Source organism: Lepeophtheirus salmonis, chromosome 6 (assembly GCF_016086655.4).
Source record: "Lepeophtheirus salmonis chromosome 6, UVic_Lsal_1.4, whole genome shotgun sequence".
In the NCBI taxonomy this organism is placed as follows: Eukaryota; Metazoa; Arthropoda; class Copepoda; order Siphonostomatoida; family Caligidae; genus Lepeophtheirus; species Lepeophtheirus salmonis.
This window is the reverse complement of record NC_052136.2, coordinates 2,885,766-3,017,104: the sequence shown is the minus strand read 5'-3', so window position 1 is coordinate 3,017,104 and position 131,339 is coordinate 2,885,766. Positions and strand designations below refer to the sequence as shown.

Here is a 131,339-nt window from a genome sequence, read left to right as displayed (position 1 = left end):
TATCTACATATAGAGGATTGTCTGCATAATAGTTGAACAGGTTATATGTAATCTTCGACGCTTTCAAGAAGATTTTTCAAGTGGGGACTTATCTACTTTGGAAAGGTTATAGATATTTGAAACTTATAGTATTTATATGACCATTTTAGTCAATTTGCTCTATAACTAAACTAAATACAATTGTAAATAAAGTCTTGCCACAAGTATTCAATTGTAAGATGAGTGATCTTAGTAAATCAAGTGTAAAAATTGATTTTTTATTCTTTTTTTTTTCTTCTACATTTTTGATTGGTGTTGAGCTTCAAAAAATTTTCAAAAACGGGCCTCCGATTCTATTCTTCTTTGCTGTGAGCTATCTTAAAATTCAGAAAATTAGAAGAGCCGTATTCAACACTCAACGACGTACTAACCTTAAGAATGTAGATTCACACTCTGTTGTAATTTTTTTATGGAAAGTACATAATTTTATCAATAATATTGAGTAAGTGTATATTTATGTAATATTATTAAATAAATATCAAAATTAAAAAAAAAAAAGATTCAAAATTGTTAAAGCACAAAGTTCTGGGAAATTTATTGCGTGTAAACGCAGGATGGATAAAGTTTACATTTTTTAAGGAGGAAAAAAAGAGTGCGCGAGTGGAAGGCGGGAACAAAATATATCGTACACCTGAATTAAGGCCCCTGTTAATATCAGATGCCTGTTAAATGATTTTCGTGGGAGAAAATAAATTACTGCTATAAAAAGGAGAACCTCTTACATTTAAATAGCATTAGAGCAGGGAAAATAATTTTATGTATTGAAATTCATAAATATTTATTTTATTATCTATTTTTAAAAATTTTGCACCAAAGATAGGCAAGAATGCTTAATTCAGATGGATAAGTTAACACCTCGGTGACCTATTAAATAGTGAACAAAAGAGAAGAACGAGCACACGCAACATTCTTTTTTCCTTTTCTAATCGCTAAACTTAGCTTGTTCATTACAAACATGTCAACTCTAATGATAGATATATTATCTGGTTACCCAAATTTACCATCTCCAGTTCTTAACGGGTCCACGTCTAAATCTAAATGGTTCTACTCCAGTTCCACCCCACCTTTTTTTCTTTTATTTGTTTTGGTCTACAAGGGAGGTCTGAAAAGTTTCCTACCTAATATAGATACAATAAATGTTTCTCATCATAATCTCCTTGAAACTCTATACACTTTCCCAAGGGATACTCCTATATTTGTAACCCGTCCAAATAGTCCTCGGTGTTTTTATCTGCAAAAAAACACTTCCACAAGACACTTTTTGTTATTAGCTCAATTACTCTGAGTTGCATTGACTGAGACACTTCAAATTTTAACCCAACAAGCCTTTATACATTCCAAAACAATTATTTAATCCCAGCTCGATAGTCGATCTTGTCCATTATTACAAAAATACTCACATTAACTCACTCAAACGACTTTTATATTACAACTACCGGTCCAAAATGCCTGAAACTTTGGTGAATAACTGGTTACTGATGATAGATAGATGTGAATAGTTTTATTTTACTAGTTCTGCCGTCTTCACATTGAAGTCGGAAACTTTTCAGACCACCATCATACATGAATTGCATACGATGTTTCTCAAGGCCATTTGAAATTTTTGAAAGTTTTAATTTATGCTTAATTTTTGTATTAATATTATTTTTGAAAAAATTGTTTTCAAAAAAATTTAATTGTTATTTTTCCGAATTTCACGTCGTTACTCTAATTGTATCCCGCAACCTTTTTTTAAAGGAAATACAGCAAAAAAGGCCCAAAATCAGTTGATAATTAGCCTATTCTTCCGAACTATTGCGCAATAGTTGTTTGCAATGACTCAGAACTTAATATTATTTAATTCAAGGTTAACCAATCAGCAATCAGAATACTGATAAGGGGTAAAGAAGTAGAAAAATCGACAGATGACAACAAAATAAAGTGTTGAAATAGACTCATGATCCCGGATCCGTGACTCTTTACTCCTCATAAAAACTACTCCTTCTTTATTTTCTTTCTTTCTTGCTCCTCTGATCTATAGCCAAGATACAAAAATAAAGACCAGGGATGCCTAAAGTATGCACTGCCACCTGTCGGTAAAATAAAATAAAACGAAAATGAACAGGGTGATCCTCACAATTTGAACAATGTTTTGGAGAAGAGCATCTTAGTTTTCATGATATTCATTAAGTTAGCAGCAATTAGTGTTGGATCAGTCCTAGGACTGATCGCCTTATCAATCGTTTTTCCTCACCCCTTTCAATCTTTTTTTTCATCAATTGGATCTTTATTACCTTGTATCGGTCTTAAGGGCCAATACAACGGTCTTACCGTCCTACTGTCCGAGTTATCTTTTTATTTTCTTCACTCATAGCTAAGATTCAAGAATATAAGAACTAAGAGAAAATAATGAATCTTACCTAGAACTTAAAATAATACGTTCTAGTTACACATCTCCTACATGTATTTTATGTATTTGAAAGAAATTATGAATTATGATGTAACTTTGGCGACTCAAGTGACGTAGTTAGTAGTAACTACGTAGTAAAAGAACAATAAGGACTGGTCCTAGCACTCACAAATTTTGTTAACACCAGCCAGACGGGACTGCAGTCTTTTTAGTTTTTTTAGACCGATCCAACATAGCTGCAATTAATCGTAAAGGAGGTAAAATAAACACAAAAGTTTCTTCGTATCTAGCAGGGAAATGTAGAATGGGATTACTCCGATGTCGTTTCTCAATTATAGTCTGAGTACAGCAAGGCCATTTACCTATAACTCCCGAGCTAATCCCTCATTGTTAATCTCCGTCTTTAATGAGCACACTCACTAGTTAGTAATTTATACTTAGAGAAAAAAACTTGACCTGGACGCTAAATACACCTGTCAAAAGGACCGAATCATCGATGAGTCCCTTTTTCCTTTGAACAAAAGTAGAAAATCCCAATAAAATTTGTGGGATGAGTTAAGATACCCGAAACTTTTACATTAAATTCAATACCTTCATTTTATTTAAGAGACCCATACTCGCCCCGATATGGTCTTTCAAATAAAACCTATACCGTCCTCAAGAATATAATAAGAATAACTTTGGAAAATTAAAAAAACCCGTTCAAATTGCAAACTAGAAAAAGCCGCTCCCGCTTTCTAGGACATATTTTATACAGCTCTGTTAGAGACTAAAGGAAAAGTTCGAACCTGCAGTATTAAAACATAAAAAAGCAGCAATTATGTCATGTGACAAAATCCCCATGATGCAAAAATGTTAGCGGCAAAATTACTAGTCACGATTTTACAAATCTCCACTGAAACAAAATTATTGTGCAATTAATATTTTATTAATTTCTAATATCTAGGATAGGACATGTGGTGTGTTCTATTCAGAAGGTGTAACATTAATATTTATTCAGCCTCCTCAATCTCCTTTTCCTCAGTATGAAGAAGTTTGGTAGTTGTAACTGGTTTACAAATGGTTTTGGGTATTTTGTTCTCTAGATCTTTGCAACGAACCTTTTTGACATAGTGGCATGATTCAACGGGATTCGAAATTGTCTTCACTTTTGGACTTTTTGAGCAATGCTTATTTGTTACTTCAGTACAGGCGTGCTTAACTGTCACAGATGTAACTGGGAAATGCCTTTTCACCAACCCTCTTCCATGATAGTGAGGCCGTTCACATATTTTATTGATGACGTCAATACAAACATCCTCATATTCAATTTCTTCAGACTCCACATTATTTGTAAGACAAACTTCATCTGAGTAGGGTGAACAGGATTGTGTGGTGAGGATATCATACTCTATTTTACAATTTGTTGGAAGAACTTTCTGAAGACGTTGCTCCTGATGATGATGGTGATGTGGCCTTGGCGAATCATGCATGTGAGGAGGATGAGGATGTGGTCCTAGAGAATCATGGCCAATATGTGGAGGTGAAGAATGTTGCCCTGGAAATCCATGGCTGTGAAGAGGATTCAGAAGAGGCCCTAGAGAATCATGGGTCTGGTGAGGATGAGGATGTGACAATGGAGAATTATGGGCATGAGAAAGGCGAGGAATGGGATTGGAAAAATGGTGATGGTGGAATTTTGGCTGAATTGGATGAGATCCTCCATAAAAAATGTTTGACTCTGGTTTGGTTTCTCCAGAGGATAACGACAGTAACATTGGTAAGTAAATGAAGATTCCTCTCTGCAAAAAAAAATAATAATAATAATAACTATTGAAGATTAAGTATTATAAATAAGGATTTGTTTACTTGATTCATTTCGAGTTCTTTGGAGCTACAGATTCAATGATGAGATTATCTTAAGAAGTTGGGTTTATATAGTCTATTGATTGTGTAAATAGTTATCTCCGCCCATGTAATTAATCTTATATAAGTGTTTAATAATGCTTGCTTTATTTTGTAATTAATCATACTTCAAAATTTAAGAAGTTGAGTGGTTCTATTATTTGTTTTTATTTTAACTAGCAATATCATATTCTACCCCTAAAAATTGAAATAATCTCAAGACCCTCCCCCCTAGTTTGATCTGTGAGGGTACTATTTACAGTTTGCCGAACAGACATTTGCTCGAAAAATGATATTTAATATATGGATCAATGAATAAGATATATGGATATATACAATTGGTTATTTTTATTCAATTTTAAAATAATACTAGAATGTGGACTCGGTAGAGAGTAAACCTCCGCTTGTGTTCATTTTTCTAAATTCCTTTATATGTTTTTATATTACCGGTTCCAACTTTACTGCTGTATCTCGATCAGATTAATTATATGGTTCTAGGGCTCTTACCCCCCCATCCTTTAACCCCGAAACAGTTACCTCCTTTTAGTACCTAACATTTCATCCCTCGATACATCTACCCCCTGAACCATCCCCCGCCAGCATTTTACCCCCTATTTCAATAAATAGCCACCATACGACCAAACATTCAATCTTTTAACAACCATACCAACGTAATTATTAACTTTATTTAATGATTTAACTATTAGTGATGTATCGGACTTCTCTTGACGCCATCCCTTTTGAGTTTTCAATTAATTATAAATTTATTTATGCAACTCGACTTGGACATTCAGAAATCTTTGAAAGCTATGGGTTAAGGATGTATGTTTAAATGATTAGACATCTACGAGAATTCAAATATGGCTTCATTACATTTTTGAATAAGTACTTTGAAGACGACTATCGGATAGCGAATCCTGCCGTTTTACATTTCATGGACTAATAAAAAGAAACAAAATAAAAAATAAAAATGTAGTTCCATCAATATTTGTACCCGAAACACACTCCTTTATCTTGATAAAGGTGAAATACGAATTGTGTATCTTCTGAAGCAAGACACAGGAAATCATGTGAATTATTCAATGAACAAATAGACGCGTTTCACTCCTTCAGTCAACTCAATAATTTGTCAGATATCCAATTAAGGTTGTTTTTATAGCAAGATCTAACTTTTGATTCTTTATATAAACCCTAAGAAGCTTCCGGTGTCAAAGGTTATGTATATTGTGAGGTCAAATAAAGATAAGACTGTTGATATAATTCATAACATCATAGCTTATTTGAAAGGTAGAAAGACCATAAAGAGAGAATTAGTTGTCAAATGTATCTTGAATTAATTGCATGTGTCTAAATCCTAAAATTATTTTATATAATTCTATCTATATTTTGTAGCATGTAAATGTGCATTTCATTTCTGTATTCAAGTTGAAATATTATTTTTACTGCATTAAACTATTGAGTTAATTATTTAAACTGATGAATTTGTCCTTCAAAAATAAAGTATCTACTTCAGTTTGTGTTTGTACAAGATCATTATGTAGTTAGTTTCATTCAAATAACTAATTAATATGAAATATTATTCTTTGATTGATCTTTCAATGCTAACGTAATTAATTCATAAAGTTAGTATATTTGCACAATTAGTCAAACGGATTTAGAGTCGCATAATTGAAATTTAGGGATTCAAAAAGAAGATCACAAAATATTATTAAAATCTATAAATTCAGAATAATTGATTATTAGATGTCGGTATTTTTAATAAACTTGTTTAAATTGATTTATTATTTTAAGGACTAAAAAGTTAAATTTAATTTCTTGAGGTTGGAGTTATCTTATTTAGAGATATCGTTTCTAAATCTGCAGGTATTTTTAAAATTTACGACTCAAAATCAATAATAAATATGCATATTTTCTGTGTTCCAAACCGACTCCATGATTAAATAACTCAGAACCCCTAATTATTAATTCAAGGGAATTAGATGTAAAAAAATGGACTAGTTGCATAAAATACCATTTGATGTTGAGACAAAATTACGCCGTATATTATAATCTTATCATTGTACCATGTATAAGATATCATCATAAATGATATGCATATAAGTCAGTATTTTGAAACTTTCCATTACAGACATGCCGTGGATACTACACTGCAAATATTTTGACCGTAGTAGTAGTAGGTTTACCCTGCGTATCGTTGTCCCACCTGTTAAAAAGTATTCAGTACAACAGGGTAATTGTACCAGCAGGCAGAAATGAAAAAAAAAACAAGAAAAAACTGTAAGAGTTTTAGCTGAACTGATAGCAGGTATTAACTGTTAAAAAACAAATACAAGTTTGCCTGTTAATATTAAGGGTTTTCATTGACACAACAGCAGTCCATCTGACTTGTCACCCTGACAGGAATTGCTTTTACTGCAAACCTGAATTCCTGCTATATAGCAGGGCTTTAAAAATTGCAGACCTGTATTACTTTCAGTTATTTTGAACTGCATCCGCAGAGGTCAATCCTCTGTTTCTTATCAAATTTGGTTCTCTGCAGGACACCCAGTTTTTCCTGATGAAGGAGACACATTTTTATCATAAAGGACATATATTTTATTTATTGAAATATACATATAAAAAAATTTCTTACAACAACTATTTTTAAATCCGGCCGGATACGCCTCTCCAATTTATGATATTCATTTTGTAGGTTTATTACATTGTGTCAGAAAAACACAATGTATTAATTCTAAAAACCTCTGTTTGGGAATGCTTTTTTTACTCTGATTCCATCCTGAAAATAAAGACTACAAGTCACAATATGCATATCACAGTTAATACACATACGATCAGCTTTGACATCTGCTATGGTGATGTAAATAGATTCAACATACCTGAACTGTAGAACGCCAGTCGATTTGAAAAACCGAGTACAGGGCAAAATAAATAAAAAACGCGTCCTCGCTGTTGTCTTGGCGGAAGACATGGCTGTCCACAAAAAGTGTTCAACAGCTCTTGCCTAGATCAAACCAGGCAAGAGGTTGTCCTCTCACAAAAGCCAAGGCATTGAGGTGAGGATCTGTTGATTGAGCCTGAAAAAAAAAAAATCAAGACCCGTATCTGGCATCTAACGTGGAAAAGTAATCAGTGTATTAATCTTCACCAATCTACAGCTATCTTATAAGCAATACCAATATAAGGTTCACTTTAACAGCAAGGTTGAATCAAGATTGCCTCGAGATCCTCTTTTCAACATAGAGAGGAATATAAGATTAGTTGTTATTATGATTTTCTCATATTTTTTTGAAATACTAGTATAATTTTCGATTTTAAATCAATTTAACTTTTTTTAAATATTCTGGAGATAATGACTATATCGATCTTGTAGAAATTGCAGAGATTCCGAACTCAGCGACTTAGTCAACAACATGATCGATTGATTCATAATCCGTCCGTAAAGATGGAAAACCTTGAAAAGGATAATTCAAGCCTCTTTGATTCTGTCTATGCGATGTCATAAATTATAAGAGTTTCTCCTTCACGACATCAATCAAATGCTAAGCAACAGTTAAATCAGTCTACTCCTCCCAGTTTCAGGGGATCTTCAAATAAAGGATTAAGCAACACTATTACTCCAGTTATCCAATGGAGGAGGATTTCGACCAAGATTTCCTAGACTGGATTTATAGTTAAAAAGAGTCTGATGTCTTTGAATTGTCGGACAATTCTAATTCATGCCATTCTTACTCTGAAAGATGGACAGTAATTACAAAGGGTTATGGCTTATATTGCCGGTTTTCTTGCTTGGAAGTTCATCTAGGCACTTACGCTTGCAAGAGCAATGACAAATGGTCAACCCAAACACCTTGGATTCTTCAAAAAAAAAATCTTCAAAGGCTTAATTGCAGATGTATTGCAGAAGTCGCTAAGTTTGAAAGAGTACTTTATGACATATACAAGGAAAAAGTTGACAAAAACCTAGAGACTATATTTGGAGTTAAATATAACCTAGAAATTCTAAAATGCTATGCAAAAACATACACAGGAACTCGAATCAAAGCTTTGAACATTAAATTGAAGAGCAATAAGGAAATTAGGAGTTTAAAACAGCTCGGCCAGTTATCAAGTGAATCAAATACTCTAATAATAAATATAAATGAAAACATCATGCACTTACATGTTAAATGTGTCTACATGTCTTTATAATATGCGAAAAATATGTGCTAAAATATTGCACAAACCGGTTGTACCATTATTTATTTGAATTATTTCATAGGGATGATTTTGATTTGATTTTAAACTCATGCTCCAACCAAACATGACCTGTGTATAAAATGGTGTCCTAGATATCTTATTATAAATCTGAATATTCAAATTAGTGAGTTGTCTTCATCAAATTTGCTTATGCCCAGTTTACAAATAGCAAATCTTACATTAAGAGTTAGATTCCTAGTAAATTTAGAGTAAAATAAAAGTACGGGCCAGCGTTTTCCATATATTTTTACGTTATTATAATGGGACTGTTTACTTCTGTCAAATTATAATTATAGATTATAATAGTTTTCTTATTGTCCTTGTGTGAAATATTCGTTCGGCAAATTGTTCTATGGAATAAATGTTTTCATATTTTTTAAGTATGTACTTCCAACCCATTAGGAGCCTTTAAAACTCCGTCGGTACTTTGCAGGTTTGGATATTGAGCAGAAAATTAACGTTGTCTATGCTTTGCGTTTATTTTTGGACGACTGAACGTAAAAAAATGAACAGAGTTCATTTTTTCGCTCCTTTTTATTATTCTCCAAAGAAATATCTTACCCAAGGACCAAACCTAAAACCAAGTGTTGAAAAAACAGCCACATTATCTATTTGGTCTCAAATTTAATTGGCTACAAGAATACTTTTTGTGTGGTAGAGGGGTTGGGGGGGGTAAACATATAATGAACTGCTCTATAACTACGTCGTAATGATAATAAATAATTAAGTTACTTCATCTGCAGTAACTCAAAATTGACGCTTCGCGAGGGAAAATGTTTTTTCGTAGACAAATAAATTTCATCAAAAATTGATCACGTGGCTATCGTTTCGTTTAAGAAAAATCAACAAATAAGACGGTATTACCTCACTGATATAAAACTAAATAGTGTATTTTGTTTTCAGCTGTCGATGATCTTTTTCTTTTATCCTATTCAGTGCTTCGAACGTTGATTGGTTGAATTATAATTAGGTCTTGTTAAGGTGTTAACGACATTTATTCAATGATTATTCCATAGTTTGGCAAAATTGAAAAACTACCAACTGATTTTGGGCCTTTTTCTGTTTCTTTTCAGGGAGAAGTTGTGATGAATGGAAATAGTGTGAAGAGGTTCAAATCTTATTTTTGTACTTATATTTTAATGCGATAAGCATTTTCCGTATTGTCATTAAGAGGCTGTTTTTGTCCGAAATAAAAACTATTTTCCCTTTTCTCTTTCTGAATCTCTCTCCTTCTCTTTGTCTCTCCCCTCTTCTGTTCTCTGTTTGTCTCTTTCTATATCCCCCTCTCTGTCTCTTTTCTTCTACATTCATTCTTGGTTACTATTCCTCTCTATTCATCCCTACTACGCGGGGACTCCCTGCTAATATTAAAAAATATTATCATTCAAAGAGCTGTATTATTTGGCCCCGAGACGACACAACTCTTTGTTGCTTTGTTTACAAACTAATATAAGGAAATAACGCTCATGCCCGTTGGAAGGGAAGACATGTCCCCTCAGATTTTCTGTAACTCTAAATCGCCAGTCCCATATTTACTACATACGCACATATGTCTTTCCTAAATGAAATTCGATATTGTGAAAACTTGATTAAGTAATACCTTTTTGTAGTCTTATAGAATTACCCTTATCGTTTCCATATTTAAATGTGTTATCATTCAAAATAGTTTCTCAGAATTAGTGTGTTTATTTAATGAAAAGAAAATCAAATCTCTAATTATTGTATTCAATAGTAATATATTCATCATAATTAATTGTTTGAATAACAAAATTACAATATTTCCTAATGACTGTATAATCCGGTTTAAGAACCACCTGTTTTAAGCGTGTCATTGCACTAACCTGTAATTTATAGTTTTCAAATTTTGAAATGTTCCAAAATAGGAAACTAAGTTTACGAGATCACCTTCAGTGACGTCTAGTGTTGTGTCAGTCTTTATTTAGGACCGAGGACCACGGCCCAGTCCAGTCCCACTCGTCAGTCCTTTAAGAATGTTAAAAGATCCCCGTGACGTCACTTATTTAGGGTGTTTTTCCTTCTTTTTTTTTAATTATTCCGTTATATACAGAATAAATTATTATTATATTATTTTTCTATATTCATATATGTTTAATAGGAAGCCATTCTCACCGGATTTAGACAAATATCAATTCTCAAATGATATAAAATAAACCAAATTGTATAAAGGTATATAATAATAGGCTAGTTTTTAAATTATCTCGAAATGATAGACCCATAGTCCACAAATGTTTTGTTCTGTAAAAAATGAACATATATTAAGTTTATTTCATATTGGTCACTGTTTAGAGGTTGCATGCATTGCCCTTGAAGTTTCTAAATTTAATTATTTTTAAGAAAAATAACATTTATATCTAAAAATCGTCAATATCAGACAATATATGTATTAACATCTCTTATCCCTTTTATTCAATCCATTACACCCATCCGTGATTTTGAAAGGGTATCTTGAGTTCACTTATATTCCAGCGATTAAACAAAGCAACGTATTGTATACATTGCTTTGTTTAATTTAGACCTGGTGATGAAAGATTAAAAATTTATCTACATTAAATAAAATTGACGTGAAATTGATTTCCCCATTCAAGTAATGCAAATTCAACTTCTCTATGGGGATCCCCAAAACACTTATAGACTTCCGTACATGTCTCCTGCAAGTTTTTTTCCGCACCGTTAATGGGCATTTTGTAACATGCCTATAAAATGTCTTCTGAAAAAAGGAAGTTATTGCTGTCGCAAGCTGTATGATTTGGGTCATAGTTAAATAGGATTATAATTAATTGGCATACTAAAAAAATAAAACATTACAGCCTTCCATAATCACACTCATACTTATGGCAAAGAAGCAAATGAACTTATCAAAGAATATGAGATAAGAAATTAAAGAACTTTAATTTATAGACATATTTGTATGCCTTTAGCCTTTATCTCAAGTAAATCGCTCCACCAAAAACTACAATATGATTTTGAATATATAACATTATGAAGATTCATCGTGAAAAAAATAAGAACGAACTACAAGACCAGAATGATTCTCTGTTTCCTGATATCCTTTTACCCAACGATTTTATGGTAATGTGTGATTTTATAATGTGTCCAAATACAAATTACTAATCAAATTCCAATGATTTCCAGTCATTTATCGATCCAAACTCCTTCGCCACTTCATCAAATGAAATTGACGATATTGTTGGATCTTTAGGGGAGTTTCCAAATTGTTGTTGGAAGAGCTCCATTTCAGATCTAATTGAAGAGCTGGATTTCACAAAAACTGATTCAAAAGTAAGTGCGTATTACTTTGTATCCTTTTAAATACAAGTAGGGAATATCGTCGTAGTTAGTTGCAACAGTCTGCAGTATATAATGTGGATTATTTTGGGAAAAGTATCAATCATTTATGGCAACTTTTGTCTTTGAGATATTGGATAATAACTAATTTTGAGGGTGTTCGGTACTTTTGCCTCAAGGATATATCTCCTTAATATATAATTAAGGTTTATACGTCGTTATTTTTATTATAACTTGAAATTAATGTTCCCTTTGAATTTTTTAATCAAAAAGCGTAATATTTATTATTGGAATTATCCTCTTGCGTTATTATATACTTGTTCGTCAATCCATGAGTCTGTTATTGAATGAATAACCCAGGGGAACAGTTAGGGCTGGGGAATTTCGTAAAAATGAATTGAAGGCAATAATCACATTTATGTATTAACGCAGAATCCAAAACTGTTCTAATAACATTATTCATTGTTTTGGAATCATTAATCAGTAAAAATGTAATCTTAATCAAGATCCTATTTTGTTAAGCTCTAAACTATGTGGAAAATGCTTTTAAATTTTGAGACAAGTATCTGTCAAATGTTAGTTGCTTATCTCAATCCGAAAATTTGGTTACTAAAATTTACTCGAATATGTACGTCTAAAGACCCGAACCGAGCAGGATCCAAGAAAATGTAGGTCTGTTCAATATTTAAGTTTTCGTCTTGCCATTAGTTTGTCAGGAAACGAAAATATTTGTTTTAGCCTGACGAAAACATCAGAAATATTTTTTCGTTTCGTTTCGTGATTGTTATGCAAGAACATTCGTTGAAAAGTGCATTTTGTCAAGTCAGAGTGGACAAACTAACACAAGTTGTAACATTGGACGGATTCATTTAAACGCTATATGTGGAAAAATTACTGACCGGAAATAATGTTTAAATATATGCTCATAATAGAACGTTTTCACTTAACATAAGCCTTGGTTATCCCAAAGAACCATGTTTAATAGCAATAATTTTTTTTTAAATTCATATTAAGTAAAATAGTTAACTATTGGATTTCAAAATGGGAACCACAATTAAAAAGATCAGAATCTTCCTGTCTATGAAAGATTTATCCCTCTAATGCCTAGTTTTAGTATGCATCTGGCCCTCATATGGATCAAAAATAATTATTGGGTACAATATTATTTCCGTGTTGTATATAAACATTAACAGTTACAATTGAAAAAATAAGAATTGTTTCTTCAATGATCCTACTTTTCTTAATTGCACAAATGTAGCGGTTTTTAGGGGCTTTATGTTGTGTAATATTTTGACGTCTCTCACGTCGTAACCTTTATTCCATCACACAACCTTTCCTCTAAAACAACAAAGAAAAAGGCATGCAAATCATCTGGTATTTAGCCAAATAAGTCAAGCATACCAACTACTGTTTATCTCATAAGTATTCCCAAACTATCATTGTCATATTATTTCTCCAAAACTTTTAAAATTAACTACATATATATATATATATTTCATAATATTAAAATCCTATTTTATTCGATACCGAATTATAATATTACTTAGTAATACTTTATTAAAACCATAACTATACATTTGATAGCCAAAATTTCTTCATAAAATAATAAAATGGCTAATATATATAATACACCAAGGTTAATATAAATACAAGGTCATCTAATCGGGCTTTCTAGAATTTTTAATTTTTTTGTATCGTACCAACTGCTGGGCAAGAAAAACAGATTCTGACAAAACACGCAACCACTCATCTACTATGACGTCAATATGAAAAAAAAGTTAAACATCAGTCGTACACCCGTTATGGTATAACATTGTATTTCTATAAGGCTTGATATACCATATACGATGGGGGATCAACAAAAAATTGTATTCCTGTCCTTTTGGAAACGGAGAATAAGTATAGCATAACTTATTACTTCGTTTATTTATGAAAAATAATAAATTTTGATATAGCCATGACGGATCAAGTGGGGAGAAGTAATCGAGAGGTGACTACGAAATACGCAGGATATTTTTGCTTTGGGGATGTTAAACCAAGTTAAACGAACTACGAGTAATTGAGCCAAAAGCAAACTGTCTCCCCTAAAGATCCCTTGTTTAAATGCTAAATTCTTATCAATATTGAAAGTCATTATAAATTAGATTATTAAGAAACTGTGTGACATATTATTTCTAACGTACATAGATATTTATATTGTAAGTGCATTACACATCATATCACACCGATATCCATTTCCATATTTTCAAATATCATACATGAATCAAGCAAAAGTAACTTTGCTTTATGATAACATTCTTTGAATAAATTCTTGGCAAAGGATCAAATAATTAGCATTTTTTCTAACCTCTGTTGATTTTTACACATTTTAATGTTTCTTTGTTTGTATATGCTGTGTACAAGTTGTAATCAAAAAATGAAATGGATCAATGAGGTTTTACAATAGAAATTTACCTTATATATGATGATAGTTTCTATTGAATCGTTATAGTTTAGAACTTTAACATAAATAAGCTAAACATACTTAAAATGTGTTTATTTTTTCATAGGCTATCTATACGATAGCGTGTTTGTACTAGTATAATATAATACTATTAGTTAAAATCATACCTTCTAGAGGCCACTTTAAATTTTGGAGTATTTTTGATAAAAGGGACTGAACCAATTTTAAGTCCCATATTAAACGTTGGTGATACAACGTTAGTAATCATATATGTAACTGTGTACATTTATTTTCGTACATAATTAATTTAAAATTAATTTGAAAGTATATTGATTCTAATCCTACATAATCCATTTGGAGATTACTAATTATATATGAGTATTATGTATCCAATTACCAAGAATATAATCCAAGGTTCCCTACAAACTACATTAATAATAAATATATAATATTAAATAATTAGTTTTTATGAACCAGAATGTAATGGGGAAACTTCTTCTGAGATGCACCATTTTTTTTTTTTTTTTTAAATAACAAGCTACCAACTGTCACATTCTAACTTTAACACACTGATTATCATAAAGAACAAGAGTTATGTCGATAATTCCATTTTGCAAGACTATTGGAACCAACAAGGAATGGCATAATCTTACAATTGTCAATTTTGAATGTATTCGCTTCTTCATTCAAAAAATATCAGAATCTATCGATTCTGTCAAGAAATCTTGATCGCTAAAATATAAGGATCAAATTTTAATTGAATTAAATGATTGAGAGAAATTTCTCCAATCTCTTGCAATGACCCTTTTCGATACTTGGAGTCTATCTGGCTCTTTTGTGTATCGATGGAATGTTATTTTGCCCTTTGTTTCATCCAGGACTTTGGACTCTCCTTTTTTAAGGCGATACCCAGACTGACATCCAGGAACTGAGCACCCACTCGGCGTCTTCGTTAGCTCCACCAAATAATCTTCTGTAACACTCAAGGGATGATGACTTAGTATAAGACACATTGCAATTTGCAGCTGTTTCTACCTAATTTTTTAGTAAAGTTCTTCTTTTAAAACTACTTATTCTTTGATTTTTTTGGCCCAAACATGCAATTGAAAGATCTCCTTTTCTCTCACTCCATAAAAATAACTTACTCCTGGTTTTATGCAACTCTTTATTTATCATGACAATACCTTATTTAATATTTATTCTTTAAATCGAGGTTAAGTGAATTAATTAACTGTTTCGTTAAAAGGTGTTCCTTTATTTTTACATTTGATTCCTTGTATTCTTTTTTTTTTTTAATAATGTGAGGACTAAGACCATAGAGATAAAATGCATTTAGTGATAATTCCGAGTAATATAAAGGAAACATTTTTGACATCACGACAGCAGACAAAAGAAAAAAGGATAGTTGACCAAAACAATTGAAAAAATAGTATTCACTACTATAATTAAGCTCCATCAATTTTATAATATTAGTATAGCCGTAGTAAAAAATATCGATTTTAAGAAAGATAATTTGGAATTTCAATCTATTAAGGATCATGTCTTTAGTCATCTCTTGAATTAAACCATATATTCACACTAATTATAATCAATTTCAAAATGTTACGCAGGCATAAAATTATATCATTTGAAAAAACGTGAAAGTGAGAGAATTCAAGGGACCAAAGTTATAAGCATACCCAAAAATCTTATTCTATTTAAGAATCAATAGTTATTGTTTTCTGAATTGAATTATAGGCAGGATAATCTTTTAAATCCATCATTAATATTTTGAAAAGTTAAATAAAATTATATCTAAATTTAAAAATTGGAATAAAATAATCTATTTAAAAATACTTTATTAGCCTTTTGACATCTCTAAATTATGGTAATAAATAATAATTATTACAATAAACATTTAATCAAATTTAAATATTTGAAGTTCTAGGTTTTCAAGATACATAACTATTAAAATATTTTTTTTAATTACTCATTCACACGTTATTACACACTTTATATGAATTAAAAGTCTGGATTAATTCCCGTTAATTTAAACTTGTCGAGAGCCAACTCCACTATTCTTGCTGAAGGGAGGACACCGCGGAAGCACGCTGCAGATATAAGACTTTAAAGCTTACATATCACATTCGACGACAAACTGAGTCCCTAGTTGGTTCCTGCGAAGCCGTATATAAGCTCCTTTGATCAGGGTTGTATTTCTATTTTATTTCTTACACCCTTCCCAAAGTGATCTATGATGCCATTCAGAGTCACACCGTCCCAAAAAATGTAAGAGATTGTCTTTACTTGATTGCAATCCATACAGAGCGCCGAAGCGTCATTAAAATATCTCCTAGTGAAGAAGACCCCCGACGATATCCGATATTTCAAATACATTTCCTTTGGATTGAGGACAATATATATTTTATCTCTATTACTAAGGCGTAGAACGACAGCTACACAATAATAATATTATATCTATTATTTTAAGAAATAATACCAATCTCATCAAAAACTGATGGGCACTAAAAGATTCCTCAAGAATTTGCATAAAGTAATTAATATTTCCTAAAAAAACTTATCAAAAATATAGATTTAATAGTTTTACTATATAAGAAAAATAAATTTCAAACTGTTAAAATCCCAAGCTCATGTTGTTAAGATTATCTTATTATAAAGATTTATTTCTTATCCTTGTCTTATACATATAAAAATATTTTTGAGCATTTTAATTGATATTGACGAGGGTAAAAGGGATGGAATAGTAAAAAAAAAAAAGAAGATAATTATTATAATTACCTGACTGTTCATTATATAATTTAATACGTTTTATTTTTGTTTGTTTTTAATTTAATAAACGAACCATGTTAGTCAATCTTCTATGTTGTTTAAAGGGATGTTCAAATATAAATACGAGTGTATTAATATAAACTCGTTTTTTCTACCAATTTTCGAAGTTGTAAATTGAAATACAAGTTTTAAAAAAACTGAATAATCATTATTGTATAATAAAATTTAATAAAAACAACTCAAATCTCAATAAACAGGGTTGTCCACGGGGGAAGGGGGACGATAGGCCCCCACCAAAAAATAAAGTATTTTTTCCCTGGTTTAATAAAAAAAAATATTGTTTTGTAAGAACATTCTGGGGCAGGGAAAAAATAATTTAACAAATTTTTCCAAAAAAATACCACACCCCTGATTATGTTTAGTTTCAGCATCCAATCTACGTTATTAGAAAACTTGTTAAGAGAAAAATGCATTTTTTTACAATTAATCTTAATAATTTCAAGTGAGACAAGGGAATTGACAACTGAAAAAGAAATAAGTAGAGTGTTTTTGTGTTGGGCAGGTAATGCTGTGATCTCTTATTCCAAAATATCATCTGTCAAAAAAAACAATCTCCTTTTTGAGATTTCGTCTAAAATATATATCTCTCATATAATTGACGTGCCTGATAAATGTAACAATCTTTTGTTTTTGCCAACCGATTCCTGCCATTTTTATGTATCTTATACTTTTTTTGGAGAGTTTGCAGTTACTTTGAGCATTTGCCATATAAATAAGGCGCATACTAGAAATACCCATAGAGCTCAGAGTTCAGTATCCAAGGATCGTTATTAAGAATATACTGTCTTCGATTTAAAATTCCATAGTGTCTCCATTTTGAAACAGCGTGGTCTACATATGCCATGGTTGAAGATTTGACCTCGGTTTCACTGCCAAAAGTGTGAAAAAAATATTTAGAATTGTTATAAAAAATCTTTTCCAGGGTAAAAATGTCTATAGATTATGATTTTTTAAGTTTCAATCCTATATTTTGCGTTTTTTAAGGAATAAATTCAAATTTGTGACCAATTTTGCGTGCTTACACATGCCTTTACAAAAAATGAGTATATCTAAAAAAAAAAAACTATTTCATATTTTGTATTTCTGACTTCAGATTTGAAGTTTATGTAAAATTTTGGTTTAGAAAACTCGATCTCAAACCATGTCATAATTTGATAATTTTCTTACAGAATCACAATAGACGTGGATCAAAGCAAGCAAATAAAACACCATACAAAATTCAAAGAAGGTACTTTTGCAATATCACTGGTATGATATAATTTTTTTTTGATTTATACATAACAGTATTTAAAGCTAGTTTTATATATATTTTTATAGGTTGTGGTAAAGCCTATGCAAAGAGTTCCCACTTGAAGGCTCATAAGCGCGTACATTCTGGCGAACGACCATACATATGCCATTGGAACCAATGTTCTTGGAAATTTTCTAGGTCAGATGAGCTTAAGAGACACATTAGGCGCCACACGGGTATAAAACCTTATTCTTGCGAAGTTTGCTCAAGGTCCTTTTCCCGCTCTGATCATCTCTCTCTTCATTCACGAAGGCATACTTAATAATTGTCAAATCAATTTTAAAAAAAAAAAAAAAAAGTAAAGCATTGATTAAACTATGTTGTAATATTTCTAAGTTTGTTGTAGTTAATTATATTATTAAATCCATTTTTTGGGCGTGAATTAACTCATATTCAGTAGATGTTTATTCTTTATTTATTCAGTTTGAGTAACAATAAATTATAAAATATATTTTCATAAATAAAACAGTATGATATAAATATATCTAAATATTTGGTCAACATAAATATAAATTTCTTTAATCATATCACAAAGTAATTCTAACATAAAATCTTTATAAAACTCTCTCATTGAAATAAAAATTATTATTATTTTATAAAATCTTAAAGAAAATTTGACTAATTGAATATAATTAGACTAAAATGCATTTAATTTGTTCTTGTTACTGTTCATCAATCAAAAAGTACCCATAGTATTCAGAAGTGGGCCTGTATTATATCCCTTTTTTCGATTGTTCTTTCGTCCATTTAGATTGGGAAGAACCTCCAATCGAGTGGGTTTCTTATTACTATCGTTTCCGGAGGTGGGTGGCCCTAAAAAATAGAAATGAAGTAGTGGATTTTTCTACAAGACATGCTATCAAACTAAGAAAAGAAACCGTAGCCACAAAATGGCGTGTTTATGTAACAAACAAATAAGTATACAAAGATAATATTCCCTACCTAAAGTTGTAAAAAGTATGACCTCAAACAAGTGCGAGAGTTTTTGTAGGGGAATGTACTGTCAAAATACCTATTATTTTTTTATACGGATTCCGATACTAATATAGGTATCATTATTTTTAGTACTCTTCGATAATTTTTTGCACTTATAATGTCGATAATTATTTTTCAATTTGTAAGTATAACCCTGTAAATTTTCAGATTTTTTAAAAACATATGAGTAAGTCATATGATTTACAACTCTAGTCATAGCCTAATAGCCGAATGATAACTCCCATTCCCTATTCCCATTTTATAGATTAAATTAAAACTAACCAAACCAACAAGGCAACTCCTGGTATCCACCTCCTCTGTTCGGACTTCTAGAAGTGTTCTTTTTGGGACATGGCATTCCATTTACACCCAGAAGGTTATCTGCCGATCGGTTTTCTCGATCCAAGAAAGATTCTTTTGCATATGAGTTGTTGAGACCAAAAGTATTTAAGCCAGAGTTAAAGGAAGAACTGAGTTGGGAATTGAGGTGACTCGAATTTAAAAGGTTTTTTCCAGGGAAATTATTTGATAATAAGTCTGTAAAAAAGATAAAAGGGAACATTTATTTAATGTCTAAGGTTTTTAATTAAAAAGTTTTAAATAATTTATTATAAAGAAAAAAAGGCTCTCAAGGAAGAATGCAGATATTAGGGATGTGATAACTCATGAAAGCCCAATGACTCTACAAACCAACCCTAAGATATTATCATTGAAAATATGGTTCCTCTGATAAACGTCCTATCTGCTAAAATGTTAGGCTTGTAAATCCTAAGTATTTTTAGCGAGCAAGTTTTGTTGTTGTTGGTAACCTGAAGACTGTTTCTTTTTCTAAAGGAGTTATCATTATTTTTTTATTCTTGAAGAGAGAACATCTAAGTACGACGAGTGTTTTTGCTCATTAATAAGGGAAAGTTAAACTTCTAACTCCCCACCAAATCCTCAGTGTAAGTCTCTGTTGGACTCACTCTAGAAGGATGAATTTAGAAATTGATCAATAATTTTATATTTTCAATAATAGGGAAAAAAATAATGTTAAAAAACAAGAAAACAAGGTTTTTGCAAAACTTTTTCCACTCAATATGGCCACCTTCATTATCAATCACAGCCTTTACCCGTCGCCTGAAGGTCATGCATGAGTTGATGACAAACTCCTCTGATAAGTTGTCCCATGTATCCACTATGGAGGACTTCAGTGAGTTCACATTTGGGTTCTCTTTGGACCAGAATTGAGCCATTTCATCTGTGCAGAACTTTTGGTACTTGACAGACATGTGAGAGTGTGCACCGTCCTGAGTCCAAACGTAGTTACCTCCGGGTAGTTGGTCTTCAGCCATGACAAGAAGGTGTACCTTAACACTTTACATATAGTAGGCATCCTGGTCCATTTCACTCCACCCTTAAAAAAGAACGGAGGCATCTTCTTTGCATCAGAAGCCACAACACCCATGACCATTGTTTGGGCCGGCTATTTGGTGCGGTAAACCCCTTGGACCTCTTCTTTTGTTTCTGCAACCCAGTGGTTGTTTCGGCGGTTGTGGAATTGATCAACTGTGAAAGTCTTCTTGTCCAAGAAAATTTTCACAATTGACCCATTTTTCTTCATCCATGACAGGATTTTCTTGCACCTCTCGAGCCTCCTGGCTTTCATGTCCTCTGTCAAAAGGTAATGTGGGGTCTTGTGAAAGAAACTAATCTCAATTTCGGCTTTATGGACATCCTGATGGTCCTAAGAGCCACAGAGGAGTCTCTCTTTAAATTATGCCTTCTAATTCTTGACACCCTGGAGAGGTCTTTTCCATTTTTTTTAGCCAACTTAAAAACCATGTTCATAGAACGCTTAACAATGTCCGTAATCTTCATCACATCAACTCCAGTATCTAGGAGATCTGAGATGCACTGCCTTTTTCCTTGTTGCTCGCTCATGATGATAAACTGACTAAATGATTAGTGTAGTTTGTTTATGTAAAAAGGCCGGCAGAAACTGAATATCAAAAAAGAGTCAGAATGTAAAAAATTCTTCTTTTTTTAGGCAGTATGTTTGAGGTTGAATATAGTTTATTTTGGGTTAGTCGTTGATTTTTTCTCAGCAGACTTCTTAGGGGATTTGGGCTTTTTGACAGCTTTAGCCACTATAGACTTGCTTGTTACAGCAAGCTTGAATGTTCCTGAGGCACCCTTGCCCTTGGTCTGAACCAACAATTTATTTTTATTTTTAAGTGTAATTGCGATTACACTATACATATGTATCCTAGGATTTCAAGATTACACAAATTTTGAAAAGACTTACTCGCTGTTTCTTGTGCTCTTTGAACTATTTGAGTGGCTCTCTTGGGCTTAAAATAATTTCCCACGACGTCTTCTTCTTCACTTTTTGCAAGTTTCTGTAACAAAAATAGTTGAATTCTATTAATTTTATAACCTTTAGCGACGATCAAAGCCATAAAACCAAGTAGCGAAACTACGACCACAGGATTAAAATTTCTTAAATTTAATTGGCTACAAGAATAATTTTTTATCCGATAGGGGCACTGAGAGTAGGACAAAGAAAAACAAACCACGTAACCTCTCTTTTTTCCTCTTTTTATGGGACAAGAACGTTTTTTACTTAATAGTGGTTTGCTTACATAGGCAAGAATAAGGGTGCCGTCTTGCGTTAAGTTTTAAAACTAATAAATAATAACGCTTGCTGTTGTTATTTATTAGTTTATTGTTTATTCATTTGTACTACAGTTAAGTACAGTTGGTAATCTTGCAGGTAAGTTATTTTCTTTAGTTTACTCATACGTCATTGAATTCACGAGCAGATTCCTTCTGCGAGAGAATATAAAATTGTCTACGTCACGAGGAAAATGTATTAAGTACAGTCATATCAAGATTAATAAAAATACAAGGTTATACCATAACGCTTTTCCAACGGATGTTTGACTTCCACCACACTTTTGAATAGTGACGTCATAGAGTATAACTGTTACCAAGAGTAGCTATATATACCATTCCTTGACTATTACTGTTAGACTCTATGACGTCAAGTATGTCTTTCTTGCATGGAAGTCGGTACACTATATCAAGTTGAAAATTCTAGGAAGTCTGATTACTTGATGGTCTAGCCTTGTATTTCTATTCACCTTGGAGTCATAAATGGTATATCAAAAGGGATTTCTCATGGTGATTTTTTTTTTCTTGTAGCCAAGAAATATCTTCAAACTAACAGGAACGTTTCGTCACATTGTTTTACAGCTATGCTGACAACAAGATTAGTGCACATATATTGTCAGAACTATAAATAAAACATAATACCGGTACGTGTAAAGTAATGACAGCAATATTAGGTGGCAATCTGCATAACCACATCAACGCGTAGTTTCCTATATTTTATCATGCAAACTTTCATTTGAAAAAAAAGACATCAAATTAATTGATAGTTAGCCAATTCTTCCCAAATTTGGAAATTATTATTCAATAATTGTTCACAGTTTAAAGGTTACTAATTATAATTCAGCCAATCAACGTACAGAAAATTGATTAGAAGAAAAGAAGCAGAAGCATAACAAAATACTCTGTATAGTGTTATGTTTGCCAGGTAAAGGTGTGTCAAGGATTTATCTCATTGACAAAATCCGGTAGATTAAAAAGAACACAAAAAACGCCATACGTATTCAGCGGCGTCCACAGGATTATAAATTCATTTTTGGAGGGGTAGGTAGATTTCAAAAATCCATAGTTATTCCAAAAGATTTAATTTTTTTGTAAAAAAAAAAAAAATCTACAGCTGTTCACAAAATAGTTAGTTTTTTTTTTAATTTCAAAAATCCGTAGATTCTAAAAAAAAATTTTGGGAAAAAATATCAAAAATCGATATCTTTTCAAAAAAAATTTAAATTTTCTCAAAAAAGTTTCAAAAATTCAGGGCTATTCACAAATATTTCAAAATTAACACTATTAAAAAAAAAAGTTTAAAAATTCATAGCTATTCACAAATATTTCAAAATTAACAATATTAGAAAAAAATAATTCAAAACTGGAATTTTAAATACTTAAATTTTTTGAAAATTTTGAAAATTTCAAAAATAAGTAACCATTCACAAAAAATTTAAAATCCACAACTGCGCACAAAAAGTTTTTAGAGATTTTTAATTTCAAAAGTTCATAACTGTTCAAAAAAAAGTTCAAAAATTCATTGCTCTTCACTAAAAATTTCAAATATAACTTCTTTTTTTTTTTTTTTTTTGGATATCGACGGGGGGGGCTACAGCCCTTACAGTCCACCACCTGTGGACGACCCTGTTATACGATTTGTATTGATGACGTCTATTCGCTTCTTCGCAGTGCGTAATTTTTACTACTATAAGATATTTTTGTTTTGTTATACGTTGTAAGCTGAGCAAATACGAAAATTAAGATGATTATATACGCCTAGAATAATCAAATTGCTAACAAATAATATTAATTTACGCACACCGGTAAACAGCTTATATTCACAGCTCTATATATTGTGATCAAAAAATTCTACAAAAAAAATGTAACATATTTTGAACCATGCATTGTATATTTTTATTTAAAAGTAGGAGTGCATCTCATCAAACAATATTTAGTGTGAGTGTGATAAGCGATGCATGTGTAGACTATGAATCAATCATTATGTGCTAAACGTTTAGAATATAGAGAGGGTATTCAATCATTAATTACTTTTTAGGTGTCTTTTATAATTTTACTTATTTATTTTTTAATCATGCAATTAATTACAGAAAGTTTTGAAAAATTGTGATTGCAAAAAAAAAAAAAAAAAAAAAAAAAAAGAAGAAGAAAAACCTGTTGTAAAAACAGATCCATGATATGATCTTCTTCATCATTTTCCATGTCGTGAATATCCTCTGCAGATTTGGTTCTCTCCTTCGCTTCCGAACCCCTATTATATATTCCACCATTGGATTCATAGGGATTTAAGAGTCCTCCTTCATAAGTACGATGGATTTATGTTTATTTGTGGAATAGGCATGATTTGTATTCAAAGACACAGACAACAATTAATATGAGAATATCCTCTCTTGAGTCGGGCAATAAGCAACATATTTATACAAACAAGTCATAAAATATAAGTAAATATCCTAAATTACTGACATACATATTTTCCCTTAAAATAAAATTTATAAATGTTTAAATTGTAATGAATATTCTTTAAAGTGTTCTTTAGTTTTAATCAATGAATTATTTCTTTTTGAGATTATAACTTTTATTTATTTTCCTTTACGTAAAAATTACCGTACTCTCTTTTTCACTTACAGAAAGTTCACTAAAAAGTCCAACATATCAAACGCTCTCTAAAAACAAAGTGGCGAATCGAAGACCACATGATGAAATATTCCTTCAAATTATTTTGTCCACTAGAGACGTTGAGCTGCTAAGAATATAACTTTATATCTAGGGATGGGCTTTTGTAGAAAAAAACACACCGTTCATAAATAGAAAAGAAAAACTCTAGCTGCGTATGTTCTTTTATTACTATTTTGTCCATTCTTAAATAGATTGTCATTATATGAACATCAATCTTTTAAGGAAGATTTCGGCCCATTTTTGTTGATTTTTTTACACTCAAAAACTAGAACTAGATCGAACTCAAAAAGTGTATATAGTTCATACGCGAACTTGAGTCGACACAGAGCTTAAAAGTTTCTAGTTTGTCTCGAATCCAACACATTGTGAAATGACCGGACAAAGTTATAAGAAATATACTACTCCCATTGAAAAAAGATTAGTCTGAAAACTAGATCTAATTTATAGGCACAAGAAGGATATATGTACAGTTATAAAAAATATGATCTTAGACATGTGCAATAATACATTTTGTTTTTTTATGCAACCTGTACATAATTTTTTTATTTTTCAAAGCTGTTATTATCTTATTCTTGAAGAGAACATCTAGCTATGAAGTAACAACGAGTGTTTGTGCTCATAAATGACAGAGAGTAACACTTAAGATTAGTTGGGGAGCTATTAGTGTAAGTCCTCGTTGGACTCGAAGTTGAATTGAGGATTGACATCCTGCCTATGTTCTTGAAAGACAAGGAGTGGGATTTGTTTTATTTACTTTCTATCTTACCTAACCAATTGAAGTGCCAATTACAATGAGCAATTACATCAGCCTAGAACAGGATGATCTTATATAGTGGTACACTTTATTTCAATATTATATATCGAAATTTTATTCGTCCATGACTCGGTGAAGGATGGGTTTGTGACTCACGATTCCTTGTGTAAAGTTTTGACTCAAATAAAAACAAAACAAAAGAGAACAAGTAAAATGGAGGAACAAAGAAATATTTTGAAGCTTCTCTCACGCAGCATGTCCCACATGGTCATTTCTAAGGAGCTTGGGTATAGCCGTACCACTCTTTATCGTGTCAGGAACTTATTCACCGCCACAATGGTCTTGGGCGTTGCAGCCAACATAGGCGAATCTGCCCTCCTCCTTTTTGTGGAGAGGAGGAACGGCTCAATGCAGATATTTACATCGAACTTCTAGATAAGAAAGTCCTACCTTGGTCCAGAGAAAAATTATGGGACAACTTTGTGTTCGTTCAAGACGGAGCTCTGTGTCATGAGGCCGTTAAAACCCAGCCATTCCTGAGAGACAACTTTCTGGACTTTGGGGACTTCAACAAGTCGCCGCTCTCCTCTTCACAAGCTAAACCCTTGGAGAAATTTATGCAAGTGCGTCTGGAGGAGATTGTGTGTGCTACTTTTTACAGGGTTGTGCAGTCTTTAGAGTCTTTCATCGAAAAAAGATGGGACCAAGTTCGAGTCCGAGTACATAGTAAAGGGCTGCAAGGGATTTAGGCTTCGTATTGAGGAAATTTTTTGAGGTGAGGCCTCACGTATTGAATAAAAGTTGTCCCAGCACTTTTTGCAGCTGATTTTGTTAAATAAATGTCCTCACGAAACCTCTCAATTCAATTTTACGCTTGCAAAATTAAAAATAATAAAATGTATATCACTAGATAAGATCAACCCTGTATAATGCATTATACATGAGTATATGAAACGATGAACTTTCCTTACGGTGAAGTTACTCACGATGAATTTCCTTTGAGGTGTACGTTTTTCACAGTGAAATTTCTACCGATGAAAAGTGATTTTCTGCAATATTTCTTTTAACTTACGATTTTTTTGGTGAAATCAAAACTTATTTACTTACATGGATAAATTCAACTATTTCACTAATGTATTAAAAATAATTAGAAAATGCCATAGTAAAAATTCACCAATCCTTGCATAATTATTTTTCATTGTTACTTACAAATAATTACAATATCTTCATCTATCAATTCATTACCAATTGGATATGTGTGGTTTGTCAACACAAAAGCAAGCTGTGATGTTTTTTCTCAAAAGTGAGTGTACATTGCATTAGTATTTAAAATTTAATTAATATCTTACATTTCTAGTCATAAATTACATTCATAAATCATTTAAAAGCGCCGTAAATTGCATTTCAAGATTGTAAAAATTCTCAGTCAGTTATAGATAAAAGATATATTATTATATTTGAAAGACCATAGCAAAACCAAAAATATAAATGAAGGCTTCAAGTTCAAATTAATATGCCTATGTATCTCAATCCATCCTGCAAATTACAATAAGAAGCCCATAATTGAGCGGATAAAGTCAATTAAATAATGAGTAATTTATATTTGGAATTTTTCATCCTCTTAATTCTTGTTGATCAAGACTTTTTTTCTCATGACACCCCCCAAAATGTAAGTTAAAACATTATTTTATTAATTGATGGTTTGAATATCTGTGTCTAACCTCCCAAATTAATACTCATACTTATATTTTATGGCTAAATTACGTAAAACTGTACATTTTTGTGAAAAATTAATATATATATATATATACAATGCCAAGAGATGTAAAAAAAGCTGGAGTCCCGGTAAGCGTAAAAACCACACCTGAAAAAATATATTGATAACATATTGACTGGAATTACTCTGAAGTCGATTCTCAATCCTACTCCGAGTCCCACAAGGACTTACACCTATGACTCCTGAGAATATTCCCGTTGTTACACTCTGTTTTTCATGAGTACTCACACTGGTCATTACTTAATACTTTGATGTTCTGTCCTCAAGAATAAAATAATAATGAACGCAGCATTGGAAAATAAAAAAACTGTTCAGATTGCCAAGCAGAAAAAGCCACTCCTGTTTTATATAGGAAGTTTAATATTTGTTTTATTTTCCAAAGCTATTTTAATTATTGTTTAATTCTTGAGGTAATAATATCTTAATATAAGGTAACCAAGAGTACCTGGTCACATGAATGACAGATTGTAATATTACGGATTGGTTGAGAGTTTACAAGTGTAGGAACGGTCCTAGTACTGAACTGAACAGAATAAATAAGGACCTACCCAACACTACTGCTGTTAAGCAAAAATAAAAGAAGACGAAAATTAAATTGGTAATTCTGATAATTGGAAGAATGTTTGGGAGGAGAACAGCTTATCTCTGACGACATTTTAGTAGATATGCTGCAAGAAGCCGTGGGCGACATAGATCAATGGACAACATGATTGGGAGAAATTATTCTCTTGAACTCAAAATGCGGAGAATTGCGCCCCAGTCATTCTTAGAGAAGGAAATATTTCAAAGAAGATTCCTAGGTTAGTTGGAGTAATTGTAACACTATTATGTTTACTTATACTTAATCAGTGCAACGCCGTCAGACCAATTAAAGGAACATTTAAAAAAAAAAAAGTTACACCAATCCCACTGGTGTATATTGCAAGGACATTTATGCTGAAGTTACTACGTTGTCAATCCTAAATTCAACTCTAAGCTCAACCAGGACTGGCACTTATAATTTTCAGCAAACTTTCATTGTTAATCTTAGTCTTTTTAAGCTGCTCTCCTCCAAAACGGTCTTCAAATAGTCAGGGCAATTATGTCAGTGCTCATATTTCAATGTACCGACAGGCAATATTTTTCACAACTCTAACTATAGTGTTCCTTGTCTATTTAAAAGATTGGACTCTTCAAAATGGAGGTAAATAATTAATAAGAACATAAATATTTTGGAGTCTACCAACGTGTAGTTTTTTTTTTAATTTACGCTCGCCGGGATTCCTGCAATTTTTAGATCTGGACATGAAATAGAAATTTTTTTACAATGTGAGGGATATATAAAAACTAAAACATAACAAATATATTTAAATTATTCTTATTATGAACCTTAGCAAGTGCATTATCTCCTTCGAATTCATCATCATCAAAGCCTTCAAGGCGAGCTGGGGCAGTTTTAGATGGATTGCGACCTAAAGAGTTATTTAAACTCTCCGATCTCTCATCTCCATATAATGAACTTAATGTACCAAATGGGCCTTTAAATCATAATTCTAGAGTTAGAACGATTTTTAGCTATTATTCCTTTCAATAAGGTAAATGCTTTATTATAAGAAAAAATAGTAAATTCACGAGATTCAATAATCCTTAATTATTATTACGGACCATTAAATATCCTTGGTCCTGAGAGACAATGTTTTGGTATGTTACTCTGAATTAAAAGTGTCCAATGAGGGGCCTGTTATTGTAACTACAAAATTTAAATTTCACAATTTATGACCCAAAAAAACCGTCACTTTTGAGTAAGAAATGGTTGACTATTTTCTCTTCATTATTAACGTTTAGTGTAGATTGCATCTTTAAAGTTTGAGTAACAAATAAAATTAACTCGCTCTCATTTAATACAATAATAATTGCTTTAAAGAGATATTCCCTTTAATTTCATTTGTAATTGAAGATTAAACTAATTTTATTGTATTAAGCTTAAATTAGCAGTAATGAGGGATTAATTAACCACGATAGATAAATCAAATTAAACTAAATTTTGTAAGAATGACAAAATCTTTGAAATAAATAATTAATTAAAAATACATTTTGGATAAAGTATTAATATAATACTTAATTTTATAAATAAATTAAGTGTTGTATTGGTCATCATTTATTCGTCCAGTCTATTCCCTTCTAAATGTAAGCCCACTAATGTGCTTACACAGACAGGAGAAACTAAAAATATACTACTTAATAATAAGGAATAAGAAATGCGGGCTAAATTGTGCGTAAGCACTTCATTGAACCCACCTTAATACCGGTACTTTAATACAACTAAGAAATTATAAAATATTATACACATAAAGCAAAGCCTGTATGTCATTGAAGTACTCATTTTTGAGTATGCCCTTAATATCTTAGAGCTGTGTGACTACTTGATCTCAGAAATAATAAAGTAACAACTAGCTACCTAAAGCTCAGCGTGTTATATTAAAAAACAAATAACAGGGGATTACAAAGTGGTGAGTTAGACCTTGTTGTGAAAAAGTAGTGTGGGATCCTTATTTATATATTTGAGTACTACATTTTACATATAGTTGAGTGACAACTCAACTATATGTACTTTTTTTAATTAGTTATATAACTGACAGTCTAAAGGACCAAAAGTCTTAAGGACCGGCCCAAGGACTGGTAAGACCGCTCCTAAGGGTGGCTGGACCGAATAAATTAGGACAGAAACAAGATTAAGAATACAAATCTATCTATGTATATTATTGAAAAAACAAGGTGTGTCTGACTTTTGCTCTGTGCGTTGACGCCTAAAAATTCCTAGCAATCGGGGTACTCTTATTGGTAATTAATTTATTAAATAAAAAATGCATCAATGACGTCTCAAGGGATCGATTTTTCCTTTTTTTGTAAGTACTACAAATTTTCATGGGACCCTCCTTCTGAGTAACATACCTACAATATTTTATATATTGGGTCATATTTATCATTTCATTTGTTTGATATCTAAATTTTAGAATTTTGAATTAATAATATAATAAACTAATTACCGGCTGGAGGAAGCTTGGTTTTCTGAATAACGAGGTCTGGAATACGCCATCGTTGGCACTCATCATTCCAAATGGCGTCTGATTTTATTTTTTCAAGATTACTACATATGTTTATATGATAAAATGACTTTCTTTAAATGTAAAATTACTACTTACCAGTAGTTGCAATCTTTTCGAATAACTGACTGTATTTTGTCAAAAATTTGTTGAAATAAAATAAGTTGTTGATCCTGCTTTCTGATGGTATCCAAATAATCTGTACGATCAGCTTCAAATTCGCGATGTAAATCCTTTATTTCTACATTTAAGACTTTAACCTATAAAAAATGAAGTTGATTAAGTGGTTATTTAGGCGGAGGGGTGGGGCATGGAATACCGAAAGCTATATAAATTAAGTGACGAAACGTCAACATGTGGTAAATTTACAGAGTGGAGGACCCAAAACTTGCAGTAGCATTTATTTATTATTTTATCCCTGTTATTTTTCATAACCAGTCTTAATTACGTCACCAAACGACAGTTTCAAAAAGAACAAAAAAAAACAAGTTTGGTTTTTATCCCATGTCTTTCAAAAATATTTCAAAAATCTATAGTTATTCAGAAAAAACTAAATTTTGTCGAAAAAAATTTGAAAAACTAAATTTAATGTCAATAATCTATTTTAAAAAGAAATCAAATTTTAAATTTTATAGTAACCAGCAAATATTCCTTAATTTGGGGGAGGACTACAGGTCCTCCAGCCCACCCCCTGCGAACAACCCTGAGCATGTATCGACGCTGGCTAAGAATAGACTCGGTGCTCCATGAGTCGACTTCTGAAATAAAATATTTGAGCCAAGTGAAGGAAAAGGATCCCACAAAAATATATAATCAATTCTCCGAGCAACAGCTTATATTAAATGATGTGATAACAGGGTCCTCAAGCAAAACTTCTTAATAATATATGCTGGTTAATAACGCACCTAAAATATGTTTATGAAAAGCGACATTTTGCAGAAAGAAAGGATGTTCACGTTGACATTAATAAAATCTTATAAAGGTAACAACTGCGTTTTATCACTTTTTTTATATCTTTTCTAGAAAGATAAATGAATTACGTAGATACCTTTTGTTTACTCCTTTTAAGAGACTCAGTTTTAGCGCGAAGTTCCTCTTGGATGTCGTCATATACTTTTAAAATAACTCCATCATCGTCGTCAACACAACTTAAGGCTTCTCCCAATGCTTTGAGCCTTTTTTCAGCAGCTTTTTTATTTCGAAGTCGCCTTTCCTTTAGGTCTTTATCCGTTGCTCGTGCCCCACCATCAATCATTTCTTCTTGAAGTTTTCTTAATCTACCAATAAGTAAAATTTAGACAATAGGAACTTATGTATAATGATTACCTATGGTGAGTTTCCACATCTAACGCACGTGTTTGAGAATGGGCAATTTATTTCTACAGAGAATAATCGTGATATCTCAACAATTATCCCTTTCAAAATGAAAAGGTTCTGTAGTTTACAACGGTTTTATTAATATAATATCACTTCCCGAAAAATAATATAGGGTGGGACTTCTAAATCCGGAAAATTTAAGGATAATGTATATTGCAATTTTTCCCCTAAAATTAATTCGGCAATTCACAAATCTTTTTCTCTTTCATACAATGGTCCATAGTGAAGTTTATTACTCAAACCAACCGCCTTCAACCTGGTTCCGAACCTGGCACATGCCTTCATGAGGAACTCCTTGTCCACGTTGGACAAGTCCTCGAGAATGTAAGTTGGCAAGGAGTCAACAGTGTCATGTGCACGTTTATTGGACTTTCTCTCCAAGACGTCCCACACATAGTAGTTCAAGGAATTCAGATCCAGGGAGATAGGAAGCCATATGTCCATTCATTTTAATCGTGTATTCCATTAGTTTATTATCAGTTATAAGCCCAAAACAATAATAACTCACCCTTGCAGGTATTCCCGACCCATCCGACTCCTTGAAATCCTTCGCAACATCATTAAAAGTTTAATTGCAGCTTCTTAAACTTAATAACATACTTGGGCGTCTGTCCGGCCAGGAGTCAAACGAAAATAAAAGCATGATGTTTGCATTTGGAGGACATCTCAAGGATTTTGTATTTTTCTTATACAGTTTTGTCTGATGAGTTTAATTAACAAACTTTCATAAACATAGATCTCAGGGTTGAGGTATAAACTTGTTCCGGATTTGTAATCTGAACTCTGCATATTTGAAAACACGTTTGTAACTATCGTTCTTACAAAATTTAATTTATTTGTGGTGTTTTCTCCTCTACATACAATTAAATTACATTAAATATCAGCACTAGGCTAAGAAATTGAACAGAAAAGGAGCGCTGTACATGGTTGGTGTTCATTTTTGAAAGCCTGAGTGGGGAAAAAAATGAACCACTTACTTGAAAATATCATACAACGGCGTTCATTTAACATTTCATCTTTTCGCTCCTAAATTAAGGTTAAAACCAAGTGGCAAAACAGTTAGAAATTAATCAATTTTTGTCAAAATTAAGCAGCCTACGATAATATTTTTGATTTTGATAGAGGGCACTAATGGTGCTATGAATGACAATATAATTAACTGCACAAACTTTACAAATTCGGTCTTTTAATTGAATTTTCAATGTGAAAGAAAAAAAAATTTCCATACCTCAATTAAAAATGATGAAATAACCTTATTCTTGCTATCCCAAAAGCAGCATCTTGAGGGGAGAAAAGTCTGTTCATACCCAACTAAACAAACATGTGGTATTTTGCTTATAAACGAAAAGAAGTTTATGAGTGGGCGCACAGATAAAGGGTAAACGGGTTCAAGGCCACAGATAAACTCTTAATTTTTTAAAGGATAATTGTTAAAATTTGAGAATTAAAATACTCTTCATAATTGATCAGCTCCTAAATTATACACATCGTAACGTTAGACGGTCGATAGATGTGGAAAAGTCACTTTAAGAATATACTTTTGCATTGCATGCTGTTGCATTTCATTCAGATTTTGTTTTGTCGATGAGTCCGAGTAATTATTATCATTATCATTGATACTAAATTTATTCTCAAGAAGTTGAAGTTTCTCTTCATAAGCGTCTTTCATTTTATTGAATTCGTCTTGCATTCGATTCTTGGATTGTCTTTCGTTCTCCATTTTATTTTTCATTTCTTCCATGTCATCATTGTACTCCTGTCTGGCACGCTCCCTTTCAGCCTCCAATAAATCTTCATCTGGTTCTAAGTATGAGTGAATAAATATGTAATTAGTTCATTGAAGTTCCATTGACTTAGTTGGATCAAAATGGGTATATTTCAGTTTTCGGTTCCTATAACTCTTTAGAAATTATAAATTTTCACTTTCACATGTGCCTAAATATATACTGGTTTTCATAAATATGAACAACAGTTTCTACGACCTTTCACTTTAGATATTTACCGCCCAAGATATTTACCCAACCACCCTAACAGTAAGGAAACCTCACAAACCCACATTTATAGATCGAAATTTGGGGCTATTTCGTGAAGCACAGGGCCCCAAAATGAGATGAAACCCACAGCTGTTCATTAAATTACTTTTAATGCCCTTCCAACACCTCGATTTATATCCAGGAAGCTTGGACAACTTTCGAGAGCCGCAGGTTCCCAAAACGAGATGAAACCTGAAACAGTTTCAAATTTCAGGGACCTTCAGGATGTAAATGGTAGTAGTGGCGGTGGGTTTCATCCCATTTTGGAGAACGACAGACCCTAAAACAGTCCCAACATTGGGGGTGTTATGAGGGGTTCTTAGTGGTTGATTAAATAGTGACGGTGGGTTTCATGCCATTTCGGGGCCATGTCGTACCTGAGAACAGTCCCAGCATTTGGGGGGTAAATAGGAATATGTGAGAGGTTCATATTGGTTTTTTTAATAGTGGCAGTGGGTTTTATCCCATTTTGGGACACGGTGGTACTCGAAAACAGCCTCAACATTCGAGTTGTATAAGAGGTTAGGAGGGGTCCTTACTGGTAGTTTATATAGAAGGGGTTGTGGCGGGGGTATATTTAAGGGAGAAATGTCTGAATGGGATATATATATTGCAACACCATTTGGAGTAGCCCTTATTTTATTTTCTATGGTTTACGTTTTGTCTGGTCGACGTTTAGTATATTCGACGTTTTGTCGGTTGACATTTTGACAGTAGATTTTTTGTCCACGCACCCAAAAATGCCTTCATGTACTCCATACTATGAGACAGTGGCGTCGCTAGTCCTTTTTTTGGGGGGGAATGAGCTTCCTAAAAGTTTTTGAATCCTCCCCACTAAATTTTTATAATATCTTATATATATATTTATAAGTTGGTTTTCGGTGTTATTACATATAGAATCCAAAGTGGTAAAGCAGATCACTCTGAAATTCAGCAAGTAGACGTATAAAATGACCGAACATTTTCCTATGATAAACATTGATACTGTCATTTCATTTTGATGTATTCAAATTACATGGTTATTATTAGACTAAGGATTTGTGAGCAATCGCAAATCACTCAATCGCTCACAAAAATTACTTATTTTTGAATTTCCTAGGAAAGAGGTTGTTCTTGACTGAAACAAAACCTCTTTTCCCTTTTTTCTTTCTATATCTCTCTCTTTATCTTTGTCTCTCCCCTCTCCTCTTCTCACTTTGTCTCTTTCTACATCCCTCTCTCTGTTTATTTTCTGCTACCTTCATTCTTTGTTTCTGTTTCGCTCCATTCACTTCTGCAATGCAGCCCTCCTCTGCTAGCATATATGTAAATATACCTGTTTAAATAAAAAATTATATAAAGGTTTTGATCACTTTTAGGGCCCTCCCCTAATTATTATGGGCAAGCAACGACCCTGTTATGAGCTATTAAATTGCACAAGTTTCATCTAATCTATTAAAGTGAGTGTATACTTTTTGATTATGTTAAAATATTGAAAAAAAAACCACAACTAAATTTTAATCCTAGAATCTCATTTAAAATGTCATAATTGATTACTTTCTTTAAGTTCCTTCAATACCATAAATAATATTGTTTCAAAAGCTATAAGGATTTTTAAACAGGGTTAATATTAATTAAATGAAAATATTTTTTTTCATTTTAAAAAAAATGGTCAAAATTATTTTGTTTAAATATACTTCTACACAAAAGAGTAAGCTTACGCATAGTTCACTTGAGTATCAAAATGAAATTTAAAGTCTCATGATGCAGATCTGTTATAAAAAATTATAAATGGAAGTGGGGTCAAATGGATGTATCTATTTTTTTTCTTCAATTAAAATTTTCAGTTATATTTCTGTACAAGTTAATGTTGTCTAAGTGAAAATTGATAGCTTAGACCGGCCATTATCACAAGCAAACATAAACCAATGAAATTGTTTCCAGATTTCTTGTGATAAGGCTCCAAACCCAAATATAAACCCTTTTGATCCTACCCCACACTTTCTTACGAATCATAATTTCTCCGCTTGATGATGTCATATCCATTGGCTTCTTCTCAAGAAGTGTTTTTAATTTATTGATTTCTTCCTGATATTCTCGAAGCATTGCGTCTTTTGGGTCTTCATTGATTATTGGTTTATTTTTGATATTTTTGGCACGATTTGCATATCGAAGAGTACTCAGAGTTTCGTCATAGTTGTTATCAGAAGGGGACAGGCATGCGACCATTATTGTTTTTGTATTTCCTCCCAAGGAGTCCTATTCGAATTAAATGAATAAAAGTATTAATTATAACTGATTTTCTTATATTTTCATGACCTTATCTCAAATTAACAAGGATTTAGAGTGTTTTTAAAAGTAATATTTCACATATTAACAACCAAGTCAGAAAAATATCAATATCACTTCTTGTATTGCTATTCATTGTATGGCTAGAAAATGGGGTTTTAAAAGTCTCAGATAGTAAAATTTTCACAAAGAGAATAAATTAATATCTGCAGAATATAGGCACAGAAACAGAGAGGACAAACGATTATTGGATCACCTACAATTATAAAGAAAATTATGAATAATAATGTAATTTGCGTGATAAATGAAGTCATTTTTATTAAACTGGCCTCCACTTTTGAATGAGATATATGCACCCCTGTCAACATACACCGCCATAACTGGAAACAAAAAATTCTTCTTTTGTTCCCTGAGATCAAGTTTTCAGATTTGGCCTGAAATGTTTTATTCATTTTTAAATTTACAAATTAAAAAAAAAAAAAAATCAATTTTTCAAATTTCTTTTCTTAGATGTTTTTTGTTTCTTAGACTTTTTTGAAAATAATCTGTTGCCTTGTTTACAAACAAAGTAAATAACGCTCAGTCCCCATCGATAAATAAATAAAAGTTACTTACTGAATAATAACTACATTTGATTATATCTTAATTAACTTTACGTTTAAAATTAACTCATTAGTAATATTTACCTGAAGAAGTCGAGTCAATTTTGAGTCTCTGTAGGGTATATGTTTGCTTTTTCCATCAACTAATGCTGAAATAACATTTCCTAGGGCGGAGAGGGAAAGATTGATTTTGGTTGCCTCTTTGAGTCTATCACCAGAGGCCTGTGTCTTTGCTTGTCTTTCAGAGCCAGCTAAATCCACCAAATTGAGCTTTCCTTTCCTTATATGCTCTTCTCCCGTATCACCACTACTCATCATTTCGATATTGATTGTGAAAATTGAATGTGATCTGGATGAATCTTTATTCATTAGAGTTGCACCCACGGATCTGTTGTTCCAGCCTTGATTCATTAAGGCCTCACAGGAAGCCGTATTGTGAACTGGGTGTAAGGATATATCTTCAAAAAATAAGGAGTGTTAATCTATAGAACTTTGACATAGTATGTGGTCTGCCAACACAAAAGCAGTTCTTAAAATTGAGTCGGGATTGTATTTGGATTCAACAGCAAATTACCGAATGGTTCATTAAAATCTGAATACTTTGAATTTTAAAATTCAACAAGATATAATTTATTAATTAACAATAGAATTTCAAGAAAAAAAAATAGTCTGAGCTCTCTTAATAATTAATGTATCCGCCCTTAGCGGCAATTATGGCTTGCAGTCGGCGGCGGAAGGGGTGCCACCCGCTGCATATGTAGTCATCAGTTCTGGCTGACAGTGGCTTTGAGGATCTCGTATTTGTATGACAGCCACTGCAGGCCTTCCCTCGACAAGCACCCAAAAGGTTTAGTCAAGGGGTTGCTATCAGGGTGTAGACGGGCCAATAGTGTTAAAAAGAGCGCAAAAGACTCATTCAAATGAGCCTTGCAACGGAGGAGATGAGTTTCTTTAATTGCTGGTGTCAAAAGTGGTCTCTTTCACCCCACTTTTTTGATAGCTCTTTGGATAGTCTGGGGTTATAGCCCGATATATCTTGCATGGACACTCATGGACTTGAGAGGATTTGCCAAGGTTTTTTTCTTTTTACTCCTTCTGGTCCTGTTTGGCCTTAAAGACAAAGACATTTTTCCTCTCCAATGTTTCAGAATTGCTCACGGCGTAGTGTCCTGGAGACACCAAACTGTTTTGATTGTGCTAAAGAAAATGTATCAAGCACGTACAAGTGCATTTTCTCAACTTTTACGTAAGTTGGAGAGCTCAAACTGGTTTTGTTCTGTAGCTAATTGTTTATACTTTAATATATCAAAATATGAACTAATTTCAATCAATCAACCTTTATCAATTATTGAATTAGCAAGTGTTCATATTTCAGTGGACCACCCACCCGGGCTGTAACTATATGTAACAACATTCTTACCCGTGGTTGGAATCCCACTTTTATGATTCTTATATAAAATGTAGAACACGAAAATAAAAATTAAAATATTCTACAAACTTATATTTGCCCATTATGTACTTGGTTATAAGAAACCAAATTCATAGCGTAGAATCACAATTCAGAGATATATTTCGATGTGAAAAAGCTATATAGTTAAAATTCAAAGTTAATAAGATGTGATAAAAACATTTCAGCATTTGAAGGATTAATGATCAACTTCGTTATCTTGTTAAAGGACTCACCAGAGTCCTTTAATAGTTTTAAAAAAATATATATAATTTTTTTTTAAAAAATCGAGTAATATGAAAATAACATATTCTTTATATTGCCTTAACATATTTTTGATTTGTTATTAACAATAATTATTGTCAATTTATATTAACAAACTGTTTAGATTAATTTTTGTGAGGGTTGCAAATTCCACTTAAGGAATAATAAGTTCATTGCCACAATAGAATAATTATAAATTGATAGACATTATTTGAAAGGTCATTTTTTTTAGGTCAAATACAGTTTTATAACTACAATCAAGGTTTTATACATTTTTAAACATTCTGGGGTATTTCAAATGATCCCAAAAATTTGAATAAGACGACTTTTGAATTAATACAAATATGTCCATAAACTACATATCCGTAGAAACAGCCTAAAAAAATATTAGAAACACTTTTTGTGAGAACTTATTCTGTAAAATTAACTTCTTTTCTTAAGACACTGTTCTTTAAATTAAATTTCTGATATTTTTAAATATTTAATTTGGAAGTTCGCTATTTAGGATTATATTTGAATTCTAATAATAGATCTTTAAACCATTTAACTTCCGTCACTCTTGATTTTGGAAGTTGGAGTTGGAATAGAAAGAAATAAAAAGTAGACAATGAGTCATGGTCAACTCTCAATGAGTTATAACAAAACATCAGTATTTAATTTGATGATGTCTTAAGCATCCAATTGCGCAGTTTTTTAGCAATAAAATTCATAGAAAAGATATGTTGTCAAAAACTTTACACTTTTTACAATATTATTATTTTACCGGAATAAAAATAAATTTCAGACTTAAGTGTATTTTTTTATCCATGAAAATTATCATGGCAATTTTTTATTAAGTAAATATAGTTTTTTTCTTTTTCTCGTGAAAATTAAAAAATATTTTAAAGCTGCATCTACACATATGTACAATGTAAAAGCATTAATAGGGTATTTACCGTTTGCTTAATTTTTGTTCAAGATTGTTTTTTGTGTTTACTCACCACAACTGAAATAATTTTATATTTCCTAGGTTATATACTCAATTTCCGTTTTGTTAAGATAATCAGTGATCCTAATCGAATGCATTTTGAGCTTTAAAAAAACGAAAATCAATATGGTAACCCTGACGTTTTGAGGAATGTTTTAGAAGATAGTGGCTTAGCTGTAATGACATTTCATTACATAAGCAATAAGTGGCTGGCACGAGAGAGAAAAGGAAATAATCAAAGACATCAGCTAGTATGAATCCGATGTCGATTCCCAATTCTACTCTGAGTCCAACTAGGACTTACAATAATAACTCTGCAACAAATCCTCAAGGTTAGTCTCTGTCATTTATGCACAGCTTTAATTTCAGCTGTATTCATTCATTTTCATAAGTTGAATCTGGTATGATTTAAAGCAGCAGACTTTACGCGTAATATGAACTCTAACAAAGTATTACATAGGGTTCTGATTTTAAAATGTATTCTTATCAATCAAGCTCCTTTGTTAAGAAGCCGTGTCATTTCATACTGTGGCATTGATAAGATTATTTATTCATTGTATATAATAACTAAGAACTATTCTCTAAATAATAATTAAGAGCGGGCAACAAGAAAAATGCAGAAGACTAGCTACCATATGTTTTTTCAACATTTTCCTTTCCTTTTTGAAAGTCGAAGTTGAGAGTGGATCAAAAAGCTAGTCGTAAGTAAGATTTATAGAAATAAAGAATATACTACAACGCTTTTCCAACTGATGTTTGACTTCCACCACGCTTTTAATCGTGACGTCATAGAGATAACTGTTACCAAGAGTAGCTATATATCGCCTTCTTTGACTGTTACTATTAAGGTACCGATGTTATACTCTATGACCTCAAAATCTGTCTGTCTTGCCGAGCAGTCGGTAACGTACATCAAAATGAAAAGTATAGAAAGACCGATTACATGATGGTCTAACCTTGTATTTCTTTTTAACCTTGGCCGTAATGAGCACACGCAAATGTTCAATCTGGGTTTGTGTACAATTGCATTTAGTAGAAAAGGAAGTGCACTTCTCAGGGATTAAATAATAATAATAACAGCTTAGGAAAAGAAAAGACCATCTTAAGTTTGTCAACTCCAAAAGTTGGGAGAGCTAAAAAATGCTACTGATTTCCATCACTGCTCATAATTCCGTCAACTAAACGATAATACTTCTAGAATACATCAAAATTTAGTCCAAACAGATCTGACGTCGTAATAAGAACTCCTGGTCATTGCTAAAGGCTCGAGTGTATCTCACTTTCAAACCCATTTTGTTATATCCTTGCACTTTAAGGATTGTATTTTTATTTGACGGTATTGTGATAGATAACGATAATTGAGTATTGACTATTTACTCCATATATATAGAAAATTAAAACTTAATATTTACTCACTTGGAACATATACACCTCTATCCGGATGTTCTTTCAAATCTAATTTCTTTTTACAGTCTTGACCTAATAGATCTCTAATCTCTTCGTTATATATTTCAAGGTAAGATGCATGCACTAAATATTTCATATTTGGAGAGGCATCAATGGCATCAAAAATGTGTTCAAAAGCTCTTGGAATAATTCCTCTTTGAGTGGGAGGGTCTGTTATACCCTGCATTGTAAATGATTTGCCACATCCTGTTTGTCCATATGCAAACACTGTTCCATTGTAGCCCTCCAAAACTCCCTGAATTTAAATAAATATGGATTACAAAAAATATCTATAAATATATTATGTTCATTTCTAGAGTGCATCATTGCACCAATGTCATAAGAAAATGCCATTTCCTAGTTCATTATACTAAAACTAGCAACTTTCACTTTAACACATTTTGATAGGTTGTATTTCCCTAGAGCAATTTATTAAAACATTTTATGTCTATGGTAAAATTACGTGGGTCATCTGGATTGAAATACAAAAGCACTCCTTTAATATCCTATATATCCAATGACATGCACTACAAACTTAGGAAGAATCCATGGACGTGACTAGCATTTTTTCCTTGCCGGTTGACTATCTTAAGAGTGCATTTTAATTTATTTATTCTTAAAATTCTTTGATTTGAAGCAAAAAATATTAAAGTATTTTTTTTTTGTTAGACAAAAACAGTTTATTTTACATTTATGTTGTCATTAGTAGGGGTGTGATTTTTGTAGAGAACCCCCCAGAGTTTAGTGATTAGGAAAGAAAAAATAACGGTGTGCTTTTATTTATTTCTTGTTCATTCTTTAATAGATCATCGTGCTTTGAACATCTTCCTCTAAAAGAAGAATTATCCCTAACTATGGTATAAATGGTTTTAAAAATGTATAATAAACTAAGTATGTATGTATTTCAATATAATTAAAATATTTTCGCCGCACTAATGCTATTTTAAATTGGAAGGTTCTCCTCTTTATAAAAGTAATTCATTTATGGCACTTCTCAAAAATCTTCATATTTATTTCATTTTTGACTGATTGTTAAAATTCAAAATCCAATTAAATCTTATATTCTAACTGAATAATTGATATTTTTATTAGATGACTTAACCAGAATCATATTTCTGAATATAACATACTGACGGCTGAATTTTATAGACATTTTGTTGCAAAAATACTTGTCTAATAATGTTATAATATAAAATAACGACTCTTTTGTTTAAATTTTAACTCAATATTGAATTTAAATAATCACTTGATATATGAATAGAATATGAATACTATTACATTTCACTCCAGGAAACCCCTGCATTTTTCTATGTAAATTTTTTAGTAAATGATTAATTAAAAATACAACAGCTTAATTAAACTTTTGCATAGTAAAAATTCCTATTTTAAGCATAATGAAACAGAAAATAATGTCCTTTCATGACTTATTACAATGATGAACTTTGTGAAACAGTCTTTGGGCTCTCAAGTGTTTAAATCAGTATGTGAGATCATCAGCCTAACTACGTGACATCATGAGTGTAATGACGTCAATCAACCATTTTCTCATAGTTTGTATTATAAATGAAGGAGAATACATGCAAAAAAAAAAATATTATTGACATCAGAATAAGCATTAAAGGACGCTTATTGCAGGTTTTGAGGCCTTTTGACAGAAATGTGTGGATTCCATTTGACAGAAGAGTTTGTTGTTCTAAATCAGTCATTTTGAACCGTTTTGATTGATGGTAGAGTAACATATGGGTGAGAAATGTCATGTTTGTTGTGAGAGTGTGAGGTTGATTGGAAGTGCGTGGGACAAGAGAGCCCTGTAGAATAGTTTTGTGTCGATCCTTATTTAGTATTGAAGGCTGTAGTCTAGTCCAGTTCATTCCTGCATATCAGTCCTCAAACTGCTAAATTTAGGTCATTTATTTATTTTCCTTGTTTAATCAGTTTTAGTACTGACAGTCCGAAGGACCGACAGTACTAAGAACAGATCCTAAGACACGACTGGACCAAATAAATAAGGACTGACACAACACAGCTGTCGACTATAACGTACATAATATTATTAAATAACTTACTTCTACTAACGGATATGTTATTTCAGAGTATATTTGTTCTGTGGTAGAATCCGTATGATAGCAACCATCAAATGTGAAGTTCTTTGGAGGAGCACCCGACTCACTTACTTGCACTAAGGAACATTGATTGATCTTTGAATCCATAAAAACACATGACTAAATATTTGAGAATAGAGAATAATTTTACAGCGTTCATTTTACAATCATAAATACCTTGCTCTTGATGGATTTCTCCCTGGAGTTCATAGGTCGACATCGAACGATGACTTTAACTGCTTCTCGATCCGCAGTCATTTTGAGAGTATTATATTCAAGGAGTAATTTTAGTCAAATCATTTAATTCATAGGAATATCCGTTTAAACATGATGTGTAGTGTGTTCCTGTAATGAATTGAAAAAATATCATAAAAAATACTATTCAATATGAAACATGGCTTGTTTGAAAAAGTTGATACCAGGAAAATCATTCGACATAAATTGATAATTTCATAAAGTTTGCTTTTGTATAAACATAAAATTGTTAGCTACAACTTTAGAATATCAAAGTGTTTGTTTCTATTTAACTTTATTCAATCTTCATGTCCCAGAATATAGCAAAAGTTTAGAGTCCCTAATTTCATTTCCATGGATGTTGAGTAATTTGACATCAATTTTTACTGACAGTTTGATCAGTTAGTACACTATTTACATAGGTATTGAGCGTGTTTAAGTATGACTTTAATCTGTCTATTTTTGATCAATTAAAGTTCAACAAATAGATCAATAAAAGGTATATGGGGATTTCATGTAACGTGTACACACTTTTGGTATAAAATTTCACACATAGTGTTGTTTTATGTTGGGATAAAAGCCTGAGAAAAAGGATCAAAATTATGGGTGACTATGGCGTAGGAAGTGTGTACACTTCACATGGAATACCCTCTACTCAATATAAAATCACAATCCAATTAGTCCATAACATTATTTTTAAAGCTTTTTGCCAAAGTATTTTTAACTCATTTTTGTAAAATAATATTATTTACGTAGAAAAAGACACTGATATAATTTGTATATAAATAAAAGATAATTAATTGAACCTAGAAGGCTGAAATTTTGCATGGTTCCCCCTATTGAATCTGGTCAGGCTAAGACAGTGGTGTCGATTTTGGGGGGAAGGGGTAATATAAGGGGGGCTTATGCTTTACCCAAAAAACAAAAACCATTTTATGGAGCTCAAGGAGACTAGATAGGGCGTTAAGGTAAAAGTTAAAAAGAGATAGGCGTGCCAAAAAACAACTATTGGAATAATTTAATTTTTTAAATTTATTTAAAATCCAAAAAGTGATGGTCAAAAAAAGAAATTGGTGAAAATAGTTATATTGTTTTTTTCATGTGCAAAAAAAAAAAAATGACCTTCCAAATGAAATATTGGATTTGTAAATAAAATAAAGTTTGTATGGAGATTCGTTTGCATATAAATTTGAAAAATAAAAAATGAGGTTTAATTGCAATATCTGTCATTTTCTGAATAATTTTTAGCTACGTGATATGGCATTTTCAACTTCCGAAACATTTTATTTATATATTTTTTTGCAAAATTACCAAAAATGAACCAGTTATCGCGGGTCATTTTATGACAACAATATTATTCATTGCTTCTTTTTTAAACAATTAAGGAAAAAGTAATGGTAAATTTGTGTTCTTCTTTACAATTCCAATAAATACTATTTACAACTTTTTTTTGAAAAATTAGAAAAAAAAAAGTGTTTTTTGCTATTTTCTTATTGAATTTTGATTTGATAATTTTTTAAAGTAAATTAAAAATTAGACTTTTCATCTAGACAATTTGTTATGTTTGTATGTTATTAGAAATTATATAGCACAATATATATATTTTTAATTTTTTTTATATTTATATCATCTTTAATTTCTTATATAAAATCTTTAACTATCGAAACACAAATCTGATATATTAAAGTACCATCATAAAGGAGTATTCTAAATACATTTAAGTTAATTGGATTTGTGATTAACTCAGCCTAAAGTATAGAATGGAATAAGTTATCGTCTTTTTAAAACAAGAATATTGGGTACGGGCAAATCGATCATTACCACAGAAGACATTTTTATAAACTCTTGAAATTTGTGTTAGATACTCTTAAAAAAATAATAATTTTTTTTTTCAATTCAGAAGAATCATTTAATCTGACATTGATTAAAGTGTATAGAGCAATGTGGTGTTTATTTAATCACGGTTTAATGAGTTATCATAATGTCTCTTATACATATTTGCAAAAACACACCTGATAAAGTTAAATAAATCATTTTTTATCAGAGGATATCTATTTTGGCTGATAATTTTTTCCTCCAAGGTGATGTTTTATATAGATGGTCATATCTAAATATACACATATTTGCTTATAGACTATAAATAAATATAACAGTCAAGTCCAAATATAAGAAACATTCGGATAACATCCATGTTTCCTCATAAAAAACATTTTAGCTCCATAAACTACTTGCGATATGAAGAGACATTACTATAAATCATCCGTAAATAGAAGGACAACTTTAAATGTTATTATTCAATAATTCCAAATATATATATAGAAAAATTGGGGAAATCAAAAATATATATTCGAAATTATTTTTTATAATATATTTATATGCACAGAAAGGTCCCTAGTCATCATCCTATGATAAAAGCTTCGGAGAGGGGATTATAAAAATTGTAGATGCCTCAGAGCCTGTGATATTTTATCGACAACCATTGGCTGTGACTATAGTGTATATGATGTTTTTCCCTCTAAAATTACATAAAAGGCTTATAATCGTATTTATTATCCCTACGTAGTGAACTGAGATATTATGCACTCTTAGGTTATTAAAAAGGTTTTTTGTTCCTTTCAATTTAGATTTTATCGCCAATACTTTTCAGTATGCTTCTCATCATATTCAATTCTTTATTTATCTTGATAATACTTTTTTTAGGATTTATACATATATTTAACTATTTTAATCGAGTTTTAGCGAATTAAATTAAATGTTTTGATGAAAAGTAATTCCTTGGTTTTTCCTTTTTATTTAATGGATTCTTCTTTCATTTATTGTGAGCACCGTTCTATATAATAACTGAATAATCAATAGAAGACAAAAAAAGAGACTCAACCTCCAGGTGATATTAAATGTTATATCTACAGGGTGAGGACTAAAAAAATTAGAAAGCCTCAGTTCGAAAAGTCTAACAATTTTGGCGCCATTCGAAAGAACAGACAAAAAGCCACAATTTAATGTGTTGTTTTGTTTTTGTACGATCAAAAATGTCCGACCCACAAGAAAAACGACATAAGTTGTGCGATCTTTTCCAAACATAAGTCAAAAAAATGAGAAATGATCGCTTTTAGCCAGAATCTAGAGCTCAGGTAGAGGAACCTTCAGTACCAAACATTCAGCTCAGGTCATGGTCCTTGGTGTCGTGGTGTCCGACAGTAGTAAGATCCCTCCCTACTTCATAATACTAACGAGAAAGTAAACACAGACAGGTACCATGTGTTGCCATTGTTGAAGAGCACGTAGGGATAACTATGTGTTTATCCAAGACAGCGGCCCGGCACACACGTCCAAGAAGATGTAGCATTTCTGCAGGGAGAATATGGCAGCCTTTTGGCCGGCAGACTTCTGACCTTCGTCCTCACACGACGTGAACACCCTGGACTTCGCTGTATGGAGCGTCTTACCAAGGGGATAACACCCTTGTTATCTCTACCCAGATTAGGATTTCTGCACCTCAGAATAGTTCCTGCAACAGATAAGGTCATACCTTGACTTTTCCAAGGAACTCTATATACCTGGAATAAAGACAGATTTTTCCTTGTCCTAAATGAGTCATTTTTTCTTATGTTATATACAATAACATATCAGAGGTAAAAAAGGTCCTGATATATTCTGTTTAACATTATTAAATGCTCGAACTACCAAATTCAGCAATTATTTTTTTTTCTCACATTTTTTTAAATTAACAGAGATTTTCGTTTAATATGTTTATTTCCATAGAATAACCAGTGAAAAAATAATCGAAATAAAATTATACACTAAGAGCTGTTTAGGGTACGAATATAAAAGAGGTATGCCTCAAGTCCGCTGGATTATATTTTGGGGAGGGGTTGGTTTTTGGAATATTTTTGAAAAAAAAAATCCGAAGTTTTTATCAAAAATCTAATGTCATTTTAAAAAAAAAAAATTAAACATAAACAGCTATTTACAGAAAATTAATTTTTTTTGGAAATTAATTTCAAATATATTAAACATTAATTTTTCTAAGAAGAATTTATAAAATTCATAACAATTCACAAAAAACTAAATTTTGAAAAAAATTTCAAAAATCCACAGCTATTTAGAAAAAAAAAAATTTTTTGGAAAAAATTATAGGAGAAAGGAAAGATTCCTTAATTGGGAGGGGGGCTACAGTCAAATATATATTTAGTTTTGGCAATTCCAAAAAGGTCATAAAAATGTTGGCTTATCCGAAAATAAATTCAGCTTCAATTACCTGATTTGAACAAACTTTACTCATTTTGTATCCTTGCATAACACCACATGAAATTCTGCTTATTTTAGCTCTATAACTACATTAACCATTGAGTTATTCGCATTCAAATTATTTTGCAATTTGAAATTATGTAAATGAACACATAAAAATAGTTTTCGTCTATTCGAAACGGAAATAATTAATAAATTTAACTAAATCACAGAAATAAAACTAAAGAGATAAATTATAATCAATTTAATTTACAAATTATTGTCCGGAACCATTTTCGGCCAATGTTTATTTCCTCAATACTTTAAATCTTGCCTCTAGAATGAAACCACGTCCACTCCCCTTCTACTTTCTACAGTCTGATTGTTACGCATTAAAAAAGATGAATTGATGTTGCTGCAACAAGTCGTGCATTATATGAAATCTGTGTTGTACAGGGACTTTATGTACTGAACCCAGTGAAATAGGAGAAATTATTTTCAATGTCTACTTTTTACAATTTTTCTTTTGTTATTTTGTGTGGTTAGCACAATAAAAACATTTTATTCATCATAAATTATTTTGAAATAAATAATAAAATAATTGTCAAGTAATTGTAAAAATTAATCTAGATCGGGTATTTGCTTGATTTTTAATCCGGTCATTTCAATACTGTAAAATAGAAATAATCGAAACTTAACGAATATTTATTCAGGAACCTTTCTAATTGCAATTTTGGTCATTACTTGACATACATCACTCCCCTTTTCCTCATGTGCAAAATTATACATGTCTATTATCTGAATATATAGGCATCAGTGTTGAGACTCGGTCCAGCAACGTTTTTTCCTTTAGGTTCGGTCTTAAGATATTTTTTCTATATCGATTTGTACCGATTGCTCGCTCCAGACCGCGGTCTTAGACCGTGGACCGATTTTTTTCGCTCTCACTCTATGGACCGATTTTTTTTTTTTTCGGCCTCCATTTACGAACCGATTTTTTTCAGTCTCATATATTATGAGAGACCAACTAGATCAACTGTAATTCATTTTTTTCTAAAAAATCTGAAAAGTACATGATAAGTTCTAGAAAAAAATACTGTGTACATATAAGAGACGGGTGAATCAAAAATAAATCCGAATAATCTCTGTTTAAATTTCGTATAGCGTCATTGTACTTGAAAAAACATATGATGCCATTTTATTTGTAACAATTATCTGTAAAATCGGTCTAGACCGATTTTTTTTTTTGGACTGAACTGGACCAAGCTTTTCCTTTGGACCGATCTAGGCATGATTTTTAAATGAGATTGGTCCAGACCGAGCTTTTTCGTTGGAACAAACTAATTCTGACTAGAAAAAAATATACCGGTCTCAGACCGTTATAGGATTTTGAGACCGAAACCGAATACTAATGGTCATAATATGAACGAATTCATCAATAACTACATAATTTCTTTTTTACCTCAAGATATAGATTTTTATAATTTATTATTATTATATAAAAAAATACGATATGACGGGAATATACTGCAGTATACGAGGAGTCAGAATAATTCTCAATACCGCCTTATACGAAATCCGCAGTGTTTAATACCCCGTTATGCAGAAAACCCCAGTATATTCAGTCTCTTGAATTAGCAATTTTTTTTTATCGCCAACCAGAAGTTCCTCACTTCTTCAAAGCAGGATAGCTACTGACTGTATTTTCAAAAAATTTTTAGAATCTATCCTCAAGAATGAAATCATACCCATCCAGCTACTGCTTTTGTTACGAATTGAAAACGAATAAATGTTTTTCCTCAACCCTGTACAAGCTCAATCCTTTTGATCATTGGACTTTTTTCGACGGCAAGGGAAAGTTCCCCACTACTTCAATATATGATAACCACTGACTACATTTTCAAGACAACTTTATAATCTCTCCTCCATTATCAAACCACGCACACTCTGCTACTACTTCTACAGCCTGATTGCCATGCATTATAAAAAAGTAAACCTTTTTGCCGGACTCCTTATATAACAAGATTAAACTTATTTTATGAAATAATGAAATGCGGCCTTTCCCGTGGGCGTAAAACCCGAACATCTATGGAAAATAGGAAACAAGCCCTTGTACATATTCATAAATTTATATTATATACATGTTTCGGCTTTGAAAAAAAGCAAAGCATGTTCAAGGTATACGGCTGCATTAAAACTAAAAATGCAGGGGAAAGACCATATGATTAATCAATAAGTCTTTTGTATTTACAATACTAAATTGTTTTAATTTTATTATTCCCCACTTTGTATAGCATTGATTTAGATCTTATTTATGATCATAGTCAGGAATCAATATTCACAAGGTTAATAGAAATACAAGGTTATACCATAAAAAGTGTGCGCTTTTTAATATTGACGTCATTGTGTAAGAGTGGTTGCGTGTTTTGTCAATATCTGTTTTTCTTGACCAACAGTTAGTACGATACATCAAATTGAGCATTCTAGTTATACAGAGACTATGATTGGTTGCGTGTTTTAAGAAAATCTACCTGTCTTGCCCATCAGACGGTACGACACATCAAATTAAAAATTCTAGCAAACCCGATTACATGATTGTCTAACCTGTTATTTCTATAAACATTACAATATTCATATGTAAAAATCTATATATTTGGGATATAAACAAAAAAAAACAAGCAAAATATGATTTTTCTGAAAAAGGAGTGTAGATTACATTTGCAAGGGCGCCCAAAAATTATGTATATTTTTCTTCTTTTTTTTTGGGGGGGGGAAGGGTTAGTTATAAGGTTACTTAAAAAATTCGAATAGTTTGAAAAATTAAATTTTTAGAAAAAAAAAATTTAGAAATTCACAGCTGTTTAAAAAAAAAAAAAAAATCCTAAAAAATTTTAATACTTAAAGTTTAAATATTGTTTATCTTTTGAATTACGAATATTAAATTTTTTCGACCAAAATTTCAGAAATTTATAGTTTTAGACAGAAAATTAATTTTTTTTCCAAAAAATTTAAAAAATAAATAAAATTTAGATATTAAATTTATTATTAAAAACCAAATGATCTTTAATTTAGGGGGATAACCCCTTTCCCTGGGGACGCTCCTGATTGGTCAATTTTTATCAAAAAATTCTTCTTATTAACCCTTTGGAGGCACCAAAAAACTTAAAGTACTCAATATTGATGTACATAATAAGAAAATGGGGAATTCATCGATCTATGGTTGAAAGCCCAAATCAGAGTCAAATTAAGTATTTTAAATTAAATAAAGATTTTAAAACGTCTAAAATTCTTGGGTATCTTCATTTATCCCGCAAATATGAATAATAAGCCTATAATTGACTCAAATATGTCTTCTTCTTTTTTTGTCTTGGCCAATATTAGGATTCAAATGAATTCCAAGTTTTTAAAATCTAACAAAATAGACAAAGGAAAACAAACCTTACAAAACAAACATAAGCAATGATAAGCAAACCATTACCTACTACTTATATCATAATAAAGATTATATAAAAAAGTACAATTATAAATATCTTATACACTTGCACACAGCTATTTGATTTTTAAAACTCCCCAAGTATATTTTTCCTTCCTTCCCCTTAGGGTGTACAAAATATAATTTGCTTTAGTAAGGATTACAGGATGAGAATCAAAAATTAGAGTTCTCGTATAGCCTCAGTTCTCAAAGTGTGACAATTTTGGACTTGGCAACATTCGAAAGAACTGATAAAAAGCTACAATTTGATGTTTATTTTTTTGTTGTACTATCAAAAAATTCCGAGCAACAACCAAAACGGCAGAGAACAAAACATTCAGCTCATGTCATGGTGTTAGGGATCGTGGCGTCCGACGATGCCTCACTACTTCATAAATGCCAACGAGAAAGTCAACTCGGACGTCTACTAGAAGGTCCTCAGTTACCATTCTTGTCATGGTTAAAGAGTACGTTTCCTAGGGAGAACTATGTGTTTACTCAAGACGGCACGCCGGCACACACGTCCAAGAAAGTGCAGAATTTCTGCAGGAAGAACATGGTTGCCTTTTGGCCGGCAGAATTCTAGCCTTTGTCTTCACCCGACGTGAACCCCCTAGAATTCGATGTTTGGTGGGCTTTGTCTTGATCAAGACTTCTCACCCAAATGTCGATGCCTGAAGGCTGTGATCAGGGAGGATTAATTACAAACTTTTGCTTCAAAAGTTTGCCTTAAAAATGATACACAATAAAAATATGTAGAAGTAAAAACGACGTTTAAAATTTTCTAGTTTTTGAGTCCAAAAGTAAGACCGTATTAACTTTTCAAGCAAACGTACCATTGGAGCTTCCATCCGAAAGAGTTATATGAAACCTAAAGAACGTCTATATATAGTATATTTAAAAGAGGCCATTCCAACAAGAAATAATAAGTAGTTTCCATTATAGAGGAAAAGAGGGATTCTCCACGTGTGTCTTTAAAAAATTTACTTCCAGCATCCAAGGTACCATATAATTTACGATAAGTAAACCATGTTTCTACCTAAGTTAGAAAGCTAAACTATTGAAAGTTTGGATAACTTCTTTCTTTTGATTCTTCTTCTTTTCAAAAGACTACAGTGTGGGGATTGAGTACACTATCTTATCAAGTATATATAAATAATTGATACCCTCAATCAGAATGGCATGATTGGGTGTTGGACTTAAACTTTATTTTTAAATGTAGAAAACTCAAAAATGTCAATGACTCTATATACTGGGTGGTCTAGTCAAATCTGAACTTAATAATTTAATAATTAAGGAGAGGTAAGGGGTTCAAGTTAATTCCTATTTCCACATATTAATGCTTAAGCAAGTAGTGTCAAAAAAATGAGCTCTTTAGCTTACGTACAAGTCCAGAAAATATCACTTGAACGTTGTTGGCGAATTCCCATTCGCGCACTCCAAGCAGTTGGGGGTCACAAAAACCACCGTCTACGCTGTCAGCAAGTCCAAAACGTTGAAGAAGGAGAGGGGCTCTGTAAAATACCAAACTGGACTCAAAGGAGTGAAAGAAAACAGCCTCGACCAATTCCCTCAAGTCCATGAGGGCCTATGCAAGGGATCCCTGGATTTCACACTAGACTGTCCAATAAGCTATTAAAAAAGTGGGTGGAAAGAGCCTTAGTGAAGAGGCACCTTTTGACACCAACAATTAAAGAAACTCATCTCCTCCGTTGCAAGACTCTTTTGAGTTCTTTTCAACTCTTTTTTTACACTTTTGATCCCGCTATAGACCTAATGCCAAGCCTATTGATGAAACCTTTTGGTGCATATCGAGGGGAAGGTCTGCAGTGTCTGTCATTCAAACACCGAGGGCCTCAAAGTTATTGTCAGCCAGCACTGGTACGCCATGACCTAGGTCTACTTCGGTGGCCTTCTGCCACCTCCTGGAAGCATAATTGCCGCTAAGGGCGACTACAATAATGATTGAGAAAAGCTCAGATACACATCTATTCATATAGATAATTTTGTTGAAATTTCAATGTTAATTAATTAATTATATCTTGTTCAAGTTTAAAATTCAAAGTGTTCAGATGTTAATTGTCCACTCGGTATAAATGGAGGGAAAATATAAATTGGGATTTTATCCTTTTCTGGATTGTGTTCAAGATTGTTTTATGTTAACGCACGACATATGTAATGCTTATTATCAAAATCTTGTTTGTACACCCTATGACATTAAAGTCCTAACGTGTATTAGGATGTATAAAAATGTAGTTTTCAGGTTAACGGGCAAAAAGCCAAATATTTTGTGTAATAAATTATTCGAATGTTTTAGGTTTTGTTCCTTACTAACAATTATATTTATATGGACTTTTTTTTTTTAATTCAATTTGTATTTTAAAACCATAAATAAATGAGGATAACATCATTTTGTATAAAACTTATATTATGCCCAGGTACAATCATATGTGGAATAGTTGGGTATAAATATAAAAAAGAGGCGAAAAACTTCTGTTTTAACAAATACAAAGAAATGTTTGGACAATTGTAAATATATTAGTGTTGGATTTGAGACAAAATTTCGAGTTCAAGTTTTTGAGCTCTGTTTTCAAGTCCAGTTTGAGTTTTTGAGTTCTGTTTTCAAGTCCAGTTCCAGTTTTTGAATTCTGTTTTCAAGTCCAGTTCGAGTTTTTGAGTTCTGTTCTCAAGTCCATTTTGAGTTGGGACAATTTATGAGTTTTACAAAAAAAAACATGGGTAATTATTGGGATCGGCAAAATGTATATACAAATAACAGTTTAAAAAAAAAAAAATGTTTTAATTCAATCATAAAATAATGATAAGAACTGTTGTGGAAATTTATCTACTATTTTTTGATGATTTTTTTTATCTCCTTGGCAATCAAAGTAGTGCATGACGTATTCCATTATTTTACACACATTTTCAACAATTGACCTTCCAGAGTGTGGTGCATCATTGAAATCAAAATTACCGGAAGGAAATCGATGAAACCAAAATTGCATATGATGGGCTGTTACAATATCAGTACAATAAAAACTATTCACATTTTCACCTACGTGGCTTGCCTTTTCGCCATAATTTTAAAGAAAAACTGTAAAATATGGCCTATTTCCCCTTTGCTGTTGTTTATATTTTACGACTTCTCAAATAATACTGAGTCAAACAATCCCCAAACTGAATGATGGCTTCCAGGTGGCCACGGAACGCATTGCACCCAGTGTGGATGTAGTCCTTAGACATGACATCCCAGTGCTTGTTGATAGAGTCCTTCATGTTATTGATATTTGGGTGACGGACGGTGCTAGCCTTGGACTCAACATGCACTCAAAAAGTGCAGTCCAATGGGTTGTAATGATAAGTAAGGGGCACATTTTCTTTGGCCAAAAAGGCAAGTTGTCCTCCAACAATTTCTGGGCCTTTTTGGACGTATGTGCAGGCGCATAGTCCGGCCGGAACACCCCCTTCATGTCTAGGGTCATATTGGGGATCTCCAACTGCCTTGTAATCTCTGTTAGTTTCCTGCCAGCGTCCAAAAGTGTGCGAACCAAAATTCGTTCCGATGGCATTTTCTTGGCTTCTAAGACACTTAAGAAGATCTAGTTTTTTTCAGTAGTACATTTTTCCCTAAAAGTCATATAAAAGACAACTCACGTTAACAAGGATCTTAATTCAATAGTTCCATATAATACTGTATATCGCTCCTGCCTTCTCCTCACGCTCTACAAAATGTCCATACGAACGAATCCTTACTCGAACATTTATAATTATTATTATTCATGTTCAAGTAAAGTGGAATTTTCCAAAATGTATTGGGCAGGAGTTGGATCATTAACTTTAGTAAAGTTGAGTTTGTATTTTTCAAATTTTATTAATATGCATATCCAACACTTAAATTTACATCCCCCTAAAATGTTGATTTATAATTGAAAATCCGACATAAGATTCACATTTTAATTCATAAATCATAGACGAAGACATAAATAAGCAAAACATTTTTAAAAAAATCATATTTATGAGCAAATTGTAATTTATTGTCATTCGAAATGAAAGTAAAGCCCTGGGATTAGTAGAACATATGTAGGAATAACTTCAATTATATTATTATTCTGAAATTGTCGCTTTTTTTTAAGTATGTATATTCACTTTGTGGGCAATTATTTATATTTTCTATAAATCATTACTTACGGACCTTCCTACATCTTATGAAGGGTTGATCTTATTACATTTGATTTTTTTTCAATTTGTCTATGTGAGCCTGCAGCTCTAATAATTGCCTCAAGACGAACCTAAATCCCTTGCTTCCATGACTATGTATTCAGACACGAGCTTGGTCCACTCCTTTTTGATGGAAGCCTCTAAACACTGGACACTCCTGTGAGGAGTAGCACACACCTTCTCCTCCAGACGCATTCATATATTGTAGTGCAAGGGGTGGCGGTTACATGTTGAGGTCCTAAAAGTCCAGAAAGTTGTCTTTCAGGAAGACCCAGGTCTTAGCGGTGCAATGATAAAGAGTTCCATCTTGAATTAAAGCAAAGTTGCCCCCGAACTTTTCGCTGGCACAAAGTAGCATTTTCTTGTCAAAAAATTTAATATAAGCATCTGCTTTGGTCCACTCCTTCCTCTCCATAAAAATGGGATGGCAGACTCAAGGACACATAGTTGTTATGATTTTGTTGAACAACGAACTGGATTATAGAAATCCAGGGGTCTCAAAGCTGAGAGGGATCGACGACAGAAGAAGGATCGTAGAGATGAAAAAGACCATGGTGGATATCAAGGACCCTATGAGAGTGATGACAAGGAAAGTGGTGCAAGGATATTTGTCCTCCTAGCTCCCTCGACCTGAATCGGATTATTCTTTTGTCAAGAGCAACCTTGAGTCAAAGGGAAACAGAGGTCCTCACACCCCAAGAATTCTCTGATCGACTTCATCCTACATGAATGCAAGAATTTAAATCGGGCACTCAAGACCCGAACACGTTATCGAGGCCAACAAAAGTTTCATTGATTGAGACATATCCTCTATGATTGTATCTGTTGCTGACTTTTTTTTTATGAACCAACCTTAAAAAATGACTACTTTATGTTAATTTAAAGTAGATAGACCAAAAGACCCGTATTTCGCTGGTATACCCTGTGTATATAAATTATTAGCAATGTTAAAAATCATCATGAGTTTAAATCAAAAAGAAAATAATATGTTGGCAACTTTGATAGACGACCTAATATCGTCAGAGATCACTGAAAAAACTAAAGTGATCCTTGCTTGCCAATACATTTGAATTTACAAATTGAGACATTATTGATAAGAACATTCATTTCTTGCAAGTTACCAACTTATATATTTTTTTAAATTATATTCACGCCAATTTCGACATCTCTATAAATAATACCTTGTGATAAACTTAATTTGTTTCATTTTTAAAGTACCCACCATTGCTCAGCTTTAGCTTCCCAACCTCGTTACTAATCCCCATCAAATGTCACATTCGTTTTTTTTTAAGTAATTGTTCTGCCTTTTTCTATTCTTTCTTTTTAATATGACGCACTGACCTATAACTACACAAGCACTGGGTTAAAAATGAGTAATTTACAGAGTTCGCTGTATTATTATAGAATAAGACTGATTCAGATGCAGAAGATAATAACACAAGTATACAAAGTTTTACTTAAACAAGAGGTACTTTTAATGTGTGCGAGGCCTAGAGATAGGATGGGTCTTGGAACCGAATCTAAAGTACCTGTGTATAATATGAGTGAACTTTTATTATTCGAAAAGAGCATAACTGGCTTCGTGTATTTGAACTTTTACATATAAAAAAAAAAATTGAGGAATTTTGCGGATCGTAAAAACCATATAGTCTAGCTGAAACCCTACTCTTTTGAAATATAGGGGAAATGAATTCAATCTTTCTTTGTTTCAAATCAAAGTTGGTTTTTCAGGATTTTTGATTGGAATTTGTTAGTATTTTTACCTTCTTATAGGTTAAGGCTTACTTGTCAGTCTGGCATTTGTCAGTCATCCACAATAAAATTAAGCTATTATCTGGAAAAATGTAAGCAAATTACAAATATAGGCTTTTATTATATTAAATATCCTTTAGTCCTGATAAAATGTAATTTAAAAAGCCAATAATTTCTCTTTTTTTCAGTATTTTGTTTTGAAGGGAGTAACGACTTGTTTTTTCATTGTTTTTAAACCAATGTAGTTTATTTGAAGCGTGAGTAATAGGCATGAGTCAACTAAAAAATATAATTATCCGTATGGTAGTGTGACAGTATGTAGTTTAAGGGTGTGTAAATAAATTACAAGGGATTTCCTTTTTAATTTATTTTTCTTACGCGTCAAATATAATTGAGTGTACTACATAAGTTTGTCTGCAAGTTATAACCTATCTTTCTATCTCAAAATTGGAGCCTGGGTTCAATTATTGCGGCCTTTTAATAATAAGGAAATGACTGGAGAAGATAATTAGTTTGTCTCTTAAAGAGAATTCAGAGGTGAGGGGCGTTCGGGGAGGGGGGTCTGTTGTGGATGAAAGGGACTTGGAGTCGATCTATAGACTGAGGGTTGAGGCCTAGATTCAAGAAAAAGTCGAATTGCCTAACATAACGAGATGTGATTTCCTCCGGCTTTATTACTCGATCCACAGATCCACTCGGAGTCCGTCTTCCACTCTGCATAATCCACAAGAGACAAAATCACAACCCCCTCCACATAATGAGACTTTTTACCTATTTCATGATCTTCCAAAGTGCTAATCGTCTGAATATCTCGAAAAAGTCGAAATCCTTCTCCTCATATTTAACATTCTAGCGAAGTTATTTCTTAATTATTAAAAGGTTATGATAATTGAATTTCGACTTTCCACTCTCGCTGTCTCCAATTTCGAGATATAAAGAGAAAGGTTTGGGCCAAATTAACTCTACAATTCCCAAATCTTTTGCTCTTACATGTAGGGGTCCATAGTGAAGTCAATCCTTCAAACCATCTACCTCCAGCTCCAACCTGGCCCTGAACCTGATACATGCCCTGATGATGAACTCTTTGTCCATTTTGGACACTGATATAAGTCTACATGGAGTGAACAGGAAACGAAGACACACAATAATAGCAGCACGACTTTTGTATTTGGAGGATATCTCAAGAGTTTCGTATTTTTGATGCACAGTTTTGTCAGCTAAAAATTGATGGGCAAAGTTTTATAAACAGAGTCTTGCACACTTGTATTATATTGATTTGAGAAGTTATGTGAGAGGAAATTGGATCTGTCTGTAATTGTATAGGTAACCATTTATCTCAAACACCTGCAACTTTTTGATTTTTTTAATCAGACAAGAAATGTCATCACAGCGAGATTCAAGGCTTAAAGCATCATCTTTTCTTTGTACGAGTCACACTCCAACAGAGGTGGCCTGTCTGACGGGACATCGTTAATACAGATGCCCTCAAGGATGTTCCTGGTCTAGTTCCCTAAGTGCTACAGGCTCACGGCAGCCATGTACAACCTGCTCCCCTGGCTCCAGGCAAATTTACCCGATGACGACATCGTCTATCTGTAAGATGGGCCTCCCACTCACACACCAAAAATTACTCAGGGATTTTTTAACTAACAACATCGCTTTATGGGACAAGAGAAATTTGATACCATCACCTCAAATGGCAATCCCCTCGACTTTTATTTGTGGCTGCACGTCGAGAGGATGGCCTTTAGCATCCGTCATCCAAAGTTTGAAGCAATGAAGGTATCCGTCAAAGAGGATTGGACTGTCATTGACTAGAACTTCATTTGCAACTCTTTTCTAAAAAAAACCTTGTGGTCATCTGTGAGGCTAATGGTAGCCAAATATAATAAATCAATTTGACATGGCCTACGTATAAAAAGAAAGATTTATAAAGACTTTTGTTAAATGTGAAATTTCAAGTTTTCAACCTGTAAAAATAAAATCATGCTTCATCCTACCTAATTGTTTTTCCTGTTTTTATATAGAAAAATATGGAAAGGGTTATTTTAATCTATAAAATATGCTGTATATTAGTTAACAAATTAACTTTGCACATCTAAGGTTTTAAACATTTTTCTACTTGAAAAGGAAATAAATGAGAAAAAAAAACGTTGATAAATTATAGATAAAGTTTTCCAGACTTTAAATTTTATCACCATTACATAGGTGAGGGGGAAAATGACCTTTATCGTTTCAGATCATAATTTTCTCATTTTAAGCTATAATGATAATACTTAACTTTGTATCAAAGAAAAAATCTACTTCTTAGAGATGAAAAAAAAATATATATAAGACACTAAGTAGAGTTTGATCTCCTGATACCAATTATGACAATAGTTTTTCTCTATGAACCTTTTATATTTATTAGAAAACTATTTAAGAAAATTTTGTCTAAAATTGGTTGGATAGAATAATTTATAATATTAAACTATATGAAATTTAGCTTTAAGTTTTTATCGGTACAAGTTATGACAATTGCTTCCATTTCTAAAGAACAAAAAAACATTTTTTTTAAATTCATTTTCTTAATTTGGAATTTTCAACATTCTTTGTACAAAAACAACTACACAAAAAATTGATGCTTTCAGATCCAAAGTCATACTTAGGTTTATTTTGTCTAAATTAGTTTAAAGGAACTGGATTTATTCTTGAAAAACCAACATTTTTGATACCTTGCAAAATTGCCAGTTATTTATTATCTTGTCAACTACTTATCCACAATTATAAAATAAGATATATTGATTTTGTTTGATTGTTGTTGTTGATATGTTGATGATATTGTTAATTTTTATATTTTTTCCTAAAAATTTCCTCCAAATTTATTGATAAAAAATGAAAAAATGAAATATCACCGGGTATTAGAATACCGAAGTTTGGTTTTTTTAACAGTGAGGAACGTCTCCTATCCGACATTATTTTTCAAACTGTGAAAAACAAAATTTTAAATGTCATATAACAAAAATAAAACTCTTTTATATATATAACTTATTTCATTGCTTTTTGGAAAATCCTGTATTTCTATTATGAAATATAGTTTTTTATACAAATTTTATTAAAATCTTCTACCAAAAAGTATCTTAATATGTATGAACGTTATACAAAATAGTTTAAACAATTTCATCTTTGCATTTTTTTTAAAACTATTACATCCTAATACAAAGTTAAAAGATTTAAGTTCTGTGTGATATTGTGCTATCACTTGAAAGTGTTCAAGTGGATAAGTTCAAACAGTACTTCCATAACTTATTGGGTTTAACATTTAAATTGTAAGTATAATTATTATTTTTAGTTTTCATGAGAAAACCTTGAAAAAGTGTTAAAAATATATTGCTCTTTAAAATTTATTTTCAATTATAAAATATAAATATTTCTCAAACATACATATACGAGTATCTAAGTATATATAATATTCAATCGAGGAATTGTAATTTTGGAAGGGAAGAAATAGTAAATAATTCTTAACATTACAGAATTTTTTTTTTTATATCAAAAAATTTAATAATTCACGTTGATTATACTATGTGACCTATGTACAGATTTGTACACTACAATTATAAATAACTTTGACCTCATTCAGATCCCACATGAGTACATACGGCCGATTATCCCCCCCTGCTCGAATAAGAGGTTAGTTGACTAATAAAATAAATTCCCCATTTGTTTTCATTTTGAGTCAGTTGTCGAGAGTGAGCTACTTAGAAAAACCACGATTGCCGAATTATTCCACGCGGCCACGAAGCGAAAGCAATTGCCAAACTCATTAGTTGCCCCTGAAAAACAGTCTGAAGAGTCGTTAAGAAGAAGGGGACCTCCGGCAACATGAACAAGAAATTCCAAGATATGTATCATGTGAAGAAAGTGACTCTAACTTCAAGACAGGGATGAATAGATCCCACCAAGGCCAAGTTATGTCTATGCTGGCGAAAAATTGCTCTGTGTGCAACGCTCTACCATCAGCAGGGCTATCAAAAGATTTTGGTCTCATACTAGAGGATCAAAGTACAACTTTTGACCTCAGCTATTAAGGGAATAAGGTTGGCGAGGTACAGGAAGATGTTGGAAAAGCTTAAAGGTGATGCTAACACCAAGTCTCAAATTCTCCTCAGATGGGATTTTTTAAATTATGTATTGATTTAGCAAAAAAGATTGTTGGCTAGCCAACAAAATGACGCATGTCCCAGCCAGCTTCAGAACAAAAAATCCGGCCTCCATCATGGTCTTGGACATCATTATCTGTAAGAGCGACACTCTGATCCACTTCTTTAAACAGTGGGAGACATTTAACACGGAGATCTACCCATAGGTCGTTCGTAAGGCCCTCGATGGATGAGAAGGCAAATGAGAGGCCCTACCTGCTCCAGCAGGATTAATCACCTTTTCACAAGTCCAAGAAGGTGCAAAATTGGGTGAAGGACAATGTGACAGCCTTATGGGACCCCCACACATGTCCATCCAACTCCTCTAACCTGAACCCCTTGGACTTATATCTCTAGGTGGAGTTGGGGGTAACCCGTCTGTGGTAACTCACACAATCGTGTGGTTGCAATGTTCCTCTCTGTGGACATCATCAAAGTCTGCCGATCATTCCATGGAAGAATTGAGACAGTGATTCAGGCCGATAGAGGTCATATTGAAAATTAGTATGTTATTAAATAAAACTCAAAAATTATTCTCAATGCATTTGTTTAGAACCTGGACGAGGTCAACGTTTGTTTCAAATGTAGTGCGCAATCGTAAATATTATACATATATAAGCATTCATTTTTAAATAGATGATTAATATGAATAAATACATGATAAGTTCATATAATAAATCTATATAAGCCCTTAATTAATAAAAACCGTTGATGTATGTATCACAATTACGTTCTCTGCGTTCTCTGAGGTAAACTAGGCAACGGTTGACCCAATTAGCCTAAAGTTTGGTATCTAAACACTTCAATAGATCATTTGTAATCCGGAGAAACAAAATTTGACATTTTTTGCTTTGCCATTAGCCCTTAATATATATTAATTGTTTGTTGACCTTTAATAATATTTTTAGGAGTGAATATTTATAAGTTAACTTGCTTAGTTGTGAATACAACTTATACTTTTATAATATAGAAGTTTTAATTATGTTTAACTCTTTCAGGCCCTCAAGAGTTGTGATTGTTTTTATGGTTTTTTTATTGCAAATATGTTTAACTGTTTTTAGGTGTAAATCTTGGCTAGAAGTATCAATTTTAAACGTAAAATACTTATTTATCTTAATACAACAAATACCTACCAATTTTTTTATTACAATATTTTATGTTTTCTATATATCAACAAATCTGATATGAATAAAGATTTAAAAAAACGAAACACACTTCAATAATTATTCTTAAGGAATAACAATGAATTCACAATAATGTTTATTAAAAAAAAAAAAAAATTCATGAAAGGAAATTAAAAAGATAGAAATTTTTTCGTATATTAAAAAAAATTAATTAAATCAATTTTAATTCCAATCTTTTTTAATCTATATATATTACTTAAAATTAGGGGGGGAAATAGTAATTTCACAATTATTTAAAATCAAATATGTAGCCCATTAACATAAAAACAAGTTGGAATAATTTTTCTCAAAATGGATTTCAGATTATATACATTTATCATCATTTTATATCGTATAATCAAATATTTGGATAATGCATTTGAAGACACCTTAAATTACCCTGAATTTAGCAAAAAGTTGACGTAATTTGATATTGATAGAGCTTATTAATTATGGGATATCGGGATCAAATTAAGTGTCATACATCAAATGAAAAATCTAAACTTTAGTAAACATTGGTGGGTATCTCAAATAGAAACAGAAATTTGAATCAAGTGACAATAATTAATCAAACTAGGTCAATGAAATACTGGGCTGTGTTTATGAATATAGACATTGTGTGAAATGTATAGGCCTTAACAAATAAAACACGTCGTTCAAAATTAGCTCTTTTTAAATTGTTATCATTTGCTATATGGAGAGGAGTCTTAAAACACTTTTTAAGGAAATGCTCAGCTTGAATGATGTATTTCCCCATCAAAAAACAGTTTAAAATTAAAAAAAGATTTTTTTAATACATTGTTTTGGAAATAGCAAAAATAGCGTCACATTCATCATTTTCTGGATTTTTGTTTAAAATTGTTTTTATGTTAACCTATCAATTATTTAATCATTATGACCCTAAAATCATAAGTAATTCTTATAACTAATATAATTCATTGACAACTGCTGCAATTGTCAATTATTGGATAAACAAATTACTGAAATTACAAACATTGTTTAATTTGCATTACAATGTATAAATTTATGACCTATTAAGTGATGGGGGAAAAAATACTATCTACATACATTAGTAATACTTCAATAGAGGCATTAATAGTGCTTACTACTATTTAAATTTGCAATAGAAATGCATACTTTCAAACTTTACTACTTATGGCGTAAATAGGTTACGTTTCAATGTCCACCTAATTTTTAAAATATTTCAAATTCTAAGCATAGTTTTAATTGTTGTCAACATTAATCATTCATCCATAGGTAGTTTGCTGATGATTAGGGATGTAGCGAAAATTTCGATGTTCCTGGTCTCGGACTAAGCCTTATAACGCGTCTAATTAAGTTGCCAGAACACCTCCATAGAGAGAAGTTCATAAAATTTGATGATTGCAGTATTATTGTAATTGCTACCTAAAAAGATTTTTTTATTTACAAAAGCTGTCCTCATTCTTGTTTATTCTTGAAGAGAGCACAATAAGTATAAAGATATCGCTAGTGAGTTTAACTGAGGCCTTGTTGCAGAGTTATAGTTAAATATAAATCCATGTTAGAGTCGGAGTAGAATTAAGGATTAAAATCTTTATCCTTCCTGCCTATATCATTGATCGATACGGAGTGGAATTTTGTGTTTAGGGATTATACATCCATGACGTCCGGGAAAAAGTGCAATCTTCGACCCCAGCCTCTGTCCATAGTTGCCCACAAACTTGATACCCTCCTCCGATTGGACGTCCTTAATATCTCCTTAAATCTCCCCAGTATGTATTTGTAAATAAAACATATTGGTTACCTTGAATACCACGAATCAGGGGTGTCTGCAAGATTATATTATATATATATATATATTATGGCTTGTACGGTACAAAGTTGTAACACTGTTTGGTTCAGTACGACCCATAAAGTTCGATACGGTACAACGCGTATATATAAAATAACATATTGAATATTTTGATCTTTAATTATTATTATTTTTTTATTAATAGATTTAGATAGTGAGGTAAGATTTTAATCCATAAGCATACTATTATATATCTAATAATTTTATGTATTTTTTTATATAAATCAAAAATATATTGACATACAAATAGATAAAATATATCCCAGCTGACGAAAGCCCAGTGATATGGTGGAGGGATAATTTAAATAAATTTTCCAATGTTTCCAAGTTAACTTGTCAATACCTCAAAATTACAGGTACATCAGTATCAAGTGAAATAATTTTTTCGACAGCTGGCGATATTGTGACTGCTAATCGGTCTTGTTTATTACCGGGAAATATAGACAAGTTCATCTTCTTGTAAAAAAAAATATAAATATGTGAATAATCCGTGTATATTTCATATCAAACTTTGTGTTTTTAGAGAGGTGAAGTTTATTTAGACACAAAATAATTTTTTTAAATAATAAAATATCGAAAAAAATTGAAAAAATACAGTAGTTAGATAAAAAAAAACATTTTTAGAAAATACCATACCAAACCGCATACCATGAATGGTATACTGCAGTTCGTACCACAATACTTTCAAGCCAATTTGAAGGCCCAGGGTGGCCCATTGAGATTAAATTGTTTATATAAAGTATCATTGTCTTACTAATTTTACTTTTTGAGGATTTTTGATAAAGTTGAGCTGGGAAAAATTCGTTCACGGTTTGCATAGACACACACTGAATATTTTTATCAAAAAAATAAAACAATCGTAATAAGAAGTTTAATTGAGATCATAGTATATCCAGTTTTATGTATGGGACTTCATTTTGTGAACTGTATAATTAAAATTGTATTAAAATGTTACTCATTTTTTTGGCGAGAGGATCAACACACATTGACTACTGTACTTGACGCTCTTTTTCTCTCTGTTTCTTAGACAAAATGCACCGGTTTTTCATGCAATAAAAAGTGTATAACTTATTAGTTGAAAAAGAGAATTTGCAACTGCATTGTTCGTTTTTTTATTGTTATTATTACAAACAAGTAACAGCGATCATTCATTTGTACGAATAAAAACAATTAACTTTGTTAGTCCAGGGTTTAAAGCACATTTAGAAAGTTATTTGAAGGAGAACAGCATATTTTCAATTGTGGGTTGAGGGAAAGGATAAATAAATAGTATGTGTAAGGAAATATTATAAGCAGTAGTGGATGTTACAGCTAAGTAAAAACAACTACATATATCACTGCATTTGGGGAAGCATAAAAGACAAGTTACAATTGTGAACTCAGTAGAGAAACGACGCTTCACGTGTGGAGTTACTTTTTGTCCTTTTTAAGCAGAACACGTAAAAGTCAAATCACAACTATGCTTTTGACATTATTTATTTTCACACATTTCACCTCTCAACTTCCCATTGGTTGTACTCAACAACTTTCCGGGCCTCTCAAGGACCTTGCCGCAAAAATAGTCTTCTCAAAGGATTATAGCATTCATGAAGCACCACGAGTATACGCTGATAAGCCACTCCTTGTCAACTTCTCAATCAACCTTCGAAACGTTCTAAGTGTAGACGAAAAGCAGCAAATCATCACACTTGAAACGAGTCTTCGACTCTATTGGGAAGATCCTCGAATTGCTGTTTTGCCATCTGCTCTTTCAGAATCAAGAAACTATGTTACATTCAATCCGAAAGTTGCGGAATACTTTTGGATCCCTGACATATTTATCGATAAATCAAAGGCTGTACGCGTTCCAACATATTTTGTTAAGCCGGCTTCTCTGAGAGTGTATAACGACTCGACTGTTCGGTATTCTAGTCGTTTGAATTTTGATGTTGCTTGTGAAATGGACTTTCATCGTTTTCCGGTTGATGAACAACTCTGTGAGATTAAGTTTGAAAGCTTTGGGTTTACTACTGAGCAGCTCATGTTCTCTTGGAAAAAGGGATCGAGTAATATTAATCAAAATATATCTCTTGCTCAATTTGACATGAATGTAAAATTGGAAGACACCTATGAAACAGACTACTACGAGCTAGCTTATCCAGGTATGAATGTTATATTCAAATAATGTTTTATAATATTTAAGGGGAGATTAGGGGTAGTTGCCACAGGGGACAGTTGCTAAAGGCCCTTTTTCTCAAACATCAAAAAAGCTACATCCACAAAATGTATATAAAATTGTATATCCAATATAATCAAAATAATTTTAAACAAAAATAAGTAATTTTTGTATCCTTCAAATAATGAATGAAACTTAAAATATGGAACAATATAGCTCAATGGACAACGCGCTCGGGAGAAATTATTCATTTAAATTCAATGTTTGTATGTTCGTATCCCGGTGGTTCCTAGAGAAGGAAATATGTTACACCTAAATGAACTTCAAAAAAGATAAATATAACACAGGGGGGTTTCCACAACGGTTAAAGGATAAACTAAAAAGTGTACATAATATTTTTCAAAAAGTCATAAGTTCTTCAAGAAATAATATCTTCATTATCAGTTATCCAGAGGCCCTGTCAGGTATTCATCATTGGTTAGTAATTGTGTAGAAATATAACTTTTAGAATGTCATTTCTTAAAAACATTTAGATCAGGCTTAACCATTAATTATGTATGTCAATCAACTTTTTAATTACAATTTTCAAACATGTATACCTGTAATTATTATCAATTTAACTATCATTAGGAAAGGTATTATTGAATATCAATGAACAAATCAAATATTCCCTGTTTTTTTCGTCGAAATTTTACTTCATTTTATAAGTTTTTTTCGGTTTACCGGTGCTATAGCGGTACCTGGATACTAAACGTATAAAATGCTACTATACTAAATGGATATTAGAACCGGTACTTGCGTTGCTAAATATCAACAACTTTATAAAGAAATTGTCCTGTTGATGACGTAACCCCTAAAAAAACTAAGTTAGAACATTTTCATTTCGAAAACAAAGCAAGAATGAAAATTGTCTAACTAATATCACGTCATATAATTGCTTAACTAGCACCTAACAAAATCATACACACGCCCAAAAATACCACTCATTGGGATTTATCCCAAGATCTTAGGATATTGACGTTACATTAGGCAGGATTTTTATTAAAGTGTCATAATCTTGGGAGTTTATAAATGTAAAAATAATTGGGTTCTTGGCTTTGATTATAGTAATTATATCTTCAAACTTTGACTATCGAAAGTGTTAAGAATTTACAAATTATTTAGTTGTTTTCAACTCGACCTTGTCGTATCATTTGATTTTAACTGCGACTAAACACAATATATTAGAAAGAACGGTAATGTATTTTCAAACTGGCAGCCTCTTGTAGCCTTAATAATGGAACTTGCACAGAAGAATGTTCATCAACGATACAAAAGATAGGCTTAAAAAGCATCCAGAAAATGATTTTTTTTTCCTCAAAAGAATTCATAAAACCAATTCCCCACCCCCAAAAAAAAATATATATATATATATATATATGTAATTCTCTGGACGCCTCTGACGTCAAATTGTTTTGATATTTTGTAAAGTGTTTGTATTTTCTAGGGATTTCAGTGTTGAAATTAATTTTTAAGGGAGAAATTTAGGGCTATTATAAAATATCCCTAGTGGCTTTGTGGACTATTTTTAGTCTAAAAAGTATAAATAAAGTTTCAAAATTCCAATACTAACTTTACTTCATTTGTGAGATAATATCCACCCAATTTTATGAATGTTTCATATTACTTTGTTTTAATAACTGCATATTTTTTTCATAAATTAAACGTTATCAACTCTTCATTACATATTTGCTTAATCATTACGTCATAATTTTCTTACTAAGGAAAATTAAAGTAAAAACTAAATAGATATAATATTAATACTAGCACGCCAAAGAGCTCTTATACATTTTTTAAAACAAGTATTGTTGTAATATGTTTTAAAGTTGAAAATAATGTGAAAAGCTAATGTATTTGTGAATGATTCTACATAAATCACAAATAAGAAAAGAATAAATGTAGCTATGGGAATAAGGTTAACCTTTGAATACACAATAATTTATTTAATGATCTCAATTCACGACTAAAAATACGAATATCTCTACATTAATTTCATATATCTATACATTCCCAAAAATATATGTTTTTTATTGACTTAATGTAGATATATCTACACTCGCAAGAAAAAGTTTAGACAAAAATGGAGTTTCACGCGTTTTTCTAACTACCTATGGCTTTATCATTAGGTAACAAAGTAATTCGGCTATTAAAATGAAGAAAAAATAAGGTTCAATAAGGGTATTAACATTTATTTGACAAAAATCAAAGTAATTTTATTTAAATTTTAGCTTCATCAAAAAATCCTTCATTTAATGCTATAACTGTTTTACAGACTTTTGGCTTTCTTGCTCTTAGTTTTCAAAATAGACAGGTGTAAGTGACATCATTTCAAGTATTTTTCAAAATGTTCTACTTACTTGTGGAGCACTTTTATCAAACTTTTATGTCTAGGTGCACCCACAATAGCTCTATTGGGTTAAAATCCAGAGATTGAGCTGGCCATTACATAATAGATCAGATGTGAGAGGTTTTTTTCTATTCCAGGAAGTTTTTTTGAGCGTGGATGTATGTTTCGGATCTTTGCCTTGCTGAAAAACAAAACTTCCTTCCAATTAATCTCTGTACAGAAGGAATTGATAGTGTGCTCAGGATAGAATGATAACCATTCTGGAGGAATTAACTACCAATCTCCCATACTTACCAGTGAGAAACATTGCATATGAAATTAAGACTCACAAAAACAGCTGGTTTTTTAGCGATAAATAATTAAAAATATTTTATGGATGAATCTTATTATAGTAATTTCCATCGGGATAAAGTAAAAAATATTAATAAAGTCATAAACATTGATGAAAATGATGCAAAAGTGCTTTTTTTTCGAAACTTTTTCATGCCAGAGTACATGGAAGTATAATAATTTGTTTTTTAAGGATAACAAGTTTATTAAAGTTTAATTCTATTATTTAATTTAAGATAACATCAAATTGAACATTTTTTCAATAGGGTTTTTTTTTTCTACGGGATACCGTTACCCTACCGTTACTCTAGGTCATTTATCAGTATACACACTCATGATTACTCTTTATTCGCCAAGGTTATCTGCTTAAATATTTTAAAATAACAGTTTTAGAAAATTAATAAGAATGGGCACTCAGTAGAGCGCAAAACCTCCACCTGAAAGCAAATTGAGTTAGGTATCTCAATTTGTTCCCAAGCAATGGTCGAGTTTGCATTTTTTTTGCATTGATCTTGACCTAATGGCCTCAAACTGTGACCATATATAATCTTCATTCCAGGTTTAATCAAAATCGTTCAGTAACTTTTGCCGTGATCTTGAGGACTAACAAACAAAGAAACAGGGCAAAAATATAACTTCCGTTCAACTTCGTTGACGAGGTTCCATGTGCCTCTAGAAGAGAAGCATTCCCATAGAATTGTGCTACCACTCCTTTGCTTCATGATTGGGACAATGTTCTTTGGTTTGAATGCTTCTCCTTACTTTCTCTAGACATGTTGAACCTTCATATGGCTAAATAGCTCTAACAACTTCGTCTCATCACATCACAAGACGGTTGACCAAAAGCTGGGATCTTCCACTTTTTGATACATATAATTCATAAACAAACTTGACAAAAATGCATTAATTTCAACAAAAAAATGAACAAACACAAAAATTAATAAGGGTATCAATAATTTTAAGGACAAGTGTATATTATCAAGAATCACTTTTTTTTATGTCTTAATTATTTCACTATAAGAGTTTTAAAAAGGTTTTAGTCATGCGATATGTCACATAGCACCTCCTTCAAACTAAAATATATTATTTGCACAACTTTTATTTTATTTTTGCAACATTATTTTAGAGCAATCATTATATACTTTAAATGACCTAAGAAATAATTGAATTGCTTATATTTTACGCATATATATAATACAAGTCACCCTTTTATGTCTATTTTTGTAGGTCTCATTATGAAAATTCATTTAAGGCGAGAGATTGGCTATCATATCGTTCAAACATACATTCCCAGCATGATCTTTGTATTTGTAGCCTGGCTATCACTCTTTATATCACCAGAATCTATACCGGGTAAGTAGATATTATAATGATTTACAATGTATGGTAAACACGTTCACTTCCAGGGACAAATGTACTCTGGGGGGGAGTCCATATTCTCTTACCTACCATGTCCATGAATACTTCTTTTTTAAAAGGAGAACGAGTAGTGATAAAAATCGTGTCTATTTTTGCCAACAAAAATCAACTAGATATATGTAGTTTGAAGAATCTTTTGAAGGAGATGAGCTTAGCTGTCATGAAATTTCAATACAAAAAAACAAACAAGTAACTCTAAGGAGAGAGGAGGAGAGATATTAACATGCACATTTGCTAGAATTACTCCGATGCCGATCCTCAATTCCACTCTATTTCCAACAAGGACCAACAATTATAACTCCACAACAAATCTTCAGGGTTACTCTCTGTCTTTTAAGTGGACTCACAAATGTTCAATCATGTTTTGAATATAGTTAAATAATGTATTTAGTAGAAAAGCAAGTAAATAGTAATAACAACCGCTTAGGAAAAGAAAATTTACTCTTTAGATGGCCAACTCCAAAAACCGGGCGCGCTAAAAAATATACTAGATTTTCATTAGTAACGAGTGTTCTTCGGAAATAAAAAAGGAAGAATTAAAACTTGCACCTAAATCATTTGAAGAATAAGTTTTTCCCCCATTGGGAAAAAGGAAAGAACATATTCATCCTCCATAAGCCTTTTGAATACAGTCTACCAAATTTAATACTCTTTTTCTTCGATTACTTATTTAGATTAAACATCAATTATTCACTGATGTCTAAAGTAGGTAAGCATACATAAAATCTTATATTGCTTTAACGATGAGGTACTAAAAGCCCAAGAAAGTACTCATGTTAGGATTCAAAGGGAGTGAACGTGTTCAAAATTATATGAATTTATTAAATAATTACTCTATTTTAGGCCGTGTGGGCATGGGTATGACGACACTTCTAACCCTTACAGCCATGTTTGGAGCTGTTCGAAACAATGTTCCTAAAGTGTCTTATGTATCCTACCTGGATATTTGGATGGTTGCCTGTATTTTTTTCGTATTTTCTTGTATACTTGAGTTTACTATTGTGTCCTACTCCATTAAATGTGGACGAAAATCCTTTGGTGATAAAGTGGAAGTACGCTGTCGAATTGCCGTTCCAATCGCTTTCATTTTATTTAATATTATATATTGGACTATGTTGTATGTTCATAGTATATGAGATCCTTTTGTCTACAAGTAACTCCATGTGATTAATAATTAATTAATTATAACTCAGTCTTGCCAACTCATTTTTATTTACAAAATGAGGAGGTGTTCATTAATAAATCTTTATTTAAAATATGTCAAATCTCTCAACGTTCTTTAGTTTTCTATATATCAAAAAATAAAATAAAAACTTCATATTGACAGAAAATTATCTGGTATAGATTTTATTTATTACAATTGATTTATAAATTCTTTCTTTTCTTAATAAAAATAAATATTAAGTGTATCTTGTCACATTCTGCTTGAATGATTTTTCTCTAAATAGAGTCTTCAAGAAAGTATTGTTATTAACCTTTAGGGTGTGCCGGAGATTGCACTTAAAGTAGACAAAACTCATTGTCACAATGAAAAAATTAGAGACGGCCATATCGGGTCCAAATATTTTCATTAATCAAATGAAGGTTTGAAACTAAAGCTAATAAATTTGTGTATCATTTGTGAGATCTTAATTAATACCAGAAATTTAAATAAAAAAACTTTATAATGACTTTCTCGTAGAATTCTTTGTCCCTATTGGAAAAAAAAACTCAGACAATCAATTTTCAAGGCCTTCTATTGAGGGCAAATATGTACCCCCAAATGGTTGTCATTAGACAGGAAAGGATAGTTGTCACTTGGTCTCAGATCTGGACTGTAGAGTGGATGTATAAGAACTTCCTGTCCGAGCTCTCGGAGCTTCTGGAGCGTCCTCAAAGATGTTAGCAGCCTGGTGTTGTTTTGTACTGACTGCTTCTATTCGATTACCAGCATCAAAGGGTCGAGTTGTTCACAGTAGAAGACAAATTGGGTGTTTGGCCATAGGGGATAAGTTCTTATTAGATTACTCCCTGCCAATCTCAACAAACACACAACACCTTCCTGGCAGCCAATCCTGGCTAGGCCATGGTCCGGTACGCTTCGTTGGGTTTCGATTACAATCTCTGTTCCTTGAAATGGACCATTTTTATCCATTTTCCCCCCAGTCACAATTTTCTTCAGAATGCCACGTTTTTTCTTTGAGGTGGTAAAAATGTAAAATATGGCGAATTTCTTCCCTTAAGACCTCCATACTCGAAGCACAATAATTCACGACTGAACTTGCCAATCGCAATACTGTCGCAAAAGGGTTTGTAGTCTACACTCACACCTTTAAAACGCCTTATCGTAGGATCCGATCTGACCAATAATTAACAAGATTTACTCAGTTTTAAAAAAAGAGTATAAAGAAGAAATACGAAATTACTTTTTCCCTAAACTAATATTCTAATAACTGGTTGCATTCATATTGATTTTAAATTTAAGTTTACTAAAATGTAGAAATGTCATAAGTTCCTAGTTTAAATTATAGTCGAGTTGGTGTAACCTGTTATTTTATTTACTTTAAAATGTTGTGAAAAATTCAAAGTAAAATTTATTAAAAAATATATTTATAAATATAACATTCATTTGAAAGTATTTTTTTATACTAAGAAACAAATTACATAGCTACGTCAGGTTGCTGTCATATGCAAAATTTTAGAACAAAGAACTATGATTTATGCTATTTTTTATATTAAATATGAAATAGTTTCTTTTATTATTTTGTATTTCTTTTAAAATTTAATACACATATTACAATACCCTTCAGATTTAGGACAGGATCGAATGAGACGTATAAATCGTTGTTTGTTATTAAGGAAAAAATTATCTGTGTACTAATTTTGAATTCCAAAATTAAATGTTTACATCATCAAACCAGGACTCCTTTTTTGTAAAAAAAAAACAAGTTTAAACTTTAATTCATATTTACAACAAAACAGTTAGTATTATGTTTGGTAAAAAGTAATTTCGTATTTTTCGACCCATTTTTAAGCTAACTATATCTTGTACATCATTGGTTACATCGGATCCTACGATAAGTCGCTGTAAAGGTGTGAGTTTGTTTTTTTAGAGTGTTGCGCTTGATCGGTTCAGTCGTGAATTATTGTGCGTCGAGTATGGAGATCTCAAAGGAAGAATTCCGTCATATTTTTAAGATATGATGGACCGAATTTCCATCTGCAAATAGCTGCTGAATCGAAACAAAAACGAGCGATTTCTGAAGCAGATGGGGACTGGTAATGAACAATGGATCCCTTATGTCAATGTCAAGCTCTGGAGATTGTGGTTGAAAACAAACAAAGGGTCCCAGACCGTAGCCAATCCGAATTGACATCCAGGAATTTGATACTGTGTATTTGATGGGATTGGTAGGGAAAAATCTTCCATGAGGTGCTTCCCTATGACCAAACACTCAATTCTCCCTTCTACAGTCCGGCCCTGGCTCCAAGTGACTACTACCTGTTCCTGTATATGCCCAAAGCGCTGGGGGGGGCTACAAATTGGTTCTTTATTCCTCAATATATCATTTTTCCTCAATAGAGGACTGTGAAAAGTGGTTGTCCGAGTTTTTGCCATTAGGGACAAGGGCTTCTACGTGAAAGGCAAAATGAAGGATTCTCGTTGACAACAAGTTATTGAACAGAACAAGGCATACTTGTCTTAAATTGGATGATTGTAATACTTCTTATTAAGCATTGAAATAAATGAAAAATACGAAATTACTTTTTCCCCAACCTATCATAATTTTATTGTACTTATTCGATTTTGTTTTACTTTTGCTAATGCAATTTCATATATTTACAAGATTATTTCCTTTTAGAGAAATGAAGTAACAATTTTTCACAATAAAATATTCAGAAAATAAGGATAGTTTAATGATGAACAGAAAAAAAATATATTTTTACATTTGTCAGACCACCTTTCTTAGTTTTTATTTTTCATTGACTCATATTTTCATAAAATATCCGTTTTGTAATGTAGTTAGTTAAACTAGAAAAAAAAAGAAACCCCAAAAGTAGCAAGTATTTCAATACATGATAAACAGCTGTATGATCATAATAATTACGTCGTTTAAATTATATATCATTTCGTTTGATATTCCATTGATTTTGCAGGGATAAATATCAACTAAAATGCATGTTAAAAAAAGAAACTAAAAATCAGCATGGTAATCTTTCAATTCAAAGGACGTTTTGGAGGAGAGCAACTTAGCTGTTATGATGTTTCATTAGATTTGCTAAAATGACTGTGACAACAGATGAGGGACAGAAGGAAATAAACAAGGACATGGGCATGAATTACTCCGAAGTCGATCTTACTCTGAGCTAACAAGGACTTACAATTATAACTAAAAAATCTTCAGAATTACTCTCCGTAATTCAGAAGCAGACTTTAGATTTTGAATTTAACTGAATATATTAGAAAATAAAGTTGATACTCAAGAGTTAAATAACAATGGCAATAGCTCAAAATAAGAAAAATATATCTATATATATATTTAAATAATATATAACAGATGATTTTTGAGTTTCAACAAGAAGTAATTTATGACTCTTATGTAATGTATCCAGGAAATCCGGGTTTTCAGCAAAATGGTTAATAAAATTCACTAAAATATTCCAATAAATCCAAGACATTATCAAAATAAATAAAGAATCGGATTTTTAGTTTGAGGAGCATACAGAAAAGTATTAGCGAAAAAATTTAGATTGAAAGGATACAGAAGCATTTTTATCAATCTTGGATTATTGTACCAGTTTATATTTAAGACCTAGGACTGTTGTCCAGTCTTGTTCGGTACCATACAGTTCAACCCCACTTGTCAGTCCATAAAATAAGGTAAAATCGATCCCTCATGACGTCATTAATGGAGGCTTCCTTTTTTATTTACTCTGTTTTATAACATATAGAATAAAAATTTATTAAGTTTGTTTTCTATTAGATTTTAATGAAAAAATGAGTATTTTTGTGAAATATGTGCAATATTTTTCATATAGACCTCATATATCTTATTGGGTACAATAAATTATCGATATTTTTATGAAAAATTCCAAGGATTGATAGTTCTCAGGACTGGTCCGAAAGACCGACATGACAGTGCTGGACCAAACAAGTGAGAACCGATAAAATACTAGTATAATATCCCAGTTTAATCATGGAGTGTGAAACTTCGTGGGATGTACTATTTTTTCAAAAAAAATATGAATGCTGTGAGAAAATGGGTCTAGTAAACCCATTGGTAAGTTGGAATCTCGCTATTTCTATAAAGTTTCACGAGTTAGTTGAACAATTGACTATTAGTGATGCATTAGCTACGCCTCTGTGAGGGTGGTGAGTACACCCGGTCCTGAGCTACGATTTATTTTCTGAATAGTTTTCAAGTTCATTGATTTTTCTCAATTGTTATCTTAAATTCTTAAAACTCTATATTTTTTGAAATTCTTATTATTTGTGGCTGCTGTAAAGGTTAAATAGAATTGATTGGTTTAGTAGTGTGTGTTAAAATTGGCATTACAACTAAAAAGCATTACCAATTTTGCGAAATCTGTAATAAATGTTACTATTTGTTTTGAATAAGGTGTTGTAATGGTGTGAGTGTATACTACAAACGCTTTTCGGACATTATTTGGCTTGGTTGATTCAGTTGTTAATTATTGTGCGTCAAGTCTGGAGGTCTAAAAGAAAGAAATTCGAAATATTTTAAATAAAAGGGAAACACCAAGCGACCAAGAAAATTTGTGATGTGTACGGGTGCGATACTTTTTCGTTTCGCGCTGTACAAGCGTGGTTCGAGCGATTACGCTTGCGGATACAATATCTCTTCTAAATGCAAGTGCATTAACTAGCCCCACTCTCCTCTAAATTTCAATGTCATGTCATTGCTATACAATATATCAACAGAGTAATTGATGATTGAAAGAAAAACATATTACTCATTCGCTAGAGGAAAAAACTTTTTTACTACTGATGTAATTTAACAGCTGTTAATATATATTTACGAATGCACGCATAATATGACTAAGAGACAGCAGTATTGATTCGAAGTAGTCAATCTTTTAATAGTTATGTATCATATTAATAGAGATGTGTAAATTGTTTGAGATCCTCTTGAGCTTACAATAAAAAAATAAGATAAAAGTTGGTAACATACAAATATAACTACACTTATTAATTATTTATCACTATTTTAAAAATTCAAATATATTAGAAAGGAAAAAGTAATCTCCAGTGTTGTAATTTGGGTATGTTAACAAAAAGGAAACCCAAAATCAAAGTGATAATCAAGACCATTTGAAGAATGTTTAGGAGGAGAGTGGCTTAGACGTTTCATTAGATCCGCTACAATAAGCTGTGACGAAGTGGTAGAGGGGAAATGAAATAAACACGGACATAGATAATAATACCACGAACGTTGATCCGCAACTCTACTCTGTGTTCAACAAGGAATTACAAGTATAAATCTGCCAAAAATTCATAGGGTTGCTTTATCTCTTTTATAAGCATACATCTACCATATGTACAATCCGGTTTTTTATATAATTGTACGTAGTAGAAAAGTTTTTCATGAACAAACGTAGTTACTCAATATATGGATGTTCTCTCCTCGAGAAAACCCCATTCATATGCCCTCACGACGGATGAGACAAGAAGTACTTTAGTCTCTGGAGCACTAACTGTCTACACACGCTCGATTCTAAATGCAACACGCCTGCAAGATTTAATTAATATGAGTAAATGACTAAATTTCTTTGGGAGTTATCTTTTATGTTTTTTAGGGAAATTTATTAGGATGACACCCAATAAGTACGAGCAGTTTTGGGTACTAATGTTAGTGTTTGATAGAACAGATAAATTGTCAATCATGAAATACATCCTCGAGCCCTTGAATGGTTAAAAGAAGGTGCACAATATTTTTATCTTATGAAACAAATACTAAAAAAATATATCAACTACAGTTTTTAACTCATATTATGATATTTGGAACGGCAGAAGAGGCCTATACATGGCCAATTTTAACCCAAAAATAATAAAATTTTCGGAGCTAAAATACTTTGTAATCAGCCAAAAAGGTCTGAGAGGACTGAAACTTTGCGAAAGTCTGTTATTTTATTGTTCCAGCACAAAATATATTTGTGAAAGACAGAATAAAGTACAATTTTGTACTCATAGCCATCATATATAGGAAGGTAAAAATGGTTAAATGGCCAAATTTGACCCTAAAATCAAACTTCTTCACTTTGAACTAGCTTGTAGCACGTCAAAAATGCCTTAAAGAGCCCTCAAACTTCGGTAACGTCCGTTATTTGATTGTCTCCAACAGATAAAGTATTTGTGCAGGGGTAAAAACTATTAATCCGAAAATGAGAATGAATAATTAATGTTATATGAGTAATACAATGTAATAAATGATCAAATAAGCATGATTCTAGTTTCATCATTTTTCTTGCTTATAAGAAGGATTTTCGTAGCAGGAAAATAAATTATGCAAAAAAAAACATTATTATGCCGTACGTACAATACATGCATAATATAAACTTCAATTAATCAGTATAAAAATGTACTTTATTGCAGTTAATTTATGAGAATAAGGGTATGCATAATATGAACAGACTGCATACCCATTAAATTGATCAGACTTTAGAAAGCTTATACTAATTGATGATGGGTAGGGTTGTATCAGTCCAAACTATGTAACTTTAAATCGGTTCCTTCCCACGCTCCGTTCAATCCCGTCTCGTCCCTATTATCGATCCTCACAAAACGTCCCAAATATTAAAGCGCCCTCTAGAAGGTATAATTTTAATTAATTTTATAATATTCGGGGTGTTGGCAGGGGAGGCCTGGAAATTTTTCCTCTTTACTTAACAAATTAATTCAATTTTTCTATTTTTTTATTTTTTTTTTGAAAATTGCTTTGGATTTTTGAATTTTTTTCGAAAAAATTGACTGTTTTGTAATTTTTTCCAAAAATATAACTTTTCACAATTTTTCCAAAATATTTTAATTTTCGAAAATAGCAGTGGATTTTGAAATTTTTGCGGATAAAATTGGATATTTGTAATTTTTTTTTCAAAATATTAAACTTTTCTATCTTTTTTAGATTTTTTTACAAAAATCCAAAAACCATGCACCCCTCACCCCAAGGAAAAAAAATATATACAATCCTGCAGACGCCCCTGAATATATATAGTATCTTAATTTATCTTATCAATTAGTTAATTAAAACTGTACGTATCTTTGACGCACGTAAATATTTTACCATTATTTTTTTTTTAGGCATAATTAAAGTCGAAACTAGAATGGACACTCTTTAGAGCGCAAACTGACGATTATGGTCATTTTTTCTAATTGAAATATTATTTTCTCTCTATGTTAAAGTCAAAAATGTGCAATGTTGAATTTAATGAAATTCAATTTGTATTGCATTCGTAAGTGTTATATAACAAATGGACTGGAACGTTATTTCAGTAAGCAATAGCAATCAAAAGATAGTTGCCAAAATTTAAGGAAAATCTGTGCTTTTAATTTTTGAGTTATTTCGCTAAGTCTGTAGTTTTGTTATTTCCAAAACAATGGTTCAAAAATTAATTTTGGATTTTAGTTTTACAATGTTTTTTAATGGGAAAAAATACCGTTCAAGCTAACCAATGGCTTGAAAATTGTTATGAGGACTCTTCACCATACAGCGAATATTAAAACAAATAATTATAATTTTTTTATCATAAAAAAAAACAAAGACATTTTGATTAGAAACAAAATGGGTTTCTTTGTTACGCCCCGGACTTTTCTGCCCATGTATTATTTGTATTGTGTGCTATAAAGAGATAATTTCACCCCTTTATCTCAATTACTTCAAAAATTGTCGTCGATTATGTATTTTTGACCATTTGTTTGACTTTCACCTTCAATATTGATCTTGTATTTTTTTATTTCTTTTTATGAAGCATAATTATTAAATCTACATAATGACACCAATTTGAGCTCTGTACCTCAATCTGTTCTAAAGACACTTTTTGACAAAATAATGTTAAGTTTAAGAAAAACCATGTTTTGAAATTTGTTACTTAATGATTTTTTAATTGATATCAAAAAAAAAAAAAAAAAAAAATCATCATTATTTCCCATTTTCACAATTTATTATTCAATGTGTTTCGAAGTTTGAGAAAATAAAAATTTTGCAAAACACTTGCTAGATTTCATTAATATGACTACTTTGTTATTTTTTAGATAAAAAATGATTGCACATTTTACATTCATACCGACAAATAAATAAAGTTTGCTTTATTAATATCAATTTATTTATTTAAATTCACGCCCACCGCAATTAAGATAATACTTCCACCTTTTTGTAAAACATTTAGATCAGGCGTCGTGTTTGGCTCACCCGGATTTCAACCTATTTCCTTCTCTAAAAAATAAAATAAAATCCATCTTACTGATGCATATATTATACTCATTAATAATTTGATATTAATGAATGCTTATTATAAATAAGTAATAGGCTTGGATGAATATATTATACATATACTTTAGTCAGTGCGAAAATAAGACTTGTCATACTTCACATAAGCATTGATATTGTTTCTATAAATACTATATAATCTATATAGTGTGCTAGGTGAAATTGTGGACTTTTTGAGGAAGAACAGATATAATAAACTTTTGCGGGATTTTAAGGAAGTCCCACATTGAGACTTCAACACAGACTTGGTATTTTCTGTTTTACAAAATTATTTCCTTTGGCGGATCCAACCTGGGCCTCAAGGCGCTGCAATAATTCTTGATGAAGGCATCGGATATGGCTGCCACAGCTACTTGACGGAGGCCTTGATGTCGTTACCTAAATTCTGGTGATCGTAGTGTCCACGTTTTCCAAGATAGCGATCCATCGCTTCCAGGGTACCTCTCGAAACTCTGATTTATTAGCTTTTTGTTTTATGACAATTATTATTAAGACTATAATCTAAAGACTGGAAGATCTTGGAAAAAAACTTAATAATGCGAATATTGGAAGTCATTATGTTTTTAATCTTGTAAACAAGACCTTCCTAATCTTCTCGACAATCACTTGGACGTGGAAGAACCTATTGCCTTTTTCCCTCCATGCTAAGAACTTTTGATTTTTGAATGTTTTTTTTATTTATAAATTACAATAGCCCCTAACTTTTTAATGTAGTATTTTATTAAAGTAATTCAGATTGATTTAAAGTAAAATCCATGATTTTACCTCACACACTCTACATTTAATTCTTTTGTTATGATCACGCATAGTTCACAATTCCTTTATTTATTTTAGTTTTCTCAATATTTGTCCTAATTGTTTGCTCACAATACTCTCAGATATGGCTCATTTAATTTAAAGTGTATCTTTTTTAATATTTTAAATGATATTAGAGAATGAATTTATCATAAGACTATGATGTAAGAAAAGCATAGGCAATTTATGGGAATAGTTCATTATTTCAAGTACATCTTCCATTTGAGCCTAAGTACTATATATTTTTATAAATAATACATTCAAAATTAAATTTGAGGACTTGTTATGATGTGGTAAGTATAGAACTAAGTACTTGAGTGACATACTTTACTTTCATATTTACGCAGTAGATCGTCTTTTGAAAGAAATGAGACAAAGAAATATTTTTTTATAAGGAGGTCAATTCTTTTCAAATTCTGAGGATAACAATCAAAAATTTGAGCGTTTTTAATAATTTCTTACTTAATAATGAAACTATCTACGGCTTGTCATATGGGCAGTAGAGGGGACAAGCTCTACAATACAAGTGTCACATTAGAAAGCTCCAAACTTTTTATGTGTTATCTTAATTAAAACATTTAACAATTATTCTGTAATATATAAGACCTTATATCGAGGGATGAGTGTGAAATTGTTATAACTACGGGTTTGATACGTTATTAAGTCATCGATAACAACATCGATATTGAAGAGGGTATGTCTATATTGGAATTGGAGTAATTGCATATTTACAGAGTAAGGACCAAAACTTAAGGTAGCGTGCTTAAATTACGAACAACGTGATTTTTATGGAATCGAAAAAAGACACCACTTAAAACCAATTTGCCTGGGAGAGAGGAGAGGGCAGCAATTGAAAGGAATGCGATACCGAAAGGAATCCTCAAAGATGAGGATCTTGTGGCCAAATTAAAAGAAGGCAGGTCTAATAAACTCCTAGCCTATCAAATTTCGAAAGTGCTAAACAAGTTGAATATCAATATTTTGAAAAAATCGACAGCATATTTTAATATATTCCTACCAGGAGCTGTAGCAAGGGCTTTCAGATTTTTAAATTTTAAAAGATTTTACGATAATAAGACTGTCTCATGTCTGAACTGGACTGGTAGGAAAAGACGGAAAGGAAAAAATATTAAATATTTTTCGATATTTAAAAAGTGTTAAAGTCATAGTAAGTAGAAATCTACAAGCCATACAAATTGCAAGACACTTTTATGCAATAATTCTATTGGGAAAACTAAGGAGGAAAGCCTGTGCTCTCTTAAATGTGGTTAAATTGACACGCAACTTCATATTTATTCGTTGTGTGAAATGACGAAAGACTTCAAGCATCTTGCATCTAAGATCCTTGCAAAATTAAATCCTTTTCGGATCTATGGAAGGAGGAAGGTAGGCGGGCATAGCAGGAAATTTATTAGTTTTATTTAAAAAATCAATAATGATTAATAAAAGGGATGGACTCAGGAGGCCTTTAGAGCCTCTAAAATATCGCTTGGCTTTTTACCTCATATCAATTGGATATTTTAATTAAGGGATATGGTTCCTACTGGAAAACCTCATTTTACAAAGCTCTTTAAAAACCAAAAATTTGGTTCAAAGAATTCAGTAGAAGTACAGAATCATCCCAACAAGGAAGTGTGAACGCATCTTTTATTGTTTAAAGCTATCTTATGGCCTATTAATTATTTGTTTTTTCTTCTTTTGTTATATTTAAATATTTTTTTATAAAAATGGCAGAAACATTGCGATGAATAATAAAAAAATAAAAAAAGTTCAAAACAATTTGGGATATTTTTAAATACTATATTTTGCAATATTTTTATTCAAAGTACCATTCTTTACCAGTAATAACAGTTTTGACAGACTGGAAAGCAGATAGCCAGCTTTTGACAATAAAGTCCGTATCAATGGCGTAGCAAACTGTCATGATGGGAGCTCAGAAAGAATCCAAAATTGGAATAAATACGGGACAGACATTCTTCTCCAAGATGCTCTAAATAGCAAATTTCAAGGTGTTGAGGTCAGTGCTGGAGGAAAGCCACATGGAGGCAGGCCATATGGTTGCTGCAGATGTTTTGGTTCTTCTTGGGTGTATGTCTTGTAGGCAGACCAGACGGAGACGCCAACAGTATCTGTAGCCTTCTCAACACTGACACCTCTGAGTAGAAGATCACACATACGTCGCCTTTTTTCTTGTTGCTCCGACATTTTTATACTTAGAGACATACAGGTCCAACCTTTACTATTCCCTCACTTCTATTAGGCGAAATTTTGAGAGGTTAAGAGTAATTTTTTTTTTTACAATTTTCCTATGAGCAATGCTGTAGAACACATAATTCGCACCATGGATGGAAGACATTTTGAATTTGCTTCATTGAAGCACCTGTCTACTTCCTCATGGCGTTCCGGGGCAATTTCGCGCGCAGGAGCGCTGCTTTATGGATCATGTTCTCGTATTGTGTGATCATGGAGAAACTATACTAATTTTTTTCTTCGAACCGACAGCTAATTAAGTGTTCTACAACATTGTCCGTAGGAAAACTGTAAAAAAATTACCCTCAATCTCTCAAAATTTGTATAAGGATATTAAATATGGTAGATAAACCTCAGCCATGTAGCACTCTAGACACTAGATACTCTCTGGCTCATCACGTCATATTAGCTGTTACTATATTTTTTTAATTTTGAGGAGAGAACATTTAAGTATTGAGTAACTATGTATAAATTTCTTCGGTTTTTTTTTTCTATATTATTAAAGCAAAGTTTGTATGTTCATCAACACCTAATAAATATGGGTCATGCCGAGTGGTATCGCCAATAGTATACAAGGTTTAATAATTTGGGACATCAGTTTTCACTCCAATATTATTTTAATGCCAGGGATGTCATGCATATCTTACAGAGATAAATTAATCTATATTAATGAAGCAAAGTTTGACTATCTGTGGATAACTCACTTTTGAGGGGGTACTTAATATAACAGAGCTGAACTGATCTAAGAAATAAAATGAAGCAACGAGCGTGTGTAGCTCAGCGCGTCATATTATAAAGGTAAACAAAAAGGGGGTACATATTTATATTATTAAAGCAAAGTCCATCAACACCTAATAACTCCGAGCGATCCTGGTTACTCCCGCTAGTAAATGATGTATGTAGATCGGATGTTACAAAAATAATGGCAATATGAGTCAAACTCTTCATTATACGTATGTTACGGGAGAATTTTAGTCTGATGCTCGTAAAATTTATGTAACTGCTCCCTGGATATTTTATAAATACACATTAATTGATTTCAAGCAAAAGTTGTTCTTACCGTAGTTGATTAGTCTGCCATTATAATTTATTGCTAATCGACTATTAAAATCAAATTCCGTCTTTAAAAGTTATGTAAGCAAACATTCCAACATTAATTCAAGTCCAATTACTCTCAGATTACATATTGATATAAAATAAATGAAGAGATATATTTATGAGGGATGAAAATAATCTGTTTTAATATAAAGATATATTTACACTAATAAATAACAAACGATCATAATTTACTCAAAAATCAAATTTTATTACTGTTCTATTTATATTAATATACATCTTCAAGATGCATGAAGATATTATAATGATAATAAATGGGCCTGTATGGGAAGTGCACTTGGTCGCAAAGAATAAAAATATCCTCATTACAAGATTATTTATATATATTTTTGGTCAATTATGGTTTTTTCTCTTTTAGGGTGTCGATCGTTAATCTGTAAGACCTTCAAATAAGTCTTCCTAAGCTATGAATATTTTTACAATGAAATTAAGTGTAATTAATTGAATTATGATTAAGCAGAGACGGGGATTGAGACTGTGGGGCACTTCATCGAACGGTCTCTAGAAGCTTTCATGAAGGAGTGGACCAAGCTTGAGGTACGCAAGTGTTTCAAGCCTCGTATTTCCGCAATTATTAGAGCTGAGGGCTCGCATATCCAATAAAAGTTGTGCCAAGAACTATTTTCCTATGATTTTGTTAAATAAATGTCCTCACAAAACCTTTTGTTTCAATTTTACTCTTGAAAGATTGTTAAAAAATATGTGAACCACTGGATAAGACAAACCCTGTATGGATGTTTGTTATATATTTTTGTGAATTGTAAAAACCCTTGGAAAAATAAATAAATTTCCTGAAATTTTGACGTTTTTTTAGTCAAGATACAGTTAATTTATTTAGTTCAAAATATGGGGGTGATGACGCCTATGGTTTAAAAAAAAATCCATCATTGAAACTCCTACTGAAAATACCTTCTTACTAAATAAATTGGCTCTGTTTATAAGAAAGTTTCTACAGAACATTTATTAAAAAAGTTATTTCAAAAATTTCGAAAGGCCTGAAGTTGTTATTGGATTTTCTTCCTTGAAAAAAATTCTTTTAAATTTAAACTTTGTTCTTTTTTAAAGTAAATAGTATTGGAAGGAAAGAGGTTCGAGCCTTTTTTAAACAATTTTATATCCATAATATTTTTAGATATACATAAAATGATGAAAAAAGCTTTCGGTTACCATTTTCCCAATATTTTTGAAAAATGGGCTATCTGATTATGCGTTAACATTGTTATAAACATATATTTTAAATTAAAATAAATATTAATAAGATAAAATTCATCCAATAGAAAAAATATTCAACATACTTGAGGGTATTTTTTTGGAATCTGGAAGACACTTTGGGATTGAGTAAAACCGGGTATTTTAAAATTTCTAATTTTAGCTACTTAGCAACATATCATTTGCTCCTGAATGCACTTTCAAATGTGTTCAATATATATATTTTTTTAAAGACAATTTCTTTGAAGAGGTAAAATTTTCCAAAGAGACTATAAATTTGATCGAATAGGATTTAAAAAAAGAAAAGAAATTAAGTTATGAAACTAAGAAAACGTGGGTTATTTAAAAACTGTTATAAGGTATTCATAGTTCAAATGAACAGTCATTTTTTTAAGGATGTAGTGATTTATTTTTCAACCTTAAAACATATGAACGAAATGAAACCCCTGGTGTATTGTATTGTTATTTTATTTCAACAACTCTCAATAAACTTTCCATGTCAAGATATCATTATTTTTGTACGATTCCGTTATTCAACTTAGTATCGGTATTTGGGAACTTTTCTATACATTTTCGACTCAAAATATGAAACAAAAATGTCGTTGAAGCCAATTCACATGCCCTTACAGTGACGTCCGCCATATTTTTATTTTGGTTGGAGGGAGTTAACTAACTCATAAATTTGATGACATTATCAAAAGAAAAATATTATTCTTGTTATTTACATATATTAATAAAGCTTTCTGTAATCCAATCAGTTATTCTAAAGAAATTGCAACTTATTTATAATTTGCACTCCTGCGGATCTATATTAAAAATCAACTCTTCCTTTTTTCAATCTAAAAGGATGTTCCATTTAAGAGATTGGGGCATTTCATTATGTGGCTAAGAGATACAATTTAACTATTCAATGAGTTGATACAATTTTATTGAATTGAGTGAAACATTTGTTCCTTTGCAAAAAAAAATATTTCTAATTGTCGTGAAAAAGTCTTTCAAAAGTAACATTATTTCAACTTAAGAGCCATCTAACGAGTAAAAAAATGATTTATCATTTCTTTGAAACACGTCACCTGGGTGCACTGTACAGAGTGCTCCCTAATTCATATATCAATGCAGTATAAAGAAAAAGAAATTATAATCAGGAGTGTCCGCAGGGGGTAGGCTGGAGGGGCTTTTGAGGGTTTATTTTCCAAAAATATGGTCATTCGACCAAATTATATAGCAGAGCAAAAATTGTCATTTAAAAAAATAAGCATATAAGATATATATTTAATCCTGCGGACGCCCCAGATTATATATAGGGAGCACCGTATAAAATAAATGAAATCTTGCAAGTGTCTAGTTGAACTCATTAAAAAGGAAAAAAAGTAGGAAGTACGTTTCAAAATACTCATCAAATCATGTTAATTGTTTTCTCAATCCGTTACTATTATCTTTCATTCATTGAGGTAGATTCTTTAACTAATGAGTGAGTAACTATTTGTGAGTGTGCTCATGAAAAATGGAAAGTATCACCAAGGATTTATTAGGACGTTACCTTCTATATTATTATAGCAAAATTTGTCTCTTCGTCGACGCCTGATAACTCCGTGCATTGCCGTGTACTACTGCTTTAGTAATTAATAAAGCAATGGTTGTTTATCTATCTGTATTATGTACATATATTTTTGATCATACAAATAGCAATATTGTCATATAATTGAAATCTTGCAGACATTTAGCATCGAGCGTGCGCGGCATGGTAAAAAAGAAAAGGGAGTATGTCTGTATAGAATTGTATAAAAACGCTATGTAAAAATGATTGAAATCCTGCAGGTGTTTAAATAAACAATTAGGATTCTAGGTTTTACTTAGCCTGCCTATAACCGACCCTGTCGGTATACCGAGCAACACTCATTTAAAGGTATAATACCCAACAACAATAGTGGGAGGGGTTTAGAGGCGCACAATCTGTAATTTAAGATTACTTTTTATGTATAATGATGATGAAGAAAGTGAACTTTTAAAAAAATATTTTTCTACTGTACATTCTCATTAAATATCTGACATTTACAATAAATCTTTTCTTTCAGAATGAAAATTAGCCTTGTATGCTATTGTTATGCTATTTTATAAAGTATTCTATCCATATGTATTGTATATGCTTTTATTCTGAAAATAAAGTAGGGACGACAGGCAACAGTTCAAACACTTTTTGCTTGGAGCTCAGTCAGTTGGAGCTGGTTTGACCACATTTAAAACAAGATGGTTACATATGTCTGCTAAATTTGCCACTTTAAATTTCTGTATTTTTCCAGCATATATGATCACAAAATTTCACAATGCGTTGTTTGTGGCGAAATAAATATACAGAGTGGTTCATTAAAATATGTATACTTTGAATTTTCAACTTCAATAAGATATAATTTATTAAGGAACAATAGAATTTCAACAAAATTAATACTATAAATAGATATGTATCTGAGCTGTCTTAATCATTAATGTAGCCGCCAATAGCGACTATTATGGCTTCCAGGTGGTGGTGGAAGGCCTGTCACCCGGTGCAGATATATTTCTCTGTCATTATGTCCATCTGCTTGCTGATAGTGGTTTGATGCCTCAGTGCTTGGATGACAGGCACTCTAGGCCTTCCCCTCGACATGGAACCAAAAGGTGTACTCAAGGGGATGACATCAGGGCTTTCAGGAGGGGCAAAAATGTCAAAAAAGAGTTCAAAATAACTCAAAGGCCTCATTCATAAGAGTTTTTGCAACGGAGAAGATGGGTTTCTTTTGTTGTTAGTGTCAAAAATGGCCTTTTCGTCCTCAAAAGGTTATTTCCACTTTTTGATAGCTCTCTGAAAAGTCTCGTGTGAAACCCGAGATCTCTTGCAAGGGCTATCATGCAATTTGGGTGGGTTGACCTGGCCTATTTTTCCTAACTCCTCCGGTTCTAGTTTGGCCTTTTTGACGTAGCCCTTCTACTTTTCCAACGTTCTGGACTTTATGACAGTGTAAACAGTAGTCTTGGAGACGCCAGAATGCTTGGAGCGCGGGAAATTTAAATAGGTGGATCACCTTCAAGGGACATTTTCTGATTTTTACAAAAACAAATTAAAATATGTTCATTATTTCTTTTTTTTTTAATAAAACTTATCATAAAAGAGGTGATAAAGAAATGTAACGAAGGGAGACAAAACATTACATATTATAAATTCCTTCCCCTCGGAATAATTCTATAATTTAGCTCACGCAACCTGTGTTTAATATTATAGTTTGTGTATTTAAACATATACAATTCATCTTCTAAAACCCCTCCTGATAACATCGACCATACTTGTGGATAGGAGTCGATCTTTGCACCTTGCTTTGTATATCATGGAGATTGCTTTGGAGAGAATGGAGTCCGCTTTTAAGGAGTGGAGACCTCCAGGTGAAATAGCAAACATCCAGTCTGCGTTCGTTAGTGTTAGACCAAACTCCTCCAGGATAATTTCCTCGACTTTGCTTCTCAATGGAGTTGTCCTATCACACTCATAAAATGCATGTAGTGAGGTCTTCTGCTCTTTGCCGCAAAAAGTACATATTCTATCTTCTTCGTTCTTTTTGGACTTGTTTTGTATAGAGGCAAGAAGTAACGAGTCTGTACCTTAGCCATTTTTGACTCGACTTGGTCAAGTCATACAGGATCTTCATAATGGTGTACCATGTTTGTTTCCCTCTTCTCCAAGGTGTTGGATTCTTCTTTTCATTATCGAGTTCAAATCCGTATTAATTTTGATCTTAATTGATTTGAAGGGAAGAAACTCAAGAGCTATGTAAAATGGAGTGAACGACCATGTTTATTTGGTATTTCCAGCTTCCTCATCGCCAAATCTTGAGGGAAGCAAAAACGTCTGAGGACGATGATCTGTTTTTGATTGCAAGAGTTGACCTCTGGAGGCCATTCCTGTGATACAAAAATTATCATCTACTGTTGATCCTTGTGTTACATTTTTGAGGTTCATCTTGACTGAGAAGAGGAAGCACCTTTTTCATTACGGAATTCCATGACAAAGTCATGTTTGTCCAGAATATATGTTCCTTTTTCCCGGACCCATGAATATTCTTTTTTTGAATTTTTCCCCCGTATCCTAAACAAATTTGTACTTATTTATCTTTGGCCAGAGTTATCCACTTTCCCTAGTCTTCTAAGCCCTCATAAATTTAAAGTTTTCCAGAAAGATTCAGTAATTGTAATCCCAAGTCCTTATTCAGTGATAGTCGTCTGGAGCCTAGTATTAGATATATATAATATTTTCGAGTTCCAAAGAAATCTTTGTATGATGAGGTGTATCTTGTTTTTGATTGGAGAAGAGAATGGGACAGATCTGAGCTATTGAACTCTCCAGAATTGATTGTATTTAGAAGTCCATTACATTGAGAATGTTCTTGCTACCTTAGTGATTGAAAGTGCTTTGGAACCACTTTAGTACAGACTTTGCAGTATGTAGGTACTCCGTCTTGATGGATACAGTAAGACAATTCCAAGTGTTTTACTTGGGACTGTTACACATCCAGATAGACATGTTGATTGACATTACTATGACCGAGGTTGAATTTTGTTCCTTTAACACGCTGTGTTTGTTCACAAGAATGTCCTCGATACTCTAACCCTGCAACCAGTCGTTTTGGCTCCTATAAGCCAATCTTCTCGTCAGTCAAAACGATTGAAACGTGCGTACAAGAATTGAGAAAATTTCCGAAGAACCTTCAGAAGCTGGGTAAGCCTCTTGGCTATTGTGTCCTCGCTGAAATATAATTATATCAACGGATAGCCAAAAAAAAATCAATAATTAAAATAATATAATTTACAGTAAAATCCTTCAAAATCAGTTTTTATCCAATATCTCGTAGAAAACTTGACAAAAATTGACATAAAATTTTATTTTCACAATAATCTGCATTATACTAAACAATTGAAAAAAGTAAATTTTTTGATTTTAGCCTTTTTGATGTTCAAGAAAATGTGTCTGTTGTTGCAACTTCCCCTGTCTTCCCTATATTTAATGTCTATTTAAGGGAATTTTGAAATATTTATTTGTCAGGATAATAAGCCTTGAGGTAAGTAGTATATTATTGCATTAAGCGTTGATTTAAAAAAATAAAATTCAATACAAATATTTTAAATTTTGTCAACGTTAGAGTCTAACTAGATATACATATATATATTTTTTAAACTGATCATTTTCTTCTAAAAAATAGGTTGAAAGTCTTATAAATGACGTTTCCTACATAGTGTTGATGATTTTAAAATATGCACACCGAGTGTATAAAAAGTACTGAGACTTGCCTTTAAGTAGTCATTAAAATTCTCATAGTTGATCTCAATTTGCCACCAAATGGAGTAATCAGGGATCATTCATAAGTTATTAACATCACTGAAGACGGAGTTCTTTTTGACGTTGGGAATTTTTATTCGTCGCTTTTGACACCGTTTTTCTCTTTCAGATTGAAAATATGTAAAATTTGTCGAATTTCAGTGTACAATAATTCACAACTGAACCCTTCAAGCTCACTACTGTACAAGTCATCTTATTAGATTAGCTGTGAGCATTTTTATTATACACTCACACCTTTACAAGGCCTTATCGTATGATTCGATGTGACCAATAATGAACAAGATATATTTAATTTTAAAAAAGGGGCGGGAAATACAAAATTACTTTTTCCCAAGCCAAATATATTATTGGATAATTGATGCTATAAAGTCATGTATTAAAAGAATTTTGACCATTCTATAGATATCGAGTGTATGAATAAATACCTTAAATTAAGTATAAACGTTAATCAATTTATCTCATCTTTTAGTTGTACTTTTTAGAAGAACAGATTACTCATATACTCGTACTTAATCACTACAATAATTTAAAAGTGATACTATTCTTATATTTTTAAATGTCAACTACTATGAAGAAAAGCTCCACATATGTTATTTGATATGAATAAATACTATTGAAACTCGAATGATCATTTCGAAAAGTGCAAATCTTCACCATTAGTCATTTTTCATGATTTTTTTTTTTTTTTGCTATTTGAAGCATATTTATTAAACCTACATAAGTACACCAATTTGAGCTCTGTACCTGAATATGATCCAAAGATTAGGTTTTAACGTTTTCTCTTACCTTGATTTCCCAAAATTGAAATACAATATACTAATCTTTGTACTAAATTAGATCAAAATTGCTTTATAACTTTATAACTTAGTCCTAGTGACCAACAAACAAACAAAGGTAAAAACAATCCTCTGTTCAACTTCGATGGCGGAGGTAAATATAGACAATAAATAATATGAACAGCACACGACTAGGGATGTATTGGTCCCGAAATTTTGACGTTATGTACAATTTCGTCCTAAATTTGAAGTACACTTCCAAATAGGACGAAAAAAAAGTAACATAGAACATTATCCTCACTGGCGGATTCCCTTCGATTAAGAACAACTGGTCTAAAAAGGAACAGAAAAAGGTACAAACTCAGTTGGTAGTTAGCCAATATTCCCCAACTATGTTATTATTATGTGGTTAATTATTAGGAATTGTTCCTTGCTGGGCATTGATTAAATTCGAGTTCAACTGATCAACAAGCAGAGCACTCATCAGTAGAGATGTATGAAATATGTCCTAGAAAGCCGGAGACCCTTTTTCTAGTTAGCAATCTGAACAGGTTTTGTTATATTTTTCATAGCTGTTATCATTTTTATTTAAATATGTAAGACAGAACATCTGATTATAGAACAATGAATAGTACTTTTGTTCGGGAGTTGTAAGTGTTAATCCTTTTTGGACTCGGAGAATAATTTAACTTCGACATTGGACTCATTCCTACGTTTATGTTATTACTACATTAGGGGTGGGATTTATGTGTATTTCCTTCCTCTCATAGCTATTTGCAGCTGATCTAAAACAATGATATGAGAGCTAAGCTGCTTTCCTACAAACATTCTTCAACTTTTCAGGATTACCACGTTCATTTTCGGGGATTTTTTTTACTTTTACATATGAACTGGTCATATTTTGAGAATTGCTGCCTATGTAATACAGTGTAAAATGTTAGGGGCAAAATGCCGTAATATACTTACGTCATACATATCTAATGATGAAAAAGTAAGCATAATAGGTAGTGATGGGAATATGGTGTATTTTTTAGCTCGCCCGCTTTTTTGGAATTGGTAATCTGAAGAATACACTTTCTATTTCTCAGCTGCTGTCGTTATTATTTAACTCCTGAGTAGTGAAATTCCTTTTTACTACATTTAATTATATTCAGAACCCGATTGAACATTCGTGTGTACTCATAAAAGATGAAGAGTACCCTTTGGAATTTGTAGTGCAGTTATAAGTATAAGTCCTGGTTGGACTCATTGTATAATTGAAGATCGACATCGGAGTCATTCTTGCCAACGTCCTTGTTTATTACCTTCCCCCCCCCCTCCTTCCACGTCACAGATAAATATAGGAGATCTAATGAAACTTCATAACAGCTAAACTATTCTCCTCCAAAACATTCTTGTAATTATCAGGGTTACCATTTTGATTTTTGTTTTCTTTTCTTTTTTAGCATGTCCAAAATACATACAAAATTTTCATCAATAATAATAGGACTAACGGACTATATAATTATAAATCACTTGTTAAAATAACTATATTTGAATTATTTTACAATTGAAATACCATCATTAAAGAGTTGAAAAATATAGATTAGTTATATTTTTTTACGTTACCTCACTCAAACAAAAAGATACTGTGTATTTTGTTCTTGGCTGTCAATGTCTCTACTTTTTTTTCCTAATATCAGTTGATTGGGCGAATCAGAATTAGTTCTTGATAAGCTAGGAACTGTTCACAACAATAATTAAATAATAATTGCATAGTTGTGAAGAATTGTTTAACCAACAACTGATTACGAGACTTTTTTGGTTCTTCGGATGACAGGTTGTATGATACAATAAAGGTAACAACGTGTGCTAACCTATATTGAACTTCGTTACCAACTGTTGATGTTTCCCTCATTTCGTGATAATGCTCTACTGCACTTTTAACCTATACATTTCGCAAAACTTTGAGTGCTTGTCAAATTATTGTTGGTGCAAACTTTGCTCATTACCCTCCCGCCCCCAGGTCAATAAAAAAAAAGGTCCAATAAAAGTTATTTAATCTCTCAAAATCAATAAATGCTAGAGTAGGTTTATCCAGGGTATAAGAAATTAAAGTCTATTAAGAATTTTTCTGCCTTATACAAACAAAAAATAAAGTCCTTAAAATTTTAATAATTATTTTTTTACCTACATGTTGGTGTTGCTATAAATCTTTCCCCCTTTTTTATAAGGAGATAGAGTATGTTTGCCCGGCGTTGTCCGTGACACTAAGAAATTAAAATTAATTCTGGACTCATCTTCTTTTTTTAAAGGAAATTTTTAAGAGGGTCAAATAAATATTCAAGTTAAACTATCGTAGGTTCATCTTTCATATTATTGTCCAAAATCCTTTCTCCTATTTTCTCTTCTTCTTTTTTCTTGCAAGGATACATACATACCAAGATGCAGATGGAATCATTTTTTAAACTTTACGTCCTTTAGTTTTTATTTTATATGAAATAGTCGTTTATTAGTTAATAAAATTCATTCTTAGAAAATGCGATTTATAGCTCTTTGTGGCCTTGAAGGCCAAAAAGTTGTGAGCAGAGTTGTTTCTTAAGCCTTCAAAACCTACATTAAAAATTTCAGGAAAATCCATTCATTTATTTGGGCGTAATTACGTGATTCATGTTATTACAAGTGTGTATAGTGTACAGGGAGATATTTTAAATCCGGAAAATTTAAGTATAATGAATATTACAATTTATTTCCCAAAATTAATTCAGCAATTCACAAATATTTTTCTCTTACATGTAGGGATACATAGGCCATCACTCAGACCAAACAGCTCTTGATTCAACCAGGGTCACCAACCTGGTCCTGGAACTGAATAGGCCTGATGAATAAATCCTTATCTATTTAGACCACTGCCTCGAGACTGGAAGCCCGCAAGTAGTCCACAGTGCATGCTTATTGGACTCTGTCTCGAAGACAGGCACACATAGTAGTCCAAGGGGTTCCGATCCGGATAGCTAGGAAGCTACATCTCCTTTGTCCAAAAGGTCTTTAAAATGTTGGTTTTTCCGGAATAAACCTGGTTCCAATTAATCGATTTAGACATACAACACTAAATTAAATTTTTTATAGAACACCCTAACACCTGTTAACATCAATTCAAGATATCTAGCATCATTACCTATGGAATTATTTGCGTCCTTGAGCGTGCACCTGGCACAGAGACATGCAATAATGGCCGCCCGGCGTACGTAGTCGGAGGAGATCTCAAGGATTTTTTTATACAGTTTTGTCAGCTGAATCTGATGAGTAACCTTTCATAAACATAGATTTAAGATTTGCCAATATATTGATGTTTAAGCTAGTTCCAGTTTAAAAATTTTCATTCAAAATATATTTTGATACTTTCATTTAAGAAAGCTTTGTTGTTAAAAATTGATTTTTAAGACGTATTTATATTGATTATATTTTATAAACAGACGCCACAATTATGTTACAAAGTTATACAAATATTTAGATAAAGAAATTATGTTCCGTTAGTAAAAAAAAAAACATATCTGGCTATCTATTCTATTTCTTTATTTAATCGCGATTAATCATTATGAAAACATTTTTAAATTCAAAGTGTTTACAACATTTATGATTTCAATCAATGAAAATGATTATGACGATTTTTATTTTTACATAGGGTTTTTTAGCTTTGTTTTTTTAGTAAGACAAATAATAACAAAATACTTGCTTTTTTCCAAGCTCAATTAAGCAGATTATAAATATTTTTGTTTATTTATTTATTTTACTTCTTTGAAGTCTTGAACATGATGTATAAACATTGATTTGAAGGGTTAAGTAAAATACAGGATGATGTATAAAAGTGTATGTATTTATACAAGGTTGATCATATCTAGGGGTGCACGTTTTATTAATTTGAATCTTCCCATTGGTGCAAAATCACGGACATTTATTTATAAACAGAGTAAGCTGAGACGGTTGGAAAGAGCAATTAAGATTCCAAAGTTTCTCAAGGCCAACAAAAATTTAGGCAAAGTTTGCTCTTTTCTTATGAAAAAAAAAACATTGTTGATGCCACTGTGAATAAGCAGAACAACCGCCAAATCACAATCAATAATCCAGAAAATGTCTCAGTGAGACATGTCTTGAGGATAAAAAATCCAGTGGCCACCACATGCGAAGTCTGTCATCCCATTTATGTAGAGAGGGAGTAGAGACTCAATACAGATGCTTACATTTAACTTCTAGATAAGAAAGTGCTACATTGAGCCAGAGAAAAGTTCGAGGAGAACTTTTATTCACTCAACAGAGCTCTGTGTCATCGCGCCGTTAAGACCCAGGCCTTCCTGAGAGACATCTTTCCGGACATTTAGAATCTCAACATGTGGCTGCCCTCCTCTCCAGCTACAACCCCCTTGGACTACTCCATCTAGGTGTGTCTGGAGGACACTCATAGGAGTATCCAGTCTCTAGAAGCTTTCATGAAGAAGGAGTGGACCAAGCTTGAGGTATGCAAGGGTTTCAGGCCTCGTATTTTCGCAATTATTAGAGATGAGGGCTCACATATCCAATAAAAGTTGTACGAATCACTATTTTCAGATGATTTTGCTAAATAAATGTCCTTACAAAAACTTATCGTTTAAATTTTACTCTATCTAATATAAGGCTCTTTCACACAATGTATGTATATCGTAAAATATTGATATTCTCATATTTGAAGTGAGTGTTGTCACAATGCAAATATTTTCGTATCGGTACCAGTATAAAAACCGGTAATGGTATTACGGTACGTTTTATACTAAAATATTAAGTAAAATATGTCGTTAAGGACAATTCACATGTACTTACAGGGATATCTCCAGGGTTTTGTTTGGAGTGAAGGTGCTAGATCATACATTTTTGGATTTTTTATAAGATAACCAATTCATCAATTGATTTAATTTTTTTTCCAAGGGGTTTAAGTTTGAACAAGCTATCTATATTTTTTTTTAAATGAGCTACATAAGGTTGTGCCAAAGAGGTGGCATAGATAGCTTGCGCACCCCGTGCCATAAGTTGGGAAATAAGCTTGATTTGAATTTCAGCTGTTAACAGTTATGTGACAGATAAGCTACAGAGAAAGAGCAGAGTTGAAAAAGAGAGGATGACTGTCTTAACGAGTCCGTCATCCCAATAGGAAAAATATTTTTGTCCTTCTTTTTTGGATATTTTTCTTCCCAATCATTTAATCAATAAAATAATTCCACGGATTTAAAAAACAAAACAATGAATAGAGTTAACAAAGTTGAATAGTTCAAACTTGTCCTTCAAACCCAAGGACATCCCAACCCAATCTTCTTTATAACAACTAAAACCTTATATCCGAGCTTTATATTGAAATAGACATCTGCCTCACGCTGGCAAACTGTCATACAAAAATAAATTGTCGCTTCTATGATTTTAGCCTTCAAATTTGTACATTTTGACGTGTAGATAAAAGCTTTATAGCAAAGAAGCGAAACGCGACTGTTAGCTTGAGGAAGTACATGGTCGTGGAGTTATCTTTTTTCCCCACACAAGATATCACTTTTTATTATACCACATATTACGTCACTATATCATTTTCCCGTATGTCGTATCTAACTTGTAGTATTTACTTTGTTTATTCAGTTAATAGTTGGTTATGCAGTAACATTCAAGTATAGTCGACGCTCCTAGTGGACACAAAAGTGTCAGTACGTCACTACCTTGTATGAATATTGATCACGTAGTGCTTCGTTTCGCTTAATTGTTTTAGAGATTTAGTGTATACTTAAGAAACTCTAAGGAAAATGGAAACGAGACATTTGAAATAATGCCCTCATTCACACAACCTCAATCAAAAAATACAAAAACCAGAAACATTTTTAGTATGATAATACATATTTATGGCATACAAAATGGCTGATTTAAAACCACAACGTTTTAAATGGGAACTACCCACCCCGTCATAAATGTCTCAAAAAATTCCACAAGAGCGTGTAGTGAAGACTTACATGTTGTTAAATGTTTTACCTCAAGTCAATTAATTATAATTTATTACTGCGCAATGTCCTTTATTTGTCATAGTATTAATACAAATCTTGAGAACCCGGTAGAATGGCGTTATACAATTGATGGCGTCATAACACTGATTACGTTACGTGGCAAGAAGATTAAAAAAACTTATTTCAAGGTAAGTTAAAATCTTGTGTGATCTGAAATATTATTATTATTTCGCAAATATTGTTAAACAGTGGAATTTAATGATTGAATTCTTAAAATAAGTATTATTTGAATGCTAAATTACTTGAGGTGTATTGGTCCTTAGTATGAAAATTCAAATCGGTACTTCCTGTATTTTATCAGACCTTTGTGTGACCTGTTCATTTTAAAAGTTCCAAAATTGAAAGCACCCTCTATAAGCCATTATTTTCTCTAATTTATAAGTCAATAATATCAAATGGGGTATGAACGTTGTCTACTTACTAGTAGTGTGTGTACGTTGCCGAATATAGTGACGCCATCTTGGATTTATTATTGAGTATTGCCTATTACGTCCTTACCATTATTTTTCTTACAAATTTCCATTAAAAAAAAACAAGACAAATGTCCACAAAATCAGTTGGAAAATAGCCAATTCACCTCTTCAACTACGGAATAATTATTCAATAATTGAAAGGAGTTATTGAACCAATCAACGTTCAGAACACTGATAAGAGGACAAGAAGCAAAAAGATCGAGACAAGCATCAAATATATTGTAATTTCTTTGGTCAGTTAGGTAACAACGTGATAGAAGTTACAACTTATTTATTTACTAGCAATAGTAGAAGCGCCGACGAATAGACAAAATTTGCTTTATCACTCTTGAAAATAACTCCCAAACAAATCTTCAAATACACTTTTTGTTTTTCATGAGCAAACTTACGCGTGGTTACTCAATACTTAGATGTTCACTCCTCAAGATTAAAGGAATAATGATGTCAGCCTGAGAAAATAAAAAAAAGATTGTTCAGGTTTCCAACAGCAACAGAACTCATGCTGTACAAAATGCATCGGATTTATAACACTAAATATTCATACTACCATTATTATTTTTTTTAATATGACACACTGAGGGCTCGTTGTTGAACTTCACATCATCGTTTTTTATTTTATATAATACTAGGAATAGTACTTAGCAAATTTTTCTTTAATTTGATTAAGAAGAAAATTCCTGAAAAAATCTTAGGTGTTGCTCTCCATTTTTTATGAGCACAATCACACGTTGCAGTTACTCAATACTTGGACGTTCTCTCCTCAATATTAAAAATATAATAAATACAATTTGAGAAGAAAAAAATGAACATGATTTGATGAGCCAGGGAGTACTTTAGCTCGTTGCTAAACGTCTTCTAATGCAACAAGATTACTTTTTCTAAAATTTCTAGACAAAGAACTTCGCTTTTCTTTTTAAGAAGGAGTTGAGCTAAACACCTGCAAGATTTATTTCATTTTATACAGTGTCTCCATGGTAAATTGAAATACAAGGTTAGACCATAACGCGTGTTCGGCGGATGTTTGACTTCTACCACGCTTTTTAATATTGACGTCATTGTGTATGAGTGGTTGCGTGTTTTGTCAAAATCTGTTTTTCTTGCCCAGTAATCTATACGATACATTAAATTAAAAATTATAGCAATAGTGACGTCACAGCCTATGAGTGGTTGTGTTTTTGTGAAAATCTGATGGTCTTGTTCAGCAGTCCGTACGATACATCAAATTGAAAATTCTAGAAAGCCCGATTACATTATGGTCTTAGCTTTTATTTCTATTAACTTCGAGTGCTCCCCTATATATGATAATGTTTTTTTTTACTGTATTGATATAAAACAGGTTGACCAAACTACGACCCACGGCCCAAATCCGGCCATCGACATCAGTTCATCTGACATGTGAGGGTACTTGAATTTGCTTTATAAAACACGAAATTTTGTGATAAAATTTAAATTTGAATATGTTGTTGGGAAAACTAGAAGATATTAATTGCTATATGCCTTACATTTACGATTGTTGTAGTGTATTTTATGCGTATTACCTTTTAAATAACTATGATGTATCTTTGTTTTGTTCTATGCATTTCAAGAAATATATATTCAGTGCACATTTAACACCTGTAGGAGCTACATTCCTTTTCTCCATCTCCGTTTGGGTATCCCACAATTAAGCATCTTTCCCATTCTTTCATTTTCAGATCCTGTTTCCTTCACTCTTCCTTATTGGCTGCTATAAAAGTGAAAAGTGGAAGCCGAGTATTGCGTTTTTAAAGAAGAATGGAGAGTAAAGTATTTATTTGTGGAAACAAAAGGCGATAAAGCTGGTTGCTTAATATGTAGCAAAAGTGTTGCAGTTTTGAAAGAGTACAATCTTTGTCATCACAATGAAGCAGAAATATTTACCAAAAGTTTTCTGCAACATTACACTCGGAGAATTATGAGTCCATGAAATGCAGTTTAAAAACTAAAACAAACTTCTCCAAGAGAAAGTTTGATGAAAATGAATCTATCACTGTTATAAGTTACAAACAGAATGATTAATTAGCCTACGCTCGTCATTTTTTCATTTATTAGGCCTGCTGTAAAAAAAGTGTGGCGTCCCCTGGTATATATTATACGTCAGGAGGATATATACATGCAGATATTCGTATATATAGACAAACTTTGCTTTATTTATAAAGGGTACTTACTCTCTTTCTATTTTTCAATACGATGTGTGCTGTAGCTACACACGCTCGTTGTTAAAAATGAGTTCTCCTCAGACAATCATTCCAAGAAACTTTGTTTGATTAGGTTAGATCAAGCCAACAGTTAGTTGGTCAAAGAAGTGATTTTTGGGGGGTGACAGGGGGGACATCTTTGATATAGACCAGTAAGTCAAATAAAACGGAACGTGGATATTTTTTCTGTAAAGCAGTGGTAGAATCTTCATTCCTCCTATTTTATTTCTGTGTTCGAGTAAGACATCTATTGTGGATGCTGGAGAATATAATTACCAATAATTTCAACATAAATCTTAAGACGTCAGACTGGCTCATTGCTCTTAAATTGAGAGGAGAGAACGATTTTAAAGTCGAAGCAATAGTTGCAAAGACACTCACGAATTTTTACACTTGTAAAACAAAAAAGACTCCTCTTCCTGCAGAACACAAAACAAAACAATCGCAAGGTCTATTGAAACAATGGACCTTTAAACCAGACAAATTTTATATTTTAATTTATCAAGGGGATCCTTTTAATAACTTTGGAATTTTTGATGCTTTTTTAAATAACTTGAGAAAACTCTGTTTCTATTGATTTTTTTTTATGTAATTTAAATTATTGATCTTTAGTGGGAATTTTGTACATGTGAACGAATAATAATCTTTAAATTGCACATGCCTTATTGAACTCGAGAAATAAAACTTGTATATTGCACTTGCACAGGAAGTATATAGGTTAGATATTTTTGAGTGTTTTTTTTTTTTTTTTTTAAGAATAGTTCCTTGTACAGAGGGTTAAAATATAAAGGGAATTAAGAAGACAAAAATACTTAATAATTAAGTAAAGGATTATAAAATAACACGAACATCTATAGATCACGCGACATGACTTGTCTTTTGACCTTTTAATACGCAATTACGTCATATCTGCACTGGGAAATATGTTTTATATAATATGTATATTATTTAATTTAGTAAATGTCTTGCAGCTTTGAATGATCATAACCCTAATCAACAATATGCTCTCCTTTTTTGTGCATGACGAATAAATTATGCTACTTTAGTCAAATTAACAGTATATAATCATTATTTATGGACGGTAACTATATCAATTTTCTTCAAAATCAATCAATATTAATTAATAAAAAAAATATATACATTCCACTTTAGTCATGTAATCAATAAAATCATTCTTTTCCAATAAACAATGATTAATTAATTATTATATTGACTTGATTTACCGACCTTTTTACATATTTATAAAAACCTACAAATTCTATAGTTTTTTAATAATCATTTATTGCAAGTACCCCTCAGAAAATAATCGTTTCGGCATACTCGCAAAATTCATACATAGTTACGAAAATCGGTTGTCTTTTCCGCAAGTCTAAAAAAAAAAAAGAAACCGTAATTTACATAGTAACCCAGACGACATGAATAATGTTTAAAAAAAGATGTGCATAGCTGTCATGACGTTTCACTTGATCGGTTCAAAGCAGCTGTGAAGAGGTGGAGATAGAAATAAACAAAAAATAGGCAAGAATTATTCCGCTTTAGATCTTCAATCCTGCTCTGAGTCCAGTAAGGACTTATAATTATAACTTTGCAACAAATCTTCAGGATTACTCTCTGTCTTTTACGCAAATGTTCATTATTTATAATGAATTTTAATCTCCAGGTCTTAACCAGGTATCGATTACGAGGGACTCAGTGTCGACTTTTTTTGGTCTCAGATAAAGTGTTCCAGCCTTGTTTTGGGTTTCGGTTTGAAACCCAAACCGAGGGGTTTTGATTGTTACTAGACTGAACTAATTGAGCCTTATAAAGAAGTTTAGTCTGAACTGGTTTCAAAAAAAAGTTTGGTCTAGATCAGTGCCAAAGAAATATTTGGTATGGATCGGTTTTACGATAAAAATCTTTCTGCAACAGTTGTATTTAAAATTCGGTGTAGACCAAATCTAATTATGAATTGTTAATGACGTCATGTGTGTTTCAAAAAGGGAAACATCGCCAACCAATAACGTCTTATGAAGTTAAATATATTGTATAAATCCTATTTCTACAACTCATCAATCAGGATAGGATCTGTCTATATATTCAGAATGAAAAAATTGGTACACGATTTGAAACGATGAAATTTCGGTCTACGGTCTGAGAATGCGATCCGGACCGAAATATTGGTACAAATATGTATAGATAATATTTCTCTTAACACCGAACCAGAAAAAAATATATTGAACTTTATCTCAAGACTAGTCTAGACACAAGGTTTTTACTCAGGGTAAATTATATTCCGAAAAAGTAAAAATTTACTAGTCATAATAATTTCTTTCCTAAAATCGACTTATATAATAAGACTTTACTAAGATACTGAATTTGGGAAATGGAGGTAAATCCGTTAAAAAAACTTGGTTTAAATAGACTATATAAATGTTAAAAATATGACATTTTACGAGTGTCAGACTTTTTGCAGTGGCTTCCTGTTATCACTATTCTTGAAGAGAGAATATCTAAGTACAAAGTAATCACTAGTTCATGAAAGAGGAAGAGTAACACTGAGGATTTGTTGTGGAGTTATAACTGGTAGTCCTTCTTGGACTCGGAGTAGAATTTAAGGATCTAAAAGTGTTGTAATTTCTGTCTATTTTCTTGCTAGATACGTTGTGGGATTTGAGTTTATTTCTTTTCTCTGATAGCTGCTCGAAGCAACATCGAATGAAACGCCATGTCAGCTAAGCTGCTCTTCTCCAAAACTTTCTTTAAACTGTCAGGATGATCATGTAAATTTTCGCTCTCTTTTTTTTTTTTTTTTCAATATATTGTTTCTTATAATTTATTAACATAATATATATTTAAAAAACGAGATATGATGAGAATTTACTGGACTGTAGGGGAGTCAGGATAGTTCTAAGCACCAAATTATGCGAAATCCGCAGTGTTTGTACTTGTAAGCTTCTAGAAATTACAAAACAAGCTATTTTTAGATGATATAAGTGTATTGCATTTACGTATTTCAACATATGTGCCTTGTTCCAAAAACAACAAATCATATTGACAAAAGATATAATGTGTACTTAGGTATGAATTGTTACTCCAACTATTTTTGAATAACCGTTTTCAACACTTTTATAGGCAGCATGCTCAAACAATAGAAAGGAAAAATGTGAATACGTATATTGATACAATACAAAATTTTAGATGCACGTTTGACACTATACAGGGAGCCCCCGCAGTGAAGTCAAGTCTCACTTGTCGGTCCTTAAGGAAGGTAAAATCTATCTGTAGGGATTTCATGGAAGTTGTTTTTTCTTCCTTTTTTTTATTTATCCTGTAGTATAACAGAATAAATTATATAACTAAGTAGGAATCCAATATGTTCATTATAATGAAATCATGAATATTTTTGGCAAGACATTTACCATAGGCCGGTTTCTTTTTCATCTTTTTCTCCAATTTTGATTACGGCTAGTTCGGAAAAGTTTGGATTTGGTAAGGAAATAACCTATGCAAAATTTCATAACCCAACTAAGTCATCTTTAGGTAGTACATCTAGGTCAAAGTTTGGAAGGAGACAATAGTTCTTTACTTTTTGTCAATCCAGATTAGAATACAGCAACAATCATTATTTTTTATTTATTAATTATAATAGACATTACTCTAACCTATAAAAAAGATTAATAACGTTTTTTTCTAAAGCTACCCTATGAAGCAAAAAGAGGGATTAACATAAGAAAAATTTGATCTTTTCTAAACGTAAATATAAAAAAAAATTCTGAACTTTTTTCCCATTTTTTTGTTCAATAAGACAACTTTTAAGAAAACTTTTTTTTTATACTTTTTATATTTTAAAAAATTGTCTATCAAAATTACTTTATACAAAATAATTAAAAATGTATTCTTAGTAACTATAATCTATATTCACTAAGTAAAGAGTTTTTGCCATATTTTATAATTTGATCGAGATGTGTGACCTAAAGATGACCTTGTAGGACAATGCAATTCAGTATAACTAATCTTCATACCATGTGACAACTTTTCCGTAACACCCAGAATCAAAATTTGAAAAAAGTTAATCCACTCTGCAATGTCCTTAATACATATATCTTATTCAGCTTAATAAACCATCTACATTTTTAGGGAAAAGTCAAAGGACGAATGGGATCGATCCTAAGATGAACTCGGCCGAATAAATACGTACCGATATAACACTAACCAGAGGTGAACCAAGTAGGATTTTTAAAAAAAATTACTCCTCCTAATGAGGACTTACGTGGTTCTTTTTTATAACCCACACTCTCTTGACGGGCATATTTTCGACCTTTTTTAAAAAGGCAAAAAAAATATTTTCAAGTCCCCATTCTTAGGATATTTATCAATAGATATTTCTGTACGGACAATAATCTTTTATTTAATTTTTAAAGATTTTCTAATGGCTTTTTTTTGAAAGAATTTGATTGTATGAGTGTTTTTTTTTGTTTTTTTAAATAAAAATATCAATCCTTATTGTATTTTTTGAAATTTGTGTCCCCTGGTCCCTATAACATCCTTTACTCCATCTTGGTATATTATTCTGGTCAATGTGGTTTTAAGTTGACTCCCTCCTCACCACCGAGGCTAGATGTAACTTTAGGCCGTATCCATCCTCCAAAGTACCCACGTAGTTTGTGGAAATCCCTCGAATCTAAATGTGACGAAATGAAATAATAAGTGTAGTAAAGAGAAATCCATTCTTTTTGTAATAGATAAAACGATATGGTGGGAAGCAAGGGACTGTTTAATAAAAACAGATCTTTCTTGTTACCAAAAATCACATTATACGAGAACTCGCTGTATTTTTATTAAGAATAAACACACATCATTCGAAATCCTTTGAGAAGACGTATCAACACTAAAAGAGAGTAAAAAGAGCAAATGATGAATCTTCCGTCTCTTCTAATACATACACTATAGTTTACACTACACAGTACAGAGATCGCACTCATCGACTTTATATTATATATATTTATATTGATAGCAAGCACTAGTAGCTTCAAAAACTTGTACTTTATTAGACTTAAAGAATAGTACCCTCCTCGCCGTATGGAATGCTGATACTCTTGCTCTTTTTTGTTTGTGCCTGGACAAGTCCTATCCATGGAGCCTTTGTCCATGAAAGAGATAAGCATCTAGATAGCCTACGATTTACTCAAAACTTTTCCGCCAATGATCCACCCAAATTGCATCATAGTCCTCTCATAGTTGAATTTCAAGTCAATTTGAGAAATGTTCTCGAAATCAATGAGCTCGAACAAACAATTTCCCTCGAAACATCCATTCGAATGTTTTGGAAAGATCATCGAATATCACTTTCAAAAAAGAATGTTCCTTACTTAACGTTTAATCCTGAATATCTCAAAGATGCTTTTTGGATTCCAGACGTATTTGTGGATGAAGCCAAGGATCTTCGCTCACCTCAGTATCAACTGAGGCCGAGTTCTCTTAGAGTCTATAATGATTCGACGCTCCGGTTTTCGAGTAGGGTGAATTTTGATATAAAATGCTCAATGTGGTTTCATCGCTTCCCTAATGATGTTCAGGTGTGTGATGTGAAACTGGAGAGTTTTGGCTATACCACAAATGAAGTCATTTTTAAATGGAAGAAAAGTGGTAATGTTTTAATAATTCATTATAATTACAAGTCTACAATAGAAAAATTTTTGTGTTCCAATTCGAATCTGATATAATTACAGTCAAACCTGTAGTAGAGGTCGTGCAAGGGAAACAGAAAAGAAAGACCAGTTTGTACAGGTTACTTGGTTGGTAAATTTAAAAATTTTAAAACTGGATACGCCTATTTAGTGCGGTGATACTCTTAAAACATGTGCCCATTAGACCAAGTTTGACAATACAAGGCCAAGCACTAGAAGTGGAACAAACTTTGACCTCATCCAGATCGCGTATGAGTTCATCCCAACCGAGTGTTTTCTCTGCTCATACAAGAGGTTAAGTGACCATACAGATAAATTTCCGTTCGTTTATATTTTTAGTCATTTTTTGAAATGGATAAACATGATCACTCATCATGTTGTGTTTTGCTAATTTAAAATTTATTAATATTATTTGAATAAGAATCACTCCAGAATTAATTATGTTAGAGTGATATCATAAGTGTCATCTGGTATTCCAGAATTCCAAATTAGGATCAAGTCAGTGCAACCAACTATGGAACATTAAATTGATTGAAGTAAAATAGTTACGATCTTTTTTATTCATATATGCACATATTGACAAATAAGATTTGAAATGGGATCAAATGTCGGAAATATGAATGGTTTTAAATGATACCTAACACTGTTTTGAGAGACTGATTTTTTTTATTTAGCCTTTATTCTTTGAAAAATTGCGATATGGATATAAATGGATAATTATGGTAGATTATGCAAACCCTTTTTTTATTCAAAAATGTATGTATTCAAATGAGCAGCTAATGCTAAAGCAATAACTTGATTGTTAAATCAATATCACCAACTCTGGGAACGTTTATTCAAAATTATACTTTTCTTCATGAAGTAAAATGGTTACTCCACATTTTTTTACTTTCTTAGATGTGTAGAGTACTATTGGGACTGTCCTCGTATTAAAACAACAAATACTTATTTGTAAACGAAAGGCCAAGTATTTCCCCTTCTAGTGGAGGCACTTGACTAAAAACTAATAAAGAAGTGATATCCTTCTCTGCCCATTGTTTGATAATTTAATTTTATCCTATTAATAAGGAAAAAATGGTTTTTACAGGGGGGAAGTCATTAAGTTTCGGAAGAACTACATCAATAGTTTGATTGTTTGTCCATTTTTAGTAAATCAATAACTATGGAGATTTTTTTTCAATTATTTCTACAAAATTTTGTGTGCCTTGTCTTTTTATACCAGCAATAATAAAGGAGAAACAGTTTGTCAAAGTTCATGAATCAGCAAGACGCCTCACAATATGTTGACTTTCAATGTCTCATCAGCATGGCCTCTTCAAATCCTATAACCTGGTGGGCAAGTCTAGGGTTGAAACCTACAAATTATTGTAACAGGCTTATGGGGAATTCAGTCTTAGTCGATCCAGGGTTTTCAAACTTTGCAAGAAGCTCAGAAACGGGTGGTAGATTGTTGAAAATGATTCAGGAAAATCTGTTAACCCAACCAAAAGGATTCAGAAGAACATTAACCTTGTGGCCAACTATATCCTCCTTGACCGTCGTGTAAAAATCAGGAAGATCACCTTAGATCTTGATCTTTCGTAAGTTTTTGTTTTCAATATCATTCATGATGACCTTTACCTCAGAAAAAGGTTAGCACGTTAGGTTCTTCGCCTTCTTACAGAAGAACATTAAGTTAATCATCTGAAAATCACAAGGAACTTCAAGAATCAGTATTTTGACCGTGTAAAGCCTTTATGGAGAGTTGGAAAATCCCAAACAATGGCTCCAGTTAGCAGAAATCTCCTCATAAAAGCCAAGGTGGTTGGAAGTGTGAAGAAGTAAATGTTCATTGTCTTCTTTTACTTGAATGGTAACATTTAACAGCACTACATGTCTAAAGAACACAACATCAACTTAGAGTACTATGTAGAGTTCTACAAGCATTGTTGAAACATTTGAGGAAGAAAACATTAGAGAAGATTCTCAATGCATCAAGACAATGCTTGTCCTCATGTCTCTACGTACACCAAGGACACCGTGACTCAGAAACACATCAAAATTTCACTAATGCTCCTTATTCTTCAAACATGGCTCCATTTGACTTTTATTTATTTCCCCAACTAAAAAAATACATTTCAGAAACACGTTTTAGGACCAAACAGGAACTTACGACTGCAGGCACTGATGGCATCCAATAGAAAGAGGGCTTCATGCCTGGTTGAAAAGAATGGAAAAGTGCATTGGGAAGTTATGTTGAAAAATAATTTGTATGTGTTTGTCCGTAAGACCTCAAATAAAAAAATTATAAGCTCAGTCCTTCCTAAACTTGATCCCCCCTCGTAGTTACAGCCTCTCCACTTTATAAAACAGTCCTCAGGGCCTCAGTATCAATATAATTAGATATGTAAGAAGTGGAACATTGTTGACTTGTATTGTTATGAATTCTATAATATTTAAATACAATATTTTTGTATTGGTTATTATTATTAATTATCAGGTAATGATGTCAACAAAAACATTTCCCTACCAAATTTTGACTTCTTCATTGAAACGAATGAGTCATACAACACGGGTTCAATTTACAGTTTATCCTATCCTGGAGTGGCGATGAAGGTTCGACTAAGTAGAAAACTTACATACCACATATTACAAACCTATATTCCGTCCATTATGCTTGTGGTTGTTTCATGGTTTTCACTCTTTATACCTATTGAGGAAATCCCAGGTAAGTTATTGGTGAATGCGTGTGGATAATTATAATTAATGACCCTTATTTATTTCATGATATATAAAAATAAATAATAACATAATGATATTTACTCTTAATGTTCAGTACATGTTCTTATCTCATCAAGCCCTGGAAGTTTCAAGTTAAATAGCCTAATGTTATCACTCAACATTTAATGTTGTTTTTGACACGTATAGGCATGTGCATATAGCTTACTAAATAACTATGCATTAGGGTGTAGCTTATTTTTTGTTCCATAGCGTATCAGAGTCAAACGATTTGAATTATGTAACTTTATATTTACAAATTGGGGATCCCAAACTTGCAGTAGCCTGACTAAATTAGCATTTGTAAAAGACAACTCAAAATCAATTTGTGATATGTCTAATGACTATATTCAGCTATATTTTTCTTTACATATGTCCTCCTTCACAAAACAGTCTCGACACGCCGATGAACTGATTGGCAGCTCTCGACGATGAAGGGCGTCCACATGGCGGTCCGCCCTAACATTATGGTAGCTAGAAGTGAATCCAAATTTGTTACGGAAGACATTCTGTTCTAAGACGCCTCAAACTGCAAAGCCCAGAGGTTCGAGATCAGAGATGGAGGAGGGCCACGTGGAGGCAGTCCAGAAGTCAGGCATATTATTACTGCAGAATTTTTGGTTCTTCTTGGCCTTATTTATGTTGTAGGCATTCCAGATAGATATGCCAAAGGTCCCTGCAGCCTTCTCGGGACTGACACTGGTGTGGAATAAATTACATACGCGTTGCCTTTTTTGTCTCCCTCCGACATTTTTACAATTAGAGACTAAATTTGTTTTTTTTGTTTTTTCAACCGGCGTTTGGTTTCGTAATAAAATATTGCAATTAAAAATAACTCAATTTTTGGTTCCGAACTCTTTTTTAGCAAAAAATACAAATTTTCATTATCCTCCTGACTTTTTTCTGGCCTTTATTTGGGAAAATATAACCCGATTTCAAAACATAAACAAAAAGATATTAAAATAAAAAAGTATACAAGGGAAATTTAAAAGGAGACATTTTTATTAAAAAAAATTACCTGTTTGGTCATTTGAGTTGATTTTAACAACAAACTTAACAATATATTTATATTAATTTGCTGTTACTAAATTTTGTTATTATCAGTCAAATCGTTTGACTGTGATATACGAACGAACAAACAGTTTGACGGAAAGCTATCAATCATTTAACTACAACTATCGTTCGTTTAGACAAGTACTTACTAGATTCTCATAAAAAATGTATTCATGATATTTTTGAAGACAAATACTTTTAAAATAACATTGTTATTTGTATGAAAAAGCTGTAATGTGTAGTATATATATAATATTAAAGCAAAAACACAACGATTTAACATTATACTTGTTGAGCTACCTAAAAGGAGTCATTAGAGAGCTAAAACCCAAATATCTCAAAAATTTGCTCCACTCCACTGTGCCTATATGTCATCAAAAAATATTTAAGTGAATCACCTGCAAAATATCAACAAAAAAAATTGCATTTAAAGCTCTTAGAAATGTATATATATTTTTTTAAATTCCATGAAACTAAAGTAACTTTACAAAGACAAATTTAGTGTGGATTACATTTGTATTTTTAACAAATGATCGACAATTTCTATCTACAAATGATTCTTATGAACACTTAGGAGCACTTAAAGTAACCCTATTTATCCCTTATCGGAATCAAATTGAGTATCGTACGCCAAATAGATTATAAACTTCAGTAAACATTTGTGAGTATCTCAACTTATTCCAGAAATCTGAATATAGGCACTATGTATAATTAACCGAATAAGGTCTGTGTTTATCTACATATAAAGTAGAAAAAATGAATTGGGATTTTCCCATTTTCTTGATTTTTGTTCATGACTGCGTTTATCTTAACACTTCACAAATATCAGTATAAATAAAGGACTCATCAATCATCCTAACATACCGTCGTGAATTATTTTAACTCCACCTTTTAAATGATAGGAACAGGTACTTTTATTTACAATAGTTTACAATTATTGTATCAAGAATTAAATGTCAAAAATCTAGTTTGATGCCCATATTTCATACATAGATTACTCCAAAGCTATAAGACTAAGTGACGAAACGTACCTTTTTAAGGTAGAGGAGATTTCATTGGCTACATCGAAACTTTTCCCCACAAGATGGGCCTTTTGAGATACAACAAATGGCATTACCCTGGGACTTTTTATAGTCCCAGCATTACCTTATCATTTTTTCTCGTAGCTTATTCAACTAGTTCTTTTTTTTGCTTCGCAGGATTCAACTTGTTAATTCAATTAAGAATGTGAAGTTTGGTAGTTAGTTATATTTATTATTTATGGGACGATTACACAAAAGAGGTTGATTCCGATTATGAAGCCGATTCTGATTCTTGAATAATTTAAGTAAACCTAAAGAAATATCATTTTGCTATCAAAGCGTCAACAGGATTATATTTTAGAAGAATGTGGGAGAGGAGGGCTTGGTTTTTGTATTTATAATGGAAAAAAGTCCAAAAATTTCAAAAAATACATTTAAAACATTGAATTTCAAAAAAAAAAAAAATCAAATATACAACTTGATATTTAAATTTTTTCAAAAATCCACAACTATTCACAAAAATGCAATTTTTTGAAAAACTTTTTCAAAAACTAATGGCTATTCTCCAAAAATAAAATTTTTTTAGAAAAAGTTTAACGAAACTTTTCTTCCAGAGCATAGGAATCTGATCTGATCAGAATGAAACATAACCTTTGGTACGTAAATAAAAATTCTGAACAACTTTTGTTTTAGTCCAAAGTCTGTATCTTTCTCCATTTTTGAAAAGAAATAGGCTGTTGATTCGAAAAATCACCTCCAAAAAATAAATTCTAAAAACGAATTATTGAACTATCGGAAAAGGGGAGAATGTACATATATTGCATACGAATTTAAAAAGGGAATTAAGAAGAGGAATCGGTGGATATTTTGGTATCGCTATATCCCTAGCTTTGAGTTGTCTTATCTTGATTCCATAAGAATCCAGTTTTTTGTCATTTAGTCATGCATGCTATAAGTTCCCCCCCTCTCCCCCCACTCTATAAAATATTGAATTTGTTTTTCAAAAATAATGAATATTTTGTTAATTTTACAGGACGAGTTGGAATGGTCACCATGTCCCTTGTGACACTTATGGCTCTTTATACTGTTGTTCGAAAGGAAGTTCCACAAGTTTCGTACATTTCTCTTTTGGATCTCTGGATGTTTTCTTCCATGTCTTTTATCGTTCTCATTCTTCTTCATTACGTCATTATATCATACTTTTTATCCAAACATCGTAATAAGTTACTCCCAGAGCGGATTAACATGATTGGAATATGGGGAATCTCTTTCTTATTTTTGTCTTTTTGTACAATATATTGGGGTTTCCTTATTTATTGAGTTTTTACTTTTAAGACGGATTGATGGGATCGTCGTCAAAGGCTCACGGGGGCGTCAGCAGGATTATATATAATATTTTATTTTGCTGTGTGTTTTTTAATTGGTTATTTGATTTCTTTTCTTCTTTTTAAATCAAAATTTCAAATATAGTTTTATAGAAAAAAGTTGGAAAATTAAATTTTTTGGAAAAAAATTCAAAAAATCAATAAATTTATATATAAAATTTAATTTTTAGAAAAAACATTCAAAAAATCAATAAATTTATATATAAAATTTAATTTTTTGGAAAAAAATTTCAAAATTAAGTTACAAAATATTAAGTTTTGTGGGGAAAAAAATTAAAAATCAATAGATTTTCACAGAAAAAAAAATTAATATCATAATTAAATTATTTGGAAAAAAAATTCAAAAATCTACAGATATTCGCCAAAAATTCAATTTATTGGAAAAATATTCCAAAAATCCATAGCTTTTCACAAAAAATTGTAATTATTATTTCAAATATTAAATTTTTTCTCTCGGCGCAATAATTTAGCCGAATGGTGAAAAAAAAAATGAAGTAAAAAGCAAAACTTCCTCCATTTTGGAGGGAGGCTACATCCCTACAGCCCACCTCCCTCCAACACCCCTTTTTAAAAATATTAATCTTGCATAATCTTGCCATCTTGCAATAGAATAATACAATTCCATGAACGATAATATTATTTTATGGACAACCACCGCAAAAACTTTATGTTACTTCCCCAATATACAGACTGCTACACCCTATTGTGGATAACCTATCTTCTTTTTTAAGTTTCTTAATTCCCTATTAAGTTATAATTCAAAATACATAAAAATTATAGATTCAATGTAATATTTATAAAGATTAATGCTCTGAGAAGAATTGGAACGTGTTGAGGGATGGATATTTGAAAAATTTGCAAATGGCTGGAAGGTTGTACGATTATTAAAATGTTAAATCCCATGAACTATCTTTATATTGAACAAATAAAAATAAAACTGATATCAAATCCCTGACAGTATGAAGATTATTTGGTAGGAAAGCAGCGAAGCTGTCAGGACGATTTATTTCTCATAGCTGTAAGCAGCTATGAGGAATAAAAACTGAACACAGTTCTAACGCCGTAAACTAGTAAAAGCATAGATAGGAATTACTCGGATGTTGATCTTCAATCTTACTCCGAGTACATCAAGGACTTACAACTCCATAGAATTTTCAATAAGTTCAAGCTCTACCCACTGTTTTTGAAAGTTAATGAGAATGAAGTCAAAATTGGGGATGTCATAACTCCATTTTTACATAGCCCATGAAGTTAATCCCCTTTTTTTATGAGCATATGAACTTTATACTTTGGTGTTCCTTCCTCAAAAGTTAAAGAATTATGATAACAGCTTTAAAAAATATTAAATACTCTTCAGGTCACGTACTAACTTGTCCAATGTTTTCAGGATTGGTGTAATTATAACAGAAACTCTTTAATCTAAATAATCTTTTAAGTATCCCATATATCACTAGGGTCAAAGGGTTCCTTATTTTGCCTGTATCGTTGTCTCTAATTCCCTTTCACAGAAAAAAAAAACAGATCTTCTTCTCGTGAATCTTGCCATAAATACTACCAATAAAAAGGGTGCTGGTAATGGCCCTATACTTGAACCAGTATAGAGAGAAATCCACCAAACCCCACCTCAGACTACTTAATAGCTGTGTAGTGTGTAGCCGTAATCTTCATGTCTTATCGTGCAATCTTTCCTTCTATCTCACCCAAAAATACCGACTTACTAGATTTTTCCACCAAAACCTACCTCAAGTATCTATTTTCCAATCCTCAAATAAAACAAAAGTAACTGTTTCTAGGTCCATATTCACTTTTTTTTATTATATATTTTCCTCCCCTAAAACTATCTCTTGAGTCTTCCACTAAGATAAAAATTTGTTATGGCATTAAACACATATGTTCTGCCAGTCATATTATTGTTAGGGTCATCTCCCCAGTTTACCTCTAAGTTTGCCTTCCAAAAGGAATTTTTCCCCTCGAAATAACAATTACTCGGGTTTGACCTTTACCTTACATCTCTTAAATTGTACGACCTCTGATCAAAAATCCTACGCCGCACCAAGCCATTTTCCATTAATTTCCTGAACCAATAAAATATTGTGACCTTCATTATAAGTGCTACTTATAAAACTTATAAAGTTCCGTCCTTTAAGACGGCGATCCACTTTAAACCGATTTTTTTATCAGCTCTAGTACTGAGAGTTCAAAGGACCGACGATTGTAAGAACCGGTTCCAAGGACTGGGTGGACCGAATAAATGCTACAACATTTGTTTCAACTACAAAAAAGGATCACACTCGTTTTAGGTCATATTTTGCACAACTTAAACAATAACCTTAAATACTTACTTTCATTGAAATACATAGTTGCCCACCATAGTCAAACAGCCAATATTATTATCTCTCTAACTTTTTCCAGCAAAAAAACATACTTTGATGAATAATTCATAAATACACATGTATACGACTAAATTAATTATTTGAGAAAGTTGGCTATATATTTCGCTGAAAATAATATAAATTACCTTCAACTTTTGTGTAGGAACATGACTTATTGTTTCAACATATTTGTTAGTCATATTACAAATTGTATTATTTGGTTTTTGCTTATGTACCAACAAATATCTCATGTATGATTCATAATTATTTTGCTTTTACCAATTAAGTTTTTTAGTTTTTTAAATCTTATTCGTTAAATCGGATATTATTACAGAGGGAATTTATTGTATCTAAGGTATACTCCTATAAATCAGCAACTAGTCCATAATAGAAAAATGTTTTGAATTAAGTTTTTTTTTTTCGTTTAACCACTATTGATTGAGCAGCTTTGAATTAAAGGTAGTCTGATAAAAAAATTGGTGAAGCGTGCGGCAACATAACCTCCTTTTTATAACTTATACCAATTTTCCTGTAGATGTAGTATCAGGGCAGACGTGGTTTCTTTCTAGGAAGATCGATTAACCGTCTTTCAAAGTTTTTTTTAAGGTATGGTTGTCGATTCAAAAATTTACCAAAAATATTAAAAATCCAAAAACGATTTTTTATATTCACGGAATATTGAATAAGAATTAAAAAAGAGAATCAAGAAGATGATTAACGAGTTAGTATTAATATGCATCTTCATTATGGTTGATATTTGGTATATTTATAATTATTATGACCAAAGGGATGGAAAAACTTCAAATGTTGCCGGTCGATAAGTTTTACTAAATTCTAGAGTTATTTAAAACATTTAATAAAATAATTTCAAATAAAATATATGCTCTAGTTTTTTATAAAATTAAACTAACTGCAATTTAGCTTTTGAATTTTATAGTTGTGGTTTAAAAATAACTCCATGGATACAATGCTACAATCCTAAAGGTGGCGATATCAGATTCAATGTCTGGTACGTATTGAGGTTATGTTAAGTAAGTAGCATCTCTTGGAAGAATACACACCAACTTTCACCCAGATTGGTCTATTCCTTTCTGTTTGGATTTGTTTGAAGCGAGGAATCGGCCGGAAAGTTTATGGGGACTGTCTTTTGGATTCGTAAGAAATAATCCTCGTCGATTAAGTGGAAAACTATTAACAGGTGCATATTATTCATCGTTATTGGACCGTTTGAAAACTGAGCTGCAAGAAAAGCACCCACAATTGGCCAACAAAAAAAGTCTCTATCACGACAATGCACCAGTTCACACCTCATCAGTTGTGGTCGCAAAATTATTGGAAATAGGGTTCTAACTCGAAATGCCCACAGCACTAACAACCATCATCCATCCCCATATCATGGATTTTATCAATGATTTCTAGCGTAGATACCTCAACAGGCGTCTAGAACGTTCAGTGTCACTTGTACCCATATGGCTTATCCAAAATTTTATGAACCCATTTATAAACTGTTCTAATCGAAGGTGCAGAGTCCCCATACTGTTTAACAAGCTTTTTTTTAGTCTCCTGAGGCGTTTTATCTTTCATAAAGTAATGTTTAATCATCACACGAGATTTTTTTTCGTCCATTTTGTGAAAATCCTTCCTCTTCCTATGAAATAGACTAAACTGGCTGAATTTGGTGTGTGTTCTTCCAAGATGTGCTTCTAACTAAACATAACCTCACCAGTAGAGCCATCTCTCGGACTTTGCATGCACTTTTCAAACGACCCTCGTCTTTGTCAGCTCTATCGGACAAAATAGTGTTCCGTAGTCAACTTCTTAGTGCAAATTTTTACCTTCTGACCAATGTTTCGTCACTTTGCTTATAGTTTTGATGTGAAATTAAGAAATTAAATAATTAATTATTTAAATTACCTTCCTCATATTTACTAATGTTGTGATTCGACCCGAGATCGGCTTTTCCAGTTACATTTTAACTATTTTTTTTTTTTCTGGGAAAATTTGGACTAATCCTTCGATCAATAATAGTGCAGTAGTACCACATGGCTCCGTACCCTTACTCTTTCTATGATTTTTTTTAGGAGACACCAAATTTGCCCGAAAAGCTAATATATTCGTTGTTTTTTTTGTGATTTTTTTTATATAAGATTTAAAAAAATATATATTTAAAAAATCCGTCGCCTAGGAGCTGTAAAATATAATATGTGAATAAATCATTTAAGGGCGCCTAGTTCAAAAATTATCCCTATATATTTTTTAAATCCTCTCTCTTATAAAAGTGCTCAGGAAACACACTTCAGAAAATAGTTTCTATTATCAAAAAATATCCAAAAAAAAGGATGATCTGCAAGAATTTTCGGGTTAACATGTGTTTAAAGATATTCATTTATTTTAGCATTGAAAATACCGAAGTTTACCTGTTCCATAATAAAAGTTGTGTTTTATGAGATGGAAATTGTGGTAGAATTTTTAATTAGTAATAAATGCATTTCGCACCTAAATTTTATATATCATTAGTGTTTTATATACTTTCTAAAATTGGGTTAATTCTTACATTTTTTTTTTATCATATTGTTTCTTATACTCAAAACATTGAAAAGAAATGAAAATTTTATAATTCACCTATTTTTAGTTCATGAAAAGAGGGGTTAAATACAAGTTTATAAATTCCACAAGTTTACACATGGCCTACCCTTGGATATTTGCGTCACTTCACCAAAAGTCTCTGTACACGATTTTTTTTTTTAGTCAACCGTCATTGATGTTTCCATCTACATATATTTAACAAAAACGAAGTTTGTCCTATTTATTGTCTAAGGATAACTCATTTTTTAATAACGAGGGTGTGTAGCTATAGCTCAGCGCGTCATATTAAAATAGAAATGGATAGAAGAATACATTTTGTTTTCGTAACTCAGATATTTACTTTAGAGAATTAAAATTTCTTAAGAATTTCCTAATAAGGAATAATCAAGGTTAATAGAAATCCAAGGTTATATCATAACGCATGTACGACTGAAGTTTGACTCCCACCACACTTTTGATATTGACGTCATAGTAGATGAGGGGTTGCGTGTTTTGTCAAGATCTGTTTTTCTTTCCTAGCAGTCGGTACGATACATTAAATTGAAAATTCTAGCAATAGTGACGTCATAGACTATGATTGCTTGCATTTTTTGTCAAAATCTGCCTGTCTTGCCCAGCAGTCAGTATAATACATCAGATTGAAAATTCTAGCTAGCCCGATTACATGATGGTCTAACCTTGCATTTCTAGTAACCTTGGGATGAATGGTGTTTTCTAATTTATAAAATAAAATGAAACTGAGAAATTCCTTTCATTAGTTTGAGCTTTTCTATTTTGAAATATTAGACTTTTAGGATGACATATAGGCAATAAAAGTAATATTTCAATTTTTTGTTTTACAACAATTTGGGAATCATCCCTCGTTATATATAAAAAAATTACGAATACAACTTTTGATTAGGTTTTGCAACGAGTGTGTGTCGCTAAAGCTCAGCACGTCATATTAAAAAAGAAAAGAATAGTAGGTTACACATATTTAGGCCTGTAAATCCATAGTATTTTCTAACGTGCTATATTTGTTGTTATCGTTGACAACTTGAACAATGTTATGTTATACCTATTTAATTTTCTCCATCTGTCATCATTATATTCTTGAGGATCTAAGCAAAGAATATCTACATGTGAATGTGCTCATGTATAACGGCGAGTTCCCCTTAGGATTTGTGGGAGAGTTGTCTCCTAGGTATATTAACAAATAAAATATGCAAAAATAAAACTTTATGTGTTCCTTGATGCCTAATAGTTCCGAGCCATGCCAGGTACTACCGCTAGTTGTTCAGAAATAGAAAATGATATAGAAACGTCTAGAACATATTGAAAATCTGAAAAGAGTTACATGTTATAACTCTGTCATATACGAGGGTCGCTTGAACAGTTCGTGCAAAGTCCAAGAGGTGGCAGAAATGGCGCATATCGAGCTTATGTTTAGTTAGTAGTGTGGAAGAACACATCCAACTTTCACCCAGATTGACCAATTTCTTTTTGTTTGGTATTCGTTTGAATCGAGGAATCGGCCGGAGAGATTATGGTGACTGTCTTTTGAATTCGCAAGGAATAATCCTAATTGCCTATCGGAAAAGGGGTAAAACTATTACAGGTGTATATTACTCATCGTTATTGGACCGTTTGAAAACTAAGCTGCAAGAAAAAAGCCTACGATTGGCCCACAAAAAGTCCATTCCCATCACAACAATACACCAGCTCACACCTCAGTAGTTCTGGTCGTAAAATTATTGGAAATAGGGTTTCAATTCAAAATGCCCACAGCACCAGCTATCTCACGCACCTTCACTCTTCTGGCGTTTTGCCTTTCATATAGTAATGTTGAATCAACACACGAATTGTTTTTTTTTTGCCATTTTGTGAACATCACTCAACTTCCTAAGAAATAGACAAAACTGGCTGAATTGTATGTTATTCCCTGAGATGCTAATAACTAAACATAACCTCTATACTCCCCACTAGTACCATCTCTCGGACTTTGGACTTAATTTTAAACGACCCTCGTAAGTCACACATGACGTCATCAACTAATCATTAAAAAAAAGTATATACAGAATTATAAATGAGACTGATCAATGTTGATGGATTGGTGGGACTTATCTTGACTGAATTTTTTTTAAAGATCGAATTAGTTAGGTCCAACAAAAGTTAAAATGGTCTAGGATCGGCCTAAGATTTTCAGGCCCAACCCCAATACTAATATTTATTTATAAAACCATAGTTAAAATATATAACTTAAATAAACCTAATATGAGCACCGTACGTTGAATCTAAAAACAGTTTATGTTGCTATGTTTTGAAAAATATATAAGCAAGGGGGCGTCAAGGCAACGATAGTTGTGTTATTAGCCTAGACAAGTTCTATATTGAGTGAAGCTAATGTAACGTTGATTTTTTTTTTTTTTTTTTTTTTTTTTTTTGCAATCGATTCTTTTTAAAAAGAGCAGAAATACTTTTTAGTATATAGTCAATACAATTTTATATTAAAATAAAACTTTAAGAAAGACTGCGTTTAAACTAAATATATATTTGTAAAGTCTGCAAATATTTTAAAAACCAGCATATTTAATTAATTATCATTTCTTAAGACACATTTAAATTGGTCATATGGACAATTTTTTACTTACCTGGGGTGTTGTTTCACCCCAGAGAATGAAATATGCAAGTAATATAGTGTGTCTATGATATTCTGATCCAACTCTTAAGTAAATTCCTAATTTATCGTATAATTCCAGTATCCAATTTTTCCGTGGATGATATTTTTGGTGTTGTTAATAAATTTCTGGATTATTTGTCGAGGTTTTAAAGAATTTTTTTATGCGTTCTTACTATTTATCTTCTCTCCAATGATGAATAGGAAAAAAAAATCAAGATGGAAGTTGAGTAGGAAATGCTTATCCGTATAAAACATGTCTTGTCTCTTAGTCATTTATTAATCAAACTTGAAGTAATTACAATTTTTCCCCGCTATTTTTCATTATGATGTTTGATTACGCAACCAACAACAGATGTAATAATAAAAAAAAGAGTTTTGTTTTGATCCCATGCCTTTAAGTGTAAAAATGTCAGAGCAAAAACAATAAAGGCAATGCTTGTGGAGTCTCCTTTGTGCCGCTGTAAGTGCCCATAAGATTGTAGAGACATTTCGCGTCTCCGTTTGAACTGCTTCTAACATCAAAAAGTCCATTACAGTCAAGAAGAACCAAAACTTTTGCAATAACAATATGGCTGACTTCTGGTCTGGCTCCATGTGGCCCTCCTTCAGCCCTGATCTCAAACTTTATTTCCCCATCTACTACTTTAGATTATGAATTCAGATCTGTAATATATTCAATTTGTTCACGGATACTTTTAGTATCATAAATATGTAACGAATACTCTTAGCGAATCATTTTAAAAGTACCCGCATTATGATTTGAAGGGAAGAATATTACAACATATTTAACTAAAGGCTACTATTAACTCCTTAATAGAATATAGTCCCATGGCGGGCATAATTTGCAAAGCCGTATTATAACATCTCTGTTAAATTTGTATATCAAGAGGCCTACTTTAATTTTTACAAGGATCGACTTAGAGATACACTGTTGTAATTAATACATTTATACAATATTTACATGTTTGTACAAGTGTGGAAATAATCAAATATGTGGCCACTCAAGTAAAAACAAAGCAACTATTAATTAATCGTCATTGGATTGATGCTTGAAGGAATATATGATGTACTTTTCAAGACTCTTTTTGTCTTAACTCATCACATATACATATAATAATACTTTTCTTTATTTAATTCCTTTTATTCTGGTCTCGAGTGTTGCTAGTATACATTTTTTGTGTTTCACTTCTCACGACCACTCAAAAGTTTCTGGGTCAATGAACATTTTCAATTAAATGGAATTGACTCGTGAAACTCTCATTTCTGTTCTTTCCTAAATCAACAAAGCAACAGTTTACTCCATACATTACATGTAATATATATTTGCTTTAAAAATAACTGTTTTATCTAATGAAATATACAATTTTTTCTTACCTTCAACTCATTTGCAAAGAGGTTATTATTGCATTTGGACTATATTTTTGCGAATCACTTGTAATTGTGTAATCAAAAAAAATAGGTGAACAGCACATTTGGTAATATTTCTCTTTGGTTTTAGCTGACAATTTGTTCGTATTTGATGAAGAGAAAAAGGTTAAGGTAAGGTAAAGAATGGAAAAGGTATGAAAACCACACACTGCAAACGACTCTCTTGTGTATGTTCATACACGAAATAAGAGAGAAAAGCATGTATTTATTTATTAAAAAAAAGCGGTTTCCAAGGAATGGTGAATGAGGAAAAGGCTTGCTTTATTTAATATTATAAATATTTTTCAATGAAACCATGACAACGACATTTATAAACGTCATACATGATAAGTCTTCGTTGTTATTGATTCAATTTACTCTATCTATGGAATTTGTACAACATTCCATAAACTTCCCTTCAAACCCCAATGACGAGTACTTCCCTGGGGGTAGTAATGGGGGCCCATATCAGTCCTTGGGAATGGTCCTTCGGACTGTCCGTTAGAGAGGTTTGATTTTCCACTTTTTTCGAATTTCGATTACGGGTAGTGTGGAAAAGTTCTGAATTGGTACAAAAGTTACTTATGCAAAATTGTGTTGTTTTATGAGGATATTTTTATGTTTCACATCTCGATCCAATTATCAAAAAAGGTAAAAACTCTTTACTTAGTGAGTATTGATACTAAAAAGACATTTTTAGTTATTTTGGAAAAAATAATTTTGATAGACATTTTTTTTACCTATAAAATGAGTAACACAAGTTTTTTTCTAAAAATTGTCCAAAGGAATTAAAAAAAAAAAGGGAAAAAGTGAGAAAAATTTGATGATTCCCGTATAGTTTACATCCTGTTTTGTATACTTTCATTTTTTCTGTCTTTTTGCGATATAGAGTAGCCTTAGACAATAACTTTATTAATCTTTTTTATAGGTTGGAATAACATCTATTATAGTTAAAAATAAAAAATAATCATTATTCGTGTATTTCAATCTTTATTGACGAAATAAATCCCATTTGTCCCCTTTCAATCTTTGAAATAGACGTAATAGCTAAAGATAATATCGTCGGTAAAGGACATTTTGCATAGTTTATTTTCTTACCACTTGACAACTTTTCCAGATCAGTCGTAATTGAAATACAACCCACGATACTGTAAGTACTAGAACTGATTAAAATAAGAAGAAATAAAGTTGAGTGGAGTCATCAAGGACCAAACTTTATCAGTTTTAAGATTAATGTGCAAGACAGAACTGGACGGGAATGCAGTCTTTAGTCCTACATAACAAAACCGGTTTCCAGATATTACCCGGGGATTTTAATACCCCAACAATTTAATAAACGTCTTACAGGAGAGCAGCTTTGCTGTCATGATATTTCATTAGATCAGCTACAAGGAGCTGTGGCAGAGGGGAGCCTGAGATGGAAATAATATCCACAAATTTTTTATCCCTCGATTTATTTATTCACATGAAATTCATAAAATCCTTAGAGTATACTCATACATAACTTAAATCATATTGATTACTGGAGATAAAATCGGTTTTTTTCAGGGGTCAATGTCTCCCCCCGGTTGTACTTTTTTCGAAATAAAAAAGTAATTGCTATAATCAATTTTATGAACATTTTCATGACTTCATTTTTAATACTTTTTGACAGACACTTAAGGTGGTAGGAAAAGGGAAATCAAAGTCAAGTCTCAAGTCCTTGAATATTTTTATCAATTTATTGATTATGTTTATAGATTCCAGTTCAAGTTTTTACAAAATAATCGATATGAGCTATGTCAATATAAAAATAATACTCAATAAAAATCAATTAATGGAGAAAATCCAATATTTTTTTCCCTCATGTAGGTACACATACTGCCCAATAGTTCTTTGGACTACTCCTATCGGTTCATAGGACTATCAATCCTTGAAATTTTTCTCGATGGTTTAAAAACCTAAATGGGATATCACATTGGCTGAAAAGTCCCGGGCCTAAAAAAGAAAAAACATTGTTTTTTTCGTTCTAAATCTTATTTGCATCATGGAGAGGAGTCTGCGTAACACTTTTCAAGCTATTGCTTAGCTTGAACGGTATTTTTCACTCAACAGGAAGCATTGTCAAATTAAAACACACAATTGTTATTGTATTGTAACCGGGCTTGCTAGAATTTTCAATCTGATGTATTATATCAACTACTGAGCAAGACAAGCGGATTTTGACAAAACACGTAACCACTCATAGTATATGAAGTCACTATTGCTAGAATTTTCAATTTAATTTATCGTACCCCCTGCTAGGAAAGAAAAATAGATTTTGACAAAACACCCAACGACTCATTTACTATGACGTCAAATATTAAAAGCGTGGTGGAAGTCAAACATCAGTCGTACACGTGTTATGGTATAACCTTGTATTTCTATTAAACTTGCATGATCCATTGTTTTGGCTATGACGATAATTACATCACACATTGCAGAATAACTCAAACTAAAGAACAGATTGCCATGAAATTTTGACGGATGTGTTTTGAAGGTTGGTACTAACTGAAAATGAGGTGAATTAAAGATAAATAACGCCATCTATTTGTGAAGCCGTGTATTATATCAGATGGCTCTATGTAGATTTTCGCTATTTGTAATTTTACCGCGTACATTTTTGCCTCTAGGGGATTTTACGGCATGGTCTATTCACCTCCTTAGGATGTTTTTATCTTATAGGTTCGTACCTCGACTTTAGTTTTTATTGTTAAAACATTTTCTTTTTCTATCGATGGAGTTTCATATGTACAAGTCTTTTAATAACTGGCTAAGACCATGACTATGAGTAAGATGCCACTTGTACATTAGTCCTTTCGAAATAGTCTCATGATTACAGATCTGGTACTCATTTTCCATTATATACACAATTCAGTATTCCTTCTTATTTCCTCACCATTCTCAATTTTTACTTTTCTTCATATCTACATTTAGCTCAGATATAAAGAACAGTAAAGACTATAGATACATTTCGAAAATATAATATAAATAATAAAAAGTCATACGGCAAAATCGTAATGAGAGCAAATTAAAAGAGGCGAAAATGTATAAGACAAAATTACCGGGGAGGGGGATATTCACGGCAAAATTACCGGTTAAGATATGAGATATGTATTACGAGTATTTCACATATCTGACAAAAAATATTCATGTTTTCATTATAATGCTTTATAAACCAAACTTATTAAAATTTACTTTGTTTTATAATAAATTTACATGTGAAACAGAATAATTTAAAAAGAGGAATAACAAACCTGAATGATGTCACAAGGGATGGATTTTACCTTCTCTTTAAGGACCGGCAAGTGAGACTGGGCTGGAGTAGAGAGGATCGGACTGAACAAATATCCTTATTAAGGACCCACACAACACTAGCTGCAGGTATCTATGCGAGGAAGGAAATAAACATATTCCCACTCTATATGAAGCTAGAACATAGATATAAATTCAATGGGCGTCCCCAGTGGGGCCTGAAGTCCCCCCCCCTCCCAAATGAAGGAATTTTTGCGTTTACTAGAATTTTTTTGGGTGAGGAAAATAGGGGTAAGAATGTTTTTGTTTTTTTGAAAAGTTTAATTTCTTTAAAAAAAGGTCATTCGGGAAAATTATGAAACTGAATAAATAACTTAATATTTGTATTTTTTTCCAAAAAATATCAAACTTTTGAGAATAGCTCAGAATTTTTGAAATCCTTCTCCTAAAAATTTAATTTTTGGTGCATTGCGAAGGATTTTAGAAAAAAAATTCCAAAAAAATTAATTCTTGGTGGATAACTAAGGGGTTTTGAGAAAAACAAATCACAAAAAATTTAATATTTAAATTTTTTTCTAAAAAAAGTTAATACTTGAAATTTGTTTTTGTATTTTTTTTTTTTTTTTTTAAATGAAAACTTGAAATTTGTTTTTGAATTTTTTGCCCAAAAAAATAATATTTAATTTTTTTTTTTTCCGAAAAATTAAATTTTTGAAATTGTTTTAAAAAAAGTTACAAAAACCAAGCCTACTCCCCATAACTATAATCCTGTGGACACCCCTGGAATTACTCCACTGTCGATCCTCAATTCTAAGTTTGGAAACCAACAAAAACATTATTGAGCAGGATGAACATAACTATAACTTCCTTTCCCACACTCAAGTTCGTATGACCTTGTATATAAAAATTCATTTTATACTCTTAAGAAAAAATGAATTCTTAAAGAATAATAATTTGTAAAACATACAAACCAGTTTTTGCATGCACTTGCACTCATTCTTAGTAAAAGATTTAAAACATCAGCCTATCACTAAACAGTCTAAATACCGTCTACAAAGGAATTAATAATTCACAAGTGGAGAATTATAAAAATTATTTGCCATTTTGTCCATGCTTTTTCAACATTTTTTTTTTTTTGAAAAGAGAAATTAGTATTGTTACGATACGAGTCAAACTTTTCGAGTTTGAACTTTTTTAGAATATCCAGATAATATTTTAATACGAAAGGGGAGTATTTAGTCTTTCATTGTCCTTTTGAGTAGTGATACTATAAATCGGACATTATTCGAATGTCTTGAGGTTGGATTATTCGAGTTTAAGTGAAATCAAATTTTCCAAACATTTATATTTATTGATTAAGAGAAATCAAATTTTCCAAACAATATTTATTCAAGTAACATTCAAAAAAGAATTGACTTTAGTAGAGTCGAATATTTTTTGTTTTTTTGTTCGAGCCAATCTCAACGCCAACACTATAAATGAGTGACCTTCAGGGGATTGATACTGTGAGGGGTATAACTTGGTGTATTTTATGGCCTAAAAAGGGGTTGATTGTTTTGTTGCATGTCGACTCAACATTTTGTTTTCCCTATGAATATCATTTGCCTCTAGAATTAAAATTACTTTATGAAAATGTTTTAGTCATGAGAGCTTCTTAGAATATGGGGGCCGTCTCAGAATATTTTTAGCATCCAGGCAGACAAATTTTAAATTTTTTTAGAAAAAAAATTTTGGTACTTACATTTATAGAAATTTTTGTATTTTTAAAAAATTCAATGTAATCTATCTATGTTGCCAAATTTTGTTTATTCATAAAAATAAAAAAACTTGTATTATATTAAAAAAAATTTTTATTTATATTTGGTCGAAAAGATCATTATTGGTAATCATCTCACTCCCCCCTTCCCCTCATGGGCCAGGTAGATTTGCACCGCTTAGGTACAAAGAGACATTTTACTACTACAATGTCTAAAGTCTGGCCTAAGAAATATCTTGAAAAGTTTGCGACCTAACAAACTAACAATTTTTTTCCTAATTTTTATTTTTCAACATAGTCTCCTTGTAACTCGAAACACTTCTCCTAATGATGCTCTCATCTATGTAACCTGTCCAAATAATACTCGGCGTTTTTCTCTGTATAATAATTGTTCACGAGATACATTTTTTTCCCCAATTACTCCGCGTTGGATGGTCTTATGTAGGAGGTTCTCCATTACAGCAGTATTTTTTTTACAGGCAGTTGATTTTGACAATGGTTTTAATTCAGTAGTGCCGTATGTCTTCCTCCCGCCTTCTCCCTACGCTCCATTTTTTCCTTACAAAAATGTCAAACCTACTCATTAATAACTTTGTTGCATCCAGTGCTTCTGAAGGTTATTTGTAAATAAGGGTATAGAGCAACAAATCTTTTGCGTGTCCGAAGTACAATCCACTGAAACCTATCCCTAGTTGTTATTTTCATATAAGGACAATAAATGCTATAATCGAAATACGCAGCATTCAAAGCACGAATTAAAAGTGCAAAATACGAAACAAATTAAATCAGCAAACAATAAAACGATAAATAATATTAAATACTGTTAAATTGGACAATTTTCTACTAGATTTAGCTAGTCTATTGTGATAGTCATCTGTAAGTGTGTGGTTGAGTAGATTCGAGTCCTACATCCCATCTTTTTTCACACACAAGATTTCACTTTTTATTATTCCAGTACAGATGACGTCACTTTATCAATTTTTGTCATTTACCCTCATGAATTATGTAACTTTTTCTTCCCTTTGTAGAATTCCCTTTGTTAATTCAGCTAAAGTGGTTAACTTATGAAGGCTGTGCAGTTAGTTATAGAGTAATATTCTTTTATATTCAACACCGGTAATAGAATTCTTCTATTTGATTAGTCCTTTCTCTCTTTGCTTCGGATGAACTGCTAAACTATAATCCCTGGTTTTATAAAAATAATGCTCAATTTTCCAAACAGCAGCTTACTTCTGTTGATCGATTGCATAAATAATCCGTGAAGAAGTGTTCCATGACCTTTCTACAACTTTACCAAATTAATAGTATAATAAAAGCATTAATCCTTACTTCATTGATTGATCCTTCAATTCCCTTTTTCTTTTTCAGAAGACAGTTTTTAAGTCTATCAATGAAAGCCGTCAGGCAGGTTACCCCATCTATCGAGATTTTGTACATATACGTGCATAAGTTTGAAACAAACCAATAGACTATGTATTTTTAAGCACTTTAGTCACTCATATGAGTGACCTAGAGCCGAGCTTTGTAAATAACTGTTGTGCAAAGTTCCACACCAGGCTGGAACTGGGCTTTAAAGCAAAAGGTGGCTATATTGATTGAGAATGTCAATAAGGTGTTCCTTGATTGTGTTATTGAATTAAATTTCCCAAATTTGATGGTATTTTTTCAAATATAAAATTTTTGTAATTTTCAAAAATTGTTGGATTATAGACGGAGGAGCCTCTGTTTATGATTTGGATCCAAAATTACCTGTGTATATGAAGTATTTAAGGTATAGCATAACTTAGCCAAGCGGGTTAGATACAGGTTAACTTCACTAGCTTGGCTCTCGAGCTCTGTATATAAATACGATGAGAGCAAAAGGACAGAAGTTGTATTTCTATCCTTTTAGAGAAGGAGCAAAAACATACAATACTTAGAGAGAGGCGAGGAAATCGAAACATGACAACAAAATACATAAGTTGTTTTTGTGATTACGAGGTAACACCGTGTAGAGTCTCTTTAGATTTGAATGTAGAAATACAAGCTAATGTATATCTATTGTTCAAAATCCATCTAGGAACAATTAAATATTAATAATCAACATTTGTTAAATGTCAATCTTTTTAATTTATTTCTCTATTTATAATTTCAAGCCAAGAGAAAGTCTTTGTTGTTCATTGTTTAACGAGGAAATGATCAAATATTTATAACTAGCTACAAACTACTCACGTATGGACTTTGCTTTTTCGTTGTATGACCATATATTATTAATTTTGCAGTATTATCCAATCTAGTTTTCCAGGTATGTTAAATGGTTCAACACATTTTAGATTTGAAAATAATACAAGTCAATAAATTTTTGCCCTGGGATGGAGATGGTGTATTCCTGATTGCTTTTGCTTCAAGAAACACGTAAATAACCTTTATAGCCAGGAACATCCACAGGAAATGGAATTGAGGGGATGATTTCAATATCCAAAGTTTCAAAAAATCTCATTCTTAAAAAAAAAGTCAAAAAAAATTAATTTTCTGTAAATATTTATGAATTTTTTTTCAACAATTTAATATTATAATTTAGTTTTTAGGAAATTTTTTTCCAAAAAAATTAATTTTCTGTAAATAGCCATCGATTTTTGATTTTTTTTTTCTAAAAAATTTAACATTTGATATTTGTTTCCAAAAAATTTATTTCTATTATTTAATTTTTTCGTAAAAATTAATTTATATAATCTAATTTTTAATTTAATTTTTTTAATATACAGTAAGTTTTTGAAAAAAATTTCGAATTTTTTTTTTCTTTTTCAAAAACCAAGTCCCACTCCAAAAAAAAAATATATATATATATGTAATACTGCAGACGCCTCTAATAGCTCAAAGTTTCTGTTTTTGTCGTCCACAAAGAGCCATATTTTATATGCCAAGGCTTTACATTAATTTTTTCCCTAACTTGTCTGGGCAGACAGTTTATATACATTTTATTTGTAAATAGTAACTGTCTAAAATAAAATGGTAGGTGTCTATCAACAGTGAGAGACAGAATATAAAAGTTGAACAGTATAACCCCAAGAACAACATACCCAAATGTAAGCATGGCGTGGAAAACTTACATATATTTTGGCGGTCTTTTTCTGTTAAAGAGAAAGAACGACTTCACCGCATCGAAGAAAAATCTTGGACAACAACCTTCTTTAATCAGGGTTTAATCATTAAACTGATAAAAATTTTAGTATATACAAGAAAATATTCCAAGAAATGTATTAATAAAATATTCATTGATTAGCTAGAATATTCATATATAATTCATAGACATTTATTTCATTTACCTATGGCAGTGTCCAAGGCACAAATTCAAACATGCCTTATGTTAAAGCTTATCCATCATTATTTAAAATACAGCCTCAAGTCATGTCCTATTTAATTTATTCATTTTTGACACGAGTCCATTATCAGTTATCTGTTACCAGTTACTCGTAGAAACTCGATAATAATTTTGTCAATTTTCAAAAAAACACGAACATAAACCCACTTAAACCATTATTACATAACAACTGCGCGTAAAAAATGGCTGAAACTTTGTTAAGTAGCTGTCAAAAGATACTGGAAAGATGTGACTAGCTTTTATTTACGAGTACTGTCATCTTCACGTTGAGGTCGGAAATTTTTCAGACCACCCTCATAGAAGTTATGGCGATAATACTAATACACATATCATTTTTCTCGGTTCTTGCACTGAGAACCAAAAATCTACAATATTCAATTTTGGCACCAAGAATCCGGAACTAAAATTTAGGAATTGATATCCATCATTAAATGATTTCATCTAATTAAAGAAGAAAACACCATGGAAGGACTTTTCTTTGGAGGGGAGGGGGGGGGATTAAAAACTTTTAGAATTTGTCTTGAAATTTCCTTTTCATTACCGGTTTTGGCACACACACACACCTCCCCCTCCCACATTGCCCCCTCCTCCTGTATTTAGAATAGATATATTTTTGTATAAACTTTTTTTTTAAATTTTAAGGCAACTTCCTCTTATCTGTGAATTCCAATTTTTTTAAACTGAGATGTCAATTTAGAGGGAGCTATCATCTTCCTTCCAAGAAATCTAAGCAGCTAGCTGTATCTTTACTAAACATTTTTACGTAATTGTTTAATAAAAATAAGTTCAAACAAACTTCAATGGGCAGATTTTTATTAAAAAGGATTGTCATTCGGTGATGTTAATAATCTTGTTATTTATAAAACACTTCATATAAAAATAAAATCTGAGATACACATTACTAATCTGAAAGTGTACCTGTTTGTCTGTTGATGCTTAGTATTTAAGAAGTGTTCGACCCATTGACCTAAGAATTAAAGATTTAGGGTTTAGCGTGTTTAACTAAAACTCACCACGTTAAATTAAAACTCACCACGTTAAATTAAAAAAAAGAAAAGTTCATATTATCTATATCAGTGTTAGGCAACCTTTGAGACATGGAATGCCAACTTGAACATTTCTAATCAATGAGTCTGCCACTATCAACAATAATGGTAAAAATACACACAAACTACGGGAATATGTTCTAATTTTCGTGTACCGGCAGTGGCACGACAGCCATAGGTTGTCGACCCCTGATCTATATTATTAATATTTATGTAAAAATTTGTGCATTTTTAACCTTGTGAAGATACAATTTTAATGTCAAAGTTAGAACTGGGGAAATAATAACTTCGACAAGGAAATTGTACAATTGTATCCTCGCACGTTTAAAAATGATCGCAGTTTCAAAAGTGTAATTATTAAAGCAAAGTTATCGACGCCTAATAAATCCAAACAATACCGGGTACTCAATATATTTAGTATTCAAAATAGTAATATTTTTATATGAATTTGGTAAGGGTGTACGAATGCATCGGAATTGGGAAGAATCATACTATTTTGAAGTTATAACTGTGCTGTGAAAATACCTGTTGCTAACTTTATTATTAACATTACTAAGGGAAAAAAATCTAATTTTATTATTTCAAATTGTTAACCAATAAAAGGATTTAAGGATCATAGTATAGAGTAACTTAAGTTTGAGACTAGGGGCTCCTACCTGTAGTGGCCACGGTATAAAATTATTGTTTCTTTAATTTTAAAGTAAAATAAGTCCAATAATAAAAGACCTTCATAACAAAATTCAGATCCATTAATTGAAAATAAAAGTCTATTCAGTAGTGCGGCCAATATATATGAACAAACAGTAATAAATTGACTCTTGTGCACAGTGACGAACTAACCATTTCAATAATTTGACGACTTTCATATAATTTACAACTAATTATAATCATAATTATGATTGATATATTTATTTTTCTCGTCAAGCCCTAATTAATTTTAAATAAATATACAAAAAAGTAAATAATTTTGTTATTTGTTTATGCAATTCCTATAATATTAATATGAATCAGAATCGTTCATAAAGATGGTATCGGAATTGACTGAAATTT

General features: G+C 31.8%; 5 protein-coding genes across 12 annotated transcripts; 3 read left to right on the top strand and 2 right to left on the bottom strand.

Moving 5' to 3' along the window:
• Positions 1–3,334: 3,334 nt before the first annotated feature.
• Positions 3,335–4,303, bottom strand: LOC121120899 (uncharacterized). The gene is made up of 2 exons (XM_040715791.2): positions 4,277–4,303; positions 3,335–4,209 (listed from the first exon to the last, which is right to left on the bottom strand). Exons 1-2 carry the CDS (start codon positions 4,283–4,285, stop codon positions 3,421–3,423), a joined length of 798 nt encoding a protein of 265 aa, XP_040571725.1. The 5' UTR covers positions 4,286–4,303; the 3' UTR covers positions 3,335–3,420.
• Positions 4,304–11,469: 7,166 nt separating this feature from the next.
• LOC121119419 (uncharacterized) lies at positions 11,470–18,803 on the top strand. The gene is made up of 4 exons (XM_040714083.2): positions 11,470–11,638; positions 11,702–11,848; positions 18,296–18,374; positions 18,444–18,803. The coding sequence occupies exons 1-4, from the start codon at positions 11,549–11,551 to the stop codon at positions 18,677–18,679; spliced, it is 552 nt and encodes a 183-aa protein (XP_040570017.1). The 5' UTR covers positions 11,470–11,548; the 3' UTR covers positions 18,680–18,803.
• Positions 18,804–18,813: 10 nt separating this feature from the next.
• Positions 18,814–121,060, bottom strand: LOC121119416 (osmotic avoidance abnormal protein 3). 6 transcript variants are annotated; one of them, XM_071889411.1, is made up of 14 exons: positions 120,821–121,060; positions 43,021–43,188; positions 42,808–42,963; positions 40,712–40,997; positions 36,702–37,075; positions 35,736–35,985; positions 33,253–33,517; positions 31,386–31,614; positions 30,437–30,597; positions 30,281–30,381; positions 28,623–28,771; positions 21,680–21,773; positions 19,675–19,929; positions 18,814–19,230 (listed from the first exon to the last, which is right to left on the bottom strand). In XM_071889411.1, exons 2-14 carry the CDS (start codon positions 43,099–43,101, stop codon positions 19,094–19,096), a joined length of 2,538 nt encoding a protein of 845 aa, XP_071745512.1. In that variant the 5' UTR covers positions 43,102–43,188; positions 120,821–121,060; the 3' UTR covers positions 18,814–19,093. The 6 variants fall into 6 exon arrangements, with proteins under 6 accessions (XP_071745512.1, XP_040570012.1, XP_071745511.1 ...); XM_040714078.2 differs by lacking the exon at positions 28,623–28,771 and adding an exon at positions 24,202–24,344; XM_071889410.1 differs by lacking the exon at positions 120,821–121,060 and adding an exon at positions 64,676–64,847.
• Positions 64,719–71,542, top strand: LOC121119417 (glycine receptor subunit alpha-2). Its single transcript, XM_040714080.2, has 3 exons — positions 64,719–66,062; positions 70,020–70,145; positions 71,055–71,542. The coding sequence occupies exons 1-3, from the start codon at positions 65,381–65,383 to the stop codon at positions 71,345–71,347; spliced, it is 1,101 nt and encodes a 366-aa protein (XP_040570014.1). The 5' UTR covers positions 64,719–65,380; the 3' UTR covers positions 71,348–71,542.
• LOC121119418 (glycine receptor subunit alpha-2) lies at positions 104,885–112,784 on the top strand. Of its 3 annotated transcripts, XR_005864752.2 has the most exons (4): positions 104,885–105,571; positions 108,092–108,319; positions 110,622–110,749; positions 111,478–111,613. XR_005864752.2 is itself a non-coding variant. In XM_040714082.2 (3 exons), the coding sequence occupies exons 1-3, from the start codon at positions 105,010–105,012 to the stop codon at positions 108,777–108,779; spliced, it is 807 nt and encodes a 268-aa protein (XP_040570016.1). In that variant the 5' UTR covers positions 104,886–105,009; the 3' UTR covers positions 108,780–109,256. The 3 variants fall into 3 exon arrangements, 2 of the variants coding, with proteins under 2 accessions (XP_040570016.1, XP_040570015.1); XM_040714082.2 differs by lacking the exons at positions 110,622–110,749; positions 111,478–111,613 and adding an exon at positions 108,763–109,256 and having other exon boundaries at positions 104,886–105,571; XM_040714081.2 differs by lacking the exon at positions 110,622–110,749 and having other exon boundaries at positions 104,887–105,571; positions 111,478–112,784.
• Positions 121,061–131,339: the final 10,279 nt, after the last annotated feature.

Bases quoted from the DNA above. Each gene is read 5' to 3' on its own strand.
- LOC121119417 (XM_040714080.2), top strand. From the start codon at position 65,381: ATGCTTTTGACATTATTTATTTTCACACATTTCACCTCTCAACTTCCC. The intron at 66,063-70,019 runs GTATGAATGTTA...CTATTTTTGTAG, and splicing joins CTACGAGCTAGCTTATCCAG to GTCTCATTATGAAAATTCAT. The intron at 70,146-71,054 runs GTAAGTAGATAT...ACTCTATTTTAG, and splicing joins ATCACCAGAATCTATACCGG to GCCGTGTGGGCATGGGTATG.
- LOC121119419 (XM_040714083.2), top strand. From the start codon at position 11,549: ATGAAGATTCATCGTGAAAAAAATAAGAACGAACTACAAGACCAGAAT. The intron at 11,849-18,295 runs GTAAGTGCGTAT...ATTTTCTTACAG, and splicing joins TCACAAAAACTGATTCAAAA to AATCACAATAGACGTGGATC. The intron at 18,375-18,443 runs GTATGATATAAT...ATATTTTTATAG, and splicing joins GTACTTTTGCAATATCACTG to GTTGTGGTAAAGCCTATGCA.
- LOC121119416 (XM_071889411.1), bottom strand. From the start codon at position 43,101: ATGACTGCGGATCGAGAAGCAGTTAAAGTCATCGTTCGATGTCGACCT. The intron at 37,076-40,711 runs GTGAGTAAATAT...TATTTTTTGAAG, and splicing joins TAGAGGTGTATATGTTCCAA to ATATATCCTTACACCCAGTT. The intron at 19,930-21,679 runs GTAAGTCTTTTC...TCTTTTTTACAG, and splicing joins AAGAGCACAAGAAACAGCGA to ACTTATTATCAAATAATTTC.
- LOC121119418 (XM_040714081.2), top strand. From the start codon at position 105,010: ATGCTGATACTCTTGCTCTTTTTTGTTTGTGCCTGGACAAGTCCTATC. The intron at 105,572-108,091 runs GTAATGTTTTAA...ATTAATTATCAG, and splicing joins TTTTAAATGGAAGAAAAGTG to GTAATGATGTCAACAAAAAC. The intron at 108,320-111,477 runs GTAAGTTATTGG...TTAATTTTACAG, and splicing joins ACCTATTGAGGAAATCCCAG to GACGAGTTGGAATGGTCACC.